Consider the following 137,428-nt stretch of genomic DNA (forward strand, 5'->3'; position numbering starts at 1 on the left):
ATGTTAAAGCAATGTAATCTCCCATGACATGAACAAGCAGTAGCATTTAGCCTCTCCTGAGGCTTTGAGGCCTGGTGGCTCCTCCATCGCCATAACTCAGCCAGTTCAGCGGTGTTTCCGCCGAGAGGAGATTTAACTTGAACGCCGGTGTGCCGTTAGTTTAAAAGATAAATAAAAAGATACTCACAATCCAAATGTTTCTTTTTCGGGCCCATAACTTCGTGAGTGGTGGCCTTGCATACTGTTTTCGACACGGCGGATCCCGTTACACTGTGCTGGGCTGCAGTTATCCGGTCGGTAATGCTCTGCCCCGACATCTTCAGCTCACTCGAAATGCAAACAAACACGTTCAAAATGTGAAGCTTCCTCTGGGTTGAGCTTTTAAAAAAATAAAATAAAACCTCCACCTCCTCCGCAAACCTTGCCGGGACCCCCCCCTTTTCTTATCCCCACCTTGGTGGAAATAAAAATCAAAACCAGGCTATGGCAGACGCGGACCAGGGGAGGGCGGAATAAAGAGAGGCGCAATCTGACAACAACAACAACCAGAAAAGGGTTTAGATTGTTTCGTCTGCGTCCGGATTCATTCAGATCTCAGGGATGCCGTGATTGCGGGGTCCACTCGCTGACTCATCCGACCCGGGTCTCTGCCTCGCTCTCATCCCGATGTGGCACACCGGATCCCTGCGTCTCTCTTCTCCTGCCTGCCTCCGCCGCTCCGCCAGTCGTCGTCGTCGTGTCGCCGCTCCTCCTCCTCCTCCTCCTCCTCTTCCTCCTGCCGCTGCCGCCGCTGCTCGGCTTTAAAAAAGCGCTAGGAGAGAAAAAAGACCACAGAGGAAAAAGGGGGGAAATGGCGGGCCTGCTCTGCTCTGTACTCAACACACCGCCCTGCAGACCCTGAATCAGATCTTACGCCACTCACCTCCCTTAAGGCCCGCTGTGGTGCAGGTGTACACCAACTGACCGCAGTCCAGCTGAGGGGGCAAAAGAAAAATGCACAAATGCTCAATCACATGAGCGCCAGAGGCCTGGATGAGAGGATGAAGCCTGTATTGATTGAGGAGTGGACACAGTGAAGTCAGAGCAGGCTGCAACAGGCCTGAGAGGGAAGCGACGAGCCGCAAGACTTTGTACATGCTTTTATTCCCAGTTACCTCCACTGGGCGTTATTTTACTTTAAAGCATCACTTCACTGTAATAAAGAGTTGGGATCTTGTGTCTTTTTCAAAATGTATACAGGACATAAGAGACACATTGTGTCATTCTAAATTATGTCATTTTCACCATTTTCACCAACGACTTTAAAATGTCTGTAAAGCAGAAATCCGACATGTTTACAGCCTCCAGTCCTGCTGACACAAACTGGCAATTTGTTTCCACACATGAACAGTTCAATCAGTCAGATAGTGTCAGAAAACAATAACCTGAAACATCCACCTACACATTATAAATGATATATTTTATCGTATAAATACGCACTTTGTTTTTTAACATGTACATATCATCATCATCATCTTCATTGTCAATTATAAACCTAAGCACGCTGCACATCACATATTGTATATGTGTATATATGTGTGTGTGTGTGTGTGTGTACCACCCGCTTCATGTATAGAAAGTAATCTATTACATTAATCATTCAATATTTCCTTCAGCATTCTTCGCACACTTCATATTTTTGCTTACAGAAACAGTAGTTTAAGACACTGAAGACACTGTATGCTGTTGTTCATTGTTGTTATATATATATATATATATATATATATATATATATGTGCACAGACACTTGATTTGTTCAAAAGAATTCAGTTGAAGAACTCTGATTTGTTTTGGTTGTGTGAAGGTGATGATTTGGCTGTTTAATGAGGAGAACAAAATGTATAGAAAATGTGTGGCAGCTAAGACAGAGAACACTGTATCCAACATAGCAACACTTTTCTGTCATGGAAATGTAATGAAATTTGAAATGTTCTCTTTTGAATTTGTAGAAATGTATTTTACACAGAAAACCAGCAAAAGTGATATAGTGGAAGGTGTAGACATGTAGAGACATATAACCTTTACTGTAATACAGTTTATGCAATCCATATTTTAAAATAAAAATTTAACCCGAGGTGGAGGAAGTAGTCTTTTTTAATTAAGTAAAAGTATAAACACCACACTGAAGAAATACTCTGTTACAAGTAAAAGTCTTGCATTCAAAGTTTTACTCAAGTAAAAATACACAAGCATTAGCATCAAAATATACTCAAAGTACCAAATGTAAAAGTGCTCATTATGCAGAATGGCTCATTTAGGAACAATGTACATTGTATTACTGGATTATAACTATTGTTGCATTCATGTGTAAGCATTACTTTAATGTTGCAGCTGGTAAAGATAGGGCTAATCCCTGTACACCAACAGCTGCACCTCCAGTCATCAGTTCGTCAAGCTCCTGAAGTTCGCGGATGACACCACCCTCATCGGACTCATCTCTGGTGAGGACGAGTCTGCCTACAGGTGGGAGATTGACCATCTGGTGACCTGGTGAAACAACAACAACCTGGAGCTTAACGCTTCAAAGACAGTGGAGATGGTTGTAGACTTTAGGAAGAGCGCAGCCCCACCCGCCCCCATCACCCTGTGTGACTCTCCAGTGGACACTGTGGAGTCCTTCTGTTTCCAGGGCTCCATCATCAGCCAGGACCTCCGGTGGGAGCTGAACATCAGCTCCCTCATCAAGAAAGCCCAACAGAGGATGTACTTCCTGAGGAAGCTGAGGAAGTTTAACCTGCCACAAACAATGCTGGTTCACTTCTACACTCATCATAGAGTCCATCCTCACCTCCTCCATCACTGTCTGGTACGCTGCTGCCTCCACCAAGGACAGACGCAGACTGCAGCGTATCATCCGCTCTGCAGAGAGGGTGATTGGCTGCAACCTCCCATCTCTTCAGGACCTGTACTCCTCCAGGACCCTGAGGAGAGCAGGGAAGATCACTGCCGACCCCTCCCACCCCGGACACCATCTGTTTGACCCCCCTCCCCTCTTCTGATTCTAATTCTAGCTGGTTATATTTTGTATTAATAATTAAGTACCTAGTAACTAAAGTTTTCAAATGAATGTAGTGGAGTAGAAGTATAAAGTAGCATAAAATGGAATTACTCAAGTACTAGTACCTCAAAATTGTACTCAAGTACAGTAAATGAGTAAATGTGCTTAGTTACTTTCCACCACTGCTGGAAACAGAGCAGAGAGTTGATCGGTGTGAGGCTGCAGCTGTAATGCAGTGTGACACAGTGAGCACTGGGGGGCAGCACAGTGCCACGATTGTCTCCAAACACAAAGCCTGTCGTGTTGCTCACTGACAGACTCTGAATCAGCCAAAACTGTCACACTTCATGTTTTTAATGACACTGACTCTCAAGTTCAGAATATACTGCTGTGACAGTGTACTGTAAATAATACATAATAAAATCAATAATCCTTTAAGATTTGAAATAAAACCATCCAGTCACTTACATTGGAGGTCTTATTCTTAAGCTTAAATATTAATTCAAAACAAATACAGTTTTACATCCTATACATTTTTCAGTGTATTTTTATAGACTTTATCTATTAGTTTAGTAACAATACATCAGATCTTGGCCTGATTTTTAGCTTCATTAATAGTAAAAACATAATGTGTTCATTTACATTTTCTTATTACAACATAAACAGAGAAATCTGCATTATTAGTTAATGTCTCTGTGTGTGCATGTGCATGAACTGTGTGAAAGACAGAAATAGCTACAGTTTCCTCTGAGTTATATCCTTGACAAGGTCAGGTTAAAAGAAAAGCAGAGCTCCTCACATGTTGTTCTCTTAATACAGGATTGGGTTTCATCCATAAACAAAAAGTCAGCCTGTTGTTTTCCTGTCTCACCTGGGAATATTTCACAGGTTTCCAGCCCAACAAAAGATGCAGACAGAGGCCTCTAGAAAAATCTTCTGACTTTGAAATGAAACTGGTTTATTTATTTTCACCTTGAGAAACAAGCTATTTTAATCATCTACATCAGTTGTGCATTATAAGTTAAATTATTATTATGTATTCCCATTTTTCTTCATATCTATGTGCACCACTTTAGTCTGTAATGCAAATATAATCTGTGGCAACAAATAAACAAATCTTTTTACCCAAGAACATTGTGAAATTGCCCTTCTGCTCAGTAAAAAAAGAGGTTCTGGCTTTTGGAAACATTACTCACTGAGGATTACATCGCCTCCATAGCCTTTGATGAGGGCTTCACTTTCCTGCCTGTGTTAAAACTGGAGCGTCAGATTACCACCGCACTCTCACGGGTTTTGTGATGCAGCCCAGATTGTGTGATTTAGATGTCTGTTTGTTGAGTCTGGATGTTTCAGGTTGATCAGATAGAGGTGGCTCTATCAGGCAGATCTAAGTGTGGCGGCTGGTCGTGAGCCATAAAAAGTCTCTAAGCACAACGACTGGCTGGAAACATTCACAAAGCTTGGGAGAGCTGCACTGACACTTGTGGTATTAATGGTGCATGATGAAGACAGTTTTCTTGCAACATAACAGCTGGTAGATGAGGTCCAACATAAGGTGAAATAAGTGAGCTTATCACGGATCTTGCTGTGATTTTAATGCCAAATTAACAGATGATGTGTGATTAAAATTACTTTGAATAAATCACCATGGTACACAAGACACTGAGTGTTTGTTTTTCACAGACCCACAAGTGTATGATTTCACCTTATATCTTAAAGAAAGTCATGTGACTGAAACACAAGCACAGAAGTAGAGCACATGGCTTTACATTGGATAAATAGGTCATTTGCTGGGTGGGATTTGTAAAATAAGCAGGATGGTAATGGGTTCAACATATGTATTCATTTCATGTTTATGTGGCCATCTGATCCTCTTTGCTCTGAATGGCACTTGTCTGCTTGTAAGCGTTTCATATTTGATTTCAGCCCTACCTCATCAGAGTAGCGAGTGAGCAGCAGTGAATAACAAACACCTGCAGCCAGCCAAGTTTCTCAGGGCTCTGCAGGGCCAGCAGGTACCTGTACGGCTTCTAGTCCGGATCTGAGTCTGACACGTGAGGCCACAGGCCAGGATGAGTCTAACATGAGTGACTCACAGGAGATGATGAGGGCAACTGTATCATGGGTGGGAATATTCTAGCATATTGATGGCCAAAGCGCAAAACCTCCTATCTGCAAAATGATTCAGGAAAAGTGGGGAAAAACCTCCTATGTTCACTTTGCGAGGCACTAATACCTAGTCGGTATTGTTAACACATAATCCCTAAACAGTGTATTATGTATTGGGTATCCTTAACAAATAGCATTCTGCAAGAAAACAACACGTTTTTTTGGTTCCTCAAAAAAGTGCATTTTTCACTTAGGAGGTTTTGCTCTTCGGCCATCGATATAATGTTCTCATGTGCTCATACGCAAACATCCCTTTTTTCCCTTTTTTTAATTTTGCCATATTGGTTTTACACAGATTATAAAAAAAGATTTTTAACCTTTGAAACAGTTGAGATGATCCTGCAAAAACCAACCAGTATTTCCACACTAGAATATTTTTTTTCACAGCAGACGTTTTGACTTGCCATTGTATGAAAAGCACAGGTATTACTAATAACACTGAAAATGATTACGTTCTATTAAAGTGTCCAAGTAAACCGTGACAGAAGCCGAGTTTCCACCCAAATTGCCAGAAAATCTGGAGAAATAAAAAGCAAATTAATGTGTTTCCATCCACTACTGTTTTGTGAATATTAGGAGTTGAGAACATTGAACAGTTGAACAGTTGGTGGCACAAATATTAGTCAATTTAACTGATTCAAACACAACACATCAACATTGAGATAACACACACCTTTTTTTGTAAGTGTAAGTTATAGTTGGAATAAACAAAACATTTTTTTCTAAATATGATTAATAGACCTTACTCTACAATCTTAATGAATATGTCTTGATTGTCTCTCAAAAATCTATATCTGTTGATGCAACCTTCCTTTTCATTCTCTTCCTTTTTGTTTGTGTTGGTTTTCCTGTTGTAGGTATCCAAACAAATTCTGGACAATTGCTGGGCTGCATTTCTTTTTTTCCCCCTCTGGGTGAGTAATACATCACTCTTTTCTATTTCTCTATTTTTTTCTATGTATTTGTCCAGCTTGAGAGTGGATTGACTCTCAATCATGCAGATCACAATCACCTGAGTCATGAATGTGTTTCTGTCTGCATATTGCTTATTCTGCTTTGTGATGGTGATTTGACAATGCCTGACGAAGATCTCTATTAGACTGAAACGTTGCTCTATTATAATTGCTGGGAGCTATTAGTATAGTGTGCAGATCTTTTGTCTGATTCTGGGCACTCGTTTTGGTGCCATTAAACCATTGCAGAAGAGGAGGGCGCAATGAGATAACATAATTAAACGAGGAGCCAGTCAAACCTCAACCAATGGAGAACAATGAGGAAAACGAGTGACGTTTAATACTTATACTTCATGTACGTAATGATTCATTTGTCTGTTTCAACTTTCCATTTTCTTTCCACTTCTTCCTACTGTGATGTGTCAAAATGTCTTCAGGGAAAGAGACCTATACTCTCCCCCAAATCTACTGTGTCAGTTTATGATAGTTTGTGATTGACCATAATCTTTTTCTAACTAGAACAAAACATCATAGTTGCCTAATTTTCACCAGTTCCTTAACCATGACCCTTTTCCATAAACCTGATGTTTCCCTGACATTAACCATAATGTAGTTGCTATGCATTGATATGGTAGAAAGCTAATGATAAAAAAAATGTAAAACAAGAGTCTGCAGCCATGTTGGCAGCTCTGTGAGACTGTAATACTCATTGCATCAAGAAAACGAAACAGTTAGATAAACACAAGTATTGAACAAATTCTGACCTGCATGAAAAGTCAGGGATCACCAGCATCACAAATACAATGACTGTCTGCACCAAATCAAATGGCAATCTATCCAACATTTGTTGTTTTTACTCTGAACTAGTCAGAGTAATCTGGAGTTTTGCAGAATTGTCCAGTATTGACTTTCTTGTCTGGCGAAAGGCTTGCGTAACCATAATATGAACTGAAATATTAAAGGTATCAGTACCAGAGTTAAGGCATCAAGACAACAAAGTAAAAATGCTGGATCAAACCTTAGGGCCCTTACCATTTCAGTTTTTGTTGTGTTTGTGCGTATTAGCTAAAGATTTGTAATTAAACAAGGAGAAGATGTCTTTGATAATCCAGCCCTGGGCATATAGATGTGTCTGATGCTGCATCTGTTTTGTCATAAGAGAAATACATGAAGACAGTAGAGCTGAGAAAAACTGGGCAAACCCCATCTTTTGAGGAAGATCGTGTGACACTTTTAAAAGTTCCTGAAAAGCTACTAAATGGACCTTGCTGTGGGTGCGTTTTGTCAACTACAAGTAGACAGATTGCACATGCAAAAGTGCACCCACTGAAAACAGGCAGGGAAACTATTTGCTGCACAGTATTCTGTCTTTTTGTTGAAGGAAAGACCTCATGGGAAAGAGGCTGGTTATTTTGCCAATCAAACAGCCGGCATTGATTGAAACCACAGATAAAATTAGCCAGAAATTGGATTAGTTTTCAGCTATTTCTTCTCGCTGCTTTGCATATAATTGTTTCATTCTTTTATGACAAAACAATTTGAGGTTTTACCACAAACAAAATGGCATTTTAAAGGATAAGGCTGGCACGATTCTAAATTCTTTCTTATCATTAACAAATCCCATAAATGATTGATCCTTCTGTAAAGTACTGCGCAGCCAAAGCCTGGTTGCTCTGAGTATTAACCTTTGTGCCATTGAGCTCCATTGTTGTCCAAAAAACTGCTGAAAACACATAAATGGGCGACACTGTTGCACTGGGTGTAACATGTTCCTTCATCACGATGAACGTGGGCACTGTAGCTTTTTTATGTGAATCCCACATCCACTGTCCTGCTGCTGTAAATACTCACCAGAGCACCACATGTATATTAATATGTGACTGGAAATGGTTCCCAACAAAGGCACTATTTACTCCCCTTTGAGTAACGTTGGCTAAAAACTACAGTGCCCAGGTTTTTTTGGAAATTACTAAGCTTTTTTTTTTTTTAAATGCAACTTTATATTTGTGACCTGAAGATTTGTGTCTTTGGTCAGAAGGAATGGACCAAGTACCACAGACAAGATAGTGAAGTCCAAAAGTATTGGGAGATGGTCTGTTGATTTTGCTCTTGTTATGGGATTTATTGACAGTAATAAAACCTCAAACTCCAGCACCGCTCTTTACACCTCCTTAACTTTGTATAGATCAGTTCAAAGGTCAAAGAACTTAGAATCAGCAGAAGAGGAAGAAGTTCTGTCTTCTGAAACAAGCTCAACTATTAATGTAACTCTCGTTTTGCTAGATGGTCTGCAGTAAAATAAAGGTGAGGGGGTTATCTTGAGGAAGAGTAACAAAGTGTAAAACAGACTCAAGATTCCACTTTTACCCTCTGCAACACCGTGTTGGAGCTGTACACACCACTGAATGCCTTTACTCTAAGTGATGCCTTGTGCATCACAATTACCCACACACAGCCCTGCATCAGACCGTGAGTTGACTTTTATGTTCATGTGAATGTGGCAGAAGCAGCAGCCGATGACAGCTTAATTCCCGGGCTGGGCCCCCACCCTCCCCTGTTGAGGCCCACCGTTTATGTGAGCTGACAGACGGAGATCAGACTGAGGAGAGACGACTGGGAACCCTTGGAGTGCGCTCAGGTTTCTGGGCGCTGTGAAAAGATTTGTCCAGGCCATTCAGATCTGACGGAGTTTCCCATGTTCTGCACTGCAGCCTTTTCGGATAATGAGTCCCTCTATCTTTCTCATCTGTGCACACACAACAGATGTACGTAAGGCTGACGTTGTGTTTAGTTTAGGTCCTTGATGCCACCAAAAACGACATGCCACAGTGTTGAACTTTTCTCTCATCACAAAGCAGGGGAAGAGGGGTCCCGACCAATTACTTTGGAAAAGGCAGGTGTGGAAAAAATAGAAGTGGGGGTAGAGAGAGGGGACTGGGATGAAATGAGCTGGAAAGAGGGGTGACCTCAGTTTAAAAGGGGTTGAGTAATAACGGCTTTGGGCCAACATGAGCGACTGAAGTAAAAGTGGGCAGAGGGAGCAGGATAAGGAAGAAGGATTAGGGGACCTGGGGAAAAAAGGTTGCACTACTTTGATAGAGGTCAGAGCGTGCAGCAGTCGAGGAAACAGGCGAGGCAGGGGAGCGTTGTTTTCCAACATCTAATTTCGAGATAAGTGTTGTTTTTTAACACGTATCCTAGGAATGTGGTTAATGCAATGTTGACCTTCTGAAGATGACAGCGGGCAAACCTCTCTCAAGTGCTGAAATGACACAAATGTGCTTCATCTTCCTGCTGATGAGTAGCGCCACTTCAGTCTCCACACAGTTTAACGGATACAACTGTGACGCCAGCTACCACAGCAGGTTTCCAGGTGAGAAAACTCCACGTGATTTATAACGCATTAAAACACACTATAATGCAGCTGCACGCAAATGTAAGGACATTTTCAAAATGTTTATTAATATATATGTCAACAATTATAACTCCTTCTGTGAAGCATCTGCAATGGATGTATAAACGGTTAATGAATGCTTAATAATACACTATTACATACAAGGATTACATTGCGTTATAAAGCATTCTTTTCATTCTTTTTTTTTTTTAATGGATGCTTTTGTAATTTGTGTGATTTGGCCTCTGAGCTCCGTTACTTATCTCTTATTGATTTGAAAGTTCACATAAGAGAGAGTTGATTGTGAGACGTCTTTTGTAGCTGCTGAATCAGAGCCTCATCTCAGCCTCACATTTGTGATTAAGTTACCATGGATTTAAAGTTTTTTTTTTTCTCAGCCCACTGTATCTAAGTTACAGGGTTGTTTTAAAAAACAGATCCTGGTCTTCATGGCACAAGAGTCCAGCTGGGTTTCAATCCCCCCATCAAATCAGGGACTATTTTACTCTCCTGAGATGTCAGATAAATGCTAGTGGGAAGGCAGCAGTGCTCTGCGGCCTGTTTCACCAAAATTGCAACATGCAACCTATGACTGAATTTTAAATTGCGTAGGTTTCCTTTTGACATGTTTCACAGATCAAAACTGACACTATACTTGTGGCCATGCATAAGCATGCGATAGCCATTTACGATGCAACATTTATCTGCAACTTTGAGTGACGATCATTAGGGAAACATGCTCACAAATGGCTTTTGTGAAACAGGCCCTAGGATTGTAAAGTTAAAAAGGTTTTGTTAACCCTCTCTGCCTCCCTTGGTCACTGTTCCTCCAGGTGAGCGGGACATCAGTGTGTACTGTGGGGTTCAGACCATCACGTTAAAGATCAACTTCTGCCCCGTGCTCTTTTCCGGTTACACCGATGCAGATTTAGCTCTGAACGGTCGCCACAGTGATGTCCAATGCAGAGGTTTCATCAACAACAACACCTTCCCCACAGCGGTCCTGTTCAGCATCAGTCTCAGCACTCTGGAGGCCTGCGGAAACAGCCTCATGGTAAAGAATACACAAACACGAGAACATGGTTTTAATATAATCGATGAGCAACTTCATAATGTTGTTTATTGACTTGGGAGAAAGCAAAGTGACGCGGCTGAGATGTTTCTCTCTGCAGGTCAGCACAGCCTACGGGGCCAATGCCTATGGGAACATGTCTCTGGTACAAATTGGGAATGTCTCAGGCTATATCGACACCCCTGACCCGCCGACTATTATCAGCTACCTGCCCGGTTTGTTGTATAAATTCAGCTGCAGCTACCCGCTGGAGTACCTGGTCAATAACTCACAGCTGGCATCGTAAGTGGCTGCCAAAAAAAATCCCTCAGTGTCCAAAACAGAGCTTGACCTTTCAGGAGTTATTCAGTGGATTTAATACTAAGATTTATTAAATTAAGAATTAATTAAGATTTGTTTATCGTTCTCCTAAACTGTGGCGTCAGTTAAGCACCTGGTTTAAAGGCCTGAGTGGGTTTGTGTCTTATGGTATTCTGAAAAGCATTTATTTTAGAATGTGTATATTTTCATAATGACTTGAGATGCTAATTCACATGCAACCAGCCCTCTAAACTGTCTTTCAGTTAAATAAATGTATCATAGCTTTGCCATTATACTACATCACAACTTAATCATGCTCATTAAGTAAACACTCACAAATGATGAGTAAATAGCATTGAAATAAATGTGTTGCATCTCCTCTCAGCTCCTCAGCTGCTGTAACTGTCAAGGACAGCAACGGTACCTTCGTGAGCACGTTGAGTATGATCCTGTACAATGTGAGTACAGCTGTGTTCAGCTTATCATATACAATCATTGAATTATGAGGTTGAAAAGGATATTTTTTAACGTTCATGATCTTTGAATCAAGTTAGTGTTTTATTTTAATTACTTAAAAAAACTATTTTTAAAGTATATAACAGTTAGGGTTGGGAGGCCAGGTTTATCTTTATCTTTCATATTTTTCTTATTGTCAACAAATCCCTGAAAAGACCAAAACCAACAATGAACTGAATGTTCTTTCATTACAGTGAATGTGGGCACTGTGGTTTATTTTGAGTCAATCCCATATTCACCGTTCTGCTGCTGTAAATACACACTAGAGCACCGAATGTGTATTAATCCGCCACCAAAAATAGTCCCCAACAAATGTCTTATTTATTCCTGTTTGAGTGACGTTTGCTAAAAACTACAGTGCCCAGCTGGAATTAGTCTTTTTTATTAAGAATTTTTAAAAATTGAAAGTATTTGTGAAGAGTGGCGTCGTCAGTAGGAAGAAATTGATTTTTGTTGCCAAGAGCCACAGACATTAGAAAGAGATTTCAAGGGATTTAAGGACAATAACAAAAATGTAGAATATCTGCATCCTTGTAATTGAAATGCTCTTTATGTCAGAGTGAGCCCCTCTATTATCTTCAAGTTTCCAATTCAATGTCTTGAGTAAAAAACTTTTTTTTCCTCTCCACTTTGAATTTTTCCTGCACAGGATTCAACATACAATCAACCTCTCTCTATTCCCATGGCTGGGCTGGCTCTGAAAACCAGAGTATTTGCAGCTGTGAAAGCCACAAACTTAGACAAACGGTACCAGACAAAATCTGATCATTCACTACTCAATATGGATTTTCAGGTGTGATATATCTTTGCAGAAAAATGGCTCCTTTAGCAGACATTTTTTCATCAAAACAACAACTTCAGTGAAGCAGTGATGATATTTTGGTCAATCACAGCATCTTTCCCACCATCATTTTTACAGATTTAGTCATTTTGTTCTATGGTTTGCCTACATTCATTATGCCATTATGTTATTATACTACATGAAGGCGCCAGTCTGCAGCAGAGAAAGCCCTGATCTGTGCTTTCCCATGTGCAGTTAGATCTCTATCCTCCATCCCATCTCACAGTTTTGTCCCTCTGCAGGTGGAACATCTTGATGGACTACTGTTACACAACCCCCTCAGGGAATCCTAATGATGAACTCCGCTATGACCTTTTCTTTGGGTAATCTCTCTTTTTTCCCCCCCAAGATGATGACTTGATAACCCACAAAAGGGAGTCATTACCTATTCAGGCTCTCCAAATAGTTTATCCCCATGAATGCTACTTTTTTCCCTTCTCAGTGAGTGCTTAAGTATACATCCAGACATCAAATCTGTCATTTTCAGCGTGTGCATAGACATATGTGCATAATTGTGTGTTGTATTCTTTTGACACAGCTGCTACAAAGACCCACAGACGACGGTTTTCGAGAATGGGAAGAGTCAGATGGGACGTTTTTCCTTCGAGGTTTTCCGTTTTGTTAAACACAGACACCAGAAGATGTCAACTGTGTTTTTGCACTGCGTCACCAAGCTTTGCCGGGCAGACGACTGCATCATGCTCATACCAGTGAGTGTAAAAATCACGAATCTCAGTTTGTGACTCCCCGTGTGTCTCCTGACCTCAATGAGGACTGAAATATGATGATGTGATTGGCAGATTTGTGGGCGACGGCGCAGGCGGGGTGGAGAGGAGAGCCTTGATTCCCCACCAGCAGCATCTGGGAACGCCGTCATCACCGCTGGACCAATCATCACCAGGAGTGGTATGAACAATGAACGGACTCTTAAAGGAACAGTTCGACATTTTGGGAAATACATTTATTTGCTTTTTGCTGAGAGTTAGATAAGAAGCTCAATACCACTCACATTTCTCTCTGTTAAATATGAAGTTACCTCCAGCAGCCACTTAGCTTAGCTTAGCTTAGCTTAGCTTAGCATAAAGACTGGAAACAGGAGGAAACAGCTAGCCTGGCTCTGTCCAAAGGTTAAAATGAAACTGCCTACCAGCACCTCCGAAGTACACTAATTAACACGTTATATCTAGTTTGTCTGATCCACACAAAAAACATATCAACATATCAAACATATCAACCATAAAAATCATATTGTGGTTTTACGAGGAATTAACTAATATGCTTCCTTCAGAGAGTTAGGAGGTGGTTAGCTTAGCTTAAGGCATAAAGACGGGAAACGGGGAAAACTGGTTACATAAATAGTCTTTCACATAATCTCCTGTAAAAACACAATTTGTCATTTTTATACTTTGGTTTCTGTACAGATGAAACAAACCTGATATAACGTGTTACTTTGTGAGCTTTTGAGGTGCTGGTAGGCAGATTGTGTTACCTTTAAACAGAGCAAGGCTAACCGTCTTTATGCTAAGCTAAGCTAGCTGTCTCCTTGCTGCCGCTTCATATGTATTGGACAAATATGAGAGTGTTGTCAATCTTCTTATCTAACTCTTAGTAAGAAAACGAATAAGCACATTTTCCAACCAAAATGTCAAACTATTCCCTTAAATTCTGATAGATTGATCAATTCATCCACAGAGCCATTGAAGATTAAGGTGTACACAAAATGATTCTAATACTTTTAAAATCATTTTTCAGATGAAACTCCTGTCAACAACTCCCAACTTGGTAAGCTCTCTTATGCAATGTCACAAAACATGGAAAGGTTTAAAATATTACCCGTGACTGAGGGTGTAAAGATAGCAGATACCCATGGAAACAACAAACTCACTTCTCTTTCTGAAAGATATAGAAACAAACTCAGGTCATGTTAAGCTCAAGTTTCACCTTTCCATCCTCCAGCATCTGGTGACCCCTCCCGGCCCATGAACCCAGTGACCAGTGCTCTGGTCTCAGGCGTGGTAATCCTGGGCGGGGTCAGTGTGGGCTTCTTCCTGCTGTCAGTCCGCCTCCTGCAGAAGTCCCGCCTCCCAACAACCACAGCCTCAGGTGTTTGGAACCCCAGCTTTAAATGAATAAACATCTGTATATAATGACGTCTTGGTACTGACAATATGTTGCAGAAACACAGACTTAACCAAACCGATAATGTACATGTGTGCTTTCCTTTGTACACACATTATTAAACGTGTATATTTTATTGTTTTAGGTGGTGTGTATTTATTGCCTTCAATACCTCATCATTGTTGTCATTCAATGTCGTCTACTGTTCGGTTAATCACAGTGTTTACAGAAGCTTTACACTCATAACTTTGATGCAAATGGAAAAACATTCATTTTTAGCACTTGTGATAAAATACTGCATCAGAAATATGAGTGAAAACCTTTCTTTCTTTGGTATGAGCCAGAACCTCTCTAAAATAGGTGTCTTTTATTTTATTTTTACATATTTTATGAAGAGTGGCTTAATTAAAATAAAGGAAAATTAGAGTGAAACCAAAATGTAAACCACAAAAAGGTGCATTGTTTTTTGTTTTACTGTCAAAATTGATTGCATTAAAATCCTGCACAATGTTCGAAAAAAAATTTAAAAAAGCATCATGAAGAGTTTTGAAATCAAGAAAGTGGATTTATGTGGAAAGTGGTTTTTATCTCTGGTTCTAAAATACTTTGTAAAAGGTGTATACTTAAAAAGAAAAAATAATTACAAAGGTATATTTTCACATTTTATGAGACACGCTTATTCAGTGTCTAAGCATTTTCACTGGTTATCTTAGCTTAGCATAAACACTGGAAACAGTGTATGTGTAAAAACAAGAAGTTGTGGTTTTATGGGGGGTTATAACATGTTTCCCATTTCCAGTCTAAGCTAACCATTGGAGACTGTTAGCTTAGTTACAGACATGAGAGTGTTATCGATTTTCTCATCTAACTCTCCGCAATAAAGTAAAAAAGGATTCTTCCACTTACTCGGAGCTTCGAACATTTGAAGACCATGGATCTCCATATGTTGTGATTTTGAGTTTTCTCAGATAGACTGAAGGATTAGTTGTTCTCCTAGTTGTTAGTTGTTATCAAACTGCAAACCCAGTGGATTAAGTTCACAAATTTTAGCTTATAAAAAGTTGACTTTTTGGAGACACATGGTTTTGACATGACAGCAATAATTCATTTCAACATAACTGCACAATTTTAAATTACGTTTGTATGTATAACTCTTTTCAATATCTGTAAACACAACCTACCATCTCCTAATGGCACATATTTGTATTGTGATCGATCGTGATTGATAATGAATAATGGTTTTGTGCCAGTTCCTCTCTGATTTATCTGCAACCATTAAAGTTTAGTTATTCCTCTTTAATATTGGCACATGTCTGTGAAAGTTTTCCAAATGTCATGGCCTCGTGGGTGTCCAATCTCCAGGAAAATGAACAAAATACCAGGCACTGCCAGAGCTCATTTGATGACTGCCAGAATTAATCTTTCACTTTTCGTCGTATTGATTTTCTTTTCCGATGACCTATATAAATGTCTGTTGGCGGCAGCTGCGTCTCACGTGTCTGACTCTGCGGCTGTTTTTGTGACCCGCACGGCTCTGCTGCATTCACTGCTCTTTATCACTCTAATCCCTCATTTCAACAGCTATTTTGTGATGTATTCGGCATCCACAATGACCACAGATAACTGAAATGAGAGGAATAAATGCTATCATTTCCCCCTCTCAGTTTACTATCAACGATAATTGATTAAACCCTCCTTCCAAAATGGAAATGAGGCTTTGATTCGGCTTTGAATGTTGAAGCCAAGTTCAGGCGAGTTAAGACCAAAGAAAACTTATTTTTTGAAGACCTGAGGAATATATATGAGGATGTGTGATGGACTCTCAGCATGTCGTGACAATAATAATGTGTCCCGTATTTGGCGGTGTGGTTTCATACGTTTGACAAAAGATTGACGGAGACACCCATCCTCCAACTTGACCCTGATCAGAGCTTTCTCTTCCCAGGTGGCTCACCTGACAAGATCAGGTTTCCAGCTGTCCTTCACTCATTGTCTTTCAGTTAAACTAACATAAAGCTTATTTTAAATGATGCTCTAAATATTTGGGAATTTCTACTCTGACTCACAAACACGTACACAAATATATATAATGTAACTTTTGCTTTTTTTATTTACTCTTCAAAAATAAGAAATTCACAAGGGGTAAACATGATGAATGTCACATTGTCAGTCTGACTAACATGTTTGTTGATAATAGCATATCACGCCGTTATGAGCATCAAAAGCATCACATAAATGGTCTTTTGTGCCAATTTGTCAAATTAAGGGTCATGCAGGTCACATTAAACCACCATAACACCTCAGAAGACAACGGGTCCTCTTTCCTCTATTATGTGTGAGGTCCCAGGTGAATGGAAACCATACATACTCTTACTTTATTAAGTTTCGTATCAGTAGGCAAAGGGGGCTGCATTTCACACACAAAGTCACAAAGCCTTGGGGACATTGTCTAAGCACGTAACTTTGAAGAGGACTGTGTTGGGTTTCATCATTTGCCTCCAGGAGAGGACCACGCTACCTCAGCCACAAAAAGTGAATTGTTCATGCAGCCCCACCAAAGTGACATTGACCCTGTTTCCATCCAATCCTAAAACAGTGTTGTGACCACACGACGGTCATGTTCACCATATATAAAACAGCCCACTGCTCTCTCATCCTAAACTAGCAAAGAGACTGAAGAGGTAAGAGCCAGGCTGAGATGCAAACAAAGTTTCCTCGATTGACAACTCTGGATTAAGCATCTCAATTTGGACCTTTCTTCTTAAAATCACTGGACTTTCTTCTGCTTTGTGCTGGATTTATTAGGATTTTCTGTGTTTGACGTCTGTGTGTGTGTGTGCCTCAGCTTTTTCACAGAAGGCAGAGCAGTGAGATGGCTTTATTCAGCTTCCTCATCCTGACCTCCTTGTGTATTGTGGGCCGAGAGGCCCTCAGTGTATCTGACTGCGGAGCTTACGCCAGACGACCAGGTGAGATGTCTGTGACCTTCAAGCTCACATTTCTGTTTTGGATTGAAGGGGTCATATTGATTTTGGGTCTTCTAGGATATTTGTCCATACATGCATACATTTGCATGCTGAACAGTAGTTTGGATTAGCACAATTTCCTCAGTCAAAGTCATATCAGAATCTTTTCAATAACAATGCCATCTTATCACCACCAGAATACACTGATATTGCCGTGGTGTGTGGCACATCTGCCATTGACCTGGCGATTCAAATCTGCCCGGCCATCTACACCGGATACAACAAGAGCTTACTGATCCTCAACCACATCCCAGACAATGTGGACTGCGGGGGGACGCTGGACACCTCGGTGACACCTCCTGTGGTGAGATTCAGCTTCCCCATCAGAGAAGGAAACGCCTGCGGGAGTAACTTCTTGGTGAGTGTTGCATCAATGAAGTGTCATGATTTAAAGTCATGAGGCATGGTGACACGGGACTTGTTAACCTTTAGCTGAGGAGAGTCAGAGCAGATTTGGGAAACTGAGAGGGTGTAAGAGTACTGTGTTTTAGACCAGGTAAGAAGAAAACGTGAAAAAGAGAGCAGTCAGGGCAGAAGTAAGAGAATTTGAGGCAGTCTGCTCTTGACTTAATGTAGTCCCACCAGTCTCCTTTTCTGAGGAGAAAGTTGTTCCACTTTCTCGCTGTGATTTCATCACTGCTGCCCGCTGTGCCAGAGACGTTGGCCAAAATGTATTTTTAAGCATTTCATAATTAATCATGTTCTCATTGAATAATTCCTCAGACCACGAGCGCACCAGGGATGGGAATATTCTCCGACTTCTCCAACATCCAGACAGTCAACGTCAGTGGGGTGGTGCGATCCTTCGACCCCACCATTGGGACGATCACCTACAATGCAGAGCTCAAGTATTACTATTCATGTGCTTATCCACTGGAGTATCTCATCAACAACACCCAGGTGGATGTGTAAGTTACAATATGTGGGTTAAAAAATACATTAAAACCTCTGGGATTTCACTTCTGTGCCAAGTCTGATCTCATTCCTTTCTTCCTCGTAGGTCATCCTCCTCCATTGCTTTGAAGGACAACAATGGGAGCTTCATCAGTACCCTCAGCATGGCCTTGTACCAGGTGCCACCTTACACCGTTGTCACATACTATACAAACCCTTATTTCTGCCTGGCACCGACGTAAACTGTAACTCCAGATTAATCTTATGTAAGAGCTCGTATAATGTATTTCTTTTACCTTCTCTTCCTTTGCCAGGATATAAATTACACCACGCCCCTTGTCGTGCCACCTCTGGGCGTCGAACTGAGAACAAACATCTACGTGCAGGTGGTGGCATCCAACCTGACATCACAGTAAGAAACATTTACATCATATGATACCTGCAGCTTTGTCTGGTTCGGATCTGGATCCATGTTTATCAAACAAACTTATCAAACTAATAAGAATTACACTGAACTAAAGGTAGAAAGTAACAAAGTGCATTTACTGTACTGTACTTAGGTACAATTTTGAGATACTTTACTTGAGTATTTCCATTTTATGTTGCTTTACACTTCTACTCCACTACATTTCAGGGGGAAATATTATATGAAAGAGACACTTCCCCTCTAAACTTCTCAGATGGTTTAATTTAAAAAACTGCTTGAGGTCCAAAGAGATAAAATGATCCAATATTTCATTTAAAAAAAAATAAATCTTAGAGAGAAGTCCAACAAATTAATCCAAATTTGTGTAGCAGAACTTTGTTTTTCTTCTTTCCTCCATTAATCATCTCACGACCCCTCAGATTTGAGGCAACAAAAAGTTCTTCTCTTAGTGGCATATTTATTAAGCGCACTCCCACTTACAGCAAAGTGTAAGAGTAACAGTCAAGTGATCACATGATTAATCATATGTATGCTTTGAATAGTAAGAGCCAATCAGAGACAAGGATTTACCCTAAATCTGCCTTATTTGTTGTCAAATACATTCTTTTTTAAATCTTTAGATTTTACTCAGTGATATGTTGTTCTGCAAAACACAATTCTAATTTAAAAAATATATATTTTCTATTTGCGTGAAACTCTAATATCGTTAATATACGGATGAAATAATAACAAACTGGCTAAGATGGAAAAAAAAAGAAAACCAAACTGGAGCAGTAGAGAAATCCTGCTGCTATGAAAACATTAGAGAAATCATAAGGAGAGTTTACCGTTCAGACAATAGTGAACGCCGAAAGTGATTCTAAACAAAATTAATGGCAGCTTTATTCTTGTTGTTTGCACACCTGAACAAAAAATCAAATACAAATAATAGGCTAAAACTACCCTATTGTGTACATTCACTCCAAACCATGTCTCAGCAGGTGTGCGCTCATCTGTCTCCGTGCTGCAGTCATCTAGGATCTACTCTTAACCAACTTAAATTTAAAAGCATGTTTTTGTTGTAAGAACAGCTTTTATCTTAAGTTTGCGAGTAGGGGTAAAAGTGAAGTTTAAAAGTTTGATTGATTGATAAATACAGGTCCTAGATGTCGGTAATATATGGGAACCCAAGTGAATGTCTAGATTAAAAGAAAGACGTTTTCCATCTCTCCTAGTCTCCAACCACATGACTGTGTCTTGATAGATTGTAAATTTGAGGATTCCACCTGTGACCTGGAGTCTCTGACTCGGTGCTGGGGACCTCATTCTTTCTCCACAGGTACTTTATTCTTTTGGACCGGTGCTACGCTTCTGTGAATCCGCAGCCCTCCAACTCCACCATCTTCAATCTGTTTGTCTCGTAAGTCACAAAAAAACACCTAAAAACATTCTGTAAAAAAAAGTGTGAGCTGCCAACTAATTGTAACTTCCTCCAGTGAATTTCCTTCAGTCCTTCAAGGCTTGATAATGGGTTCTGTCTCTCAGTTCAGCAGCAGCTTTAAATTCAAACCTTTACACATATCTGCAGGTTTTCTTCTCTTCCATGCACCAAGTGCATCACAGCTACCTCTAAGCCCAAAGGGAGCCCTAGTCTTGATTTCATCTCCCTGTCTTTCAATCATTAATATACTGCCTGTATGTATCCGTGTGATGTGCAAATGGGGCACTTGTGAGGTTCGCCTTTTATTGAAAGGTGCTCCATAGATCAGCTCACCACCATGCTGGAGAACGGGGACAGCCAGAAGGCCCGCTTCTACTTCCCGGCCTTCCGCTTCATCGAGCAGCAGAATGAGACCATCTCCACCTACTATCTGCACTGCATCACCCGACTCTGCGAGCGCAGCACCTGCAGCACCTTCAAGGTAGCAAGGCGCCATATGCATTTCAAGCAGAAGCCTCTGATTCCAGCCAGATCGTCTACTCATGTCTCTCCGTCTGGTCTGATCCACAGCAATGCAACAGGAAGAGGAAGAGGAGTGTGGAGACCACGGTCATCCAGGAGAGCATCACTGAGCCGTCTGTGCTCACAGTGGCTATAAGGGCCAAGACAGAAACCTGTATGTCCCCTATGTGTCTTTCTTTTTGTGCAAATCAGTAGTTAAAGGAGTCACATCAGTACACAGTAATAATAGCACACAGTGGATTTAATACAGCAAGTCAAATCAAATATCAAAACAATTCCACTCCCAGCTAAGAAGTAATCCGGCACATAAGTGTTTTCTTCAAATGTGTCGTTTTTGAACTTTTCTCTTTTTACTCTCTTTCTCTCTATAATTTAATTTATTTTTCCAATATTTTTGCTAATACAATATTTTGGATATAATCTCCCTCTTAATGAAATGCTGACTCTTCCTGTCTTTCTTTCTTGCAGCCATTCTCTCCAAAGAAGAGGGTAAGTATGTTATTTATTGGCTTGACTGCCATGAGAACAGCCATTCACAAAGTTTTTACTAATTAGATTCCTCCAGAAATGAAAAGCATTTCTTATCTACAGCAAGTCATAATGTATTCTGTTGTCTGCTGGAACTAAGCATCCCATAATGGTGTCACTCTCATTTGTGCACAGCGCTGTCTGGTGGCCAGTCTGATGGCAAGGGCGCGTCTGTTGGCCTGGGAATTGCTGTGGCTGTCCTCATTGTGATAGGGGTTTCAGCCATTTTGATGGCGGCATCTTTTTATCGAAAACTGAAGCGGCTAAGCTAGCAGCAGCCAATAACGTTGATGAACGGAGGTCAGCGCAGGCTTAAATGAAATAATGAGTTTGACAGGGTGACATTCACATACTGGTGGAGGTGCATAATGTATGTATGTAGGACTCTGCTGCATTGAATCAAACTATTGATTGGAGCACTTAATGTTTCTTTCCAATCCTTCGCAGACTGTTAGAAGTTATGGAAGGTGAAGTCTGAATAATGCACCTATCATGATGGACTGCATGATAAAAAGGAAAGAAAAAAAGAAAGAAAGAAAGAAGGAAAGAAAAGTAAAATATTCACTTGTCATCTTAAAGGAATAGTTCGACCTTTTGGGAAATACACTTATTTGCTTTCGACAGGAAGTTACTGGTCCCGGCCAAGAAATAGTCTGGTACATAACTCCCTATAATTCTCGATTTTACACTTTGGTTTTTATTAGAATTAAACAAACAGGATATAACATGTTCCATTTGACAAAGCTAGCTGTTTCCCCTTGTGTCTAGTCTTTATGCTAAGCTAAGCTAATTGGCTGCAGGCATCAGCTACATGTTAAACATTCAAACATGGTACTTGGCATCGATCTTCTAAGTAACTCTCTGGAAGACAGCCAGTCATTTTCCACAACGTCAAACTTTTCCTTTAACTTGAGCCAGGGTCAAGGCAAAGAATATTTGACATACAGTCCATAAATAAATGCCTACATCTGTGTGTAAATCATAAACATGAATGACACAGACAGTGGATTGCACACCTCATAACACGTTCTAAAGAACTTTTAATGTTTTTACAAGCAGCATAGATTCATTTGTGCAAGCCAGAGCTGACATGTTGCATGTTATATGTAGAAACGCATGTGTAATTAATTATATTCTAGTGTGCCGATACCCTGCATTCTGTTAGTTATACAGACTACATGGATTAACTTTTAAAATATCCAAAGGTATCAAATGCAATGATACCAAGAGAATGAGCGGGTACATTTAGTTATTTATTTGCTTGTTTGAATGATGTATTCAAGCCTGCATCATATCAGGGGAATTTACTTCGTTTTATTACTTGTAATAATGTATAATCTGCTGTGGCAACTGTTCTGATAAAGTTTGTTTCCACGAAGTGAATAATTGCTGCTTTGTATATTTGTGCAATTTTCTTCATGTCACGCATGCCTTATTATTACTATTAAAGCTTGCAAGATATGAAACAACAGCAGACACTCACCTGCAGTTGAAAGTGTACTCTGCATGCCGTGAACTACAATCCTATGTTAGAGTGCATTTGACAGTCCACACGAAACAATTCCTGACATACAAGAAGGCTTTGGTTATCTTCAGTGCAGTCTGGGAATTTAAAGGAAATGAAAAGGATTAATTCATCAAACTGATTATAACTGGCACACACACTTCTATGCTGTTTTATAACTGGATGAATGTAGATCATACAACAAGTAGAGCTGTTGAATATGAATATCAGTATTTCAAATAATACTTTCTGGAGTTTCCTCCAGTTTGAAGTTTGATGTGCTTTACTTTAGAAGCACAGAGGATAAAAGAAAGTTTGTGTTGAGATTGGAGTGATGTTTTTTGTAATGATCCTCCACTAGAGGGTGTCTAATCACCATTTTTTTTAACATTATGTTTTGAAGGCTTGTAATACAGCCTTTACCTGACTATAGTGCCATTAATTAATACATTTTGAAGACAGTTTAGCACCAAGAAATATCTAATCTGTCTGAGAATTAAAACATTTTTATTTTCAATTTGAAGAAATCCTTGAGTCAACCACCATTAGATTTGTTTTGTTGCTCACAAGTTTCAACACAAGCTTATGTGTCTTCATGTCAGCTTTCTGAAGGACCCGGAGAGTTCACAAGCTGCCTATATTTCCACTTTATGTTGTCATTGGAAGGTAAGATTGATGAATTCCTGAGTGACCCAGTGAAAAGTGAGGTGTTTTCTCCTGTACACCATAAAAAGAACAAACAAAGCAATCAGCTGGCTTGACAAATGATCTAATTACGAGTTGCTGTGTTGTTAAGTAGGCCATGACAAACTCCATGACAAGACGACCCACTTTGAAACGTGAGGGGGGATAAATCAGCTGAGCTGGAAGGTAGTGCTCCATTAGGACTGCAGTAACTGTATGTTCGGGATAAATCCCCCTTTTATGACTTCCCTGTAATTTAATTAAACCAACAGGGATAAACGCATGCTCTGTCGCTCTCTAATGGTGTGGACATTAACCTTTGGATCCAGCTGCTTTGCCCTCTATAATGTTAATAGCCGTGAGGGGAGTGAAGAGCAGCTAGAAATTTGTGATGCACTTGCTGCTGATGTTGCTCTTGACGGTGCATATTTTAATGTATCTTACCATATTTAAAGTCAACTCATGTTGTGATGCATCTTTGTAAGCAGCATTTGTATTGCTGCCATTAAAACTGTTTATTTCAGGCTATTTTCTACAAAAGACATGTAATGTGTCTGAGGATACATTTTTTTTACTGGCCTTAACGTTTTGGCCGGTTTTGTCCTCAGCTGAAAGAATAATTGTCCTGTCATTTCCATTCTAATTAATATGCATATGACTCTGTCTGTAGGCTATGCATTAAGTTTACCAGACAGCACAATCATGAAAAATTGATGGACCACTTGTAATTTAGGGCAGGCATATGAACATGAAGACTCTTGGAATAAGATGACTTTGAATAAACAGTGTCAGAGTCATGTTAATAGGCTGATGTGATGTGCTAATATGCTAAAAAAAAACAAAAGCTGGGGTGGGTTCAAGGCAGGTAAATGTGAAACATTTTACAAAGGTAGGACTCTGCTGCACTGCTGAGCAGGCGAAGTCATGCTGGAAGGTCCAGCTGTTCCATTAACCTTTTGTAATGAGACAGTGAAGCTAGAAAACTGTGGGCAAAGTGTAATCATGTTCACGTCATATCAGAGGAAGCAGAAGAAGAACGAACAGGACACCATTTCTTTGCTACATGCTGCACATGTTTGAGGGAATATTTCAGGAAATAGGATTATTTGGTTTTGTAGAGTTAGATGAGAAGATCGACATAGCTGTCTGTTACCTGAACTAACGGCTAAGATGGAGCCACCATTAGCTTGGCTTAACATAAAGACTGGAAACAGTGGAAACAGCTAGCCTGGCTCTGTCTGAAGGTAACTTTTAGAGTTTTAGAGGTGCAAGTAGGAGGATTTTGTTACCTTTGGACAGCGCCAGGCTAGCTGTTTCCCCGTTTCAAGTCTTTATGCTAAGCTAAGCTAACATTTTCCTATCCATCTAACTTAGCAAGTAGTTCAATATTGAGCTTTAGCTGTGTCCCCCTATTTCCATTTCCATTATGGTAAGCTTAAGCGAGAACTTAACATTAACATCCATCCCATATAGCCTGAACGAGGGAAGTGCCAGGCTAACTGTTTCCCGCTTCTCCAGTCTTTATGCTAAGCTAAGCTAACCATCTCCTAACTCTAACTCTCGCCAAGAAAGCCAAAAAGTCTATTTGCCAAAATGAGAAAATCCAAAGTGGAGAATATTGGAGGCTGCAGAAAAAAATCCCAAATATCCAACCTGTGATTTCAACAAAGACTTGACAAGGTTTCCCCAGTCAGCAGCTGGTGTTTATGTGATACAATATGAATGCAGCATATGCCCAAGTGTGGGTAGGCCCACAGCATCAGTGCAGTCAGTGTATGTGGAGTGTGTGAGTTAGTGTTGGTCCAATTAGTGTTGAGAGTGGGCAAGGGTGAATGTACAACACCAGAACACACTGTTGAGCCTTCAGGGGGTGTTGTGGGATAAATTCAACAAACTATGCTGGTGTCCTCTAGACCGTAAATGTCTTACAAGAGAAGATTATTTCCAATCATTGATCAGCGCAAAATGTGAGACAAAAATTGAAATCAAAGGAGGGGAATAAAGTCTGAACATATCATGAAGACAGTTTGATTGGCATGTAGCTTGAAGCGTTGTGTGTGATGTGTGAATATGAGAGCTTGAACCTCTGATTAGCATTCGTTTTCAAAGGTAAATGGAGGCTGTGGAGATTCAGCGTCAGACTCCAGAAAGAACTTTACCAGTACAATGTAAGGTACCGAGAGTAAACTTGGAGCCAATCAGATTCCAGCGAGTTCAGCTGAGTTAAATGCCAACAATGAAATTAGTTGTGAGAACACATACGAATGAGAGCGAGAAAAGTGTGAGTCACTATTATTACAATTAGTACCAAAATGCTTTTTCGAAATGTGTTTCAATGTGTGGATTTGACAAGCTTCTTGGCTCTAAATGAGTGCAATCAGGAACTGTGATTGCCAAAATGAGCAAGGAAATTTGGCAACAGAAAAAAAAGGTCATGACACAAAGTGCTGATAATTGTTCATCTGAGCAATATATTTAGATTTTTTAAATTTAATTTTAGTTGTCTCTGATGCAGCTGAAATACTTTTTTTTAAAACTTTTTTTCATGTGAAACCAAATGTCGTTTACAAACTCTGATTGCCTCCTGTTCATCTTCTGATTAGAGGCTACATTGTGAAATAAAACAATTTAATACAAAACACTTTACTGATAAGTCTGTTGATATATATATTTTTAAACAATTACCTAAAAGATGCTAAAATGCTACGTAGAGCTGAGGAAACTGCAGAGTTGGGTGATGATTCTTTGACTCTGACATTTGATCTATTGACCTTTACATACTGTTGTCTAGGTCGTCAGCACCTGATTACACAACTCATCAGGTAGAATTACAAATAGGTGCGGGTCTTAGGCATGCTGACTGAGGACAAACACATTTAAGGTTTTGGTCTTCATGCAAACTTTAGTCAGAATAAAGACAGCTAAAATGTCAAATCCCTCCAAAAGGGGGAATAATCCTATACTGGATGAACCGCTCCAGTCGCTCTCCGCACATGCAGTTAAAATCCTCTCAAAGGTTTTTGTCAGGACTTTGAGATTATCAGAGTATGCATCCCTTACACCTGGGTGAGTACTAAAAACCACTGGAATTTCTCTAAGAAGAGTTGGCCACCCATGAGAAAGAAGGAAAAAGAGAAAAGTATTAAGTGTCGTCTGCGTCAGAGCACTCCAGACTGCCTGAAAGCATCTGAAAATTCACTCTGCCAGTTCAGTTTAGTCGAGTATAAAGCTCTCTGAGAGAGAACCCATTATCCATTATTTTCCTCCTCTTAGAATTATGGCAATTTCTATTCAGGATCATTTCATTGCCTGCATTTGGATATTCCATTGTTGTGTCTTGAATAAATTGCCTGAAAAGTGAAAAAGGCCAGCATCACCTTGTCCCACTTCATCTTAACTTATTTGTCAAGCTGTCCATCATCCTTTCAACAGGGGGCTACTTGTTAATGATTGATGCGGCACCTCGTAATGTGATGGATGAATCGCCTGCTGCATGATGGGACGGGGGTGAGTCACCCACCCCTGCTCCCCTCCCCCACCACTCACCACCACTCTCCATGTAGGGGAGACACACGCCTTGTGTCCATCGATGGAGGAACAAAGGCACATTCAATTTAAGCCCCATCAATAATGTACAGCTGAGGAGGCCTTTTGCTAAAGGAGCCCTGTAAAAGCCACGGCATTGTTGTGGTGCAGCAATGGTTTTTGACTGGTTTATTATCTCCGGATCTGTACACTGAGTCATGTATGGTATCATCGTTTCATTTATTGTTGCATGGCAGCGTCACTGTGATGTCTGAGAGCCCTCTTGAGCTGCTTTGTTTCTCTGGAGGCTGCTGCCTGGGCTCTGGAGAACATGTCAAAAGCAAGATAAGAAGAATACCACAGTTTTTGATTTATCACCCATGTCATACATTTGTCCAGCCACTGTCACACACTGTCTATAAAAAAGGAAATACTTTTGCTTTAAGGAAAGCTGGACTGTGAATAAAATCTGACATTTTGAGAGCTTGTTTTTTTATATATTTACATAAAAAACACTTAAAAGACACAGCGTGATAAGAGAGAGTAAGGGATAATAAAGGAAGCGATGAAAGAGAAAATGCATCAATCACTAAATTATCTAAGAAATAAAATAAAATCACAGAAACACAAGGCTGTAAAAATAAGATTTAGACAAAAGACAAAAGAAGATAACAATCTTTGATCTTGTCAGAGCTGAGGAGCGTAAAAGCACAACTAACTTTAGTCTTTATCCAAGACTTTAGGACGACCGGAAACACCCCATGTGAGGGTCTCAGGCTACACACAATATCTAATGGGTAGTTCAAGGGTTAGAGTCAGAGCTTGGGGATAAACTCAGATGTGCTTTGAAAGTAATCAATATCGACTCAAAAATGGAAAGAGAAACTGTGCCAATGATGCAGTGGTTGGGCATGATGTCATCTGTTTTGTACCAGTTAAAATCCCTACACAAACATTTAGTACAACAGAAAAAGAACAGGAAAAGGATTTTCCAAGTTTTTATTAGATAAAAATGCTTTAATGTTTCCAAATTTGGAAGAAGCATCACTGTATAAATGTTTGCACACACAAAGAAAGCTGTGAGAGATTTTAACAAGACTAAGAGTCTACTGCCATGCTAGCGGCTCTGTGAGCGGCTATACCATGGGGTGCTTTGAGCATTTAGCTCAAAGCATTTAGCTCAAAGCACCACATGGTATAATGTTTACCATCTTCACCATCTTACTTTAGCTAATTAGCTAATTAGCACAAAACACTAAGTACAACTGAGGCATGAATATCAGTGCCAAATGTCATGGGAATCCATCTAATAGCTGTTGAGACATTTCACTCTGAAGCACTCATGTCAACATCATGGTGACACAAGAGTAAAGTCAGCACGTTTCCTCCTCTGGGGACCATGAATGTCAGCATCAAATTTCATGGCAATCCATTCAATAGTTGTTAAGATATTCCAGTCTGGACCAAAGTGGTGGACCGACCAATCGACATTGCCATTCCTAGAGCCCTATCACTTGTGTGGCTAAAAATGGAAGACAGTATTATGTGACATCGGTCCAAACCGTCTGGCATTTGTGACAATCATATTATTGTGTCCTGCAAATAGGAGCTCACATTTGTCTGTATTAAGCTGTGGTATACAATTCTGAAGGTCATGAAGGCAGTGAAGGAGAGTTTCAACTGTGTCTCATCTGTGTAAGAGTCGGAGGTGAGGTTATGTCTTTGAGTCAAGTGGCTCAAGGGTAACATATTATACGAAAACAGGAATGGACCTACAGAGCCTTTTAACTAGAGAGAATCTACAATTTACAGTACCAACAGCGAAAGTCATATTTATTTGAAGCTGTTTCATGGCAGCACAGTGTTTGAGCCTGTAAAGGTGTCAAAGGGTGTCAAAAGCCGCAGAAGGATCAAAACAGATGTTTTCTTCCATTGCCTGAGAGAAGACAGCCACTTGGCACTTTCATAACAGTGGGTTTGAAAGCCAGACTGAAACATCTTAAAAAGATTATTTCTACTCCTGAATGCAATCAGTTGATTAGCAATTAACTTTTCAAGGACCATACATGAAGATGAGTCTCTCTCTCTAAAGACTGGATGAAGAGCTTCACACTGGCCGATGATTTGACTATTGACCTGGAATAAACCTGGAATAAACCTTATAATAGGCATCCTGGTTGCCAACAGCAGCTGGACATGCTTGTTGCATGTCACTCCACTACCTTTCTCCCCATATTTCCTGTGTCACTATCAAAAAGCCATGAAATATGTTTTTAAAAATCCTGAGATCTTTTTACTGTTGCCAGTAGGGAGAATCACATCTTTGGGGAATCTTTGGCCCATTTAACCCTTCTTTTAACCCGACACCAACATGGTGCACAGAGGGCAAGGGGACACGCAACACTTAACACAAACAACTGCACCCCCCTCATACAATACAAATGCCCTTCGACACCACTGGCTGAGATGGGCAGCTTTGCCCCCAATCCATCTGTGGCCACTGGGGAGCCTGTGGGGATCATGGTTCATAATTCATAGAAGGAGCCAGACATCCAGAGAGAGACAACCCCAGGCAGGGGGTGGGGCTGCCAAAATGAACCAGGCCTTTTCATTATGCATTGGATCTCTGACACCAAGACTCAGAAAGCAAACGCTGGATGTTCTGTGATTTTGAGATCTGTGAATGTGGGTTATTAGCTTAGTCAGATGTGCACACACACACAGTCACACTCTCCGGGCAGGCAGGATACACAGGGTATACAGTAATTGCATAAATTCCAATGTGAAGTAGACTCCACTTGCTGTTTGCATAGGTCAGTGATTAAGCTGGATGAGCTAGAGAACTCCTGGGATGCAAAGCAGTGACAAACAGAACTGCACTAAAGGTTTTGATAAATCCCCTTATTGAAGTACTCCCACCTTGCAGTTAAATCCTGCAGAGCTGTATTCTCAAGAGTTACGAGAGATGAGAAATGCTAATAGGAAGCTGAAGGTGGAATTAAATTACTCTATTTTCACGTAAGTCATGTCTTAGGTAATGTTATTATTGTTTCACATGTTTTTGTTGTCTCTTATGTCTTAATGCTGCCATGTTTTATGCTGCTGAGGTGTAGTCAAAAACACATTTCCGCCACAGTGGACAATAGAGTTTTTTTGTATTATATTGCATTTTCGTTCTTTCCCCATATAGCACAGATTGGGTAGTAGATTAGCATAGCAAGCGAGGTCCAGCGCTCTGAAACCCAACCAGATCCCGATGGGTCCCAGCACAGTATTGGGTCCATTTTCAGTTGTTGTCTAAAGCTTCATGGTTAGGTTGGGTTTGGTCATTTTCAAATGTAATTCATTAAGAAACTTCTCTTTTGCCAGTTGTCTGTCCATGCTTATCATGTGGTGCAAGTGGACACACAATGTCCAGAGGGAACAGGAAAAGAGGCAGAGTGTAGCCAATGTGTTGCATTAGCCTAGTGAGCGAACAGTAAAAATCTTGGTCTCGGGTTGCGTTCTGGTCTTAAATACCATTGCAGTACCATTTGCATTCAGTTGAAACGGGTCTTAAAACAATGTTATGTAACTATTTACCTTAAATATTGCAGCTTCAAAATTATTTAGATGGTACACTGACTTGTAATAGAGAGAATGGCGCCTCTTTCATTCCCAATCCGCATCCCGAACGCCTCTTCTTGCACTATGTAACTTGGGTTGAGTGGGTACAATCTGCCACGAGAAGTACCTAATGCTTTACGGCACTACGCCACACACGGGTCTGACTCAGTATTCTCAGTACGGCCGTCATGGCAGAGGCGAAGAGACCAAAGAGGACGTTGACGGAGGAAACTAAGAAGAGAAAAAGAGAGGGTGACCGAGCAAGAGGCCGGACAAGAGTAAATCTCGGACTTGCTTTTGTTGGACTAATAAGTGATATTAGCTGGCTTGCTGTGTCTTTTGTTGTTGCACTTGCTTGATGTTTGGCTGTGTTAGCAAAGTTGTCAACTCGCTAGTTTTTGATCATAAGCCAGGTCAGCCCACCAAATCCAAATCCTTCAGCTTGTCAACAAATGTACATGTGCAGCTGTCCATGAGGGTGAACTGCACTCTGAAAACTGTAGGAGCGCCAAGTTGCAAAAAAATACCAATTCTTGCATGATGTCGGTTTAAATCTTCTCTAATTAATATTTTTATGTTAGCAATGGATCGAATTCTTTTGTATAACGTGAAAGGGGTCACTTGTAGTGACAAACCCACAGAAAATTACCCAGCTTTAACTTTAACATGCAACTTTAATGTTTTCTTTCACTCTCAACTCTCTCATCAGTTTCAGATGCAGCAAACAGCTGTTTTCGGCAAACAAGGTGTAAAAAGTCACTGTACACTACCTGCCCAGTACCAAACAGCAGACAGATGTTGTTGTCACTGTTGTCTTAACAGCTTGTTGCATTGCCTCCACGTGATCAACAAGACTAGGTCGAAATCTAGTATATGGCCGGGCCGTGTCATTGTTACAGTGTCATAGTCAGTACGGTCTATAATGTAAATTCTTGGATATTAAATGTTCATCTGCAATTTTCTGTAGTGGTTCCAGTAATATATGTTCTTAAAGTGTACTGAAGTAGAACATCACATGACATGGTTAAGCTACGTTTGAGTGAAAAAAAGTTATAAATGCAGTTGGAAAAACAAAACTTTACACTCATATCTTAAGATGTTTGATTTGAAAGAGAACTTACTCTAATTATAATTATAACTATTGTAATTATCCATTAACTCCCCCTGCTCTTTCATTCGTTTCTGTCTGCGGGATATCTCTCATTTCTTCTCTGACTCACTCTGTATTGAGTGTTTTGTCAGAGTGATTGTTATTTGTGGTGCTTTAACTGTGCGCTCTCCCTCATGCCTCTCGGTGCATGGAGAGCTGTTTTCTCTCCTACGCTGCTCTACACTGGACTGTTACAGTGCATAACCATCGTCTCTACTTCCCACAGCAGTAGGTTTTGTTTTCCAGTTTCAGTTTCTGTCAGGGAGCAAGCCCTGAGATGAAGACCAAGAGTTTGAGATGAAATCCTGGGTTTTTATTTACCCAAAACAATGCAGGAACATTATAAACCAAGAAGTTGATCAAGCTTATAAAAGAGGTCGATGCAACATAAGTATACTCAACACAACAATCACTAAGCAAGGCGTTAAAGGTTCTATATGGATTTTTCAGAAAGTCCTTGTTTTTAATGACACCGGTGGCCGTGAAGGGAACAGCAGTCAGCGTCCTGTTGCTCATGCCCGCAGTCTGTAGGCGCGAGCGAGCCAAAACAGTGACAAATACCAGACTGATTTACTGTGATTTATAATCATATTTAGAATAACGTTACTATCGTTACTGTAGTGTTCCTATTTGGACCAAACTAAATTAGAATTAGAAAAAAAAATAAAGACCCAAAGGAATCGTTCATGAGTCGGTTCGCTAGTGGCGGGTGAGTGGCAGGAACTGGGCTACTTCAAAAAAACGGTCCTCTCATCACAAATAGAAATCAGTCCACAGGCTGTTATAGACAACCCAGAAAGTCGGGGAGGGTCTCATTGTTATGTTATGCTCCGTTCACATATTGGCAATCTGCCAAAATCTTCTTCAAATTTTAATGGCAGTTGGCAAATCAGTTTAAAGGTGCATTACTGCCAACTACTGGACTGGAGTGTGGGGCAGTAATCTGACACAATGACACACGAGGGAACATATGTAGTGGCTCGGCCAAACCAAATAACACACCAGGAGTAAATAAGATCAAATCAAACAAACTGTGATGTTAATTGTTTAAGTGTGGTTGACTGCAAATTAAATCAACCTGTTTTGGTAGCAAACCTAATGAGGTGAGAAAGTGTGAATTGGGATCATATTATCTGTGTGGCTGTGGCCATCACACATTCCCTCATGATGAATATCAGGTATTGTACTGTCTCTGTGTACATATGATGTACTGTGATGCGCCATTGTGCTGGACTGGTTACTGATTTCTCGTGAAGTGGGTGTCTGTTTGTGCTTGTGGGTACCGGACGGAACCAGTGGTGCATGGACCACATCCTGCTTTCCCCTTATCTCACTAGCAATAGCCATAGAGGGCGAAGCCTATACAAAATACTGCGTTAGTTACTGTAACTTGAGCAGCCTATAGGCGCAGCCTGGCTGTTGCTAGTCTTCAGCACTGAAGACTTTTAGTCTACGCCCACTTGCTACGTGGGCCCCACCTCAGTCTCACCTTGAGCATAAGTTTAGTTTAGTCAGTTAGCTTTTTCTTCAGCAAGTTAAAGGTCCCATATTGTAAAGAGTAAGATCTCCCTGTCTTTCTTGATTATAAAGCAGGTCTGGGTGATGTATAAATACTGTGAAACTATCAAAACGCTCAGTCCATGGAGAAATGCACACAGCCCGTATTCAGAAACTGTGCCTTTAAAGGAGCCGTCAGGACTTCCGTAAGGTTGTGATGTCACAACTATACAGTCACCGCACTCAGCCACGCCCCCCAGCAGGTCATCTGCTCCAGGCACAGCACACCCACCAAGTACAGGGACGCTCATCCACCCGCTCAGTCTGTCTAAGTTATTCGACCACTCTGCTCAGGACTACTCATCAAGTTTTTGGAGGTTGTTAAGTCTAAAACGGCTTGTTTCAGATAGAGGGTGAACGGAGGGGCTGCATGAAGGGCTGGTAAAAGATTAATAAGGACTTATTGGACTGAGATTCATGCAAAGCTACTCTAGTGGAGTCCCAGAATTAAAATATAGAGCTGAAATGAGCATGGGACCTTTAAAGGAACCAGACTGGCCCATAGCTCAGAGGGCTCATAGAATCTACAGAACATAACTGACATTTGTGCCTGTTCATTTTGAAACTCCTACACTCGTCCGACCAATGGCATAATGTCATCACTCAGTCACTCACAGACAGACCTTCGTGTCGTAGGGCTGGCCCCCGCTTTGCTGTGGTCCAGTCAACAATCAGTTATTGCAGGTTTAAAGACACATATTCTCTCAGTCAGCCAGGTCAAAGGGCGCCACTCTTGTACTCACTTCGCATTTTTGACCTCCATGTGAAACACAAATGTTCTTGTGGGACCAATGAAAAATCACATTATTACACTGCTTTAAATAATTAAATGTAATGTGAAGCTGTTTGTATCCGCTTGGCATTTCCTCCAAGCTTTCAATCGATTGATTGATCAATTGAAATGTATTTGATCATTTTGTGTGGATAAAGACTGTTACATAAAGACTCCACTATATTAGGAAGGGCAGACACAATAAAGCGGTTAATGTCTTGTGTCCATCACTGATAACAAAGAAGTTCCAACCAGCTGACATAATAGCTAAGAACATATTTCCATCACGGTCCATAGATTGACAAAGTAGGAATGTTTGCTTGTCCAGCAATAACACACTCTGTAACTCTCTCACATTAAAATATTTGATTCCACCTAAAGTCGAGCAGAGTGATGAATTGCATTTTATGCTCTTCATTTGTCTCCTCTGTCTTCATCAGCATTTTTTAAAACATTCTCTCATTTTTCTCTCTGATAGAGTGTGAAAGAGTGCAAGGTAAGGAGCAAACACTCAGTGACTTCTCACTCCATCTGCAGCAGCTGTCCCCTTTTGTCTCAGTCTGATTGTCTCTTCCTGTTTAGTTTTGTATAGCTTGAAATATTTATTAAGACTTTTGAACTAATTATGCATACTAATACTGATGCAGCCTCTCTCTCCTATGAAAACAACTGCTTGTATGTGACTTCTGCCCCTCCCTTCATACTATATGTGTGCATTGCAATTGTGCACACAATTCATATGCATGTTTGTATAATTAGGGAAATCCAACTGCCATTATTTTCTATTTGATTTTTTTCTTTTCATCTTTCTTCTCTGTACACGTCTGCTCCTGTGGGTGCATGTGACAATGATTTTGCAAAAGCAAACACTCGGAGTGGGTAGAACATCACCTCTTTGAAGCCATTGTTCACTCCATGGGAGGAAATTATGACATGTTGGATTGTGTGTTACGTATGATGCGAGTGTGTGGCGGAACATTTGCAAAGGTTTTCTAAGGTAAGTGCAATGTTTTTGAATGCCACTGACAGTTACATTAACAGGAAAAGAATAGAGGAATGTCTGCCTCTCAGTGTGTGTATACTTTATAACCTTTTAGTGCTTCAGAGCTATATGAAACCTTCATAATGTGACTAAGTGCCTCTGCTTGGCTAAAACACTTTCCAATGGTGAATGCATCGTGAGTGTATTATAACACTTTACATGAATACTGTAATACATATAGCACTCACTGATACACTGATTACAGCAGTGGCGTATGAAACCACGTCTAATGCACCACATGGTTGGCTCCCTGAAATTTCCATCTCTTGCTGCTGTTAATCTGTTTCATTCATAAATAATCACTTCCTCTATTTACTACCGCTATAATGCATGGTTTGCAAGCAGCACTTATCATAAAATCTATATACTGTCAAGACGCCTGTAATGTAAACTACTGAAGAAGAGAGACACTCTTGTGGTTAGCACTCCAGGAAGTAATCACTGAGCAACTCAGATGTATTACAATAAAATGGTGAAAATTGCATTTTGAAATGTCAGATCTGTAAAAAATAGGACCTCGGTACAGAGATACCATTTCTATTTGCAAAACAAAACTTGACTCAGTGGAAAAAATCTACATTTCATGAATGTTATACATTTCCGGTGTCATTTTCTTATTCAGCTCAAGCTCAATCTGGTGTAAACTTAAAGGGTAACTACACCCTGAAATTCTGCTAGAATCGTCTCTGTCAGCGTATTTAAAAAATGCGACAGAGGAATGAGGAAACAACAACTGGAGGAGGCAGTGTGTGGGTCAGGGGGACACGGGGGTGACTGACACTGATCAGATGGCGTTAACATTGTTTTTTTATATACATTTCATGACATAGATAAGCCCCAACTGGTCGACTCTTTGTCAGGATTGGTTCAAGTTCGAGGTTCAGGGCTGATCTGAAACAGTAGATAGCGTGTTGAGCCATTTTCAACACGTGAAATGCTGAATTTTATAAATTTGGTAAGAAATGTCAATATTAACACCAGCATTGATGTGTTTCATCACAGTACAGTCACATCATTTAGTTTACTGCTCATAAAACACGCTGAAATGTGCAGTACCTCTTTAATAAACAATCTCACTTTTGCATGTTTATATGGGGACAGTTTTAGATCTTTAACTGGAGGCAAAATGATTAAGTATGTGCTTCACTACCTCCTGTTCCTCACCCTTTTTAAAATGCTGAAATAGTGCAGGGTTCCTGTGGGAGTTTCTGAGGAGGGAACCCAAAACACAGCAGCTTCAGTGCACAGAGAGCCGCTCCCATGACACATTTGTACTGGAGAAGGGGATTTATCCTGTTTTGGGGGAAGCAAGATCTGAGATCTCAGCATCTGCTCTCCAGCTTGGCACTGTGAGTGCTGGAGGCAAGGCACATCACCACCGTTTGATTAAAGATTTATACCCTTTCAGACATGTTTTCTCTCATTTTTAGCAAACCTTATCTCCTGCGTTTTGCTGAGAGCTGTTTAAAGTGAGGGAGTGGCTCCTGTCTCAATACTTTTTCTTCTGTTTTTCAGCATCTAGCATCCCAAACAGCAAAGGTGTGGATTTTTAATAAATGTATTCAGTTTGGTTGGGTTAAATATGCAGTAATAAAGGGTGTAATGGGGCAATATCAGAGGTATTTACATTTTCTCATATTGAAACAGAGCAAAAACCATTACATTTGTAAACTTCTATTGATTTTCAGATTTGGATTATCTCCAGTTAACGCATGACTGGACTGGAGTTGAACTCTATTCACTCTCTATTCTAAACAAATGTTTAAAAGCCTCCATTCAGCAGATTTACATTTGAATTTGGGATGGCTGTGCACTGTCTGTAAATCATGGTCCACTATTGTAGCCGTGTAGTCTGTGTGGATTTGTTTTTCCCTCAAATTCATTAAATACATATTTACTTTTAATCAAGCCATATTTATGTGAAAAACATCCTGAACCACAATATTATACTCTGAGAGATGGCAGTACATTTGCAAAACAAATGTATGATGTGAGATGAGTAATGTGACCATTAACAAGCAAAATCCCAAACACTAAAGGCACATTTGAGGATGCACCTTGTATTCCTGGCTCCATTTTGTTGTTTATTTCTCTGATTACCTCTCTGATAACAGAGGAAAGGCTTTCCAGCTAATGTTATATCCAGATAATTCAGCAGATAATGGGACAACAGGGTAAATGTCAAATGTTGTAGTTTTAGTCCTTCAGAATTAAAGAGAAAAGGCTTCTTCCCTAACACAATAAACATGGGTACATAGATACATGTTAGATTACAGCCTGCAATTTACAATAATAACGCACACATTACAGTTGGTCTTTCCAGAAATATCTTAACAACTATTGGATGCATTGACATGAAGTGTGGTCCCTTGACTGTTTATCTAGTGCCATCATTTGTCTAATACTTTTATTTGTCACTAAACACCTGCAAAACTAATGACGTCCCCAACTGCCTCAGCTACACTTTGTGTTCAGTGCTAATTAGCGATTGTTAGCATGCTATGCTGAACTAAGATGGTGAACACGGAAAACATTATAATGTGTCACTGTCATTATGTGCATGTTAGCATGTTGCTGTTAGCATTTAGCTCAAAGTGCCTTAGTATAGCCCCACAGAGCTCCCTCTATGGCTGTCGACTCTTCGGCTTGGTTAATAAATGACTTAAACCGTTGGTGCTCTCTGACAGCGAGCGTTTGCCACTGCGGCTGCAGCCTGACAACAGCGATCAGCGTTCAGTGTTTTGAAACGGCGGCAGGGGGCCGCATATCCGCTGCCATGGCACCAGCTACCTCTGATCCTGCTATCGTGTACATCACAGGCTGCTGCTTTCATCCTAGTATAATCTCATCACACAGCTAAAGAGAGCGGGTTGTATTTTATAATATAGGAAATGGTTTATTGTCGCAAACCGGTATTGTTCCAATACCGTTCCTCTACACTGATCTGTCTGCTCTCTGCTGGTGAAGAGGTGAATCATTCAGGGAACTCAGAAACCTGTAAAACGGCTGCTGTATCGTTGCTCCTGCTGTAGTTTCAGTGGTTGCCATGGTCACACAGTGAACATATGTTGAACCATCATAAACTCGGAATGCAGCAGCAAATAGCAAATAACAATACCACTGGGCACTGTAATTATAAAGTTGGTACTTAGTAATTTATAAAAAGTACTTATGTAATTTATTTTACGTAGTATTTTTGTATACTATTTTATGTGTAAGTCCCCCTTGTAACCTACTTATTCTCTAACGTGCCGTCTTCTCCCCTGCTACTTACATATTTGTACGGAAAATGTGCCCCATATGTGCAAAATAATTACTGTAATTTGCAGGCTGTAATCTAGTGTAACTGGATATGCTGCAGCCACAAACCGTAATGTGTTTTGACAAAGCTTGGTTGACTTTTGTTTTTCTCTCAACTGGAAAAACTAGCTCCCTTTCCGCTGTTATTGCTCTAAACTTTCATATTAGGCTGCATGCAACAAGTCTGGGCAACGTCTGCAGTGAATGTAGAAATTCTTTCTGAAAATGGAAAACATTAACTGAGGCAGATTGAGGTAAAGAGAAAACAGCAAATATAAATTACAGCTCTGGATCACAAATGATGGCCTACCAAGCATTAAACATTAAAGACTGATGATACATGAGAGGAGTCATTTTGGCTGTTGGTTCATATCCACCTGAGTGGGCTGTTTTCTAGTGAAGGTGTCAGTCTGTCTGTGCCCTGCAGCCTTGGACAACACCAGTGATTTTAATTGGTCTCTCTATCAGAGAATCAGAATGCAAAGCCTGCTCTCAGCCCTTTAATTCTCCACTGAGGAAAAGCTTAAAGTTCTACTTTTTTATAAAGTCGTAAGATGTAAATGAGCAATTACAGGATGAATGTGTCATCGCAGACATTTCCATGTTAGATGAAAACCTCTGCTGAGCGACATTAGGGATCAGGTTGGAATGAATTATCTCTTCAGTTGTTTTTATAAAAATGTGTTCATCAATATTTTCTCAAAGAGCAACACAGACACCATCAGATCATCTCAAGAAAGTGAAAGAAATGATGAAATATTCAATACAGTAGTTTGAGCAGGCTTGAGGGTTAACTTCGAGCTGATAGTGTTCATTTTTTTATAAGATGTGTTGTTTGCAGTTGACTCATCTCAAGCAAGAGTGTGAGCGATGAATGTGGAAGCAGTGGACGGTGATTCATTACTCAGGAAACTTGATGGACTTGCTCACAAGCACATCATTGTTTCTCTAAAGCCTCTGGAAATAGAGGTCTCTTCTCTGAATCGGAGAGGGTACCGACTGTCAGGATCAAGAAAGGCTGGGGAGCTGACCTCTGACCCCTATAAGAGGAATGCGACTGGTGTTGGCAAGGCAGCCTTGTTTGGAGGGAAAAAAAACACCAGAAGGCCATGCGGGGGCCTCGTAGTTAAACCAACCCTGAGACCAGAAATACCACCTTGGGAATCATTTACTGGAGATAATATAACATGGCATTCAAGGAAATTGTGTTTTGTTACAACCTGTCTTGTTTGTGTAGTTTGGGCAATGATTCCTACACAGTCACAATAACATTTAACTTACTAATGTAATAGTGCCGAGACAGCGTGGACACTACAATGGAGTCAAGTGGGACAAAAAACATGAGTCATGAGATCATCACAAAGGATGTAAACAAACCGAGTTTCACACGAATGCAAATTACTTGGAAGTGAAAATAAAGGTAAACACACCTGGAGCGTCTGTTACAACTGTGTATTCAATTTGAAAATTATACGTATAATAGGTCACACCAGAGACTAGCTCTGCAGAATCTAAAAGATGTTTACAATGGACAGTTGGAGTTAGCATTTTTTTAGCACAACAAAATTGGAAAAAAAATTCCAGTCAAAGAAGTGCTACGTTCTTTACCGGACGAGGTTTATGCAACAAAAGCACTGGTTAGGGAAGCATTGTGGTTTTTGGCCCAATATCGAAAACGAGAATGTTTCCTCATTATGTTGATAATAAAATGTAATGCAGGCGGGATTGTGTTCTGCCTCTCAAAACAGAAGTGCTGTTGTAAATTAGTAGAATATAAATGCAATTTCTTGGAGACACAGTTGTGTTTAAAGGGGTACTCCAGTGATTTAGTTTGGCACTTCAATTAAAAAAATTGAAGCAGCAGAGGCTGAGATAACTTTTCAAAGCTTCCACTAATACCACAGAAAACATTATGCAACTGTTTTCACGGGCTGTGAACTCCCCGTGATAAATAAACTGATCTCGATGTGTAAAATTGTTGAAATGCCCCTTTAAAGATAATATAAGACTGGGGGTGGGTATTCAACATGGTGAAGTTACACGCCCTCCAATCAGCAATGAAGTCAGTGAGTGAAATGTTTCATAACCAACATGACTGGCAGCCAAAACTCTGAAAAAATTATGCATTTTTATGACACTCATGTAAGATTCTGAGCACGAAGACAGACGATTTAAGATGAAAGCAAATGGCTCAAAGCTAAGTTAAGATGTTTAAACCTGTATCAGGAATTGAAGTACACACACATACAGATGTTTTATTACTATTTTCACTGAGCTCAACAATGAGTGAAAGGGCAAAAACAGACCAAGGATTAACTTTAGTAGTCTGGTTAATATCACACATTAGAGGCACTCACAGGTGTTTTAACAGGCCATTATGCTGTCCACGTATCAGACCAGATTAATGGTTTGTTGTCCTCATGGCAGTTGCCAAGGCTGCTGGAAGACGTATGACATGTAACTTGTTTCTGTAGAAAAGGGACACCAGGATGCACAAAGAAGGAGATTTAAGAGATTGTCTAATTAGAGATAGATAAAGACAGCCCTTCTCATTATCAATACATACAGACACACGACGTGAAAACACGATTGACATTGGAGAGTAACTGCATTACCTCTCACCTGTATCTCCCCTGTGCACTGCGACAATATGCAATAGGAGTGCCAAATTTCTCCACACGAGGTAGATAGACTGCTTCAATGTGACAAGCACATATTTAAAGGAAAATACTGGTATTTTTGAAAGTTCACGCTTGCTTATTGTGCATGGTTTGGATCATTTTCAAAAGCAGTGTTTTGGATATTTGAATTTATTTCTATTACTTTTCTGGCAATGGTTGCTTTCCAGTTTACATAAAATGGGAACTGATAGACTTAGTCTGAGAGTTGTCTGAAAGTCATCTGAGCAAAACAAGTGCAATGATGAGCTGCGTTGTTAATATCATTTAGAATATGACAAGATGATGTTAATTTGTTCTTTGTTTTTTGAATTGTGTAAATGTTCAGCATAGGCCTGAAACTAATTATTATGTTCAATAATTGTTAAACTACTGAAGCCAAAGGTGATGTCTTAAAAATATTCAGTTTATGATCCAATAAGACTAGACTATACGTCTACAGCCATGCTAACAGCTCTGTGAGGCAGTACTTCAGCAAAGGTATGAGCTAAATGCTACTGCTAGCATGCCAACATGCTATCATGCTTAGACTGACAATGCTAACATTCTGATTTTCACCAGGTATAATATTTACCATGTTCACAATTAGTTTAGAATATTTGCATGCTAACATTTGCTAATTAGCACTAAAAGTGCAGCTGAATTCAGACGAAGTAAAATCACAATCAATCACAACTGATTTTCTGTCAATCTACTAACCAATGATTGGACTAATTGTTAACATGTCAAGATATCAGAGTGTCCTTGAACGCACCAATGGCCAGTTTTAAAAACAGTCTTTAGCACCACATAATGCAAACATATCATTGACAAAATCAGAGGTGGCAAGTTGTTCACAGTGATAGATTACCCGTCTCGAGCAGGTTTCAAATCTCTGCAAACAGGATTTAATAGTGCACAGAAATGACTAGAAAATAATGGCTGGCTGGAAGATAGGAAATCAATCTGCAATCTTATGGTTTGCTCTGGAAAATAGCCAGTAATGCAAAGCATACACGATTTGTAGCTAATGGGATGGAAGATGCAAAACTGCCATTATGATCCTTTCAAGGCTTCTATGATAATATGGTGTGTGCAGGAGAAACTCATTCAGCACCAGTGACATTAGCCCTGATGTTAAATATTTTGCAGTGTGCATGCTTGGAGGCGTGGCAGGTTCACAGGAGGTGTAAGCAGCCCATTAACCATGAGAGCAGCCCAGCCTCGCTAGAGACAGCTAATCTTGTTTTACTTTGCAAATGCATTTGCTTGCACTTAATTGCAGCAGCAAACAGTCTCTGGGTGGATCAAAATACAAATTTGAGTGATTGTTTGGGCTGCTGTTGACCTCTCATAAATTTTAGGGTTAATCTAGTTAAATTACTGACAACCAAATTACATTTTGAAAATGTGGTTATCACAGATACACAAGTGATGTGAGTTGGGGACAAAGCAGAAGAAGGTTTACATTTAGCAGTTGTAATGGGCAGTGCAAAACCATGCAGAGCTATCTCAAAATATTATTCCTCACGCCAAGGACTTTTAAAAATAGGACTGTTGAATCTTTTTTTAGAGCTGAATGATTTGCCTACGATGACTCTGATATTTGCATGGTTGACTCAGACACTGCAGACACTTTCTCTGCAGAGCATGATAAGCTGTACGTCCTGATTCAGCCTGACAGCAGCCCGACAAGCTAATAATGGTTCACTGAGACACTTAGGTTTCCTTAAATGTTTTCCATTTCAGAAACATGAGGCTTGTTATTTCATAGCGAGTGCAGAGTGCATCAGTTTGACTGAAATGTTTGTTTAATGAGCGTTAAATGTCCAGACACTATAGATATGACAGCACATATATTCTTAAATATACTGCTATATTAAAGCTGCACTAATAAATATATTTATATTAACAATGGATCAAGTGTGTGTCTTTCATTGTGATGAACACACAAGTATCACCCATCTCTGCAGTTCCCCTCAGCTCTGCAGAACATTTTATCATTTCACATTGTTTTTCGGCTAACAAATGTTGTGTTTTGTATCTGTCTCTTCAACATAGTTTCCAGCCACAGCAGTTTTCAGTTTTGTGAAACTCAGTTCAGGAAAGGAGTACTGGGCATTTCAATTAAAGAAGGGGTTAAGAGGTCAGTTATAGTTGGTGACAGTACATTCATTAAAAAGTTTCCACTTTTTAAACTTGGTGGGGTTACTGATGTAACTCTGTGTGAAAGGGTATCCAATCAATTGTTGCTCATCAAATCTAATATTTTGTAATTTAGATTTTTTAACTACCAGCTAAATGAACTGCTTAGAAATTACAGGCATGCATCATAACCCTCAAAGTGTTTCTAATAAACACCATCTGTGTCTAGCACGATCAGGTTTTGCTGCCACTTGCTTTACTTTTTAAAAGGTTATTTAGAGTCAATCAGCCTCAGTAATAAGAAGTCATGAAATTCGGAGCTGTCTCACCAGAGCAGGTTTGCGTTGAATGGCACAGCTAGCTAATCTCCATATGAAATGCACACAACAAAGAGGAAAATTAGCTGCAAAGAGTAATTGTTTAGAATGAGGCATGGAGAAAGTAAGCACGAGAGAGCACAGGCAGCAGAGAAGGGACACATCAGCTTTAATCAAGTAATGAACTACACTGAAAATGTCCCACGAGTTTACACACAGGAGGTGTTTTTGCCCACAGGTATATAGTGCTAAACAGGATGAATTACATGTCCTAAATAGAGTCAGATTGAGGAGTTGAAAATGCAGAATCAAACGTTGAGCCTGGAGAATTTCAAATCAAAAAGCTGATTTAAGCCTTTCACGTCTATAAAATCCTTTACCGTTTAATGCCATAACCAGTTCCTTATCACTGGAATCATTTGATATTAATCATATAATATTTTTATTAATAAAAAAAATAAATCCACTGAAATTCTCAGAGAGACGAACCAAAACAACACAATGTCATTAAAAGTGCATCCCAAAGCCGAAGCCAAACACGAGTCAGTGTTACCTAAGGCACGTTATTTAAATGTAAACATGAACAACTGAGCAAAGCATGTAAACACTAAACAGAGGCAATGTATACAAGGCCAGATTTTAGATATGTGCTGTTTTTGTAATCCATGGCTCGGCCTCAGGCGAGTTTCAGAGTCATTTGCATTCTTCCAAACAGTCCTAGAATGAAACAATGCCAGACACCGTGCCCTCCTCTGCTGCGAGGCTACGACAGCAGCCAGCTCTGCACCACCCAGCCATCTCTCTCTGCAGCTGAAGTAGCATTGTCATGGACACGGCATGAGGCGAAGGGAAAACGGCTTAGAAACAGAGCTGATTGTTATGGTAACATCCGTTTGTTTGGAGGTGTGGTGTAAATGTAGGTGTGGCTAATTGCACTATGTTCTCGTAGGTCACTGCCAGTGAGCATAAACTGTATGGCTTGTTATTCAGAGCCCGAGGGCGTTGAAGAGATAATGTCAGCCCGGCTTGGGCCAACAAACAGACCACTGCTTCTGCCTCAGACTGGTATTAAACCTTCAGGGCAGAGACGCTCCAATCCCTCCACATTCCAGAGTCAGGGGGCTTTAGTCGTCCCTCCTCTGCAGTGCAACCGCCTGTGTTTAAACAGTCTTAATCAGATCTATGTGTCGGACTGTTTAGGGCTGGATCCGCATTGTTGCCTTGGACAATGGCCAGCTTTACAGCTGCAGTGTGAGGTGACACCTGTAAGGTGCTTCTTTCACACCCTGCAAACAAGGTATTAGGAAGTCAGTTAGAAAGCAAACTTTATTTATGTGACGCTTTTCAAAACAGGAGCTACAAAGTGCTCTCAGGACAGAGGCCAAAGAAAGGACATCAACATGGACAGACAAGAGCATTAAAACCCAGTAACAATAAAGGTGTCATCTCAGTAAAAAGCTAAAGTGATTACAGTAAAATGTTGTTTTTAATTTGAAATCATTTAGCTATATATAATCTCTCATTAAGTTTAAAATCCTCAGGTAAGGAGGATAAATACTTCAGCTCTGTGTGTAAAGTGATTGTTTGATTGTTTGGTGTTTGTCCCTGGCATTTCAAACTGACTTGATTTTATCACCGCAGGATGTGGAAGATGCTTCATCTATAATTGTTTTGCCATTCACTTAAGACATCTATCACTCAGAACAGTCTGAGGAGAAATCAACCACAGTTGATAGCAGAGTTGTTTGGAATCACAGAAATCTGGTACAAAAACAATGTGCAGAAAAACGGCTTTGCCACTGATGAGGAGCTTGATGCAATCAATGAATTCAGCAATAAAATCCAAGAGTAGCATCAATGAATGCAGTGCGTTTGTATTTCTGTGCGACTGTCACCAATTGGGACTTGCACAAGGCTCGTGAGCAGTAGTGCATTCAGAAATCTGACACCCCCTCAGAATAAAAGACAAGTCCTATTCTCTGCTGGAGACGAGCATAAATTCAGAGAAGGTTGCGGAGCTACAGATGTTTATTTCCTTCAACCCAAACTAGCTTCACTGGAGATGAATGCAGGCTATTTTGGACACGGCCCCATATTTATTTCATGCCAAACTGGAATAAATAAAGAGAGGGTTCGATCAGCAGTGGCTAGAAGAAGATAAAAGTGTCAACCTCCAGCTTTTATGTAGAGATTTAAACTAATAAAACTGACTAACAGAAATGGACTTTAAGACATCAGCACTCAGGCAGTTGTAACAGCTCTGTCAAGGAACAATGCTTCTGGCCATTGGTCAGACTCATAAAAATTTCCATTTGCTACCTATCACTAGAAGTGCTCCATGATAGTAAAATCTTTATATCGTTCATCACAAGTTCACAAAATGTTTGAGTAGGGTTGTAAACAAACCTACACACATTTAGACTTATCAGTTTTATGCATGACCTTATTTCTGTCACATTTAAAGCTGCTATAATCAATATTTTTATATTATCAATGGCTCAAATGACTGTGTAATGTGAAAGGTATCCATCGTAGTGACGAGCCTACTAATAATTATCTCTCAACTGCAGTTCCCCCTCAGGTCTACGAAGCTTTTTAGCATCTTTGAGCTCATTGTTTTGGTTTTTAAAGTCAGCAGCTTTACTGTTTTGGTTCAGTCTCATCAACTTTTTTTCAGCAGGCAACTGTTTTCAGCAAAAAAGCTCTAGTAAACCCATTGTACGCTATCTGCCTAGTGACAAAAACAGCAGACAGACAAAGATAGCAGCTAGCTGGTGAACATAGCGGAGCCAGATATTTCTCTTTGGAGTTAGACCAAAAACAGAGCTAAAAGGAGATTGAATATTGGACTTACATTCCTCATTTGGACACAAACAAATCTGTTTCTCCGTGTCTGTTGGATAGTAATCAACTGTTTGCTAACCTGATTGTCACATCAACTTAAAAGGTGATAGATGTCAATGTTGTTCCTCTGCACCCAAGTGGCCAAAATGTTATCAGGATCAGATATGTAGTCATAGATCAGGTGTTTCCTGTTTTGTTGTGTGAATTTGTATGAAGTCCCAACTAGAAGCAAGCTTTGGCTATAAATGCTGAGGTATGTTGCATTTGTTTAAGCTATGTTGAATAAACTAGTAAATATATTTCTGACAGTGACAACAATCAATTAATGTAGCTACTTGTGCCCCAAACTCTCAAAACCTCGTCTGGTGCCACATTTTCAAACCGCCAAATGAGAGCAGGATTATTGTAATGTATGCAAAGCTCAGAAACAGAACATGTTGGCCTCTGTGACTTAAAGCAGGACTTCTTCTTCTTCTTCTTCTTCTTCTTCTTCTTCTTCTTCGTCTACACAATACAAACTACATTTCAAAGAAATCCAAGCAGCATTACTCCCAGACTAAAAATTGGAGCACCTGATTCAGTTGTTGTGGGAGGGGGAAAAAAAAGTTCATCTTTCATATTTGATTACTTTGTCATCTGTTTGATATTCTTGACATGCCCTTTTCACTCCAATATATCAAGAGATTGTATCTCACTTTAGCTGGTATCTACCCCTTCTGCTTTAAAGATTATCCAGCGAACAGAATGTCAACCTGCTTTCACCACTGTATTGTGAAAAAAAGAGGGAAAAATCAGCAGCAAATGATAGTGCACAGACAAATTATTCCAACAACTTTGTCTTTGAAATCCCTGCACAGCAAGAAGTTATAACTTTTTTAATTCTAGTAACAAAATTGCCATAACATGACTTATCTTTTGTTTAAGAGTTAATTTCATGGAACATTTGGGTGTTGCCATTATGAGAAAGTGGCAGAAGACATATTCACTGCCATATTAAAGAGGGATAACCAGAGAATCTGCCATTTGTGTTTATTCTGGGTTGTTGCTCAAAGCATCAGCCTGCAGCAGGCTGCATTTAAGTACCGCCGATTCCACCGGCAACGAGCCGCCACTAACTGACACACCAACAAATAGTTTCAGGCTCAGGTGAGAAATAAACAATACTGACAGCTGACAGATGCCTAAGTTGTAGCAGACCGGTCTACATCTTCATGAATAATTTCTCTACCTTTCATGTTGCCAATGAATTACATTTATGCATTCCCAACCAGGTAATTTGGGAAAACAGACACAACAGCCAAGCCTGCCAGACTGGGTCGAATATATCACACACCGATAGCTGCCTCCAACGCAGAACGCAGACAGAGACAGACTGTGAACGTTTCACCTGTAATACATTTGAACTCTATTTTTCCCCTCAGCCCCGGGTGTAATTGATTCTCCTTCACAGATTTTTATCCAAAATCAGCTGGGTTGGTTTCCTTGTCTTTTACGTGAATTTCAATCCTTGTTAGTCGGTTTAATGCTCTCAGTTAATACTGGGTCTCCCTATTTGGTAGGAAAGAGTTGAGACACAGAAATCTGCTCAACAACATGACAAATATAGATACGTTTTCATCAAAATCATCATTGTTCATCAAGACGTTGCAGTCTTTTAAGTCTTGATGTAAATATTGAAACTGCCTTGATCTAAATGTGAGGATAAAGCAAATGTCTCACACATAGACAAGTGCCTTGTTTACTCCATTGTATAAATGTAGTGTGTGTAATTTCCCCTTTATGACCTATATCATATGTTACATGATCACTAAATACAATCCTGTAGGACAGAAGAAACGTCTCAGAGTTTCTATTCAACGCTCTGTTTGAAGAATTCACTTTTCTGCTAATACTTATGAAAACCGTGGGTAGTTTCTCTGTAGCATCTTCCCAACAGGTCACAGGCCTGTAGGAATCGCTTCCTTTCACCAAGCACAATGGTTTCACAAGGAATTTGTCTCGGTAAATTTGCGCTGACATGCTGCAACACAGTTCGACAATACAGGATTAACTGACTGCACGCGGGATAAAAAATTCACACGTGGTGAAGACATACACTATGACATTAAACTGAAGAAAGTACAATTACATGTTAAAAACTGAGGAACTGTAGGTAAAAGGCTAAATATGTACCAAAAAACAGATCAAAGTGCTAATGCGATGAGAAGTGTGTTTACACGGTCATTCTCAATATCTTAATGTGTTCAAAACCACTTTACCTGTAATTTAGGGGCAGATCAGTCCGGCAAAACCACTTATTTTACTAATTATTGTAAATACAATATTATAGCCCTCTATTACTGCCAGCCACTCCTTTCTCTATTCAAACTGCTGATGTTCTGCTATTAATAAATTCAACAATAGAGTGTTAAACAACCATAATAGACAGAGAAAGAATAGGTTATATAAAAGCAAATGCCAGCCAATGGCATAAAAGTGTCAGTCAACATTGCTGCAAAGCTCAATGTATCTACATCCTTTAAACTTCTTAGGACATCAGAATTCAAAATTAAAGCTCCTATAATGATTACTTTTATATGAACAGTGGATCACATGAATACGTGTAATGTGAAAGCAGTTGCTCGTAGGGACGAACCCACAGAGAATTAACATCTGATTCTGCAGTTTCTCTCAGTTCTACTGAGATTTTTAACATCTTTCAGCTCATTGTTTTGATTTTACAGCAACTTTACTGTTTTGGTTGCAGGAAGCTGTTTTCAGTTTTAAAGTAAGCTCTAAAAACCCACTGTATGCTACCTGAACAGCACAAAACAGCAAAAAGGCCAAATCAACAACTAGCTGGTGAACATAGTGGAGCATTTAGCAGCTAAAGAGCCAGATATTTCCTTCTGGAGCTGGTGGAGACTAAAAAAAGGGCTAAAATGAATTGAATATTCGACTTACATTCATCAGGTGGCCAAAAACACAACTGGATTTGTAACACATTTGCCATATCAACTTTTGAAGGTTATAATACATCAGCGTTGCCCCCGAGTGGCCATAAAATATCAGATAATGTAACTAATCCTGCATGATAACACGCACAATAATAAATAATATTACAACAATAAACAACAATAAACAATAAACTGTCGTCTGAATGACATCAGTTAGTAAAGTAGCCCACACACAGCATCAAACAGTTCACGGTTTAGAAATATGTACAAAATTGTGTGCATGCTCAATATTGTTGGCACAGTTGCCCTTTTTAAACAACAAGGAATGTAACAACCTGGCAACACAAGACATGCCATTTGGTCTTCTCATTTGTTTTACTGTTGCTATCAAGGAGCAGTTTCTATTGATCGGTTTTAATAGAAGTGAGGTATGGATGGCATGAGGAGCTCAAACAAAGAGATCCATTCTCCTTTTCTTTGTGTAAATGTGAGGATTAGTTGGGGGGAAAAGTTGGGCTCTACAGAGAACAATGAAATCAATAAAACACAGACTCCTCACAGAAAGAGAGGTAACTCTGCATCGACTACAGGCTGCTCACACACTCAATCAGATTAACTAATGAAGCAATTATCGATCCAAAGTGGGGCTGCTGGACGGCACAGGATTGGCCATTAAGTGGATCTTCCCCTCCCTTGGCCATGCTGAAAATGTCAGGGTCACTGTGTTCGCTGCTTGACACAGTTTACCGAAGCCCAATCTGTAGGAGACTAATCACTTGTCTGCCTCCCAGGAGAAGTTGCGAAGGGGCCGACACCTCCACGGGACAGGGGAGAAATGTGATTTTCACAAAGCCTGGGGAGGAGCCAAATTAACCTGTGCCATATTTGCTGCTTCAACTGGGTGCAAATGAAGAAATGCAAAAGAGAACTGACCACTGCAGGGCTGCAAATGAGCAGCATCCTGTTCAGACTGTAGCCCATGCTGCACCGCCAGGTCTGGTTTCTGGGGTTGTTGCAGTCATTCTGACAAAGCTGAATTGAATTATTTTTACATCCGAAACACACCTATGATAATTAGTGTAGATCTGCAACATGAGCCAGTGGGAGGAAGAGAGAGAGAGAGAGAGAGAGAAAGAGATTTACTGTCTGCAGCATCCCTGAATGTCAAAAATGTGTACTTTCATTGCCTGAGTCCATAGCAACACAAGGTTGTTTGTTTCCATGCTCATAGCAGGAGCAGTGTCACCAGATGTCTCACAAGATGTCAAAATAGGAGCGCTCATTCTTTCATCAAGTGAAAGACAGCAGGAGCTGATACACTTCCTCCAATATGACATGATATATTGTAATTCATTAGTCTGTGTGTAATCTCTTTCTCCAGTCATGGGGACTGACTGAAAATGCTCTCCTGTGAATACGAAATGAACCTGAGCTACAGCTGCATTTATTCCACTGGGAATAAAAAGCATGACATGAAGTTTTAGCAGGTAGATTTTTCTTTTTTAGGTTACATGAATTTGAGGTTGTTCTTCTTTTATTGTTTGGTGTTTTTCAATGTTTAGTCCTTGACCGGCCTCACCTAAAATCCCAATTACGGCCGAGATGTTATTGTTTAGTAATTGAACACCACGCTCCAGGCTTGGTCATCAGTCAGTCTCATTCACTTTCACCCACACGGAAAAAAAAGCAAATAGTTCTTTTTCTCTCTCTGCGCACTGAGGCAGGAAAAATATTGCTTTGCGGTTAACTTCTAATCAAATTGCATTAGGTTTTCACAGCCTGTGCCCTCACTCCATTTGCACAAACCATCACAGACCTACATGAATTTCACACCCAGGGTGAGGAATACTTACTTCTTCACCCCGATAGATTTCTCCCCCAGCCCAACACACACACTGCACGCACATGCACACACATTTTGTGATCAGACAAGCATGATCACGCAGTTACAGCACAGTGGTAAATCATTTTATTTGCAGCAAGTGTGGTTTTAATGACATTTCACATGCTCTGATGTTATTTTTACCAACTTCTGAAATGGACTCGGTGAAACTGTCACTGTTATGCCCGCTTTAGAGCGTGGTACTTTTTTTTTGCAGAAAACAGCCATTATCTATACTCAAAATCTATTTGTCATCACGGGAAAATTGACTTGAAACCACGACACGCCATGCATGTAAATATAGACAACTACTGACATTACACAGAGCCAAAAATGAGTACAAGTGTAGAGCAGTAAAAGCTCTCTCAGTGCCAAAGCACTCACATTAATTCCAATTATTAGCATAGTCGTTATATGGATATTAATTATTTTGGTGCTGCTCTTGAATGTGCTGAGAGAAATAATTGAAAAGTAAGGAGATATGAGAAAGGATTTTAATTATTAATTATTACTAAATTATTTATGTGGGATTTTCTTCATTAACCTTGGACCCACACCCTATAGCCTTCTTTACCAAGAGCCTTTTGTCCTCTGCCTGTGAGGCATGATGTATGGAACAAGACGAAGGCGACGGTTGATTGAAAGTACACCTCAGTTTGTGTGTGTGTGTGAGTGTGTGTGTGTGTGTGTGTGTGTGCGCGCGCGTGCATCTGTAAGTGTGTGAGCGTGCATGTTGAAGACAGCAGAGGTGGAAAATAACATGTATATTTACTCAAGTACAGCGGTTAAGTACAAATGTTGGGCTTCTGGCACTTTCCATCTCAGCAGACATCTGCTTTTTACTACATTTCATTTATGTGATGGCTGCAGTTAGTTTCAAGTTACTTTGCAGGTTCACACTTCTCACTGTGATAAGCTCATAAAATGTCACTGTTGTCACTTAAAAATAACAAACAAATAAATAAAAAATCTAAATGTCAACTTTTCGGGAACTCTCAAAAACAACCTTGCGTGTCTTGACGACACAAACATTTTTGACATTGAACTGACATTGAATTGAGGAGGGCTGTAGTCAATCAGCTGATCTGGATCAATGAAAATCCCCCCAAAATTGCAAAGAGTCTAATAAATGTTCCTGTTTTGGGAGTTTTCACTGTTTCTGACGTTTATCAGACCAACCAATGAATTCATTAATCATTGTCAGATTACTGCGTGAGTACATTTGACTACTAATACTTACTAATATGTACTTTTACATCAGTGAAGTTTTAAATGCAGGTTGAGGACTACGTTATTTATTCCTCCTCCGGGTATTCTGCATGAAACAAGTCTGAAGGGCTGCTTGATTGGAGGTTTTGCCCTGTATGTGTGTGTGTGTGTGTGTGTGTGTGTGTCTACGTATGTGTGCATGCTGAGTGAGGGTGCATGTTGGAAAGAAAGAGAAGGGGGGGCAGAAAAAAAGAGGAGTTGAAGATGAGAGTAAAGGGGGTGGAGAAGTGGGGGGGGGGCATGAGGGGGGTGAGTTGAGGGGGGCTTGTGTGTGGGAGGAGGGGAAGAGGTGCTGCTGGGGGGGGGGGGGGTAGTTCAGGGGCGGAGCTGCAGACAGCATCCCCCGCCCTCGCGCTCGTCTGTGTGCCCCTCGCAATTACCTGTTCTACCAGAACTGATGTGAGCGCGTGTTAGCGAGCACATGCCACGTTGGGAGAAGAGCCAAATCTGAACTGAACTGCGTTTACAGCACCAGCAACAGGGGCTCGCGAGGACCGTTGTAATCTAATCCACTTCCAGAACAAGAAACTCAGCCAAGTGGCTTTAACAAACCTCTGAAACAAACTGAGCCGACTGAGGACCTGAGAGACTCGCGAGGATGCACTTGTTGTCCGCCAGCTGCGTGTGTGCCGTCCTCATCACCGCGCTCCTCCGCCAAGGTAAGCTATTGTCTCATTAACCGGCCAGTGGCGGTGCTCACGCGGGGTGCGCCCGTGCGCCTGAGCCGCAGGTATGAGGGGGAAAGTCCCAGCAGTCACACGCAGGTGCCACCAAAACTTCAGCCCGGCTTATCGACCACATTTCCGGGGAGAGGTGGAGCGGGGACGCGGGTGGTTTTTAGTTCCAAGTTAGTGGGCTGTTGTATAGTTTCTGTTCTGTAGGTAATCCAAGTGTTTAGTCATGGATGCTCCTCTCATGTGGCTGTCTCGGATGTGGTTTGCATAGAAATGTATGCCAGAAATTTCCCTCTCTTTTTTAAAAGAATGGCAAATGATGCAAAATAATTCATAATTACTGATGTTTTTGGCAGTTTATAAACCGCATATTATGCAGTATTCACTTTTCTCCATGACAATTGTGTTAAATTATGAAAAAGAATCCACATCTAAATATCTATAATGTATGAAAAAAGTCAACATGAATAAGGACTTATTTTAACTTCACTCACCTCAGTAAATGGTTTATTATTGTAAATGTATGCTCATATCTATAAAAGTGACTTTTCTGTGTTCTATAAACTGCTTATGTGACATGAAATATTGTCCATTGTGCCACCCTTTTTTTTAATCCCCCACATGATGGGAGAGGCAGGCAGTGAGGTAGTCATCATCACCCATTCTTCACATGTGCTCATGCCATGATGTCATCATGATGCCTCTTTTTTGTGTGTGTGTGTGTGTGTGTGTGTTTTCTCTCCTGTTAATGCAGGCTGTTGAGCAGAATGATGCTGCGTTCACATCCTGTCTGATTTATTGTAATTATGGGCTGCCTGTTGGGTGGGGGAAAGCGCTCCTGACAGGCTCCCTCTAGTAATTACATGTAGGATAGGACTCATTTTGGATCTGGGCAGCTGTAATAGGTTGTACAAGTGAATGCTTGAATGCGTAAAGTTTTATTTAGTTCCTTTGGTATGATGTGAATGCAGCGACTACTTAAAGTATGCTTAGAAAAATAGAAAAATAGATTATTTTGCCTCTGGTGGCTCTCTGCAAAAAAAGATGAAATAAGGGCAAGGGTGCTTTTTTAGAACACCTCCTTTCTAATTTTGTGCTTGGTGTTTTGCGCCTGCCTCCAGGTTTCATTGTTGTCTGCTCCAGTCAGGCCAACAGGTAGAAGCGCCATGTGTTCACATCACTCAGCCAGGACATTAAGCAAAGCTGCACAGGAGCTCAGAGTGCTTCCTTGGGAAAGGAAAGGGGCGGAGAGGTTGATCTCACTGTACTCCCTTCCACCTCGTCACACTACGGTGGCGCCTGTTGTTGTAAATTAACACCACGCAGCACCTATCAGTCAAGCTCAGGTGGTTTATTTGAGAGGAAACGAATGGCCCTTTTAAGGTGTTTTTTACACTGCTGTGCCGCTGCAGTGCCGTGTGCTTGAGACTGGAGGAGAGTGCACTGAGTTGGTAATGAGGTTAGACTTTATGGTTGTCCACACTGCTGTGTGGTTAGCAGACATGCCGCCTGAAGTGATGGTCAAAACGTGTGTGTTTGCTTACACAACAGATGTTCAGAGTGGTCTTTTCCTCCATGTTTTTGCAAAAAGTGAACCCTGTACGGTTTCTCTTGAGTTATTACAGAAGAGAAATATTTGTGATTTTTTTTGTCAGTTTGCTCAATATGGGCAAAATCCAACTGAAGGGGTTTATTGAGTTTGGGATTTGCAATAAAAAAAAACTGCATCAATACTTGTAATAAAAAACAGGCCCGTGTTTATTATATTTGAACAGATGAAAAAGCGTTAAAGGCAGAGCCATGGCCACAACCAGATAGAATAGAAACACAGAGCCCTGAATTACTCTTTGAACAAATAGTCTAGAAAGATGCATCTGTTTTGTTTTTTTTGTCCGATCCCTCGTCTCCACCCTTCCCCCACCACCACCACCACCACCCTCATCCCCCCCTTCAACAGACAGGCAGCGCTCGGTGTCACAGCTGGTGTTACTTGTCGAGCGAGTGGGGCTCTCCCTTTTGCTAATGGACTAATCTCTTGCGGGGATCACCCAATTTCATCTGAGATAGATTCACTCTATCCTATCTTTCATCTTTAACCAGGTTATGTCCAGACTTGTCTCATGAATGTCGTGGCGTTAATTCACAGGAGGAAAAAAAGTGTGCCTGTGTTACATGTAAGATTTAGTGCAACTGTGTATTTGTGTGCTTGTGCACATCACGTCTTGTTTACAGGCGGTTTCCTCTTGATGTTTGAAGACTGCTTGTGGTTGTTTCTTCTTTGGAAAGAGATTTCTTTGTGACTTGCAAAGTATTGTATCCCTTCATGCAAAATTCAGATGCAGTCATGAGAAGTATGGCAACTCAGCCGAATCATGGCTTTGAATAAAAATGCTGCATCTGTACTTCACTTTGTGCTATCACTGTAATACTTCCCCTCTTAAAATAGTTTAGTTATTTGTTGATCAAATTTTTGCACATGGCTCGCAAACTAGCTACAGAACAACATCAATCAAATTCTGAAATCTAGATTGGCCATCTGAATAATTGAATAAAGACGTGAGGAACTTGGAGAATCTGCAGAATTTAAAGAATTGAATTGGGATGCAAAAGATCTTAAACTAACAAAGAGAACAAACCTCCTATTAATCCGTAGTTCTTCTCACTTGTTAGAATAAGAATGCTTAAAATGGCCCCAAATGGGATATCTACACTACTCATTATCCTGCTGGATTCTTAACCCAAATTTGGTGGTTAATAATGTCTCTCTAAAAGCTCTGTAGGACTCTCAGTCCTGTGTGTGGAGCGAAAGTGTGATGTGGTTGTGGTGTCACGCAGTTAGTATACTTGTGTTTTTGATGAAAAATACCTTAGTATTGCGTAGAAACTGAGACAGATGCCATTACTCACCCAAGAATCACAAAGCAAGTGAGCTATAAGAATGTACCAGATGTTCAATAAGGAGAAATAGTTTTTTCTTGTGTGCTTGATTGTGTACATTTTATCCTCCTCAGGCCATGACTAGAATAAGAAATGAGTGGGAATGTAGCAGAAGGAAGAGGTGCTGTTGATAGGGAGAAAAGGGGGACAGTTTCATGGGCTCCCCCAGACAAGTGAGGGCCGTTCAGACAGGCGAGGCCATACTGTAAATTAAAGCAACATTAGGATGGGGAGCCCAGTGTCACCTCCCATCAGGGGGTGCTGGATTCCTACCAGCGCCCCTGGCAGCAGCGCTTTATAGCCTGGGTGTCAGGATCGAGCTTGATTAACTACTGACATGGTAACTTTAACTTTAAATTGCAAATACAGATGAAGTTTTGGGTGACGTAAAAGTAAAAATAACCTGGAGTTATGATGAAATTAAAACGTGGCTGTTACATAATCTTAAAAAAGAGCAGGTTTAAGTGCAAATCTAAATTTGGGAAATCTCAGATAAGAGTCGACCGTTAACCTGCCCTATTTCTGCGAGAGAAGAAAAATCTTTGGTTGCTACACTTTCCAAGAAATTAGGCTGATGCATCAGCTTGTCCCCAGAGAAATGATGCTTATAACATATGCATCAGGACCATATGGTATGGTAACTTTAGACCTGCTCACGTTCAGTTGACCCAAAATTAAATGGTCTTGGATTGAGCAAATAAGAGCACATTTGCATGGAACTGTAATTCTGATGTAACACAGTTGAATATAGACATGTATTACGGATTTTCTTTGGTCTTTGTCTGCCCTGCATCCCTCACACAGTGGGTAGGAGTGAACACACTCTTGTTTCTCTTTCTTTCTGTCCAGCAGGACACTGAACAGGTGGAGTAGTGTTGGTTTTTAGGGTCGTGAAGGGGGCGAGTGTCTCTTTATGATTCCTGTTTGTGTGTGCAGTTGTTGAAAGAGAAGCAGTTTGTTCCCATCACTCATGTCGAGCTGAATGGTAACTAAGCTTTAGCCTCATTGTTCACTTGATTCTAACTTTTAGAGGAAGTTGCTTTTATGGCTAAAGCTCCAACACTGAATATTGTGTATATTTTTAGATTTGTTCCAAAATCTCATTACTGAACCAAACTTCACCTTTAGATTAGATGTAGTGAGACAGCAGTGAGGAAATATGAGCTCCCACATGAACATGCTGAGTTTCCTACATGTCAGCGAGAGCAATTCACTCTCTGCTGGAACCTCCGAGCTGGGAGATGTATGAGTGGCTTTGCCTTATGAAAATGAAAGGACTTGTGTGGCAAAAGTAATCACTCTCAGGCAATGACTCAATGAGAAAAGGGTATTTTGTTCGCCTGTGACAGTTTTACACACAAGATTACCAGCAAAACAGCAGCAAGTGAATCTTAATTACACTTTGGTGATTGGCTTGCCCCACTTTTAGAGCCAGAATGTGAGATATATTCAATTTTAATAATCTCAGCTAAAATTGCCTCTTTGGCCGTCCAATTTTTAATGTAATTTGCCGGTCAGGTTAAGAAAGGCAGGTTGAATTCAGCACTATATTGACTTTCTAATACATGCTGTTTCGCAGGTTACCTGTTTTATACTGAGGTGAGATCATTTGAAAGTGAGAGAAAGCATTGTAATGATTTACCAAACAGACGACAACAACAGCAACATTTCAGTGTTCTCTTTGCCACCTCATTTTGCACACAGGTTCCTTGCTCTGCTGTGCAAAATAATGCTTTATTTGTTATCCAAGGGGAGGGACCAGAGTTCTATTGTTTCAGCCATAAAGAAAGGCTTAACAACAGGAGAGAGATGACTGTGCTACGCAGTAGTGCTTCTTTCTTTATGCAGGAATACCCCCATTGAAATGCATGAAGGTATCCTTGGTTTTTGGTGAAAGACCAACAGCACTCTGAAATTGGGCGGCCCTTGTTTCAGGGACAAAAAGTGAGGTTGTTTCTGTCTTTTGTCATTGACGCAGCCCCCAGCTTTCACTGGATTCCTGTGGACTCCCACCGACTGTATTGTGAGGCTGGCTCTTTTTAAACAAATGAGTGTATGATAGCGACTTCTTGCTCCCGCTCCTCTCTTTGTCATTAATATGGAACAGCACACACCCCTCGGAGAGGGCACAGAGTAGCTGCTGCCTGTCCCTGCACTTCACATGTGCAACCTGACTGGGGGGGGGGAGGCATGCTCCTCCATATGAAAAGCCTGTGGCCACACCCATCTTTAACAGGGCCTGGATCTTTGTTCAAATTCTCCATTAGAGTCATTGCTCTATTTTAATGAATTCTTTGAGAGGCCTCCATTAACTGTGATGGTAATCATCCAACCTCAGAGAATATTTAAGGAATACCATAAAGGGGCCACATATGTATGGAAAGCCAGAGGGTGGCTGCCTTTTGTTTCTGTGAATTACATTTAATGAACTTCTTTTTCTCATTAAAATGTATCTTATAGATTTAGCGAAGACAAAGCAGTAACACTGTTCCCACCGCTGACAGCAGAGTGTCAGCAGCGGGGCCTCCTACTGACCCATAAAAGGGGGTCAGCGGTGCACCTCTGATATTTATGCCTGCACTCCCATAAGTTCATTATTTCTGCCTATTTATGAGAGTCAAGTGGAAAGACAGGAGGTTGCTATTGTATCAAACCTTTATTTTGACTTTGTCTGAGGTTCAGGGAAGTCAGTCGGGTTGACACAGCTTTTGTCCAAAAGGTGAAACATTAATTTCAAGCCTCGGGCCAAGTTATAAAATTACATGGAGTTTTATCTTCCTGTTCATTTCTGAATCATCCTCTGTTGGGTCCAAAGCTCGTTTGCAGTACTGAGAAGTTGCTCTATTCATCCAGACCCTGTTTGGCAGTTTTTCATTCATGAAACATCGTGCTGCTCCCTGTTACGTCTTTCCTTTGGGACTCAACAAAACGCTCTTGTGTCTGCATTTGACCTCGGTTTTCACATTCTTGCCATTTTAGAAGCTGTTTCTTTGTGTTGTGCCGATGTCCACCATCCTTCCTTCATAGACAGCAGCAGCAGTCTGTGGTGCCCGAAGCTATCTCTGATTACACGCTGCTTCGGTTGAACTTGCAGGAGACAGGAGTTCTCATTGAGGGAGAGAATCTCTTCCCAGGGGATAGAAAGAGTATATCTCTGATTGGAATTAAAAGCTTGTCTTTCTGTTAAAGTGCCTAAGTACGAAACAAGATAGAAGATTAAATGGTTGGCCCGTCTCTCTGGGTCATCAATGTATCAAAACACCTGGGACCACCCTTGAACATTTATAGAGGTCTAAAACATGCCCATGGGGGAACAGAAAGCCCAAACCTGCTCTCATATGCTGGATGCCTCTCTTGAAACTTCAAATCACGGTAGGTTTTGAGGGTGTTTCTCTCATTTACTGGATTTCAAGCTGCTCTATATATTTGATTCCCAACTGGGGTTCCTTCTGAAGTTGCTACGCAGTACGTCAATTAATAGGATCACAAACTGGTGTGATGCTAATTTTTAGTAAATTTGTTGTGCCAATAATCAGCAAGCTACCAGCTACAATAGGCTGACTGCACGGTCCACGCCTCCCACCAACCTGAGTCAGTTTCAACACCATAACATCACGTGTTGAAGCAGTAAAAGTAATAGATAAATGGTTTATATAGTTAGCTAAGAGAGGATAATCATTTGAAATATGTACCTAAAATAAGTGAACAGCCAAAAGTAATTGGAAAGCAGTTGAAATAATTTGCCAAAACTAGTGCAAAAACAGTTGAAATATTAGAAGTAAACTGTTGAAATAGTTAGCTGATAGCAGTAGAGCTAGTTAGCTAAAAGTACATAGTTGAAATAATTAGCTAAAAGTAATGGATACATGGTTGAGCGTCCATCTTCTGCCACTCCAAGTGGTAGTCCAAATGCAAATGCAACATTGACAATTAAAAAAGAATATAAAGGCCCAATCATAAAACTTGTGATGATATGGGATAAGGAGATATGTCAGACAGGTTGAAAACCAAGTAGAATATTCTTTGGACGTTGTTGTAACTATCTACTGATAATCATATGATTAAATTACTAAATCTTTGGTTATTATTTGACCCTGTTTGCAAGGGTTCCTTGCTATAAACTGTACATAAATCATGAATCCCCTATTCCCTTTTGAAAGCAAGACATTTTCCCATTCACATTACAGACTCAGGGCATGTTTCTTCTATACAACTTCTTGGAAAAACCATGATTAAGAGAGAACAAATAATTCTCACAACACATTATGTGATTAAAACTATCTTGTTGTGAGCAAAATGCGTCGCCTCAGACTCAACGTCAGTTTTTGTTCAAAGAAGTCAAGTGGTGGCTTTTTGCATGGCAATTACCACACTAGCGATGCTTTGGCTGATGCATGACTTGTGAATGTGTTAGATGTTTTATGATAAGACGCTCTGCTTTGCTGTTAAATATTCAGCTGTTCCACCGCCAGACCTTACGAGGAAGGTGAAGAGATGCTTGTCTGGTAATTGGATGCAATACTTAATTTTCTAATGGGACGTCTTAAGAGGTCAAGTAGCCTTGTGTTCCTGGGGAGAATTTCAAAGCATTACACTTCCCACTTGTGCAATTTAAATACTGACTTCTGTACTGACTCGTCCTCTTAGCACAAAAAAAATCAACATGTATGACTCTGATTTTACTCTGGCTGCAGGGTGGTCGCAACAGAAAAAAGCAGGAACGTTTAACAGTAAACTCACAAGCAACCTGTCTACCCAGGGTCCTTGTCAAATAAAAGTTGCTTTATTACCGTGCCTAGTCTATAGAGTGAGGACATTGTTAAATGAACTTTGCAGTGTTTAATTTTGAGTAATGAAGATGCCATAACCCATTATGCCACCATTAATTTTCCCTCCATACAAGTAGTAGATACAAAGTCGATGACACATCATTTCCTCGTATAATGATAGTGATTTTATTTGGGGGCGCAGGGTCACAGCAAAAAAGTTTGACAGTGAAAAATGAACAGGAATTTTTTTTAAGTGAGTTAGGGACGTTGAGGGTAAAGCGGCCTGGATTTTGTGCTCCTTTCTGAGGAAATCCCAGGATTACCTGTCTTATTGTTGAGGGCTTGCCACAACACGCTCATCTCTAAACAGAGCCAACGCAAACGGATGCACCAAACCAAGACAACATCACAGCCTCAGTTTGCCATTACGAGAATATTTGTTCAGACAATATTATCCCCCAGTGGGTTTCTAATAATTGGACAACTTTCTGCTCAGGGTGGCATTTCTTCAGCTATCATGCTTGAATGGATATATTTCTTATTGTCCTCCGTAATGTCTTGTATTCACTGCCTTTTCATACCTCAGATCATTACATCTGCAAATATGCATGTTCTTTATATTAATAACAACTGAAGACAAGGGGAGCCGGGAGAAGTTAGTTTCTTAGATCTAAATTGTAAATATTTGTTTCCCACTGTTTTAGTGACATTTTTTCCCCATTTTGGTGAGGACTATAAAATACTATTATTCTGCAACCATGCTAGTGACTCTGTCAGGCTGTACTTAGACACGGCAGTGCTTTGAGCTAAATGCTAACATCATCACGCCAACATGCTCACAATGACAATGCTAACATGCTGATCTTCAGCAGCTATAATGTTTGTGTAAAATGTAATGTAAAACCAATTCATTCTGAGGGGATCATGAATGTCTGTACTAGGACTGCAACTAATGATTATTTTCATTTTTTCATGTCCTTGATTTATTGATTAGTTGATTTGTCTATAAGGCATGAGAAAATAAATATCATAATATCATAATTTCCCAGAACTCATGCTGATGTCTTCAAATAGCTTTTCTTGTTCGACCAACAGTCCAGAAGCCAAAGATATTCAATTTACAGCCATGTAAGACAGTGAAAAGCAGCAAATCTGTACATTGGAGAAGCCGGAGCTGTTAAATGTTGGGCATCTTTTGTAGCAGCTGCAGTCTGTACCAAATTTCACAGCAATCCATCCAATAGTTGGCGAGATATAAAACTACTTAGTATTGGACAAATTTCAATTTTGACCTTATGGTGACGCTAGAGGAAATGTCAGGGGATCACCAAGGTCACTGGGCTTCATTATCTTGAATGAATGAATGTCTGTACAAAATTTCATGGCAATCCATCCTGTAGTAGTTGAGATATTTCAGTTTAGAACAAAGCGGCGGACCAAAAGACAGAACAACATTGCCATCTGTAGAGCCATGCCGCTAGCGTGGCTAAAAATAAATTTCCAAATACATGCGTAGTTCTACCACTGAGATTTATTCTTTTTTTAAATCACAGCAGAGGTACTCCTGATTATCACGGGGGGGTTGTTCTGTTACAATTTATAACCTTTTCTGGGCTTTCAGGGGAGCCTGCGCCCCAAGCTCCTGTTTTTTTGTCGGACCCAGCAGTAGAAGCAGCTCCAGAGGACTTTCTGAACAGCGTGTTGACTGCGTTTGCTTGAAGGGAGGTAGTCTGTGCAGAACGTTCCCCAGGAGATTTTTACCCTGGGCTCTTTAGACCACATTGTATATACTTTTATATCTTGTAGACATCTTTCAGTGGTAGACGAGGTGTTGGCACATTTTGCTTATTGACTGGTTTTGGGGGTTTTTCTCTGCTGCTCACTATCAGTTAGATCTGCAGGCCTGTTCTACCACACAGGACAAGAAGCAGAATGGGGAGCGGTAAAGATGTGCAACGCCAGGGTGGATGGTTAAAAGCACTTACCTTGATGTATGGCTTCTCCTCATGTCTTGATGGAATAAGAAAATGTAATAGCCACTACTAATGAAATTATTATGCTTTAAAGGGTCCTTGTACCCAAGACGACGGTGACATATGCTGAATTACATGAACTGGGAGTGGCTATCTCATCTTGCAGAAACAAAAGACACAAACAAAAGAGCAGGATTGGGTTTGTTGTGACAGTTTTATCTTGTATGTGTCTTTGAAAAAAGGAGGACTAACACTCTTTGTGACCTTGCTTCGACAAAAGATAAATTGTCTTTTGTGCATAGGTGAATTTATTTCACATAAGCAACAACTTGCCCCTTTATAGAATACACAAATTCATCATACGCAAAAACCAGCTTGGCGCCATCGGAGTTCACACTAGTAAAACCTTTCAGCCTAATCATGTTAGCGGTTATTCCGCTAGAAAGTCCTGAAGTCGTAGGGAGACTCAGCGGTGTGACAGCACATGTTAATCTCCAACCTTTCACAGTCCTCCATCAAAGCAGACGTTGGTCCGGGGGTATTAAATGTGAAACCACACAGATTTGATGTGCAAGCAGGTACATAATCCTTTGTATGTATTATCTGCATTCCATGTATTCCTCTCACAGCTCTCTGCTCTGTTTAGCCAGCAGAGGCTTTAGGACCCCCCCAGAGCCAGAAGCTGAAGCAGGACCCAATTTGAAACCGTCATGCCCTCTTAATACCAACCAGGCTGTTTGGCTTATTGGAATGGGGAGCATTGCCTGCACTGTTTCACAGTGAAGGGTTAGAAGGTCAGGTCTGTCATTATGAGTGCAACAGCATACATGACTCTTTGCTCAACTAATGTGAAAGTATCAGCCTCGCCATGGCAATTACCAGAGATGAAAGCTACACAAGCCATCTGCTGAACAAATGAAAATATCTACCTGTTAATACTTTCTGTTGTTTACAGCGCAATAAGGCATACATTATTGATACGGCAAAGTAGGTGCGGTGCATTGCATTCAGACAGTAATAAGACTATTGCACATATTTCTATTAATCATCCATTTTGCGTTGGGGAAATATTTTGTCCAGGCCTCATGCAGCGTCTAATGAAGCACTTTAAGGTCGATAAGTGGATGCATTCTTTTTTGCCCACGAAGAAAAGCGATGGGCCCTGGGCTGATTTATCTCCCTCTTTCTCCTCTGCTGTGGTCAGGGCTGTGCGTGGGTTTGTTGGCAGCTCTGCTGTGTAGAAAAGGCTCAATTTGCCTTCAACATGGGTGTGTTGTGGCAGCAGGTTTGATTGGTATCCTCAGGCACCTCCTGCAACTGTTATATGGTCATACAGACAGTATAATGGTAAACACAACTGCTCCCCCAGGACCAATGGGCCACAGATGTTCAAAGGATTTCCCATAGAGGGAGGCGTGGGGGCAGGGACAGGGCTGGGACACTTTTACAGGAAAGGGAGCACTTGTGGTGCAGACAGACAGGCAGGTACTCGAACAAAAAGCTGATTGCACTTGGGTAAATAGTGGAATCTGCAGCTGCAAGCTGGGCTAATATTTCAAAATTAAAAATATAATCCAATTCACCGAATTTGCCTCCAGTAGGAGGATGCTTTTAGTCCGATGGTGCAGTGGCCGTTTCCCATCTTGACCCTCCTGTAGATCTCTGTGTGTTCACATGTGTAATATGTTGAGCATGAGGGTTTGTCGTGGGTCTTTGGAAGAGCTGCAACAAACAATTATTTTCATTACTGATTCAGCTGTCATCTCTGTCAGAAAATAAAGAGGAAATGCCCATCATGTGTTACCAAAGTGGCTGGTGCAAATTGCTTATTTTATCCAACAGTCCAAAACACCCAAAGATGTTTAATTTACAATGTTATGAAACAGACTGCTCTGTCGTTTCGACTTGATAAACGCCTCAATTAATTGATTAAGAGCTGAAACAATTTACCGATTTATCCATCGACAAAAAAATGAATCACTATCAGCTTTGATAATCGATAAATAATTTCACCAGTCACTCGTTCAAGCTTCTCAAATGAGGATTTGCTGCTTTTCTCTCTTTTATATCACAGCAAAATCAATATCTTTGGGACTGTTAGTGAGACAAAACAAGACGTTTGAACACTTCACCTTGGGCTTTGAGAAATTGTGATGGCCATTTCACTATTTTCTGACATTTCACAGACCAAACAATTCCCCAAACAAGCAAATAAAAAAATCTAATTAAGAATCATTATTTGATTAATCAGATATGAAAATCATTTAATGTTGTGCATGAGGGTTTGTAATGGGCCTGCATTTCATTACAAAATAATCTGATTATCCTTTTTTCAATTAACCAATTCATCTTTTAGTTTATAAAATGTCAGAAAACAGTGAAAAATCCAGAGCTGAAGGTGACATCTTTAAATTGCTTGTTTTGTCTGACAAACAGCCCAAAGACTTTCAATTTACAGAGAAAAGCAGCAAATCCTTACACTTTAGAAGTTGGAAGCAGCATTGTGTTTGCTTGATAAATGACATTAGTAATCGATTATCAAAATGACGATTTATTTTCTGTCGATTTGATTAATGATTAGTGACGATTCCAGTACCAGGACCCTTTAGGCTAATCATGAAATTGATTACAAATGATGTTCAGTCTATAATCCAGAGAGCAGACACTTACCCCACCAGTCCTGCTCTAGTTGGCTCGGTTCCTTCAGGCAAGGAAGGCTGGCAGGTTTATGGCCTGTGTGCAAAATAAAAAAAAAAACTGATACCTCCTGTCTGATGTGATACCTCTTGAAGAGACCTGGTGAAACGACGAGCACTTTGATGTCAAGAAGGTTGTTTTGAATGTGTCAGGAATATTTTAAAGCGGCCTATTAACACATCTGGCTAAGCAGTGGGGGGAGGAAGACGAAAGTGTTATAAGTACTTGAGGATTCATTTCTTACACTTACATTTATGGATCTCTGTTCCAACTCCTCAGTGAGTCAAAGGGCACTATATTCATTAGTGAGAAGCATTACTCTGTTAGAAGCTCCATCTGGAGTGTATCACCATCTGCTGCACCTCTTTAACCCTTACATTTATTTTATTAGGCTGTAAACATTTATTATATTATCAGTGTGACTGCATTTTTAAGCCTTAATTGGGTAGATTATACTACCTTGTGACTGCTGGAAGAAAGGAGTCTGTGATTTTAATTACATATGCTAAAAAAAGAGCTTTCAAAGAGAAAGTCTTTATTTATCTGCGCCTCATAATCTCAAACCCAGTGAAAACACCGGGGAACCATGTGATCAGATACCTGTTATCGAAGTTCTCCTAACCTCTGATGCACGCAACTGAAATGTTGTGAGTCTAGTTGGATACGCTGAATTCCCCAGAATACACACTACGAACATAAATCAGAGCCGCAGGAGGTGTTTTCAGGATATGCGTTGCCTTTCATGCTCACACCCACAGTGTAAATCTGATCACGTGTGTTATTCTGTGTGGCTGAAACATGGTTGAACGCTGGCCAAGACCTGCCAGAGATAAAAAATCTTTTGGATATAAGATTTAGCTCAACTTTAGCCCCCCAAAAAAGGCTCTTAGAAGTGTTTCAATAACTGCAAGATTAAGTAACTTAAATTCAAAGCCTCTGTAATTAGAAGCAGAGTCGTTGCATGTGGATGCAAGCTCTTCATTAGGCATGGCCGAGCAGGACAAATTCAATGACGCTTGTGGGATCCAGTATAATAAAGTTTTGAAGGTTCCCTGGCATATGAGAAAGTTATCAAATCAAATTACTCAGAAATAATTAAGAATGAATGAGTGGTTTCTAATCACACGTCTGAATTGAGAGCTAATAGGGCCCCAGCCTTGTTACCGTCTACGCAGAAGGAACATTTGAAATAAACTCATAAGCAAATGTAATAGGCGTCCTATTTGGTGCTTTTAGGTATCAAAGTGAAAAGGAGTATTGAATGGCAGTTCACTTCTATAGGCAAGGGCTTAGAGTTAACTGGTTAACTGTCTTCTAGTTTATGTATTTGACTATAAACTCTGTTAAGATTGAAGGTCACTTGTTTTTTTTTATTTCAAATGTTGAAAGGGTTTCAAACCTGTGATTGACCTTCAAGCCTACAGATGACCTTAAGAGCAAGTGAACTCAGAAAGGTGTTGTATGATCATTTGGACCTCCCAACCCTAATTAAAATGAGCTTTATCTGTGCAGCAGAGGGATTCAAGTCGGCAATGCCCAGTTTTTCCTTTTTTAATAGCTAGAATTCTTTTGATAATCCCATTTTCCCCGTAAACTAGTGATTTGCCCGCACTTCATGTCTATTTTTAGGAAATTACTTTCAATGGAGGGAGCAGAGGGAGGGAGCTTTAACATAGTGATGGAGTTTTTTTTAATTCTTACCTGAGAAACAGTTTCATCGTGACACAGTGGAGGCATGGACATCCATTACCTTCCAATAGTCTCTGCTACTGACAGGGAATTTTAAAATCTGTCTCGTTCATTCATAACCCAGAGCCCTGGGTGAGGTAATGTCAGCTCTTCCGGAAGCAGAAGAATGAAGTCATTGCCAAACTGTTAGGCTCTGAGTTGCATTAGGAAGGGTCAATGGGTAAGTAGGAAGCGGTGTGGATGTGCTTTGTTAATGGCCTAATGCTGCCTTTAATGGCACGTCGTTAATGGGAGTTCTTGGTGGATGTTTAGAGTCAGGACTGTGAACTCTCCTATGATCTGCCCCAAGTCTACCCACAGGCATCTCACAACCAGTCCTCCCCTCGGGTCCTGTGTCCTGCGCCCTTCAAATACATAATTCACGATATAATGGACTTGATTTCTGAGTGCACTTACCACCCGATCACTCCGACAGGCTGCTGTCTTAAGAGCAGTCCCTTCACCCGTGCAGCTCATCTGCTGACGCAATTTATGACATTTTTTTAAGAGGGTTTTACGGACGCTCGTGTGGCCGAGTGCATAGAGGAGAGCATTTCAAAGACTAATGATTGTGCCACAAGATCAATTCCTAGGAAACCTTATGGCAAGTCATTTAGAGTGATAATCACCCTTCTTGTAATATGCTTTTATCTTTCTCATCTGTCTCACCCGAGAAAAATGTAACAAAATGACTGCCAACAATGTGTTGAGGCATATATTAGATATATAGAGAACATTAGATACTTTTTCACAGATATTCTATATAAAAATGTGTGTGTTTTCCTTCCAAATTCTATATACATATGTTCTTCAGCCTTTTGGGAACATTTATTTGTGCTTCCATTAATTCCAATACCAACAAAACCTTTTCCTCCCAGACATTAGTTTTCTGTAAGCTTAGCAGGACAATTTAAGCTAAATCAAAGCTGGATTGTCCGCTTTGATTGCGCTGTCAGCATCTTTAGACTGAGACAGTAATTTAAAGGAACTTGAACATCATTTATTTATTTAAAATCACTTGACAATGGTTCCCTTTTAAAATCTCATATTAAACTCACTTGCTAATCAAAGGGAAAAATGCAAGAGGTTCTTCAATTTTTTTTCTGTATTCTGTAAATCCTTATGTCTCTTATCCAGCTTCAAAGCTTGAATGTTAATTAATGTCAATTAATGATGGTGCAGAAATTCAGATGGCGCATATATTCGGCGTATTGTTGGACGTATGAGAGGATAACTGTGGTGGAAGAGAGAACAAAGTTTAGGCAATCTACCTCGGCAGCCTGAGGTCTATTTTGCTGTTTGGCACTGTGTTTTTCTTATTACCTTGAATAACGAGTCAAACGCAGACATCGTGACACCATGTTGAGATATTTCCACTGTAGCCTCATTGAAAGTGTCCTTAATGGACCAGAATGCAATGCAGTCACAAGACATTCTGTGTTTTGAGCTGCGGAGCAGGACTCGCTTCTTCCTTTGGACTTATTATTCCAGCACATACACTATTAGTCTCTTCACCTACACGAATAAAACACAGCTGATGCGAAGCGTTTGAATTGTTCTCTGGAGATTGTCCACAGGTATTGTGGGAATTGTAGGAAATCACAGAAACAGAAGCAAACACCATATGATATAACACACGTACTGTGAACCCTGAAAGTCTCACTCTTAAATGAACTAGGTAGGGAAGAAGAAGGGAAATAAAGAAGGCTAAATCCCCACTCACTTCAAATCAGTGAAAGGGCCATAGAAAAAAACCTCAAATTAAGAAATATCTCATGTGATCTAACTTGGTCAGAAAAGATTGTTTTCAGACCCCATCGGCCATAGTAAGAAGCAGAAAAAACAAGTTTTGGGTGGCCTTTAAAACCTGCATTGAACATGACAGATTTATGAAAGCTTTTTCTTTAACAACGTTTCTTTAGGGCACCAGCCATTAATTACACAAGTGGCTTGAAACACCTGAAGGCAAAATAAATATTTTCCTTGAGCCCTCCTCTCTTTCTTTGTCCTCTCGTCTCAATCCCCGATGAGAGGCGGAAGCAGCAACCTGATCCCTCAGAGGCAGGTCTGCACAGGTACTGAGCCCTCCTCAGGACGAGTCTGAAACCGGAGAAAATGGAGCCAGCATTTTCAGTCACAAGGCAACAATGGTAACCTGACAGGTGGGACTGCAGGCAATGCATTAGCCCTGTTCCCGCCTGCTGTCGTCTGTAGGTGTCTGTTGACCACACATGATGCGGCAAATGAACATTGTTTTCTTTGCCTGAGGGGGAGAGAGATACCTATATGTCTGTCCAGAAAATTCACACTGGAAACTGCATTATATGTAGCAAGAGGGGGGTGTAAAGCAGGTGAGGCTATTCATTTCTCGGGTACATTGAAGTATAAAAATGCATGCAGAGCTCTGACGAGTGCTTTTTTCATGAGCTTTACTCCTCTGTGCCTTTGCATTTTTATATTTTGTAAAACCTCTTACATGCACATTAGAGCTTTTGCTGTATTTTCCTGAATAATAGTATTAACAGAGTTCTGTGATTGGGCATTTTGTTTGCCAAGCATGGACACGAGTGTTGGTTTGGTTACACAGTGGTCTAAAAATGTGTCCCTGCTGCTGGGGTGACGAAGGGGTGCCATTATGCTTAATAGGCTCAGACTAATAATACTGTGTGTTGTATACGCTACATAATTCTCCATTTGCTGTCCATCCTCCTTAGCAGAACGCAGGCTTGCTTTGCCCCGAGGTGACAAACATGGATCTGCTCAGTGCAGGCTGTGAAAATGTTTATTTTATTTTACTCTGGCTCTCAAGGTTGTCCTGTTTTTGACCAGAAGAACAAGTCAATTTTAGAGTGGAAGCGATTAGTGGATTAATTGATTAGTGGATCAACAGAAAATGTGCAATTTTTATTTTATCGTTAACGTAATTTTCAAGTAAAAACTTATTTGGTTCCAGCTTTTACAATGTGAGGATTTGCTGCTTTTCTCTGTTCTATATGATTGGAAACTGAATATATTTAGGTTTTGGCTTTTGGTCAGACAGAATTTTGATGTCATTATTTCACAATTTTTTGACATTTCTTAATTTAACAATGAATTGATTAATAGAGAAAATAGCCTACTGATGAATCAATACTGAAAGGTAAACGTTAGTTGCAACCCTAGTCAAAAATTGTGTGTGTCAAGGACGATGCATCTGCAGAGAGATTTTCACATTTTTATTCATTATTATTGAGTTAAATCTTTGGATTCTGTGTTTAAGAATATGTGGATTTGCCCTGTAGAGTGTTATTATTGAAACTGCTAAACAATTAGTAGATTAACGATTAATTTCATCACTGCCTGGATAATTGTCTGTATGAATGTCTATAAAATGTCAAACATTTGCTGGTTTTCAGTTATCAAAGTATTAAAACTGGATGAATGAATTCAAAGTTTGAGGACGCAAGCCTTGAAAGAGATATCTTGTTTATATGTTGCGAAGACAACATAATATTTCACAAGTGGGAAAATAAATTGGTCTGCTGTTCTTGAGACTAATTTCCCATTCTGATATTATATATATTATTGCATGGCTGTGCATCAAGTCAGCGTTATATTAATGTCAGAAAATATCACACACTCTTTTCCGTCATGAAACTAATAAATCTGTTAGACTTTGGACAATGTTTCTTATGGAACTTGTAGATAAGACTCCGTCGAGAGTGTATCACTTATTAAAAACAAAAAAACCCACTAGGCAGGCCTTGTTCAACTGGACTGCAGATAGAGCCTGTGGGGAACATTGTCAGAAAATGAAACCTTTGTTGGCCTGTCCATAAATGGACCTTCTTTTCAGACTGGTTCTCTTTAAAAGACCTTTACACCCTTCTGAAGGTCAAGGAGGTACAGGGCAACATCTTCAGGGTGTTGGGTCGCTTTCTGTGCCCTGAAACAGATGGTGTGGCTTAAAATGAGGCTTGAAAAATCTACACGTCACTGCAGTTCATTTCACATAATGTGGCTTTTGTCAACCCCGAAGTACTTGAACAAACTCGTGCCTGCTGCTTATATCTGCAAAATAGATGAATTTAGGCAGCTTGACAACAAGAGCTGAAACAATTTATATATTATTCAAAAACCTTTTTTGATAATTGATAAATCATTGCACTTATTTATCAAGCAAAAATACCAAATATTCTCTGGTTGGAGCTTCTCAAATGTGATGATTGGCTGCTTTTCTTTGTCCTATATGAAGGTAAACTGAATGTCTGTCTGACTGTTGGTTGCATAAAACAGGGAGACAGAGGACGTCATCTTGAGCACTGGAAAAATATAATGGCCATTTTTTGCTGTTTTCATGGGCAAAATGGTTAATTGATTAATCAAGAAAATAATCAGCAGATGATGGTGCTAGAAGATAGGTTAAGAGATCACCAAAGTGATTACAGTTCATCCTGAGGGGAACATGAATGTCTATACCAAATTTCATGGCAATCCATCCAATAGCTGTCAAGACTTATTTCAACCTCATGGAGGCGCTAGGGGAAATGTCAGGGGTTTGCCAAAGTCTGTAGGATTTATTGACTGGGGAACATGAATGTATGTACAAACTTTTAAGGCAATCAATCCAACAGTTGTTGAGATATTTCAGTCTGGACCAAAGTGATGGACCAACCTATTTTCTGACTGACCAACATTGTCATCAAAAGAGCCATGAGAAGTTTGTAGCCTACCGATAAAAGCGAGAGAGGCGTAATGTTTTGGAAAAATACTGCGAACACTCTCTTTCTGCAACATATAGAACAGAACATACAGGACTATTTGTTGTGTGTGCTTCCTCATTACACGTTTCAAAAATGAGTCACTCAGCTGTGGACATTTTTGCCGACCAGTTCTCGACAGTCCAGTAAAAAAATACAAGCTGATGCCTTTAGTTTTATGGTATAAAGACACTGACAGGCAATTACAGTAGGCAGGAAAAAGCAAAATTATAGAGCCCACAATGTTGACGCTTGGAACGGTGCCTCCATGGTTCATCCTGCAACAAAAAGAGAAGCCGTGTGAAAGGGATGTTGTGCAAGTGTGCTGTCAGTTATCCATCAGTGACATGATTACACCCCTTCTCTCTCTCTCTCTCTCTCTCTCTCTCTCTAGAGAGACAGAGACAGACGGAGATAGTGAGGATGTAGCTGTGTGTTTAAAAAAAATCCCTCTTCAGCTAGCTGGTCTGGAACACTTGCTCAGCATGAAGTGATACTATAACAGAATTCAAATACAGTCATATGCTTGTCATAGTTAGTAAAGTGTGAGCTAAGGGTGTGTAAAGAGTGATAGAGTTGACAAAACAGCCGCCTATAGAGCTCATATATCACCAAATAGCTACAAGGATGCTTTGGGGACGCTGGTGGTAGACTGAGCAATTTTTCCGAAACCTTCCCGCACCTTTCCATATGAAAAACAGCAGTCCCTTTTTTACTTTTCTTGACAACAAGTAATGACAGATTGAGTTTATCAAATCACTGATCTCTTCTAATTTCAGTTACTTGATATGGCTAATCAAAATTCAGCACTTGTTAAATTATTAAAGAGAAGACAAGGACGAGAAGCAGAATGTCATGGAAGGTTAGGTTTTCTTTGATTTCTCGCTCCTTAGGCAAGCACCGTTCGCTATAAGAATCTAGCCTTTCCTCAAGTATTATTGATCTAGTCAAAGTGGTTCTGTCTGCCCTCCTCACCGCTGACTCGCTTCTGAAGCGAGGCTATTTGCCATCAAGTCTTTGTGGACATGCGCCATGGGATCTCCATTCACTGCAAAATCCTCATTTTCAGCACTTAATAAGTTTGGGCTTCCTTTTTCTAGTTGATGTTGCGGCTGAAAGACGTGTGCACACACTCAGACACACACACACACACACACACGCTCAAATAGGAGGGCGTAAGGTAGCAAAACAGGGATATAGAGACTAGTGTGGGGAGGTAGCTGATTTCCCTGGTGAGCTTATATCTGAGCTGTCGTCACCTGTCTCTTCTCTGGGATAGAGGTGCCTTAATCAGGAACATGAAAGTGTCTCCTGTGGTGCTGCCTCCTGTCTCTGTCACTCGCCTGTCTATTACTTGATTTACCATCAGGATTTGCTGATATTTTTTTGCATGTCCAGTATGAGAACTCTGCTTTTATAAGTATAAAGAAATTCACATCAAACCTGGCGGGTTGAGTTATTTTGGGTAAAGACACAGATCTACGTAGCACATTGGAATATAGTCTTATTTAACCCCCCATCTCCTTTAACAGCTTAACATCTCAACATTATTGCATCAGCTTAATACGTCATGACATTAACTGCGTTTATGAGAATTGCTTTTAAACATGATTTTGAACAGATGACATGTTTCAAAAGTCGGCTGCATTACTTCTGTTTGGAGTATCAGAAACAGCAGCTTTCTTTTTTTTTTTATTCAGTGGATTTACATATGGCTGCATCATGTACTTTTACATCGTATGGTTCCTCCCAAATCCCAAATAAGTCTATTCATATGTCTGTTATTGGAGTTTTATGACATCATCTCTCTCCAAAGCATTCGTCTTGTTACAATGAATGATAACATACTGTACATTACTTTGCCTGTGAAAGAACTTGGGTAGAAGACTTTGGGTTTTAATAAGGTCCGAAGAAAAGAAAAAGGTATTTAAAGGGGGAAAATTACTATTATTATTACTATTTTTGCACATACAGAAGAGGGGTCTGTGGGACCCCGAACAGTAATGACATAAAGCCAATCACACTAAACTTTCTGTTCTTTCCATTGCCCCCCTCATCATATAGAAAACTATTACAAGGGAGAATTTTTTGTATGCATAGTGTGTGAGCATGTGTTTGTCAACGTGAAGTCACACTGTTCACCTACTTTTGTTGTGAAGGATTACCTTATCTCAGTAAGCAGCAGGAGCTTTGTCTTCTGTAACTCAACATGTGCGATTAGTTCTCATTGTGTAACAGTGTAATCTGCGCAGATAAAGCCTTTTCCTTAATACAGACTCTTTTAAAGTTCTCAGAGAGGCTGAACACAGCTTTATTTGAATATTCAAAAATTCCTATTTGAATTTGAAATGTAAGGAGTCTATTATACAGGAAGTACGATAACCTTTCCAACACTGCAGTGCTTGCAGTGTAACCTGAATATAACTGACTTTTGTTATTTAACAATTGTAAGATTCAGCCGAGCAGGTTGTGCAGCACTCACTCTCCTGAGAGTCTCAACACTAGGAAAAAACATGTGGACTTGGTTGCCAACTAGATTCTGAAAACATTTGGATGTTTCCTCGACCATTAGAGCATTCTGGCACCAACACGCCCAGGTGTAGCACATAATCTGGATGCTGACAGATTATTTTTGGCACCCTAAATAACTCCAGAAATAAAATGTAGCAGGGTATCATCAGATTTGACATATATGCAAAACATGTCCCCATGTCCTGCAAAGAGAGCTCATTAACCGCCTCCTCTTAATAGATTCACAATGTCTCCTTTTTCCGCCCAGCATGTGCAGTCTTTTCAGCCTGGACCAGAAACCTGCACGTCGAGCTGAAGCCCGTTCAAGCATGAGAGTCAGTTTCATTAGATTTACATCAGAAAGACAAAACAAGAGAGTGTGGGATGGCTACATGAGCGTGCTGTGTTCGCACCAGCAATCTGCATTACCATTTCAGGTGGATCGGACTGATGTACGCCCCGTTGCCAAAATCTTAATGTGAGCAAGACTCTGTGAAATGCAGGCACAGATTTACAGTCCAGCAAACGGCCCATTTTTTGCACTTAGTCTTAGTTGGAGCGTACAGTGTGGCTACATTTCAGTTCAGAAAAGAACTGTTCACGCCTGTTCATGAAGAGAGAAATGCTGAAAATGTGCAGATACCTGTATCTTGGTAATACACTAGGGGACACTTGGACTAAGCAAAATCACTTATTGAGACAGATCATTGCGTGACTTCACTCCAAATAAGCTTTTAATCCTTTTAATTCACTTTGTAATGCGAGAGGAACTTATTTTAGGTGTGGCAAATTATGGATAAGTGGAATCTATGCAGGAAATAATTTTAATTGTGTTGTAGATGACAAGTGAAAGAGCTTATCCCTGTGTTTTGGTGAAGAATTCCTGGTAAAACTGTCAGCAGTTGAACTGTGTTGAGGTTTGTTTTGTCCTGTGCTGTCACTATTAAATGTCGCAGAGCCTTATTTAAATGCAGGGATTGTATCTATGTGGGTGAAGGGTTCAAATAGTTTTTATTGGGTGAGTTGCACTGCTTTGATGCTCACATAAGCAGCTCCGGCTTCAAGAATAGAGCTGATGGCACTGATCATAGTCATCACCACAGATATACCTCATACTTTTTTAAAGACCCTTTTTTCTCCTCTGTGTATGTTTAGTTTCCTGCCTCTGTGTTGGTAATTCCTGGTGTTGTTGCATCCATCAATATATACAGATGTCATAGTGAATTAAGAAAAAAACTAAACTAAATAAATAACTAAAATGGCATTATTTCAGTCTTGCACTTTTCCTGTTTGAAGAAGTAAGAACGTTTGGGATGTTATGTGGCATGCTACTTGTGTATGTGAAGCAGCCAGTGTTAGGTTGAGCTATTAAAGGAATAGTTTGACATTTTGGGAAATACACCTGTTCACTTTTTGGCTGATTGTTGGACGAGAAGATCGATACCACACTCGTATACACCCAGTCAATATGTAGCTACAGCCAGGAGGTCCTTAGCTTAGCTTAGCACACAGACAGGGAAGCAACTAGCCTGGCTCTGGCCCCTGTAAACCTCAGCCTCACCTCAGTTTTGTACAAATTAAATAAACCAGGTATAACATGTTAATTAGTGAGCTTTAGGTGCAAGCTAACTGGCTGTTGGCTGTAGCTTCCTATTTAACAGACACATGAGTGGTATTGATCTTTTCATCTTACTCTCAGCAAGAGAAATAAATGTATTTCCCAAATGTCGAACATTTGAGAGACAAGTGGCCACAAGGCAGGGAAGTCATATCAGTAACAGCAATGGCAGGAAACTACTTAAAAAGAAAGTGCAGCAGAGCTAAACATGAGGCAGAACATGTCCTGTTTAAAACCATGTTATTGAATTGTCTGTTGTTTGTCATCTGCTTGCTGCAGTGGCTTCACTGACAGGTTTTACTGGTTAGTTCAACGTCAGACTCGATGTTGTTTCAGAGCTGACAGTTCATAAAGATGAGTGACAAGTGTCGGAGTGTGAACTTGTTCAGCTGAATGTCAGGAGGACGGCAATAACTGCACAGACTGTGTTGACTTGAGGCAAACTGTTTGATATTGTTGTCTATCCTTTGTAAAGTAATGCATTTCAAGAGTACATTGCCATTTTATGAACTTGTTTAATTGTCTTGGTTGGACAATGACAATTGACGAAAGGGGGGGTTTAACATGGGGGAAGTGAAACAGACAGAGTAGGAAGCAGGCATTTTTGCACCTCCGAACTTGCCCGCTCATCCTGACATCGCAAGCAACTGTGCAAATATGCCTTCAGGGTCTACGCTACTCTACTCTAATGTAGACAATGGTAACCATAGTAAAAGTATTTACTTTCATTCAAATGGAATTCAAATGAGTGTCACGCACAAAACAAATGAATTAACCGCCCCGTCTTTGCACCACTCTTGAGAGAAAGGAAGATTTCTTGAGCTGCGATTCTGAAGAAGTTGAATTCAATCAGGCAACAATGTCGAGTCCTAGTTCAGGGTGATTTTCATTCACACGTGTGGACAGATCAGAAATACACACAGAGTCTGTGAAGAACAAGAAGAACTCTGATAGATGGTCAATGTCCGTAGACACAACATCAGTCTATACATTTTTGCAATAACAAATCCTTAAATGGACACCCAAACCATACTAAAAAATCACCACTGAGGAAACCTTTCTGAAGGCTGGTGCGTTAAGAGGAAAGAGAGAATAAAACTTTTGTTGCAGTGCAGATATGGCCTTACATTTTTCACCGGTTTTGTCTTGTGCATAAATATAATCAGACAATTTCAGGGCTGAATGCATGAATGAATGAATATTTGTTTTGCACTTTTCCTGTAAATACATGAAATACATTGTTTTGTCACTGATTCAACAGATAGAAACTGGTCGGCCACTGCTTTGTTCTCTCACACTTTACTGAACTGCTGATGAGCTGTTTTGGATTTTAGCTGTCAAGAGTTTCGTTTCCACACACCCACTCGTGCATTTACCTTAGCCTGAACTCCAAGAGGTCTGAGATGTGAATCTGAATACCAAAAAACAGGGCAACACCTCATTTTCAGTCGGGCCATGGCAGCCTCTTCTTCCCTGCGGCCCTCTGGCTCTAACCCCTCATCGCAGCCCATTGAGACACTTCTGCTGGCACCCTCCTCCCATCCCCCTCTAAAGCACTTTGTCTCCATGGCGATGTTTTGAATTAAACTTAGGGCAGGAAAGGTTGTTTTTTTTTTTTTTACCAAGAGAGCTATAAGAAGAACTCTATAGAAACTACAGTTAGCAGTATTGATAAATGTCAGTCAAATATGTAAAGGGTGGTGTCTTTGAAGCATTCAGAATAATAACGGTTTTCAATTTTCAGTCAGAAATTTTCATGCTGTGTTGGAACTGACCAGATTAGCCCTCTGAAAAAGTAATTGAAAAATGTGTCTCTTCTTTTCTCTTTCACAGTCAGCGGTTTGGAGACTGTTATCGGTTTGTATGGGGAAACACTCGAGATCCCGTGCAACAATGGAGCCATAAAAGCGGAAGACGTCCTAATCACTAAATGGAAATATGTAAGTCACAGCTGAGGTCAATAGATTCAAAATGGTGAAGTCCGTCTGACACCCACTTATCATGTCTGAACCACGCCCAGTCTGAGTGCATTAGAGCATGCATCTGTCCCTCCATATGACACTGCATGAACAGAGGGTGTGGAACAAACACTGTGTGCTTTTATTTGAACTGGAAGCCAATGCCATATGTGACAGACATGTAAGACGTGCACTCTGCTCTGCTCACCAGGACAAAGGAAAGACACTTTCAGGAGACCTGCTGATCAAGCCGATAAACCAGAATGTCTCAATCATTGCCACTGATGAATACAGGGGCCGTGTGGGCCTGGCTGCCAACGCCAGTCTTCTGCTTTCTGCTGCCAAGCTGACCGACCAGCGGACCTTCACCTGCATGGTGGTGGCTGATGAAGACATCACAGAATACCCTGTTAAAGTGGTGATCTACAGTGAGTACAAGCTGGCATTAAGTCTAAAACAACTTTCCTGTTTTTTGGATTGCCTTAGTGTACGTGCTGAAATGACATGCACACCGTGCAGCGAACAAATCACCTACAATAACACCTTGTTCATTAACACATTTTTTATGTATTGCAGAGACACCAGCAGGCATGGAGATTTCTGACAAAGCAGAGGAACTAGAGATTGGCAAACTTACTAAGGTGGGTTTTTAATGATAAACATTGCTTATACCTACATTATTTTAAGCAGTAAACCGTCAAGAGAAATCGCTTGAGCTAAGGTATCTTGAGGCATAGCAGAGACCATGTTACTACAATAATGAGTTCTTTGAAGTGATTCTCATGAATTAGTAAAGAGCAGAATCCCCCCCACTGCAATTAAAATACCCAAAGGATCTGAGGGGCTTTAGAAATGCTTTGGGCATTTCATGGTCTGTTGCGTAGAAAACGACTCAGTCCTTTTTTTTCAGATGCTGGGTCATTTAAAAATATGCAGATTTATTCTAAATTCATGACATAATGATTTTTTTTTTCAATGTTTTTGTCGCCAAGTGAAAAAATTTGCTGTTTTTCTCAAGTTTTTATATTTTTGTTTCACAGCTAGGAACATGTGTCGCACAAGACGCCAATCCAGCTGCAAATATCACATGGTTAAAGAACAATAAACCTCTGGTGGCTGATGGGAAAGGTGTGTATTCTTCATCCTGTTGCACGGTTATAAATGCTAACAAAACAGCTCTTTGGAGTTGCTCTGACATATAAATATTACACACACTCATGTTTTTATTCTCTCTGACTGGGACCATTACCGTAAATTATTCTTCAGTGATGAATTGTGTTGCACTCACCGACAGTGTGAATGCAGTGTTTCGGTCATTACACCATTTTTTTTCCCTTGTTAGAGTTTTCAGACAGAGTTGTTTGTTTTCTGTCCAGGGATTTCCATCCAAGCCTCGGTGCTGGTAGACCCAGTTACTGGCCTTTCGACCACTTCTTCCGTACTGGAGTACTCTGCCGAGAAGGAGGACACGGACGCCCAGTTCACCTGCAGCACTCAGCACACTGTGGGCGCAGAGCAGGTGTCCTCTCCGGTGACCTTCACTATCACCTGTGAGTCACGAGCACCGCAAACAACTTCCACTGGACGCACTTTCTAAACTGCCGTCTGCAGACAAGCACGAGCAGTAAATTTTTTTGTCCTGATCGTTTCATTGTTGTTTTTTTTACTTGTTAGCAGGATATTTTTAAAAAACTGCTCACAGACTTCTATAATATTTGATTGTCATATTGCCATATATGAAAACAACAAAAATCTGGCAAACATCTATCAGCTTGAGTATTTTGGTAGAGATCCAAATCCAGATGCAGACTAGACATTTCTAAATATTTCCGATTCTTAAAAAAGAAAAGAAAAATCAACAGTTGTGCAGACTTAAAGCAAGTAAGTTCTGTCTCATTCCAATTCTGTTGAAAATTATGAAAAGTACGAAAAACAACACTGCAGCAGAGGGTTTTTCCACAGTTTTGTTATTGGTATCTGTGTTTATTTCCCCGTCAGCTAAAAATGTATTCTGTATTGACGGAAGTGAAACAGTGGTGCTGTTTTCAATTCTGAGCGTCAATTATTAAAGTGGGCATGTTTCTTGACTGTAATGTGATTTTTTATGTTTTGGCGTGAAAACAGCTGCCAAATGTTATTTGACATGACATGAATTTGAGGATACAGTAGTCTGGTGACTATTTCATCGAAGTCATGTATGTTCAACGTCACATGCAGCGCCTCGCTGGGCTGCAGCAGCAGCAGCTCCTGACCCGCAAGCTCTCAATGAAGACCAAGAAAAACTCTTTGAAAACCTCAACTGTAGCTGGTGGAGACAGACTGCTGCCTGTGTTATTTTTCAGACTTTAACAGTTATTTTTCTGTAACTCTTTTGCTTTCAGCCAAGAAAGACAACAGTAACGGTACATTTTAAATGGTGACAGTTGAAAAATGAGGTGTGGATTCTGTGGTTCTGTTGTGGGATATATACCGAATGCAGCATTAAATATTGAAGTTACCTGCTCAGCGTGGCCTTTAAAGTAGAACTTATCAGTGCCGGAACACTCTCTTACAAGAAATGTGAAGAGTTCATCTCAGATGGAGCAGAAACATTGAGCTTTAAAAGGATTGTTTTGGTCGAGTGCCCTCAGAATATGACTGCAATTCAACCATCTCCTCAGCAGGATTTTGAAGTTGATCATAACCAATACTGAGGTGCAAAGGTACAGCTCTCTGTAGAGAGGGGGGGGCAGGGCACACGCTCCACCTGATACACCTGTCTCCACCCTCTCTGACTCTCTATCTCCTATTTTGTGCACAGACTTCACAGAGAACATCATCCTTCAGGTCATTGCTCAGGACCCTCTGGAAGAAGGAGACAATGTGACTCTGAAGTGTGTGGCAGACGGTAACCCAGCTCCTACCAGCTTTAACTTCCACCTTAAGGTACACACACACTCATCGATATCTCGTCAAACGCTCAGAAATTCCTTCCATTCGTGCTCATCACGGCTTTGCATCTAAAAATGTATGTGTGTTGTTTTTCTTAAACAAGGCATCCTTAACTAATTACCTGTAATTGTTTGATTGTATGTCTTTTGAAGGGAGAGGTGATGAAAGTGGAAGACGGAGATACGCACACCATCACGAATGTCTCACGTGATACCACCGGTGAATACAAATGCTCTCTCATTGACAACCCAACAATGGAAGCATCCAAGGAGATCACAGTCAAATGTAAGAGACCAAAACATGTTGTATTTCTTTAAAAAATAGAAATTACTGCAATTTTGCCCCATTCCAGCGTCATTGTCAAAGTAATTTCCTTTCCTGCCTGTAATTTCATTTCTTACCATGAAAGTGAAAAGAGTATGGTAGAGAAAAAAGAAAGTCCTAATATCTTTCTTACCCAGCCTGTGTTGCTGTGCTTTGTGGAGGAAAGTGTCAACCGCACTGCCTCTAATAAGCTGCTTCAGCAAGGCCGTGAGCGAAGTGCAGGGTTGTGTGGTTAACAACAGGAATGTTTTGACCCTTGTCACGCCTCTGAACCATCTTTTCACCATGCTTTCCTCTCTCTCTAGACCTAGACATCAATTTAAGCCCCTCTGGAAATATCATCAAGAACGCGGGTGAGGCCTTGGATCTAACTCTCCAGATTGATGCTTCCGGAGAATCAAAGGTCTCCTGGACAAAGGTAAAAGCTATTTTTTACACAACAAAGCCGAAATCAATGAAGACACGTTTGTGCTTGTTATTGACAGTGCTCTTATTCTTTTCATTTAATAAAGGATAATGTTAAACTGGACAAAGAGCCCAAGTTTACCAAGGTGGCTTACTCAGACTCTGGCCTCTACGAGTGTGAGGTGACGATGGGACTCCTCAGCCGAAAAGCTGCTTTTGACCTGGTTGTCGAAGGTAAGGGCTTAAAGGAAATACGCTTGTTCGCTCTGCTTTTGTTGCTGATTGTTGCTGAAGATTTATACCACTCTCATGTCTGTACCGCAAATATGAAGCTACATGTTAGCTTAGCTTAGCTTAGCTTAGCTTAAAGAGTGGAAAAAGGGGGAAACAGCTAGCCTGGCTCTGTCTAAAAACATTTAGTTTCATGGGAGGTTGCTAGCTGTTTCCCCATTTCCTGCCTTTATGCTAAGCTAAGCTAACCGGCTGCTGGCTATGGTCTACATTTACCGTTTAGACATGACAGTGGTGTCAATCTTCTCATCTAACTCTCAAAAAGAAAGCGAATGAATGAAATGCAGCCATGACAAAATCATTTTCTCATTCAGATGTATCTGAAGAGTTACGTCCTGTTGCAGGTGCTCCAGTTATCAGACAGCTGTCCAAGCGGCGCGGTGAAGACGGCCAACATAAAGTCTTGATTTGTGAGGCTGAAGGTTCTCCAAAGCCAGCTGTTTCCTGGAGCATCAATGGCACCTTGGTATGCACACTCACACTCTTACAGCATTAGGCCTCATCATAATTACATAAATTCTGCTACAGATAATTGTTTAGATGATGGATAAAAACTCAAATGTTGGAATTTAAAGCCATTGCAACTATTCATCCGTGATCTGTTTCGTTACAAGGCAAGAGGTTTCAGTTTGGATACTTTAAATTTGGCTGGATGGTTGGAGGTATCGCATATCATCGTTTTAGGAGTGAATGAGGGTGTGTGGCAATGCACACAGTGTGGTGATTGAATGCAAATGCATGTCAGGTGTGCATTGCCACTATGAATAGTCCATATCATCATTCTCCATTTTTGCAAAGGGGCATTGGTTTACAAGCACAGTTATAATCCTTAAGATTTCAGTCCTGGTGGATTCGGCGACACCTGTGGTTACCGTGGTAACTCTAAGTGTGGTTCAATACTACAACAGACACTCCTTGATCAGCTGCTTTGTCAGAAATACAAGAGAAGAGCAACTAGTGTATCTGTTTACAGCGCAACCAAGCAAACTCACAGTTTGATAAACATGTCAAGTAGTTTACAAGTAGTTTACAAACAGTAAAGTTGGATTACATGCTGCATCATTCCCTGTTAATCCCTTTTGTGAAGGCTGGCAGTTTGAATCCAGCATGGGAATGGCGGACAACAATGAAAACTACCATATAGAGGGGTGATTAATGAATGTAAATACATTGAAGTGCTATTGCTGAAAAAATGCCGACCATAAATAGTATCAAAAACAGGGTTTGTTTTCACAGAAATCTCAAGGATTATAACTTTAAAACTGACATCTGTTGTTCCATCTGTTGACACCAACTACAGCAAAAATGGCACAGTTGCTGTGGAAGGTTGTCTTGGTTGTAGAAGTCTGCCCTTTACTTGAATCAGCCGTTGCAAAACCCGGAAAATGTGACAGCATGTGAAGGTTGACGCTGCTGGGCTTATGTTTAATTTCTGTAACTGAACCAGAGTCAGTGTCCTGTAGGACAGTTGCAACCCAACAAGCCAATTTCTCAGTCGCAAATTACAGAGAAAGAGTTTCCCCCATGTGCTTGTTAACGTTTTCCAACACCGTTGAATGTAACGATTTATTGATTAAAAAACAAGTGGATATCAGCTTTAACAAGTGACCCCACATCCCGGTTTTTCCTCATCCTGATTCCCTGGAAACATACTTCAGGCTGAAATAAGTTTTCAAGAGACACATCATTCAGAATTTATTGAGCGTTTCTGTCCTTTTTTTCCATTTTAAAGCAGTCATTCTTTTGCTGATATCAATCAATACTGGTTGACATAGAAATGCATGTTCTGACAATGGTCTTCCTATGTAAGATGACAACCGGTTTGTCCTGCAGTAACGTTTTTAGGCAACAGCATCTAATGTTGTCAACAACGTGGCCAAGACATATTGTAGATGATTTCTATCTGCAGCAGGTAAATGGAAAACCTTATGGCTTCATTTGGAACTACACCAGGATAGATGGATTTGTGATTATATTTAGAGCTATTTAGGTATCTGGTTCATCAAACAACTTCTGAAAATACACTTGTTCCTTCACTAAATGGCCGGACACTATAAACAGTTTCTTAAGCAGTGAAGACAAACCACTGAGATGCTTATATGGCTGTTTTGTTTTGTTAATGGCTCTGTTTTCCTCAAAACAAACCTATGAATAACATCAGCAGAGATGTGAAGGTGTGCCTAAACAGAAGCATCCTCCCCTTAGACTCTGAGAGGAAGCAAAACAATCCAATGTTTGCCAGTCTTGGTCCTGAGACAGTTCAGACTTTGCTTTTGCCACTCTGTGCCCTGTACTCCAGAGTGAGTGAATGCTCCCTGTTATGTGCATAGCAGTTTGCACTGTTAGTATTTTCCCCTGCTGCCACACTTTTGAACTTATTTAGTCCACACATTTCTAGGCGGTTGAGTAAATCTTTTCATTTTCTCTGAAGCTCAAACACTGTATTTTGCACCAGACTGTGCTGGAGACTGTTTTTTTTAAATGGACCTTTTTTCTCTTTTGTTTCTGTGGTGTACCTGTGTGCACACTGATAGCAGAACCACTCAATGAAGCCGTTTGAATTACACATGAACCTGAGGCTGTGTGTAGGATGGTTACACTTCTTTTCAGCCCTTTCAGTCAGTGTCTAACCTCAAAAATAACCTCAAAACCTGAACCTGTGTGTAATAATTAATCAACTGGAGAGGCGCACAGAACTCTTTCACCGAAGGACAATGCATTTTGGAGATAACACACATTTCTACATTTCAGTCAAAGTTTATTTTTTCTCCCCTCATCGGATCCTTTTAAAGCCTATTCAGAGAGAATAATTCAAGGCTTGAATACGGGCTCAGTAATGGGTATTTACAAAATTGCCAGAACCTCCTTATATGTATATGTAGAGGATGTGAAAAGGGTGTTGGCAGTTTGTCTTTGTGTCTGAGGTTTTCCTCTGAGACTCAAGTGTCTACATCCCAGAGGCACACACGCTGTGTCTTTGTTATAGAAAGGCTGAGTCACGTATCAATCCAACATCGCCCCCTAGTGGTACAAAATATACACTTCTTACATGCCTGTGGCAGGTTTATAGATCCAACAGAGCCAAGTCAGATATGTAAATACTAACATTTTTTGTTTTGTTTGTTCAGCTTGATGAGAGCCCCTTCGTCAACGGAAAGATAACACACAAGATCACAGTTGTGCCTACTGCAAATCTGACTGTCTCTTGTACGGTGTCCAATGAGTTTGGCATGGATACCAGAGCTATAAATGTGTCATCCCGTAAGTACAAAGTGGTAGTATAGTCCTCCCGTCTCTCTCCGCATCCGATTTGTCCTAAAGACTAACTCCGTAATCTGCCTTTGTGGATGTTTTCCTACTCTGCTCACTAACTCTTTCTGTCTGCATGTTGACTTTACATAATGTTGAGATGCTACAACAATTTAGCCGGTATGTACTTGAGGGTAGACACACCTAAAAGGATGTTTTTTAATCTGTGAAATAAAAATCACATCATTTTAGGCTGACATAAACCATTCTGATAATATACTTTGTATTATCAACCAATTAATTTACTTTAATCCAAACTTTTAGTCCATACAGGGGAAAGATAAGCATGAAAAACATTAATAAATACACGATTTGTAAATTAGAAGCAAAAATTAATGCTGCTTTTGAGGTATTAACTGATTTCTGAGTTAACTTTCTACTATCACCACATCACTGTCAAAATGTAATTGATGCATGCACTTAGCACTTTGTGCACACTCTTGTCCGAAAGCGTGCAGTGTTAACATAATTCTTTGCTTTCTCTTGCTTACTCATTCCTGTGTGTTTGAGACGGCATTTCACCTCTCTTTTCCCCCTCGCTCAGTGTGTGTACGTTGGGATGCTGGATTTAATCTGTTTCCTCTTTAAACAACTTGCATGCATAAGTAGAATAGAAGTAGATTAGTCATTTTTCTGGACATCAATCTTGTTTTTTTTTCCTTTTGGTTGGACGTTAATTTTATTTTATATCTGATTTCAGTAATTGAGGTGGTGAGAATGGATAAACAAGGTAAGTCGTAGCAGTCTTCTTGCTTGTAAGAAACGGTGGGGGGGGGGGGGGGGGTGAGTAAAGACTATGGGGGAATCAAATGTTGCTCACTGAATGAAGAAGCTCTTGATCAAATATTTACCTTTATAATCACCTTGGAATCTACAACTGGAAAATCAATCTATGAACAGTGTGTTTCCATGAATAAACTAACAGCTGTAGTTTATTCATGGAAACACACTGAGAGGAATGAGAGGAATGAGAGGAATGGAGCTCCCAGCATCCTGACAAAATGTCAACATTGTCCATAATCCCATTGGCTGATGAAATGAGTCATAAACTAGGAATATCTTTCATTAACATTTAACTCAATGATTCATAACCATGTACTGCGCGGATGTGTCCACTCATCAATGCATTTATTGCACATAATTACATTTTTTTTTCTTCCCTATATTCATATGCATTCAGGCTGGAGTTTCATACTGTAATGTGTCTCTCAGGTCTCTGACGCTTCTGTTTCATCTTTGTTGCAGACCAATCAGACGATAGCGACCAAACCAAGTTGTTGGTCGGAGTTATAGTCGGTCTCCTCGTCGCCACTGTGGTCATAGGCCTGGCATACTTGGTCTACACGAAGAAATCCAAGTAAGAATTCAGCATGAACTTTTAAGTTTTAAGTTTTTGCTCGGATTAAACAAACAGTAGATAACGTGTTAATTAGTGAGCTGTAGAGGTGCTGATAGGCAGATTTTTGTTGCCTTTGGACAGAGCCGGGCTAGTTGCTTCTTCCTGCTTTCAGTCTTTATGCTAAGATAAGCTAACCGGCTGCTGGCTCCACTTTCACATTTGACAGAGAGATATGAGAGACTTCTCATCTAACTTTTGACTATTCCTTTAACTGACTTAACAAAGAATCTATTCACCTCAGTGAATCTGTGGTTTTTAAGGTCTTGGGCACCGGGGCAGTTGCCTGTTTTGCCCACTTTGTAACCAAATTAATTTAGATTAAGAGAATTTGCTCTTGATCGAACATGAACACGTAACTTGTTAATAGTGGCAGCACCGGGATATATACAGCTTCCATTTAGTGCAAGTGGACGGTGTATTGGATATTATTCAGCACATGTGTAGTCAACATGCTGTCATACCATGCACATACCATGTTTGTTTGTTTTTTATACAAATGACTATGAAAGGAAGGATTATCAGCATGTTTGTTCTAAACCAATAGTGTTTTTATTCTAAACAGGCAAGGAAGCTGGAAGACTGGTGAAAAGGAGAACGGGTCTTCTGAGGAGGAGAAAAAACTGGAGGAGAAAGTGGAGGAGAACAGCCAAAAAGCTGAGGTGTAAAGAAGTAACAACCATCCTTTGGGAATGTGAAAGGTAGAAAACAAAACATTTCCATCACACGCCTAATTAAAGAATAACAAAGTCATTCTCTTTTGAATAACATTGTTTTCATTCAATCTTTCCTTTCCAGTGAGAACATGGAACTTTTGCACATTTCTCTTCACTTCTGTCTTTGGGGAAAAAAACATGAGTGTACATTGGGATGAAGACGGTTTGGATTTGGTTTCAGGGAGAATTTTACTAAAAAGCATATCCAAACACCCCCCCGAGCCCCTCAAACCCTCACCCCTCCATTCCAAAAAAAAAAAATGAATTGATACTGTATGTGATATACATAACTTGTCTGCACTACTGATACACATGTAAACTTGTCTACTATTAGGATTCATGTTTGTTAGAATGGAATTTGGAAAACTGAGAAAATGCAGATCTTTTTGGTTTCGTTAGTTGATGCAAGTAAAATTACTACTAGACCAGTTGCCTTTGCTGTAAGGATGTGTAGGCCTTCATTAGTCTGTGTTTGACTCTTTGGCCCTCGGAGACGTAGCAGGAACCGAGGGACATCACCACCATTGCTTCTTAGTTTCACGTCATCACGGTCAAAACAACCTTTGCCTTCAACATCAGTGTACAAAATCTGTTTATTTGTTCATTCAGGCGTAAAAAACATGTTGAAATTGAGACGAACTTCCTGAAAGGGCTAAGGGTATATTGTTATACTCGGCATTAGTTATAGATTGTAATATGATTTACATGTTGCATTGCAGGAAGTAGGTGATGTGCCAGAGTTCTTTGGTGTTTTTTTGTTTGTTCTTCGATTGTGTGTGCCTCTTTGCAAAGTAATCAGGAGGTGAAAATGAGAGAAACCTCAATCTCTTTTTTTTTTCAAATGTACTGTACATTCAACATAATCACTGTATAACACAAGCAGGTAGATTATTGAAAGAATTTATAGCATTACTCATTTTACTGGCTTTAGTTTGGCTGCACGGATTGTTTTACATAAAGCCATTGTTTGTTTTCATGCCTTTCCCAAGAAAAGTCCTTGAGCTTGTAGAAGTTAAAGGATATTTTTAGTTTATCTTTCAAGGCTGTAAGTGAATTCTCCATTTGCGCTCCATCAGTGTTGAGGTACGATTGTTTATGTAGCTATGGCATCATCTTGTAATGGAGCACACAAAGAGGACACAACGTTTGTGATAAAAGTAGCCGTTATGATATGTTTGCCTTCTTTTGAAAATCTACCTGTAATTGCTTCAGTTCGTGATGTGCACTAGGGTTCATGTTTTCATGTCAGATTTGTGTAGAATACGATGGAATATGCGCAGCTGTACATGTGACAATTTTGGTCCTCCAAGAGCATTTATTAAATTGGAAATTGTGTCAAGACCAGGATGTAATTGTGAAGTGTGCGGTTTTAATTATCTTTTTGCTATTTATATTGTACAAGATAAAAATGTCCTGGTAGGCAAATTCAATAATTGTCACGTAATTCATAACTTGGATTCAAACCATTGATAAATTACTTGCAGACTTTACAAAAAATGTAATTAAGTTGAGTCATCAGTAGGTTGCTCAGCGTCTGGTTGAATATAGATTCAGCATGCGATAATCTCAGACTTCCAAGCTGCTGTTTGTTGCCTACCTTGTTTAAAACCATCTAATTGGAAGAATGACCAAAGAAAGTGAACATTGCCATGCAAGTATTGTAAATACCTGATGTTTGTTTTTGTACTTTTGTTTAAAATAAAGTGTACATTTGGAAAAGTTATGTCCACTGAATATTAATTATGTTGTTACAGCTTTTCATCTGATCATCTTTTGAAATAAAAAGCAACACGGTTCAGAAATATTTTTTCACGCGTATACATGCAGAGAACTTCTGGGATGATGGTGTATAATGATGATGTAGTTCAGTACAGTAATTTCACAAAACTAAGAATATTGTAGAAAACAGACCATAACAGAGGAGAATTTCTTTGTGAGCAGAGAAAGAGTTGCCAATAGTGTAGGAGAATATCGCTTCAGTATATAAAATTCGCAGTGATTTCTGCGGGAGTAGATTAGACTCAAACTTGGAATTTGACAAAAATGTTTCTGCATCAGAGGCACAAAAATATAAAACAAAAATCAAAGATTTTAGAATTTGATTTCTTTTATTTTGATTCATTTGTGGTCAGGATTTTTGCCTCTTGGCAACATGTTACCAATAATTATGACACAATTATAATTTGTGGGCACAAAACTGATCAGGATTTTGGATTTGATCTAAAATTAATTTCAAAACTGATCAGGGATTTGAAATACATTATTACTGCAGCATATTTTTTTGTTTACAATATCAGGATTCCACCCTCTAATAGAATAGGTTCCTTACCAAGAAACCTGCAAGACTGACAGTTTTAGAAACTAGACGTCAAGTTTCAAGGGAGGTGTTGTGTCAGGAAACTGTAACCTACAAAGACTTACTCCTGTTGTCAGAGGGATCACAGACACCTGGAAAACACATAGACGGATGGATAGGTACAGTATGAGATGTTTATAAGCTGCTTGTGATCATATCAGATTCAAAACCTTTTAGACCTCTTTACCATTAATCATGTACTCAAGTACTGTATTTAAGTACAATTTGTAGATGCTTGTACTTTACTTTCCATTTCCTGTTACTGTTTCTGTCTCTATTTCAGAGAGAAACTACATTACTACTACTACATTCATTTCACAGCTATAGTTATACATAGTAATATATGATTAACATATAGAATATTTAACTACCCAACAGGATATAAAGTAGTTAAAATTAACTCCATATCAAACAGGTGCAAAACAAAAGTGCTGTTTACATGTTAATGAATAAATAATAATAATACAATATATATATATATATATATATATATATATATATATATATGTACTCAGTAAGGAGTGATTATGCATAATGGATGATTTTACTTTTGATACTTAAAGTATATTATGCTTTAAGTATCAAGTTCTTCTGAATGCAGTGTTTTTACACAGTAATATTGCTACTTTTACTTTACTACAGTAAAGGATCTGAATACTTCTTCCACCACTACAATTAACTTAGAATACTATACAACGGTGAAGCAATGGTGTCTCTGCAAGGGCTTTAACATTATGTGCTTTGACTTACTCCACTCACTTTCCAAAACTCCAAAGAAAGTGTACACTAAGAAATGTAAGCATCATGGCCGTCATCACCAGATGGGCTCCAGAATACCAACCAAAATGAGCTTCTGCTGCCATCCTGTGGTCAAAGAATCTACTGTAACGGGCAGTGCTGGAGTTGAGGAAAAAATCTGTCACTGTAGACGTGTGTTTTTTTCTGGGAACATAGACTGTACTCACATAGGTCAGGGTCTGATCACATAACATACACAATGGACTTTTATTTTAACTATGACAATGTGAAGATAAATCTGATTAAAGATCTGAGCTCTATTTAGATTGAAAACATACATACAAACACTAAACTGATTCAACCACTGATAAGCATTGTAGACATATAGGGTTGTTAGTTTGAACACACTGAGGTTCAGGGAAGAGAACCAACTGGAACATTTACACATTTAACACAGAGAACATTAAAAAAAGATCCAACATATACATTTAAATGAGTAACTGATGCAATTACCATCTGGATACTAATACACTAAAGTTGAAAGGGTTCATGGTGACATCTTTCTCTCCCGTCTCATTCGTATAAGTGAAATAGAAAGGAAAGCTTAAAAGATTTCACACATTTGGAACATGTGTTGTATCTTTTAAACTAATAGTTTTAGTCATATTTGTTTGTCGATTATAGAAGATCACCACATAAGAATCTCGACAGTCAGGTTTATGTTCAAATAATCACAATACTTTTGTTTCTCTATATTTTGAAACAATTTGTTCATAATAACAACAGTATTTCATGATTTTTGAAACCCAAAAATAACTAAATAATTATTTTGTAATCCTGTCAAAACAAAATATAGAACACAATTACACCCATGACCTCTGTGGCCTTCAATAAGTACTGTGTGTCCTCTGAGAGTCAAAGGAAGGAAATAGAAAGAGAGAATTCAGATGGAGTTGGAGCTCAGGCGAGGTTAAGAATTGTCTGGAATTTACGAAACCAATTTCCTCAAGGAATAAGGACTAAATGAAGGCTTAAATTAAACTTCTAAGGTGGTTTAACTTCAGAGTAATGTTGTCTGTCAGACAGGCTCCACCAGCCAAACTAGTACAGTACTTATTGACATGAGCAACTGACTTTGATGAAATCAGTTTCTGAAACCTTTTACTAAGAAAATGCAGTGGTGATAATCTCACACAGCCCACATGTTCTGTCCATGTACATATCACTTTGGGGTTTTTAGTATTGTTTTCTTTGATCTTCATGATCTTCTATGTGGTTCCATTGTTGTGTTTGTTTTTACCAGAGGTGGAGGAAATACACAGATCCTTTAATTAAGTAAAAGTACTAATACCACACTGTCAAAATACTCCATTACAAAGAAAAGTCTGCTAAAAGTATGTATTATCAGCAAAACGTACTAGTATCAAAAGTAAAAGTACTCGTTATGCTGAAAAATGGTCCCTGTCAATGTTTTATTATTGTATATGAAGTGTTTTAATATTACTGCTGCATTAATGTGTATGTTGTATTTCACTGCTGTAGTTGTTTAAGGTTGAGCTGATTTGAACTACTTTATATACTGTAGTTTCATCTACAGCAATGCATCATCTTCTATAAGAGCATATGTTTGTAGCATCACTGTACTGTGAAAACCAAGTACCTCCAAGTTTTTTTTTTTAATTGTTTGTTTAGCTTAAGAGGTAGGATAATTTTCTCAACCCATAAATGAAAACTTTATCCTTCAGTTTCTCAGAAAAATTCAAAATATAAATCACCAAATTTGGAGATACATGGTTTTCACTGGACAGGAAAAATTGTAATCTGAAAAGTAACTAGTAACTAAAGTTGCCAGACTCTGAGATGTAGTGCAGTAGAAGTATAAAATTGAATAAAATGGAAATACTCAAGTAAAATACAAGTACCTCGAATTTGTACTTAAGGACAGGACTTGAGTAAATGTACTTTGTTGCATTCCACCACTAATTTTTACTCCGAAGTGTGGGCTTTTTGTGATCCCTTCAAGCTTTGATACTGTGCGCACATACCCTCACTTATGAGGACTAAAATACATTGTTGAAATGGTTTAACTTAAACTTAGTCCAGGACATAATCAAAAAGTAACTAATACAAATTAAAAATATGTCTAGACTAAGGCCCACACCTGGCTTACTTTACACCCTGTGTTATGCATACTGAATGTGTAAACTGAATTAATTGCGGTCCACTTTTTTGGTGAAATCTTTTATCCTAATTTTAATAACAAAATCATTTTAAACATTTGCTGATTCTCTGACATCCTAATCACCCAGTTTTGCACAGATGTATGTACATTCCCTCTGTGTCTCCCAAAGTCCCAGGGTGGTGGATCTTTCAGAAACATGGGTGAACTGCATATACTTGGTATTTCTTTCCTGTGGGCTTTGAACATTAGTTGTGGTTTGACAGAAGTCATGTATTCATCTTGCCAAACACTGCTTTATGTACATTAGGGTCTCTGTGGGGACTGCTGGGGTTTGTGTGTTATGGTTGCATGTTACATATGCTGCAGACTGCTGTTGTGGGCTACAAGTAACAATTAGTGATCAATCACTCACTGATAGCACTCACTCAAAGACACTCGGCATTGGATACCTTTTGGCTATAGTGTTGGGTTAGGAAGTAAGAGCTAGTCGGTCAAACAGTAATGCCAATGATGGCATGGAAGTCAGCATGAGAATATTATGCAGAAAGGGTGTATTTGGCAAAACTGTAGTGAAATACATGCATTTTAGATGCACAAATATGTCTCACAAAGCGTGTGCTTCACTTCACTAACCCTAACCCTAACCCTAAGGTTTTGGTATTGTTTTGTTGCAAGTACTTGAAGTTTGTTTTTTGTTGTTGTTTTTTTAAGAATCAAAGTACTTTTTTGTTCAAAATTCCTAGCTAAAAAAGTTCTGTGGTGAAGTTTTCCTTTCAGCTAATGTCTTGGCTCAGAAGCAGACATCATTAACTTGATGACTGTTATTGACTAACCCAGGAAAGAATGCAAAAGTAAACGCTGTTACTGCAGTGGCATCTCACGTGTACACCTGTGCAATAACACCTTGGGGGATATAAATAATTCCACTTTTTTAGAAAATGTTTGCGCTATTTGGCCAAAACATCTGTTCAAATAATCTGGTAGATCCGGCTACGTTGAAATACAGTCATAGAAAAGGCCATTGAAATAATTCTTATATGATGGAGAGACGTCTAAAAATATTACTTTTGAAAGATATTTTTGGCCAGTTTTTATAAAAGTCTTTTCACCTGCAAATCATCTAAACCAGGCTCAGGGAGATGTGCTATTGTTGTCTGGTTCAACAGTATTGTGAAACAGAAGGAGGGAAGCATAAAAAAAGAAGGGAGAAATTGGAAAATTGTTTTTGCGATTCAGGGCAGTTTGCCTTCATTTTACCATTAACAGGGTGATTTCTTCAATGCAGGTAAATTATGATCCTCTGCCCCCACCCCAGATATGTTTAACAAAAGGTTTTTTTAAGTATTCAAGCATATGTTTTCACAGAGGGTAACAGGCTGTATGGTGTTACTAACCAAGCACGTGGATTAAACATCAACATATGTTTTAAAAACCTGTCCACAAACAATGAATATATTAATATATAATATAATAATAATAATATAATATTCTGCTCTACTATAGGACTTTACAATTGTTAACAGTGTAGATGTACATCCCATCTCAGTCCCTGCCTAATGTCATGGCATACATTTTGTCCAGAAACTAACTTTTTCTCAAGTACTGTACTTTAGTACAATTTTGAGGTAATTGTACTTTACTTGAGTATTTCCATGTTCTGCTACTTTTCACACCACTGCATTTATTCTTATAACTTTTACTTTGATTCAGATTATTAATACAAATTATAATCAACAAATAAATTATGATGTATTATTATAGATTAATATAAGACTTTAATTGATCCCCAGGGGAAAATTCACAAGATACTCTACAGTATTTAAAATCACATGGGCAAAATGGGCAGATGTATGGATGGATGGACACATTATTTACCATTAATTGTGGAGGCTACCAAGCTAGCTGAGGAGAGGGAATGGAGCAGCATGGTGGTGAAACCAAAGCAGTTCTAGGGAATACACCTAGTTTTTTATTATCATTCTTTCACTTCTCTTTAAAGCCCTTCATGGTCTGACATGCTTGCGATGTATGAATCAGAACTCTTTCAGGACGAGTTTAGTTGTTCCAAAGTGCAGGACAAAAACTTCTTGTGAGGCAGCTTTTAGTTTTTGTGCTCAGAACCGTTGTAACGGATATGAGAGCAGCTGAAAGTGTTGATATCTTTAACCATAAACTTAAACCCACCTCTTCAACCTGGTGTTTAATTATTATTTTATTCTATTAATGTTTTAAAATGTCTTGCTCCCTCTTATCTATTGTATTTGTTGTTGTCTTTTATCTGATTTTTTGTTTGTAAGTGTTTACATTTTTACTCTTTTCTCATCAGCTTGTCAGTCATCTTTAAAGCACTTTGAGAGAAAGAAGAGCCATAGCAACACACTCTCGTAGTTGTCGTGTGCTAATTTGAGGATGTTCATACGGCCTGTGAAATGTTTGGTCAATTTGGTTTCCCTGAACAACTTGTGAGCAACAGTGGCCCTCAATTCATTTCCCAAGAATTTGGGAGGTCCCTAAAAGCAGGTGGAGTGAAATATAGTTTTCTGCAGTCTTTTAGAAATGTACCAACTGTAAAAACAACAGTAGCAACTCTTCCTGGGGTCCACATAATGTATTTACAATACTTCATGAAGAAAACTCACACAACATCCATACACACTGTAATAATTTAAAACCTGTCTAGTACAATAGATAGCTCTCCATTACATCACCTCTAAGTGATCAATGAGTAAAAATAAATCAGATCAATATCACATCACGTCTTCAGTAAAACCAGGATTAACTTTGGCAACTCCATTTTGTGTGTAAATAAATACAATCTCTGTCTTTCAGTGTCCAAATCCAACAGACAGTCCTATGCAAGTGCTGTGGAGAGTGAAAGTCTTCATGTTGCCCGCCGCTGTTTGGATACAGAATTGGCCATCAAAAGTAGTGGATGGTTTGCAACTGATTGAGGTAGCACTAAAGTGCAATAAGCCAATACACGTTTTATTGATATTTTTCCAAAATGCAATTCAGTCTTGTTGCACTGATGGCATCAATGTTTAGACTAACTTTTTTTCAGAAGAATTACAGTGGGCTTAGGACAGGTGACAAACTAAACTGGGATAAACATTTATTAAAAGTTCATACTTTTAGCACATCTTTAGATTTGAGAAGTGCCTAGGCTACATTAAAGGATAGGTTCACAATTTTTCTTTCTGTCTGTCTTAAAACAATAGTCAGGTGTCCATATGCACATTGAAACAGGTTTGTCTTGTTCTAATCATTCCTCTTGTTCATACTAGCCATTAAGACATCTCTTCCTAAAGAGATTTCAATGTATGTGATGGGGCCAAAATCCACAGTCCTCTCTCTGTGCAAAAATATATTCCAAAGTTTATCTGAGGCCTCAAGAAGATATGAGGCTTTGTACAGTGGCTTTCTTCCAAAGTTAGTGTTTTTAGTACTATTCCCCATTTTGTTACTATTATTTCTCTGCAGCCCAACAGGGAAACACTGTAGAATTTTATACAAAAAAGGCTCTAAAGTAGAATAGGAAATACAGCTATTTTACATTAAAGTTATATATAGTGTATTTAACTACTATAGCAAATAAAATATTATTATTATTATTATCATTATTATTATTATAAATAGAACATTATTTAAAGGTGCCCCCTACCACCCTGTGTTGGGGGCTTATGACCTCATTATTTCTAAAATCCTGGCTATGACTCTAGTTGTAAATACTTTATTGATCCCCGAGGGGAAATTATACAAGGCGATGGTAGTTTCAAATTGTAAAAATAAACATAGTATACATCTCTGCCGGATGGTAGCAACAGGCCAAACACGGTTAAAAAGACAGACAGGGACACCAGAGTTATATGTCCTGTAACTCTGGCCAGTTAGATTTTATTCGTCATTGGTACATCCGGGTACTTTAGTTTTTGATTGACAGTTGCCATGGCAACAAGCTAGAGCATCGCCATTTTGTCAGGAGGGTTTTTTTTCCCAGCTCAGTCTTTTCAAATGTTCTCCCTTCCCGCCGGAATAATGCTGTCAGTGGATATATATTTGACGTTTTTGGATATCGAAATGCGTCTAGTGGATCGGATTAAGAAGATCAAGAGGCCGACGTTTTAACATTGTTGAAATAATTAGGCGGCGCCGCACTAACTCAGTTGTCCGTGTCTCTGGTCCACCGGGCCGGTTCACTGCGCAGGTTTGGACCGCGCGCCATTTTGTGAAAATTGACACAAAATTCCTAACCAAAATTATCAGAGGACACGGTTTCTGTTTCATGTTTAAAATACTCTGGATTTAACTGTATTGTCGTATTTATCGAAGAGGCCGACGCTAAATTTGCAAAGACAACGTAAAATCAGAATTTGGCATAACGTTTATTTAGCGGTAGCTAGAATTGTTAGCTTGAGGCTAGCCAAAGAAGCTACAGCTAGCCAGGGCAGGTAGCTAATGTTAGCTGCGTTCATTTTGTCAACTAGCTAGCCAGTTCGCTAAGGTTAGCTAGTAAGTTATGCGTGCTAGTTAACGTTAGCATGTTGCTAGTCATCAGCTGATAGTAACGTTAGTCAAAGTTGCTTCGATCGCCAATGTTGTTCATCAAAGCTTGGGATATGAAGAGCGTATTAAATCTAGCTGGCGAATAATTTTAGAGTTTGCCGATCAGAGGACGGGGATTGGATTTAACGTTAACATTACTCGCTAACCGTGCAGGGAGGGGAGAATCTCAAGCTGGATAAGTTTCCTCATCATACAGGTTATTGGACTTTAAATGAAGATCGTGCCATCAGAGGTGAGCAATAATTAAATATTATATTTGACATTAGCCTTCGTAAGCTTAACATTTGACGTTAACGCTTTCGCAGATGTATATTATATGTAACGTGAATGGTTAACAATGATGGACGCGACAGTGAAGTTGAGAATGGTAGCTTATGGTATGGCGGCTAGCTAACATTATGTGGCGGTGCCGAGTCCGCCGAAGCCAGCGTTAATATTTGCTTTCAGTCAGTAGGTCAACTGACTAATTTTAACGTTAGACGGGAACCGTTTTCCAGGTTGTTGTGAGCTAGAGGGTGCAACGGATTGTGTGGGCTTGGACGAAGAGTCATGCTGGCACGGTGTTAACGTTACAGCTAACGTTAACCCTGTGATATTAGACATTGTCATTGTACGATTTGAGCAAATGTTGCCGTGTTAGCTAACAGCCCCGTTTAATGTACTGCCAATGCAATGTCTAACTGTATTTATATTAGAGGTATACTTTGGATTTTACAGTTATACAGAACGGATGCTCACCTAGCTAACCTGGCTAACGCCTGGTAGCTAATTCGGCTAACCTGGCTAATGGTTAACGTTGACTTGTTGACGAACCAGCTGAATGGGCCCCACAACCCGCTGGCTGAACACAGCGTCACTAGCTAACGTTAACGTTGGATTGGTGAGAGATATGCTTGCTTGTCCCGCAGTTTTCAGGGTAACGTTAACGACGACAACGTTAGCTAGTTAGACTGCTAACGGCAACGGGAGCCTGAATACGTTTGCCATTTATACGAGGAATTGGAGGCATACACGGACGATATGTAGCAAGAGAGGAGAGCAAATTAACACTGAATATGCTTTCTAAATTCCAACCATGACGAGATCTACCCCATCATCTGTAAGTACAGAGATACTCGGGCACCGTCTTTATACACGGACGTTAGGCTTTTAATTGTTTTGGATGGGTTACATTTGATTCAGCTTTGGAATGGATCTAATCAGTTGGGCGTGAGAAGATGACACAGGCTTGTTACAGAGGTCTTTAGCTATCACTTATGATATGATATGGCTAGTAATAGCAAGCTAGCTGTCGTTATATTTACACCTAAATAGGCCCGTTGATGCCGTGATGAGTAGAGCCTGGAAAGGAACTGTTCATATGTCAGTACTGAAAATGAAGAATAATCAAACGTTTAGGAGAGAGTAAAGAGCTACAAGTGCGCTTTCAAAATGGCTTTGTGGTCAAATACAGCTTGAATTTTCCTAGGAGGGTTAATGATTTTTAAAATGTCAAATTCACTCTATAGTTATGTTAGTCTGATGTCAGGTATTGTGTTTGTAAAATGGGCAAACTTTTTCAGTTCTTTGTCAATTTGCATAATCTTGTACAGTAATTTCCTTTGGGCTAGTTGGGCTGACTATTTTTAAAAAGTATATTTCAGGTCTTAAAATCCACTATAAGTTAAAAGGTATATTGACTGTGGACATGCTGAGAGGAAATCCAGTCCGATTAAGTCCACCACATTATTAATCCTAATTTGTTTTGCTAAGTTGTATGTAGTCTGTGACTCTCTGAGTGAAGTATTTATCTTTTAACACTTTCACAAGAGCTTCAGATCTGTTTATGTTTTGAAATTTCATTGCCTGGGCTTTAATTGTTTTTGACTTTTTATCCGCAAACAGTTTACATTCTTTTACATTTTTAAATTTCCCATAAGTTCATACGTTTACCCCAAGCACTTTGTAAAGTTTTGGGGTGTCCTCTGTTCTTTAGGGGTCATTTGTCCCTTCTTCTCAATGAAAGTTAAACCACTGAAGTTAAATCCCCACCAAAGATGCACAATTATAATCATCTGTTTTTATTCTTTGTAGTGGGTTGTGGTTTGCTGCTGGACTCTCCTCCCAGGATGATATGAAATTTTACAGGAGATGATGCATCCAGGTTAGCTGCTATATATTAAGCCTTAACCCTTTGATGGGAAGTGGTACACCTAAGATCTTCTTCTCTTTCTGTTATTTGCCTGTTTTGAATTCGACATCCAGACTCACACGTTAGTACATTCTTCAGTGGGAAAAAGTCGAACAATGTAAATTCATTATTAAGATTGCTCAATACAGTATTTAAATTCCCATTTAATGCAGTTGAACTTTTTATTTGATGACATAACGTTAAAAAACATAATTGTTTTCAGGTCTCATTTGAACAAGCAGGAAAATAGACACACTAGTCATCATGACAAATCAGTCCTATCATTTTAGTGCTTTAAATTTAATTTGTATTAAAAGATTCAAATGAAAATGCTTGTATTTTGCGTTATCTAATATAGAAAAATTTGTTTTACTTTAACAGTATAGTTGGGTCCATCCTTGCAACATAAGATTTTATAAGATTTATACAATAGATGGATACATAAGAAAATAAAAACTATATATAATGTAATGTAATATAATATAATATATAGTATAATATAGTATATGATATAAAATATCTTAGTTCCTAAAAATACAGCCTTTGCCTGTGCTCTATCATCTTACAGTTCCTCTTATTTCTGTCAGTGGATGTGTATTTTTTCCTTTTCCAAAGCTGGGTCAGCTTTCTAATGCTCTCAGATGGAGTGCAGGTTTTGGGCTGTGCAGCTATTTTGCTGTCAGGCTCTTGTGTTGAAAGCAGTGTCTAAGTGTGCCAAAGTTCAATTTTATTTCTTGTTTATTTCTTGTTTTCTCATTGGAAAATGGGAGCAGCTCTGCCCTGGCAACAAAAGTAGGCTATTTGCATACTGCGTTGTGATTGGTCTGTGCATTGATGGGCTTGCCAAATCACGCTGTATCTCTGTGGTGATAGGCTATGCTAATTAGGTGCTGTTGCTGGGATTCTGAATAGTGGTTACTGTGTAGCACTGGTGAATTGTGTTGTCTGGTGAGAGATGCTGATAGCTGAACATGCTATTTGATAATTTTTTGATTCCTTCTGGCTTAAAATGAAGGATGATTCACTGTATAGTGTGGAGATGCTTTATTTTCACCCCTTTTCACTGTTAAACCTGCCGTTTTGCTCCTTTTTCTTCACAAAGGTTGATATAATACTGTTACAATTTATTTTGTGGTTATCCTTTGATGCATTTTTATGACTTTACATGTTTAACAAGAGACACTATGTATTAACCTGACATTTCTTAAACAATGAATTAATCCTTGTTATTGTTCGCAACATTTTATGATCATTTTTGTCTGTGATTAAGTGTGAGCTTGATCCTTTCAACATACATGTAAATATTACAAATGCATAATTTGCATTTTGCATATATTTTTCTTCCCAAAGGTAAATTTAGACTTTTTTTGTGTTAAGGATATTCTCAGTGGTTAGATCAAGCAGCGAATGATGCCTATTCATGTTAAATCTGTACAATAATTAGAAAATATCTATACCTGTTTTATTTTTGGGCCAGAAATCTCTTGAATGCAATAGGAAATACAGCTGTTTTACATCAAGATTACCCTTTTTCCTTCTTTCATGTTGTTACATATAATGTTGAATTAAGGTAATATGCAACTCATAGCAGTGTTAATTTCTTCCAGGAGGAGAGACTTCAGCATGCAAACCTTCGTCCGTCCGGCTTGCGCCCTCTTTTTCTTTACACACTGCTGGTCTTCAGATGGCTGCTCCAATGCCCCATACGCACCAGCAGTACAGTGACCGCCACCAGCCAAGCACTGACCAATCTGTTACGGTCTTACCGTACAGCGACCAGACACCACAGCTCACTGCCAATCAGGTACACTAACCCTACCCTACCCCACCCCAGCTCTTGGATTTCTTTTAGTCTTAATGTGTAGTGTTAAAACAAATGCAATACTTAATGTGATATGAAAGTCTACTTCCCTCTTTGCTGCTGTCACCAGGCAGAGTAGCTGCTTGTCAAATGTTCTTTCAGTCTAGCCATTTAATATTGTGCAAAGTTTATTGTATGGCCTCTAAAATTTAGCATTAGCAATTTAGCCCTGTTACTTGTTCTTACAAAAGAACTGTGCATATTGCTTGTTTATGAAATGTTGTGATTTTCTCTTTTGATACTTCAGAGGCACATGCCCCAGTGCTTTCGTGACCCAACTTCAGCTCCCCTGAGGAAGCTCTCCATTGACCTTATCAAAACATACAAACACATCAATGAGGTTAGTTTTGTTTTTCCTTAATTACATCTATCAATATCATTAGTTTGTCACATTGTAAAATAATAATAATAAAAATTCTTCAAGTGTGATCATGTGAATTGTTTAACTGTTCATTTATAGGTGTATTATGCAAAAAAGAAGCGGCGGCACCAACAGGGTCAGGGTGAAGACTCCAGTCACAAAAAAGAGAGGAAAGTCTTTAATGATGGCTATGACGATGATAACTATGACTACATCGTCAAGAATGGGGAGAAGTGGATGGACCGCTATGAGATTGATTCCTTGATAGGAAAAGGATCGTTTGGACAGGTGCTTACTTATAAAGTACACACACACACACTCACACTTGGTTTGAGTATGAGACAGAAAATTGTCTTGAATTATGAGAAACAAATGATGGTTTCACTTTGCTCTGTCTGAATAACCAAGATATTTGATGATTTTTCACATGCAGTTAATGTTTGAAGTGTTGATGTTTATGATCAAACAAACAATTCCACTTCAACTTTTGGGAACATTAAAATTTGCATTTGTTGGCATCTTTAGGTTGTGAAAGCATATGACCGTGCTGAGCAGGAATGGGTTGCCATTAAGATCATCAAGAACAAGAAAGCTTTCCTCAATCAAGCCCAGATTGAAGTGCGCCTACTAGAGCTCATGAACAAACATGATACCGAGATGAAATACTACATTGGTAATCCACTCTTGAAATTTGCCTGTGATCTGAGAAGAAATATAAAATGAATTAAAAGGACTTTCCTTTATTTGACTAACATGAGTATAATTTGGTTTTCCGCAGTTCACCTAAAGCGTCACTTCATGTTCCGGAACCACCTCTGCCTCGTGTTTGAGATGCTTTCATATAACCTGTATGACCTACTCCGAAATACCAACTTCCGTGGCGTCTCGCTCAACCTCACCCGGAAGTTTGCCCAGCAGCTATGCACGGCGCTGCTCTTCCTGGCCACCCCTGAGCTCAGCATCATCCACTGTGACCTGAAGCCTGAGAACATCCTCCTCTGTAACCCCAAGAGGAGTGCCATCAAAATAGTGGACTTTGGCAGTTCATGCCAACTGGGACAAAGGGTATCTAGCTGCAGTTTTCCTTGTCAGCAATAAAATGAATGTATGGAAGAACGTCCCTGAGAAGTGTGATAGCTGTTGCTACTAAACATTAGCTGTAATGAATAGGTAATTCAGAGTTTACAGGCAAATGGGGAGTCTGACTGTCCGTGCTCTCTTTTTGTAGATATACCAATATATCCAGAGTCGCTTCTACCGTTCCCCAGAGGTGCTGCTGGGAATGCCCTATGACCTGGCCATTGACATGTGGTCCTTGGGTTGCATCTTGGTAGAGATGCACACTGGAGAACCTCTCTTCAGCGGAGCCAATGAGGTAAAAGGAACTAAAATACTACTTAAATTTGTTTTGTGTTGTTTTTTCTAATGTAACTGACAGTGGCATTGTTAGCATGCTTCATTAACATTGATAGTTTCCAACTTCTCACCTGATGTCTAGCTTTCAAATAATATGATGTATACCTCAAAGTTGGAGAAGTTGAGTTCACAAGCCTAAAACACCACACAACAATCCATTGTCAAGCCCTGATATTGTTGTTTCCAGTACTTGTGGCCACTTGGCTTTAGGCATGAGCCTGAATGTTTGGATAGTCAAGCCATTTTTGGGATAACATTTGATGACATTCAACTTCACATGTATATACTGTATAAAAATGTAATGTAATTGTGCTGTCTTATCATGTGCAGATATACAATATAAATTACAGTAGCTTGATTGATAACTTGATTGATAACTTCTTCCCCAGGTGGACCAGATGAACAAAATAGTCGAGGTTCTTGGTATCCCGCCTAATCACATAATGGACCTAGCCCCAAAAGCCAGGAAGTTCTTTGAGAAGCTTTCGGATGGTACATGGAGTGTTAAGAAGACCAAAGATGGCAAAAGGGTGAGCTCAGATTTTTGCTGCAGTTAGACTCTGACTAAAATTTGTGTTGTTAAAAGGTAGATTGTGTGATGATATACAGAAGTCACAGCTGAGTAAATCTCTTAATCTGTCTGTGTACTCTGCCTTAAACAGTATAAGCCTCCAGCCTCGCGGAAGCTCCACTCCATCCTGGGTGTGGAGACAGGGGGTCCAGGTGGCCGGCGGGCGGGGGAGTCTGGCCATGCTGTTGCTGACTACTTGAAGTTCAAGGACCTGATCCTCCGGATGTTGGACTATGACCCTAAGAGCCGCATCCAGCCCTACTATGCCCTGCAGCACAGCTTCTTCAAGAAGACTGCGGATGAGGGGACCAATACAAGTAGTAGTGTGTCTACAAGCCCCGCATTAGAGCAGTCCCAGTCTTCAGGAACCACCTCCAGTACCTCCTCTAGTTCAGGTAACTGCCACGTGAAAACTGTGGGCAGCTGCTCCACTGTCCTTCATTTCAAGTAGTGAAACACATTGATTTGTCAGTTGAACAACATTAAAACATATTTTGTGTGAAGTTGTTGAGGCTGTACTTGTGACACTTTTGTTTTACCCTTAGGAGGATCATCTGGGACAAGCACCAGTGGCAGAGCAAGATCAGACCCTACTCATCACCACTTGCACAGTGGAGGACACTTCGGCACGGCCATGCCTGCCATCGATGGTGACAGCCTCTGCCCACAGGTCAGTTACCTGGAACGATCTGGGATTTTATCTGATGCTGTAACTGTAGTTATTGTGGTGGTAAATTGAAATTTGAGTGGTTTTTTTTATTTCATAGTCTTTGCTCATTCAGCATGTGCACAGAGGATGTCCCTGTTATTTTCAACTTTTTGATAAGTCTTTCAGAACAAATCTAAAATTAACGAATAAACTAAAATTTTCCATATTGCTGGGTTGACCGTTGTTGATGATGTGATGTTATCATACAAGACAGAAACAAACTCGAAAACTAGTCTTAAAATCAGATTTTATGAAACTGTGATTGTGTCTTTTTCTTGCAAAAAATTGTCATGCTTCCTAAATTAAAAAAACGTTGGTGAAAAAGTGTCTTACAATGTTGCATGTTAAAGAACAGAAATTGTTTCTTCTTCTTTCACATCATAACATTGAAGCAAAATGTTGCAGCCATATTCCACAACTGACTCTTGTTTGCATGACATTGACAGGCAAGACAGCCTTACCCACCCCCACTGGTGTGGGGAGGTGGCGTTGGACCAGAGTCAGTCACTGGAGAAACCCACCCAGTCCAGGAGACCACCTTCCATGTTCCCCCTCAGCACCCTAAGGCCCTGCATCCCCACTCACATACTCATCACCACCACGGGCCGATGATGGCTACACGGCCACGCCCACGCCACTACACCTCCCCGACACACAGCTCCTCGACACAGGACTCCATGGAGGTGGTTCATGGCCATCTGTCCATGACCTCCCTGTCTTCCTCTGCCTCCTCTTCCTCTACATCGTCCTCTTCCACTGGGAACCATGGCAACCAGGCCTACCAGCTCCGCCATTTGCCTGCCGGAGCCCTTGACTTTGGTCAGAATGGTGGGCTGAGCATGGGGCTAGGTGCCTTCTCGAACCCACGGCAGGAGACTGGCATGGCAGCGCACCCTGCATTCTCCATGGGCACGAACACAGGGCCTGCCCACTACCTAGCGGAAGGCCACCTGGGCATGAGGCAGGGCATGGACCGGGAGGAGTCTCCAATGACTGGAGTGTGTGTGCAGCAGAGTTCTATGGCCAGCTCGTGACTGCACTGACATTTGGCTGTGTGTTCCCCCTGTGCGTCATTTTTAAGGTGGTGTTTTTTACTACAAGGTGTGTTGAGAACAAAAGCTGCTCACGTCAGAAGGGAGATATCACTGAACCGCTACTACAGAGAAAAACCTTTGTTAAAAAGTATATATGTAATTTTCATCAGTTTTTCTTTTGCAATCATTAGGCACAAAATAATACTGCGGAATAACCATAGTGAGATTGAGACATCCATCTTACCATTTCACCAGTTTCATGTAACCACCAAGTAATCACCATATGGTATTATGTGGCAAAATCTTCTAAGGAGCATTTCAGAGCAAAGTTTGAAGCTGTTTTGCAGGTAGCTGTTGGTGATGAAATGCTTGGCGTCCTTTCGGTTCAAACCGTGGACTGCCTGACATTACTGTTCCACTGTTTCTTAATTATTTTGCCCTTTTTAAGTGAAATTTCTCGTAAAAGCTGCTTGTAAATCCTGTAGCTTGACAATGAGGGGAAGTGTTTGCGGTGATATTTCTTGTTGTTGGTCGGTATTGTGTAACTCTGTTAAAGGGGAGCACATAGCAGTGGAGTCCCTATAGCGTGTGCTGGCCGGGTGGAGAGGAGACCCTGCAGGTGGATACTGACACCAACCGGGTCAAAGGAGAGGGAGGCACCACCCCTCAGGCCTAGAGGCCCCGTAGTCCTGCAAGCTGCAACCGGGCCCGGCACAGATGAGAGCAGCGATGGGCACGGGAGACGAAAGGACCCAGCCCAGTGAAAGGAAGACAGTCAGTGGCTGGTTCTAGATAACCCTTTGGCCTTATGACTCATGGACTTGGAATGGGATGGAGCTGGACATTATCATTTGAATTAAGATGGCTTTTCTCTATTTTTCTCTCTAGACAGCCCTTAATTCTTTAAGGAAATTAAAACAACTTAGAAAAGGTAAATAAGAATGGTAATTTGAGGCCTTTCTCGACAAAGATTTCTTCTTCAGCAGGGCCCCACATAACAGGGTCTTATTGTACACAACAACCTCCTAAACATTACTTCCTTGAAAATCTTATTCACTGGTTAAGGATTTTGCAGTGGAAAGAACTATCTATTCCAGAGTCTACCCTTTTTTGTTTTGTTATTTTTCCCCCTTGCATGTAGTTCCTCATCAGAACCACCTGCACAAGTCTCTCCATCCAAAACATGGAAACTGAAGAAAAAAATGAGTTAAGTGACTGCCTTTTTTCTCCTCAAATTATGCTGTGAATTTTACAAGAATTTATTTTCCCTTTGGATATGTTTTTATACCAAAGCAGTTGTTTTATAGCATATAGGTGTCTGTAACCAATAATGTAGCAGTTCACCACTTTGACGCAAAGTTTATCAAGATCTTATTTTAACGTCAATACAAACAGCTGCAATATATTACTTTAGCAAAACTGGAGACCGTTGTTGAGACCGTTGGCTATTGTGTATTCTGGCCAGATTTGTTTGCAACGTTTTACCAAAACTGTTTCCATATTAATTGGTAGATTATTTTGGGAGTCTTTTAAAACTTTGGTATGTTAGAGAATTTGGTAGTTACTCTGCAGGCTCCGGAGTAGCAAGATAGAAGCTGATGGTTTAAAAAAAAAAAAGGAGACTAATGCGTTCTATTTCTGTGTCGTCGTTTTTCTTTTGCCCCCATCATACTATTTCAAAGGGTTTTGCTGCCTTTCATACATCATTTGGTCAACTTGGCTAGTTTCTGCCGTGAAGCAAGACTTTATGTCATTGTCTTGGCAGGGTAAGGATAATTGTGGCAAATCAGTTTGTGTTGAATGGTATTTTTCTGATAGGTAGGACAGATCCCCCATGATTGTTGTCCTATTCAAAGGGAAAGGGTGTCCGTCAACCCACAATCACATGCTTTGCCTAGGCAGACATGCATGTCCTCAAAACATTATAGTCAATAACCAGATTTTTTTTTTATATCAGGGATTTTGAAGTGCTTTCTTTCTTCTGTTGCTCATTTTACCAGCTTTGAAATTAGACAGAAAGACCTGCCCCCAGCCACCTTTCAAATTAAGGGCAGGCCACAGGTCATGCTGTTGCCATTTTAAAGGAGAAACCATCATAAGAAATCATGCTTGGTATTTCCACAAACAAATGTAAAGCTACCTATATTGAGATTGGGGTTTTATCTGGATGTCAAGGTTAATTGCAAATTTGCAATCATTTTTCATACCCCGCTGAATTTGAGACATTTAGAAATTGCCAGTGGTTTTATTACTGGCACTCATACTGGTACTAAACATTCCAAAAATAAAGACTGAAAAAGAAAAAAAATTGACTGCAGTGACTCGTAAGTGTGCGCCTATTTCAGATCATGCTGATTGACCTCTTATTTAGAGCAGTTGTCATGAAATGCAGCCCCTTTTTAATAGTTGAAATAGAATTTATGTATATATTTATATTTTTTTAATAAAGGAAGTATAGAACTCACTACCTTGCTCCTGCTGGTATGTTGATTATGTTTGTCAATTTGGTGACCATTCAGTGGGCAGGAACTCCTGTTTTCTTAGTGGCAAAACCTTGCCTTTTGGCAAAGGTACTTGACTACATCAGGACAACACTATGAGGTAGGGTTTGAATCAAACAGGGAAAGCTAGATCTTCAAACCTTAATAATTTTCACAGGGTATATTGTAAGTGCATGTACATCACAAACCTTACTTTTTGGTTATATGAGAAGCACATGGTTGAAAAAAAGGTTCCATCTTTCATAAGCCTGTTAAGTTTGTGGGTTATACACAAACACCTATACTTGTTGACATATCTGAACACCCAACAGAAGTTGAAATCCTCTTATTTAATTTGAATTATCCTTTTCATTTTTGATTTCACATTTTTTCACTTTTTTTGTACATGCAACATGCACTATAGAATTGAACAGCATGGGGGAAAGGATAAGTCCATGTATCCACAGATTGTAAGATCTAGTCAAGACTTTGCTGTGTTTATGACAATGCCCTTTGTATTATATTAAGACAGTCTTATGTATGATATATAAAAAGAAGTTAATTGAATTGCTCTGTGTGTCTTTATTGTTCTCTGACAACTCCATCTATATTAACTACTTTCCAAGACTTGTAAACAATAACATAATCATGCATAATCAAAAAAGAATCAGTGCTTTTCCCAGTTAACGTTGACAGACTAGTGTTCTGTAAAGCAGTATGAAAGAGAAAATCTGTGTTGTGTGTAGTACTTTATAGAAGAGAAGAAACAATGAGGCTTTACGTTCTGGCTCGTTGGTCTAGGGGTATGATTCTCGCTTCGGGTGCGAGAGGTCCCGGGTTCAAATCCCGGACGAGCCCTCCATATTTTACTCGTCAAAGGCTATAAAAAGTCGGCTGTATAGCGAATGTAAACTGCGAAGGTGTATTGCTTATGTGAATACGTAGTATTACGTTGTAATATCGAAAGATATCCTTCTGTTGCGGTGTCACTCTGAGGTTTTCCGATGCTGACTATTATCCGTGTGCGCGGATGTTGCTGTCCGGGTGAGTGCCGAGGCCATAGATGAGGTCAGTATCTTCAGTGCCTGTGCGATATGATTTTAATCATTTCATAAAAATAGGGCTCGTCCGGGATTTGAACCCGGGACCTCTCGCACCCTAAGCGAGAATCATACCCCTAGACCAACGAGCCATGTGACTGTGTAAGTTGATCGGCTGTTTCAAATACTCAGACGCATACCAGTCAACAATATTACACTATATTTATTGATACGTACTCATTTACGAAACAGCCATTCTAGCAACAGCATTTACTGGAATTAACACATAGCTAACTAGTTAAGTATCTAATACTGACTGGAATGAGTAAGGAAAGAGGAACTGATGGTAATACGTACCTAACGATTACTAAAGGATTTATTTTCTAGAATAGATAGGAATCTGTTTTCTTTTCATACGGTCAGTTAATGGCCTACATCAATAACGGGTCGCGACAGCTAGCGTACTTCACACACCTTAGCAAATATAGTGACGATCAAACTGGTCGCCCCACCGACAGAGGTATACTGTCTATGGCCGTACCCTTATAGCTAGGAAGCTCCTGTCCTGTAGTGAATTAGCCAGTGGATGGCAGCAGTGCACCTTGAAGAGCTGCTGTCACTGCATTCAAGGATGTAGAAGAAAAATCGGTTGGCTGTCTTTTAATTGGTCGATAGAATGGCTAACGAGCGACCAATAGTTATACCTCAGAGTGTGGGCACGTCCAATCAGGCGCCTTGTGGGCGGGACATCGAGCTGCAAAACGATCTACTCCAAATTCAACCGTTGTGAATGTGTCGTGAATCCAGTCTGCACAGTTTGATAGTTGTTTATGGAAACGCCTATCGGACCCTATTTGTGGTCATATAAGTTGTCTGTGTGTGTTAGAAATCACCTACGGCCACGCGAGTCCCTAAACGAAAGCGCTAAAGTTAGCAGATGATAATAGTCAGCTAGGTTAGCTAAGCTAACGACCTAGCTTTAAACATGCCGAATTTTTGCGCGGCCCCAAACTGTACACGGAAGAGCACACAATCAGATTTGGCATTTTTTCGGTTTCCACGGGACCCAGAAAGGTAAGGGGTCGTATCTAACGTTACTCACGTTGACGACTTTGACGAACTTCACTATTCATGTAACTATGATTAAACTTCTGCGATTTCTCAGTCAGAGTTGTACTAGAATGACAGTGAAATCATAGCATCTGTTAAGTGAGCTACTAACTGAAGCATTACCCCATATAAAACGCAAATGCATATCCAGGTTTATCTTTAAACTTAGTGGCAGAGTGAGTTTAGGGCTACTTGGTAGGTAAGAGTAGGCTACAACATGTAAACTACATGTAGGTAATGGGCACTAATTACATTTATGTAATGTGGTCTCAGTAATACTCACTGCAGCCATGAAACACTACGGCCATTTTCATATTTGAAAATTCAACATAAAGCAAGACATATTTTTTCCAATTATTTATTAAGTAATTTCTTCATATTCTGAGCTGTGGCAAGAGCTGTTTTCACCACAGTGTGACAGTTTTCCCACAGCAGTGAGTTGCTCTTTGAGATCTGTTGTGTAGTATAATAGTAGGGAGACCGTAATGTCTATCAGCACCACACTCAACAAGTTTAATGTGTACATGTCACATGTCCCGTATGAACACATGAACTATGTTAATAGAAGGTACAGTTACTGTCTCAGTGCATTACTGTTCTTCAAATGTCACATAAAGCTGGTGTGTGTGTCTTCTTTAGATGCCGAATCTGGGTCGAGAACTGCCGCAGGGCAGATCTAGAGGCGAAAACATCAGACCAGTTGAATAAGCACTACAGATTATGTGCCAAACACTTCGACCCAGCGATGGTGTGCAAAACAGTGAGTATCTCACATGATTCCAGCCAACAGCCAGGCAGCATGTTTCCACTTATTTCCCAATAATGGCTTATTTGAGTTTATTGCTTTTCAGAGCCCCTATAGGACTGTATTGAAGGACACCGCCATTCCAACTATATTTGATCTAACAAGCCACCTAAGAAATCCTCATACCAGACATCGCAAGCGGATTAAAGAACTTGTAAGAAAAGTGTATTAAGGTCAATTTCATTGTTTTAAATGCACCTCTTAATCTTAATGGTTTGACCAACTGTTGTTTTTGATTTCAGACTGAAGAAGATATCAGGAAGATTAAAGAAAGGAGATGTAAGTAAATAGGAAATGTATTTGTGGTAAAATAATTGCATATTCGTTTTATTCAGCATCAATTGATTTAAAATGATCACTGTGCCTTTCTTGTCTCTCCCCCCAGTGGCATCTTCTATTGAACAACTTGTTTCCAAAAAAGATGCAGCAGTCGAGGATACCACAAGCACCAATGAGGATGAACCTCAGCTGTCCACAGAGGAGAAGGAGTTTCGTGAATACCTGAGATCCTTGTTTGAGGTTGTGGTCCTGTTGGGAAAACAGAGCATCCCGTTAGTGGCTGACAAAGCATCTGAAGCTGAGCACATGTCCAACAACTTCCAGGCCCTTCTGGATTACCGCATGAATGCTGGAGATGAAGCTTTGAAGAAGCGGTTCGAGGGGACAGCTGTGAACAGAGAATACCTCTCTGCAACCCAGCAGAGCCAGCTCCTGGACGTCTGTGAGAACACGGTGAGAGAGGAGATGCTGATGGAGGTGAGAGAGAGTCGCTTCTTCTCCCTCGTGACGGGTGACCTTGTAGAATTTGCCAACGAGAAACACCTGCCTCTATTTTTACGCTTTGTGAATCAGCAGAATGTCCTTCGAGAGGAGTTTTTGGACTTTATGCTGTTTGACGGCGATGAGGCTGCACTGGTTGAGAGGCTGGAAGCCCAGCTGACTGACCGTTGGGGGCTTAGCATGGAGGACTGCCGGGGTCAGGCCCACAAAGCCACTGGGACTTCCACCACCAAGATGAAAGCTGTGGCAGTATTACTGATGGAGAAGTATCCCTTGGCATTGCACATGTCTTGCTCTCATATGGCACTGAACATCCACCTGGCCAACAGTCTGCCTTTTCCCAATGTCCAGGTCGTCATGGAGACTATGAGGAGGATTGGTGCTTTCTTTAGATCCCCGTTTGCTCAGGATGAGCTTGAGAAAGCTATCTTTACTCACTACCAGAAAAACGAAGAGAAAGGAACTGCACTAAAACAGGCCTGTGACTTGGGATGGATGGAGCAGCACAATGTCTTTGACGTGCTGCTCGACATGTTGCCGCCCTTGCTGCTGTGCATGGACACCATTCGGGAGAATGATGAGGGAAAGTTTGCTGGTGCTGCCACAGCGAATGCGTATTCAATCGCAGAAACCTTCGCAGACTTTGAGATTATTGTCACCATCGTCATCTTAAAGAATGTTCTCACCTTCACCAGAGCCTTCGGGAGGAATCTCCAAGGGGAAACGCTTGATGTGTTTTTTGCTGCCAACAGTCTAACTGCTGTCCTGCATTCACTGAATGAGGTCAATGATAACATCGATGTGTACCATGAATTCTGGTACGAGGAGGCTGTGAATGTGGCCAATGTAATGGAGATTCCTGTGAAGGTCCCGAGGCTGTTTCTTCGGAAACAGCGTGCAGCTGAGGTGGGAGAAATCCAAGCAGAGGCATATTTTAAAGAGTATGTGACTGTTCCTGTTATCCATGGCATCATGCAGGAGGTGGAGGACATGTTCTCTGAGACCAACCTCAAAGCTCTCAAGTGCCTGTCGCTGGTACCGGCCGTCATGGGCCAAATGAAGTTCAACACCACTGAGGAGAACTACGCAGATGTTTACCGCAACGACCTCCCCAACCCAGACACACTTCCTGCGGAGCTTCACTGCTGGAGAATCAAGTGGAAGCACAGGGGCAAAGAGGTGCGCCTGCCCACCACCATCCATGAAACCCTTCAGCTGCCAGATGTCAAGTTCTTTCCCAACGTGAACTCCTTCCTCAAGGTGCTCTCCACCTTGCCAGTGCTGAAATTAGAGGACAACAGAAGCGTCACAGCTAGTGAACGGCTACAGGCTTATCTTGGCAACGTGCCTGCTAAGCAGTGGAACAAGAGTCTTGCAATGCTGAACATCAACACTTATGTCAAACACGACTTGGATGTCATGGTAGACAAATATTGCAGACTCTATCCAGAGGACGACCCTGAGGCTGAGGAAGTGGCTGAAGCTGAAGCTGAAGCTGAGGCTGAGGCTGAGGAAGTGGCTGAAGCTGAGGCTGAGGGAGGTGTCGTGACGAAATGATACGACACAGACTCTGAGCTTGCGTAGCTGTTCTGGGACAAAAGTGAATGAAGCAGATGTGCCGTCAGTCATAAACACATCCTTCTTTGGTCGCTCATTTATGTGTTTGTTTTTTGTACACCTGGATATAAGTACTAATGATTTTAATGCAGATGAAAAGAATTATGGATGCCATTTGTACTGAGTCCCTAAGGTTTCTAAAAAAAAAAAAAAGAAAAAAAAGACCCTTGTTCTTATTGTATGTTGTGAAAGTAATGTATTTAAATGCATTGCAGCTGAATCTTCCATTGTAAATAAGTACGCAAATTTGGAAACATTGAAATTATATAAAAAAAGAGACTCAATAAAGATTGCAGCACCACAAAACATCCAGAAATGTATGGCAGTGTCAAGGTTATCACCTGTAAATGTTCTGAGTCTATAGTTTTCCTATTAGACTAGCCTTCTCTGTAATGATGTGACCTTAAGGAAAGTATTTTGTAGCCTATGTTTCTTTCATTTGTTTAATATTTCTAATTAAATTTTCTGCACAAATGAACTGCCATAAACGGCTCATTTACTGGTAGCTTTTCTTCATTGTGAGCTTTCAATTCAAACCGCATGATGAAGCTCTGCTGATTCCTTTCCACTGACTTTGCGGCAGGAAGAACACAAGAGGGAGCAGTTACACTAATATCAGCTGAAGTCCCTGAGTTCATGCTCAATGGGAAGCCATGTTTTTTCTTTTATAAATGCGCTTATACTGCTAGAATAACATACTCTGGCTAGTTAAAAGGGCCAGTGTCACATCACCAGCACACTGAAAGTTCACCTCTTTAAAGGGTACACTGACTGAAATAGCTCTTGATATGTAATAAAGTTACATGTGTGTGTCATCATGTAACTCTTGGAGGAAATGGGACACAACTCTGGAAGGAACAGTGACTGTATGTCATTGTGATCATTATTCATGTTTCTCTTTTGCTGCAGTAATCATTAACCTGTCAGATTGCACATAAAGGTTCATCTGTTTTCAGTTTGATTTGATAAAATCTTTTGTATATTATTCAAAATGAAGACACTTTGTCTACATCTTTGTGGCAAATTGTTACTTTTTATTTGTCTCTTTTCCATCTACCAGTTTAAAATGATAAAATAATAATAATAAATGTGAATACATGCAAGTATTTGAGCCTTGCAGTTTGATATTTCTTTTCCCAATTTTCAGCAACATTGTCGGCCATTTCCTCCGAATGCAACAACAGGCTGGTTCATCCACTGTAGTTGGCGTCTTCTGACATGGCAGCACAGGGGTTAAACGTGTCTCCTCCCTCTTCGCTGGCCAGACGGTGACGAGCTCAGGTGATAGTTGGCCGTGCGAGCTGCAGGACCCCGGGCATCTCGAGGCATCACGCAAATGTGGGTGGGGTCGCTTTGATGCGCAACCAGACAGCAATGTGCACTCCACAGCAAACCCCAAAGTCCGTCTAAACTTCCAGTAAGAGCAAACAGCCTGCAGGAGGAGAGAGAGAGAGAGAGAGAGAGAGAGGGAGGCGTGGGGGCTCTCCTTCCTTAGTCTCATGCAAAAGATTGGTGAGATATACTCATCAGAGAATTACATAAAGCTAGAAGGAGGAATAACCCTGACTGGACGGAAACTGAGAGGGAAGCCTACAGGGTGAAGGACCGAGCACTTGCAGGTCTTCGGGTCGTGAGTAGGACGTTTATTCACACGTTTATCCCTGATTTAGAGTGTTTCTTTGCATCTTACTCCTCGCCAGCCTCCTAGTATTTATTTATCACCATGGCATGGCCGTGCATTACGCGTGCTTGCTGCATCAACCGCTTTTGGACCGAGCTGGACAAAGCGGACATCGCGGTGCCTTTGGTTTTCACCAAATACTCAGATGTGGCCGACGTGCAGCATCTTCATCACCCGCAGCCGAAACAGAAGAGGGCCGGTGCCATTGCCATAGAAACCCAGCCCCATCCCGGCGAGCAGGAGGCTGGGAAGGCACCGCCCGCGACGGGTGCCGCAGCGGGCAAAGATGGCTCTACTGCGTCCGTCATGCGCCAAGACTTCAAGGCGTGGAGAGTGCGCCCCGAGCCCAGCTGCAAGCCCAGGAATGAGTATCAACGCTCGGCGGCCCCCTTCAACAACGAAACGCAGTATCAGAAGGATTATAAGCCATGGCCCATACCGAAGAAGCACGATCACCCCTGGATCCCCAAACCGAGCCCCACGGGCGGGCCGGAGCGGAGCGCAGGCAGCGGCAAGCTGGAGCACGCGGCCACCGAGGCCGAGACCGGCGTGGAGAAGAGCGAGATCGAGGAGAAAATGCAGGAGAAGGAAGCCAAGGAGCCGATGAAGAGGAGCGTGAAGAGGGAGAAGTCGGCAGAGAGACAAACGGGTGAAAAGACGGAGGGACAGATGCCCGCAGATGCGAGCGCCGAGCAGAGGAAAGGCAGAGCAGCTGCAGACGCTCTCAACAGACAGATAAAGGAGGTGATGTCGACTTCCAGCAGCTACAGGTAAGTCTGCGAGGGGGCCAGCCATGATCATGCAGCATCAGGGGCGACAAATGTATTCTTAACTTGTTCCAAGCCCATTGGAATAAAAGCCTGCGTTTTCTTTTGCTTTCCTGTGACTTTAGAAAGGTTACAACTGATACATTTTATTTCTAAGGCTGTCAACAGTGCTGCATACAAGTAGCCCCTGTTACACGACACTTCTGACAGCAACAGCCCACAGAGGTAGCCCATGAATGCCACACTGCTCTGTCCAGTGATAAAACACCATTTAGAGATCATATATTATTTGGTATGATGATATTTGGTGTTTCGTGGTCTCTTGTTACAATCTCCTGGGATTTCCAAAGCAAACTGATATTGCCAGCAGATAAAGGTTGCATTATTGATTTTATTTTCTTGCTTTGGCCTCCCTAAGAGTACTACCAAGTCAATGCCCATGAATGAGTTCAGCCAGTAAATGGGTCTGAATCTAATTATGTGTCTTAACATGGTTTCTTTGCTCAGGCTTCCTCCGAATTGGATTGGGGATGCTTAATGCAAGTTAACAAGACTGGCTGGCTTCAGTCTGCCCCTCTGAAATACTGAAGTTAACATGTGTTGTACCAGTGCCCTCAAGTTTCTGTTGAGTTTGTTAAAGAGAACCTTATTCCAAATGAGTGTTTTATATGGACTTTACTGACCAGCAAACGTCATGTGCCACTCATTAAAGCGCCTTGTGAGCAATAAAACAAAATGAAATCTTATTACATAATGAAATGCTGGATTAATAATTAGAAGCCGTTGTGGCTTGGCAGAATAAGAACACAGACACGTACAACAAGAATAAACAAAGAAACCGAGACATTGTTCGGAAGTTGAAAGGCTACGTGTTTTTTTAATCTTTGACCTAGAATTTCAGGCTTTCTAGCAATTACAATTCAGTCAACAAGTCAGCGGGATGCTTTCTTAGTCACTGAATGGAAACTACCTTTGATTTCAGCAATTAATAAGAAAAACACAGTTCAGCACACACTGCAATACCAGTTACCAGTGATGAAGCTGAATGTATTATCCCTATTGTCCATAATAGGTGTTTAAAAGTCCATGAGCCTGGCATGTCAGGCCGTACAGAACTTAGAAAGTAAATCTAAAGATCACATTTTGACATCAATACTAGCTGCTCATGGTGATGTGTATTATTCATTTAACATGAGCACTGGCCAATATGCCAATCATAATCCATACCTAGCAAAACTACTTCTAGACAGTCTTCAAACGTTTTGATTAACACACTCATTGTAAACTTGCTATTTTGTTAGCATGACCAGTTAGCATGATTGGCTGGTCCTAATGTGTAATGCTGCATGGTATGCCGCACAATTGGGACTATGTTGCTGCAAGGCAGTGTGCAAATCATGCAATGTTCACTTTCAACTATTTCAGTAACATTAAACCACATTTTAGAGCTGAAATGATTAGTGGATTGATCAATTAGGTCGACCAAAGCAAAAATGATTCACTCTCTGATTCCAGCTTCTCCATTATGAGGGTTTTGTGTTTCATCTTTAATCAAGACAAGAACAGGCCAAAACACAAAGATACATGCGATTAATAGAGAAAATAATTGATAATGAACAACAATCATAAATTGCAGCCGTAAAAAAAAAAAACTCTGCTTGCTCTTTCCATTGCTCTTAGGACTGAGTTCAAGGCATACAAGGATGTGAAACCAGTGAAGGCCATCAAAGCTCCATCTCAGTATAAACCCCCAGAGGAGGGGACCAGCCTGGAAACCAGCTACAGTGCCACATACAAGGGGGAGCAGGTGAAGGCTCACCCCACTGACAACAAGCTGGTGGAGCGCAGGAGGGTACGCAGCCTGTACAGTGAGCCGAGCAAGGAACCTGCGAAGGTGAGAGCACGTCCACACGCAGATCCACCGATGTTAGGTCTGTCAAATACTGCTACCATTACTAAGTGCATTGAATTATGTCTAAAACTTAATTAATACCCTACGTTTAGTACTTGTTTGAGTTCTTTCTCATTGGAAGCGCTACTGCATGTTATTTTATTTGTCACACTGTGCCTAATGGCAGGTGACTCGTTCTCAGACTTATTAAACACCAACAAAACAGCTTCGTATTTTAAACAAGATGTTTTAAATGACAAAATAAGCACTTGACATTTTTATATAATTCCATCATGCATATAAATCAGCCTGTAAAATGTTTAAATAAGCCAGTCTGTGTACATTTTAACTAAACAATTAATAACTCGGCAACTTTTACATACAAATGCAGAAAATATTGATTGTTACATTAATATCAAAACTTTAGATCATAGCAACAAGTGACTTCATCCCATATTAAAGTAGGCCTTTATTTGAAGATGTTCTCAACATGGATTGGTATCTGCGTGCATGTAACCGACAGTTCAGACATAAATTGGTTAATAATGTGTCTATAGCAGTGTGTTCATATGGCCACTCCCTCTCTCGTTCTTGTAGGACTTCTCAGAGACTGAGAGCAGCTCTGTTCTAAATCTGCTGTAGTCAGGTGTGTTCTCTGTTTCTTCTAGAAGGCATGGAGGCTGACCTCAAATTGATCGGACGCAAACTTGCATACTGTACACACACAGACACACACACACACACACACACACACACACACAGTATGTGCCTTGGCCAGTACGAGCCACAGTCACATGTGTCACCCAGCCGCCAGACGCAACCCTGCTAAAAAAGGATCCGCCACATCTTCACTGTTTGCCCACCTCTCAGCCTGCACCTCCCACCACCCTGTATGCAGCTGACCACGCAAATTCTGTGGGTTTATGCAAGACGGTGGATTCATTGATAAATGGAAGAAACAAAGAAGCTTAGATATTACCAAGTAACAGATGAGAATCCAAACAAAAGAGAAGGATTTATGGCATCAGTGGAGGCCAACAAGACAAAAAACCTTCTTCACATTTGATTAGTATGCATTTAAACAGATCTGCGCTGTTTAGGGCTCTATTTTGGTGATGATGTATGATGCAAATTACATTTTATTCACAAGTTTTTCCATGTCTGCACACAGTTGGCTCACCATGAATTTGACAGGGTGTGTGCCAATGGCCGTGGCATGTGGTGCAGTATATTTTTGGTATCAGGCATTGCCAACACTTGTTTGCAGATGATGTTATCCTTTTGGCTTTTGATGTCTGAGTGGCGTAGTAGCAGTTTGCAGCTCAGTGTCGTGAAGATCAAAAAATGTGTGCTAAAAATTTGTAAATGTGCTGAATGTAGTCTGGACCGTGAAAATGGCTGAACATTGTGGTTTAAAACCTTCTTTTAAGGTTTTTTGGGTCATGAATGACACAATTCTCTACCACACCCAATGATATTCCTCCTAATTCCATCATGACTAACTGTGTGTGGCAACAAAATTTACAATAAATATTTCCAATGCCTTACGCGCCACAACCCTATTATTCACAGAAATAGAGCCCTTCATTTTTTACTGCCAAAAACAGCTTTTTACAAACATTTGTCATCTCTTACAACTATACAAGTTTTTAAGGTTTTTTTATGCAGCAAAAGTTGAGCATGTTTGCAACTTATTTTGCTGTATACCAACTCTTACACAAATTCAACATTTGGGAGTGTACTTTATTGTTGTGGCAATGCAGACAAAGCAGACAGAAGCTGGGTGCCTTGCTTAAGGGCACATTCATCTCTGCACCCACATTTTCCCAGTCTGTATGGGAGTATGAACCAGCGATCCTCCAGTCACATGCCTGCTTCTTAAGCATCGAGGTTTTGCCACCACTATTAATGGTCCAATGTTACCAAAATATTTCATTCTTTGAGGCGTAAGACTAACATCATATACTAATATAAACCATGTACTTTGTATGTTATGCTTTCTTTAAAAGTCGATTTTAATGGAAAACTGCACGAACCACCATTCTATGAAAGGAAAGGCACAAATACACCTTTTGTGCTGTGTTTTTTTTTTCTTTTATCTTCATTTCACTAACCACATAATGCAAATATCACCTATACCATGTGGTGTCATTTGCTTGTCATTATTTTAAGTAACAGGATAAAAAAAGGTACGTACTGCATGCTAAAATAGGACTTTAACATGATTAAGATTCTCAGTCACTCGCAGTCGTTTCAAGGACTAGTTTGACATTTTGGAAAATGCGCTTATTTGCTTTCTTGACGAGAGTTAGATGATAAGATTGATACCGCTCTCATACATCATCTACATCTACATATGTATCCGTTGTTAAATATGAAGCTATAGCCAGCAGCTGTTTTTTCTTAGCTTAGCTTAGAACAAAGACCGTAAACTTCCTGGAATCTTGCCGTCACGGGAAAGCTCTGGACCAAGAAATAGTCTGGCACATAATCTGCTGTAAAACTTCTTTTGACAGAACCAGGCTAGCTGTTTCCCCCTGTTTCCAGTCTTTATGCTAAGCTAAGCGTCTTATGCTAAGCTAAGCGTCTGCTGGCTGTAGCTTCATATTTAATGGACAGACATGAGAGTGGTATTGATCCCCTCATGTAACTCTCTGCAACAAAGCGAATAAGTGCATTTCCCAAAATATGGAACTATTGCTTTAACACCAGTTGAAGTTTAATTGACTATTTTTGCAACAGTTTAATCTCAGTATTTTCACCTCTCCTCTCTTCCAGGTGGACAAACCAGTGTCTCGCACCAAACCAAAAAAGACACCAACAACAACAACAGGGAAGATGGTGAAAAAATCAAAAGAGAAGCAGCTTGCTAGTTCCCAGTCAGCCAAGAAGAAACCGTCTTTGGGCGCCCCAGAACCCAAACCAGAGGGAGTTGTCACAAAGAAGAGCAAAGAAATCAGCAATAGACTGGCTGAAGCGAAGCAGTAAAAGTAGTTCATCTCTACTCTTTTATGTGCGCGATCAAAGGCTACTTGGCGAATTAGGCGAATTTCTTCCCTTTGGTTTATTTCCTTACCTGTTGTTTTTGCTGTCCTGTCATATATTGTTCACCTTTGAATGGGCACTGATGTTGAGCTTTTAGAATAATGCAAATAAGTTCACTGTAAACTGTGTGTGTGTGTGTGTGTGTGTGTGTGTGTGAGCATGTGTGTATGTAAATGTGTGAAAGTATGTGACTTCCTTGTATTTTGGTGCACAGAACCGCTTTATATCATTGAGCACATTATTTGCACATTATTTATATATGAGTTCTGTTTAGCATCGAGCTATTAAAAAAAAGAGCCATCAGTACACACACATAGTACGTGTGTGAAAGGGCATTTTTACCTTTGTCTGAATGGAAGACAATTCAGATCAGTATTAAAATGATTGTAGAAAATGTCAAGGGGATGCCTTTTCTCTGAGACTGTATCACATGAGAGGTTTTGTGAAAGTACAAAATCTGCTTTACGGTTGCGTTTCCTAGTTACAGTGCCTCCGCTGTATGGTCCTGGTTTTCATTTCATTGTTCTGGATGATATCTGGTTTCATCAGTTTGGTTGCTAAGAAACTAAATGAACTGTAATATAATTGCTACAGCTTGCATGCAGGACCCCCTGTTTTTGGTTGAGTAGCAACATTTTAGCAGACTATATGTCACAGTCACATTTTAGCTTGTAAATTGAGCCATAAAGATAAATGTATAGGGGCAAGACCTTTTCAAATATAATGCATGTGTAGTAATAGATTCTGGTCACACCGAAAAACAACAAGTACACACAGTAAGTAAAATCATAGTCTAGTGGCTGTTAAAACTATAAAATAAACACACCAGCAATATGGTTTCACCCACAAAGATATTTCTTGCAATCTAAATGGAGATCCACTCCTTTGATTTAATGGGAATGCTGCAGCTCTTACGATGACTCAGTATTTTGTGACATTGTACTCCATCCTCTACTCTGAGCTGTGACGCTGTGATCGTGCTAAATAAGGGAAAAAAAACATTATGCATATAGGCCTGAGAACCTGTTGTATTCACTCAATCATTTTCACTCTGAATGAGCTGATCTCTCCAGGTGTTGAAGGACAAGGAATGGGCCAGGACTTGTAGTTCAGCTACTAAAATGCTGCTGTCTGAAAATGCGCAAATATCACATCTGTTCGTTGTGAGCGTGACATGAGGTGTTTTTACTAAAATGTCATCACACCCTCTTCCCCTCTCTGGTTGTAAACACAGTCGTCCCACCGTGATACCCTTAGTGGCCCGCGTGGCTGCAGTGTGTGAGGGCCAAGTCGAGCACTACCCACCGCAAGTCTGCTTCCAGTTTTAGCCTCAGTGAGTGTGTGCGTGTGTGTGTGTGTGTGTGAGAGAGAGAGAGAGAGAGTTTCCGTGTCTGACCTCTACAGCCTGCTGCCTGCTAGCATCAAGTCTGACCCAACCACTAGACGTGCTGCTATGCACTCCAACACCCTGGTGCTATATCTCTCATCGTATATGCTGTCTGGACTGCGTGTGTCGTCAGACCAGAGTGAAATGATGATATGACAATGTCATACTGCTGCAGACATGTTGTGATATTGTGCTTGTACTCTCAGCTTGCTCTGAATGAACTCTGATTAAAATGATGATACAGAATCCTGTGTTGTGACTATCCTTTGTGTTGGGCATTAATATTTCTTACATGTATTTTGTAAATTGAATAACAGTATTTTACCTTCACACCCTTAATCTGACAAAATATTCCTTTTGAGTTGTAGAAATGTTGCAAACAATGAGAATGAATATCTTAAATACATATTTACATCTTCTTTTTGTATTTGATCCAACAGCCTTTGAATGCTGCAGTAATAAGAGAGAACACAAAATTGACTAAAAGGTGAAAAGTTATTGTTCACAAAGTGTAATGTATAATTTATACATTACACTTTGTGAACAATAACTTTAACTGAATGTTTGCTATCTCAACAATGCTGCTTATGAACTTTAACCTTTGCACATATATATTACATACATTATATAGCATGAACCTTCACTTATGTTCATTTGCACCAGCAAAATACCACAATTTAAGCTGATACTTCACTAATAATGTAGTTTTAAGATGAAGCTACTAGCAGTAAAAGAGGGATTTCAAGATGTTAATCTGTGATTAACCAATCAAGCCCTTTCTTGTAGTAGACATTATGTTCATATTCATGTTTTTGTCTCTGAGCTCTTGTCATTCCCTCCGTTATATACAGAAGCAAACATTAACTGAATCAGAAAATGCATATATACATGCTTACATATATAGAGCATTACAAAATAGGGACCAAAACATTGGACAAATTTGGACTAAATTACAGTAATCAAGCAAAGTGAATCATCACTGGTTTGTTGATATCTGATTTGTTCCTATGCTATTTTGAAGTGAAATCTGGGGAACCATTTTCCAGGCCTGGATTATTTTCCGACAGCACTCCTAGAGGCCAAAGTATGCACACTATACAAGGTTTTTTAAGGCATGCTGTGCCCTGCAGATGTTTTAATCCTCAAAACTCAGCAAACATTTAATCGGTGTTTCTCTTCATATGAAATGTCATCAGTGCATTGTTCCATCTTTCTTACAGTTCAGAAGATGAGATGCAAAATGGCCTCATCTTAAAACAAAAGATTCATCTTAATTGAAACAAAGGTAAAATGGAAACAATATTTGATTATTTTTCAGTTCATTTAGTTGCTAGCTTTGGGATGCTGGTGGTCATTTTCCTGTGAATCAGTCATCCTGACATAAAACTGCATGAATAATTCAGTTGTTATGGGCCCTTGTGTTTGCAGAGCAGCATGAAATATTGAATAACAGATCAGCGACGGCACTGGAGCTGCCAAAGCTCTGTCCCTTCTCTAAAAGACTTGTCTGGCTGGTTACAGTCTCATCTACATGGCTCATTATATTGTGCTGAAATGGTGGAATTGAGATTTCATACACTTGTTTTACTGTGTGTGAAATATACTATATTATGTGGGTGTCCATTTTTTGTCATGTTGAAGCCAGTTAGAAGTTACTGTTATAACCAAAATCTAGCCATAAAATGCATGTGTAGACTGAATGTTCAGCCAATTAGCAGCAGCGTAGGAGAGACCACAGTTGGGAGTTCCCAGTCTGGATCAGACTCACAAATGTGTCTGACAGAAATTCACATTTGTATAAAATGTCCACCACAACATAAATGGCTGTTTTGAACACCTTCATTGTTGATGTCAGTGTACAATATTGTGTGACTTCCTTTGAGTTGTATTGACTTCACATTAGGAGACATGCATCCTCATGGAAATATTGAATTTCTTGGACAGGCAAGACGTTGCACAGTATGGTGCTGATAGTCAGCAAATTATGACCTCTAGTGGTTAAGATCTCATAGCATCATGTGAAACTGAATGCAAGTAAGGTGGCTGCTGGCTGAGCAAAATAGATCAGATTTCCTTCCTTCTCCTTATCCTCCAGTTCTTAGCGGTGTCCATGGTGACCCCAGGCTGGATGGGATATGTAATTCCTCCAGACATAAATGTCCTGTCTTCTTGCTTGGCTCTAAACTCTGTTGTTATCACAGACATCTGAATACTTGCCAACGCAAAGACACCTTTTAATACAGCATGTCAAATGTGAGAGTGCAACATAGTGACCATGGGCTGACTTTCTCAGGATTATTAACTACACATGAATAAATAACTACTACAGTGATGGTGGTGGTGTTGGCTCACAGATCATCTGGTGCGAGTTTTACATGAAACACAAGGATTCAACTAAACCGATCCAACAATTTATTAGTGGTAATCAAGCATGTATGGATGATGTTTTCTACATGAAAAGAAATTATTACATATCAGAACACTAGTGTTAAACAAAGGATTTAATTAATAGAGTAAATCACTTGATAAATCCACACTCTTGGCATTTAGGTACCTCCTCAGGGTTTATTAAACATGGGACTCTAATATGAATGCAATGCAAACCCATTAAATAGAGTAAAGTAAGATTATAAATTCTCATGTTAATTTACGGTTCTTTCTTTGTTCAGCACTCAACAATGGAAAGAAGTGACTATAAGGAGTTTTTATAACTTCCTGGGTGTGTTTAAGGGGAGTCTGTATATGGAGTTTGGTGTGGTGGTAAAAGGTAAAATCAGACATGAAGACTTGTGATTACAACAAAACAAAGGAAGAAAAGGCTCTCAGCAGTGTAGCTGCACACATGAAGTACCGTACAGAAATATTAATTATAAAAGTAGCTCAATGTTTCTATTCAGTGTCAGCAGCAGGTGAGTTAGCAGAGGTTCCCATTTTACTCTCTGAAATGTAATAATAGTTCGTATTTTTGCTAACATATCATCTCATCTTAACTCCAGGTCTTTAAGTTGTTGGATGACTCCGGTACAGTGAGAGGCGCTTCCCTCTTCTTGTCACTCGTTCTGAAAAACAGACGAAGAAGAAGAAAAACTTCCGCTTTTAGGCTCGCGCTGACAGGAAATAAACAAAACCACACAAGCTCAGAGGAGGGAAGAAATACAGAACCGCTGCTGCTGCAGGTGTCAATAATCCCCGTAAGAAGCATTTACAAAACTTCGTGTATCAAGTGTCGGAAACATTAGTGTGTCTTTAACAAATACTCCATTAAGATGTCAAAATGTCTCATGTGAAACGGTTAGAAATTATGATTTACGTTAGCTCTTTAGGAAAAGTCCGACAGAGAGTGCAAACCTGTGACAGGTTGAGCGGTAGCTAGACTGTTAGCCAAAATACTAAAATACAATACTAACTTTTATATCAACACAACACACTAAGCTAGAAATAATCAGCAGTTAGCTAGTTACAGGTTTCGTTAACTAGTCGGGAATAAAAACGATTGCAAACGTTTTACAGGTAATGTAACCTTCAGCCAGAAAGATGGATATTCGCTTCTCAGCTAACTTGAGCTAACGTCGGTTAAAACATTTTCTAAATTAGTTAACCTGTATTTAAAATTCACCTCTTGCTAGCATTATATGCTAAGTTAACTAGTGAAATTGCTTCTTTGCTAAGGTATTGTAACACCACAGTTTATTTTTCCTCTCTGTCAAAATGTCTGTCGTTTGTGTTTCTGTCTGGTTGGTCAGGACTGAGTGTGTGCAGCAGCAGCAACAGCTGGGCACACAGAGATCACCATCATGATGACAACTAAGAGACTGGACAATTTTGAGGTGGTGTGTGAGTGGGCTTCATGCAACTTCAAGGGCCACACCATGGAGGAGCTGAGCAATCACATGTCACTGCATCTAAAGGACTACCTGGGAGACAACGATGCCTTAGAGGAACTGGGTGAGTGGCTGGCTATGTGACTTGTAATGCTGGTCGATATTACCTGAAGTCAACATGACAGTTCATTCATTCTAACCTTCATGTAGACAGGACATTATTGAGATCTGTTTTGCACAAGAGGACAATAGAAGGAATACATATAATAAGTACAGTAAAGAGACTCAACAGCGTCAGAAACAATCGCAACAAACATCTGTAAAAGTTCCCATGTTCAGTATTTACCTGTGAGGTATCAATATTCATCTGCGAACTATATGAGAAGCATGTGTGCACAGGATATGTCCATAGTCAAGTATGAAAGACATGATTGTCAATTTGCTGTCCTCAAAAGAGAAACATTGTCACATGTTCCTCTGTAACAATAAATCAAACAGTATCTTTGGAGACTTGCAGCAGATCTCTTATTATACATACTAACAAATAAACAGAACATCAGTAACATTTAATTAACACATAGTTGTTCATGAACCTTTTAGGCACTTGTTTAAAGAGCAAAGTAAAAATAGGCTCTTTCATATCTAATTGGACTATCAGAATAAGTAATAATATTATAATTAGATTATAATAACACATGTGTGGCTTCCATGATCTCATTTTAAGTAGTGGCATAAACAAGCGCTTGTTCAATAGACGTGTTTTTCTCTGTTAGGAATGAATCCATACCAAGGACACAAGCACACGCTGGTTGATAGTGGCTTGTTGTTGGACTTTCAGGTGCATGAAAGGGCAACAGCTCTACTCTGTAAACGCCCCTGTACATTCTGTAATAACTATCCTTTCGTCATTCCAATAATTACACCTTCCCTCTCTTTGTTTAGATGAGTACGCTTGTCTCTGGAATGGATGTGAATTCCTGTCCATGGGTAGCCCTGCGGAGCTGGAGGTCCATGCTTACTTCCACAACTACCACGGTAAGCTCAAGTTCGTCGGTTCCCAGCTGCTCAAGTCCCGTCCTGATCTGCCCAGCTGTAACCAAGGCCTGCACAGCAACAACCTGGTTCCCGAAGGATCAGATGGATACGTTTGCCAGTGGGAGCACTGTGATGTAAGTATTAATTATTCGTTGGTCGTCAAATGATTAATAGCACTATTACTATAGAACTTATGTTTTTGTCTTTTATACAGAGTACGTTTAACAATCCTGAGTGGTTCTACCGACATGTGGACAATCACGTTGAAAGTGCCGAGCCGCAGTCTCTCCCACAACAGCAGCAGGCTCTCTTCTGCCACTGGACAGGTACGACTGAGCAGGAGGAGGTCAAAGAGATGTTCCTTGTATGTCTAACTTCACCTGCTCTGGTTATCTATATTATATGTTTCTATTATAGGCTGCGATGCTTTCTTCAAGATCAGGTACCGTCTGAGGGAACACATGCGGAGCCACACTCAGGAGAGACTCGTGGCCTGTCCCACGTGTGGCAGCATGTTCTCCAGCAACACAAAGTTGTTTGACCACCTTCACAGGCAGGCCGAGCCAGTAGGTGAGAATGACACTTTTTCTCAGATGCTGATGTGCTAAATGTATTGTATGAATGCTGACTTCTGTACATTTATCTCATTTGAATAGAGTCGTTGGTTTGTGAGCACTGTGGCAAAGCTTTTTCCAGCGAGAGGCTTTTGCGGGATCATGTTCGTCAGCACGGTAATAATTTCACACACCTGTAATGTGTGTACTGTTTGAAATGTTTTGTTTTACCCCATGTTGTAACTAAAGCGTTATATCATGTCAAAGTAGATGGGAACAGTAATTTGTCCAGTATACATTTTTTTGGTCTTGATCAGATTATTATTACAGCTGTTTGATCATAAAGATTGAAGGAGGTGTTTACTCACTAATTGTGCGTAAACACTGATCCGAGATCAGATTGGCATCAAAGCATTTTTTGATTGATAAGCATCAGCTGAATAAGGCTTGATCCATGATCCTCTGACATGCTAGTTCTTAAAAATGGCCCGATCCATGCATTGATTAGACAAAATCACATGTAATAATTTCAAATAATTTAATTGAACACAATCTGCAGTTAAAAAGGTGCATGGTGGATCATCTATATGTAACTATTATTTTGACTCCCAGTGAATCAGGTGAAGTGTCCCTTCTGTGACATGACCTGCACCACTTTGGCAGCTCTGAAGATCCACATCAGGTTCCGCCACTGTGATGAGCGGCCCTTCCCATGTGACTTCTGCGACAAGAGGTAGACCTTCAATACTAAATTGTGTCTTCTCATAGATTTGGCTTTATAAGTATTGATATCACATTTCAGCTTTTCAGTAAAACATTCACCTTAAAACTGCTGTAACATAAAGGTTATTATTCATTACCTGTGATATATCTGTGAGTAAGTAACCTTGATTTGTGCGGCACTTTTCAAAAGAGAAGTAACAAAGTCTTATACAGCAGGAAAAGAAAATAGACGAGATGGTAAAAACACTTTGTTGGCTGTAACACTGACGTTCATTAACATGAACGTCAGTGTTACAGCTTCCGTCCTCTGTCAGTTTCTGTCATGTTTCCTTCTCATTGGATCCTTTTATTGAACTTAACTACAATTTTGAGATACTTGTACTTTACTGGAGTATTTCTATGTTCTGCTACTTTATCCGTCCACGACATTTCGTAGGCAAATATTACACTTTTTACTGCACTACATTTATTTGATCACTTTAGTTACTTTGCAGATTCAGATTAATAATACAAAATACTGCTGCTACATTAAAGTCATGTACACATTAACACACATTGTAGGACTACTTGTATTTTTACACTATTTTTACTTAAGTAAAAGATATGAGTACTTCTTCCACCGCTGGTATTAATGTATTTGACAGTACATTTGTACGGCATCCATCTATAAAAAAAAAGTGTTAAATGAAATTTTAAATAAATATTGTTTGGAAGTATAACGTAACTTTTGTATAAAGTAGTGTTTAAGGATTGTAAACTTGAATCTGTTTTTCGTCTGTTTCTGTATTGGACTCATTAGCATAATGAAATCATGTTATATATATATATGCTATATATTTATTAAATTTTTTTCCCCACAGATTTAAGAACCAACGCGATCTACAAAAGCACACAGAGGTTCACAACGAGGGCACCGTGTATCACTGCATAGTGGAGGGTTGTGATTATTCTTGTCACACATTCCAAACCATGAACCACCACTTCAAGAGAGCGCACGAGGTTCGTTAGCGCAGAGTGTCGGGCCAACATGTGACCTCTTTAGATCCTCAGTACGACCTGCTGTAATCTTGTTGACAGTTATAATGATGCATAATATTTACAGGTTGGGGGGATGTCCAAATATAAATGCCACATCTGTGATAAGGTCTTCTCCTGGTGTTACACTCTCACGCTTCACCTTCGCAAGAAGCATGAGCTGAAATGGCCCTCCGGACATTCCCGCTTCAGGTAAGTCACGATTACCTTTGAAAGAAACGTTTCATAGATTTACTCTACTCTTCATCCCTCAGGGGTGCATCACATGTATACAAGTAAATATAAGATAAGTAAAAAAGATATTTTATGTGTGGCTGTTCGCAGATACAGGAAGGATGTAGACGGCTTCCTTAAGGTAAACATGGTGCGATTTGAGACTGTGGAGGTGACAAAAGAGATCATGAAGAACATGGCCAAAAAGCCGCAGAGCCTTCGGAAAAGTCAGAGAACCAGCAGCCGGAACAAGAGGGCTGCAGTCACACCAGAGAGCGGCCGAAGCTCTCCTGCAGGATCCTCCTCGCCCTCCTCCAGCTCCTCCTCCTCGTACTCCTCGGAGCTCTCTGGAGGTGACGACGTTTCATCTCAGACCAGCCCCAGAGGCAGTGACTCTCCTGTCTACTGTGTCATGAGCACCATCCCTCACATTGAGGAGGAGCCTGGAGGATTATCTCAGGAGGAGTGTGATGGTGGTGGGACATCTGGAGCAGTCCAGGCCCTGACGGAGGTGGCGAGGGGCTTGGGCATGGACGTGGTGTGATTCCTCCGTGCTACACTGCACCATGCATCCATTGTAGGCTGTTATGCATTAATTGGTTTCCCTGTTGTACTATATTTTGCTGTGGAGGTGTCAGTGGAGACATCACTGGAACAGTTTTTTCTAGCCAAAGCGTTCTCCTGGTCTGCAGTGTGTTTGGAGTGGTATTACTCTGAGATGGTTATCTCTGCACTGGTTTTGGAGACCATGCTTTCATTATAGTAGCTCTACTGCTACTGCAGCTTAGCTTTGTGACGTGTCCGGATCGCCTGTTAAACATAGGTTAATGTTTCTGACAAAGCTTACGTGAATGTGATGAGTTAAAAGCACTACAATGCCACTTGTGTGAAACGTTCTTTACATGCCATGTTCCATTTTCTGTGGTGTTCCCTTGGTGTTGCCTGATGAAGGATGTCAGAAGACATTATTTTTTATCGTAGCCTTGGAATGTCACTTAATTTTATTGTTACAAATTTTAAATACATTTTTGATACAAAAGTAAGCTTTTCTTCGTTTTTTTGTTGTAACGTGTAGTGTGGCTGTAAATGATGGCAATGTGGATTGGTTGGTCGGTCCAGACTGAAGTGTAATCTGACTTTTAATCTAGCGCCATCATCAGGTCAAAATTTAAATGTGTCCAATACTTTGATTTATGACCAAATACCTTCAAACTAATGACATTTCCATCAGCCTCAGCTGTACTTTGGGTTTATTGCTAATTAGCAAATGTTAGCATGCTAACACACTAAACTGGTGAACACTAAGATGGTAAACTTTATGCCTGCTAAAAAATCAGTATGTTAGCATTGCCCTTGTGCTTATGGTAACATGCTGATGTTAGCATTTAGCTCTAAGCACTGCTGTGCCTCACAGAGACACTAGCATGGCTGTAGACTCTTAGCCTTGTAAGGTAGCAAAGACACCCTCAACTCTTAACTGCATTCATTTTTATTTTTACAGATTTACAAACATTTTAAAACCATTTTTCTTCCTCCAAACATGAGCGTTGATATCGCCTGACTGTTTCATATTCCACTGAGTTTACGCAGGTCTGCCCATGACAAATTTTGAACCCAACATAAAGAAAATGAGCAAGCACATGCATCTTAATGTATTTAATCAAATAACCATTTTAACAAGGGAATCATTACAGCGTTAGTATGAGTGTACAGTTGCCGAAATCCATTTAAGACATCAATGCTGTCAAGTTTCAAGACCGCCATGCTTTATTAAGAATTAAAGCTGTTCTAGTGTCTTTTGTTAATAATACTTGAGACAATAATCAAAAGCTTCCCACTTTCACTGGTTTTTCACATCAAGGACAGTGTGGAGCTCCATTGAGACCAGAATGACCGGTGAACAGACATGCTGTTAGACCCTGGAGACTCATGGTCCCAGGTAGGATGTTGCCAGAAAGCCAGGATGAGGGAGTGGGTGTCTGCAGTGGTGGAGGTGACGGTCCTCCTGACGTGAGTGTCGAAACTCACTCCCTCTGAGGTAAACAGTCTCCTGCTGCCTCAAAGCAAGAGGGAGATAAAGAGGGGGCGTAAAGAAACCATGAAAAGCCTCTTTTTGCTGCTGTGCTATGACAGGTATCCTGATTGCTTCGCAGGTATTCAATGAATTGTCTTTCAGGACATCTTGTCTGGAGTGGAGATCCATTCTCTTGTGAATGTCCCACATTGGCTCCCATGAAGCAGTATGGTAGGGATGCATTTCAGCTCTCGGATAAGAGATGAGTCCCCCAGGGGCTCTGGAAACATCACATCTACTGCTGTTAGGATACAAGACAGAAACGTCATGTATGTTTATATGCTGCACTGGTACGGTGTGAGAGGATGGATGAGTTGTGCTGAACGGAGAGGGATCAGTGCGCAGAGTCTTAGAGGAATCAAGCTGGTCTTCTACAGTCTCTGGCTTCACCTTCTTCACTGTAAAGAAGCTGTCGCACTCGAGCTGCCTCTTCCTGTCGAGCGAGCCGCTGCGTCTGCCGTCGAGTTCAGGATACACCGTTTGATCCCAGGATTTGTCTCTAAGAGGTAAATCCTTTGCTGTGTCAGTTTGGTGGCCCCTGTGTTTCTCCCTCTCAGTGGGTTTCTCTCTCCAGCGCAGGTCCGGGTGCTGCTCCAGTTTCTCCCTCTCGGTTGTACGGCTGTGGCAAGACGCCGGTGCAGATGCGTGAAGGTCAGAGGAATAGGTCCTGTGGAAGTGGCTTAAATTTTCAGCTGTTTTTCCTGAGTGTCCACATGGAGAGCCTAAAACATGAGAAGCAGATAAGCTTTAATAATTTGACACATCACACTGTTGCTTACATGTCTGGCATTAAACTCACCCAGATCTGGGTGTCTGCAGGAGGACTGGCCTGAGTCCTTATGTTGCACTGAGTCAGGTAGTCCGGAGGCCGGAAACTCAGGTGTCAGCTCTCGATGGAGACTTTTGTGTTTTTGCTGCATTTTCTGTTAAATTACGCAACAAATACAGTTTGTAAAGCACAAATTAGTTTTGGAATCAGATACAAAAGTATACAACTCACAATCACAATCTGTCTTAACTAAAAGATACCAGAGTTTTCTATGACTTATGAACTCAACAATCTATAATAATATTTTTCCTATATGTGTAGCTCCTAAACACTTTTGTAAATGCTGTCTGTCAACTGAAGGACCTTATATAGAGATGTCTGACTTTTTGACGTTTTGTAGTTATTAATAAGACAAATAGTTAAAGAAAAATACAATTAGAATTTAAATATATTTTTCACACACAATTGAAAGAAAGGTACTTTTTGAATGTTGAATGGATTTGATTATTACCTTGAGTCGTTCGTGGTAATAAATCTTCCATGCAATGCAGACATGCAGTGCTCTCCCTCGTTTCTGGAAAAAAAAACATGAAAACATTTTGAAACAAACTGATAGTGGTGATTTGCTAAATTTTGTCTAATCAAAATAATATTATCAATCATAACTGACTGTAAAAAAAAAATAGAGGTAAGACAGTAGTTTCAATTCAATTTCTCCATTTTAATTTGTTTATTGACTAGTCGTGTTGAACTGATGCATCTTGGACTCACTGTTGACCTGAAGGACTTCTGCGTTGCTCTGTGAAAAGCCGTGACCGGAGCAAAAGAGGGCTTCGTTGTTCCTCTGGGAAGGTGTGTTTTGAACTGTGGCAAAGGAGGTTGAAGGTAACCGCTTGAAATTATTCTTGGTGGTTAAGTGGCAATCAGGTAAAAATGGGAGAAATAACCTTCAGGTCAGAAGTAGCTTCAGAGGGGAATTAATCAAAATCACTATTAAGTAAGTAAATGTTAAGAATACAATATAATGACATATCTCCTTACCTTACTGTCCTGAGTTCCCACTGGAGCAGGTATGATGGTCAGGGGTTGGTGCAGGATGGGAGTGAAGACGTGCTGGTGAGTGAGCTGATGCATGTTGATGCACATGTGATGTGGACAGCTGAGATAGGAGAAAAGTGTGCTTTTAGTTTCTGAGCAGGCAGGAGAGCAGGGGTTTTCAAAGTATGACACTGTATAGCCCACTCCTTCCCTGTCAACAGGATGTATAATAATATTTGTTTACATTTTGGCAAATTGGCACCATTAAAAGTATGCTGAATTAGCTATTAGTAGTTTCTGTTTGCAGTGCACTCACGAGTGTACAGAAAACTATCACTGGATTACTTTGACATTGAAGAAAACTTTAAAATGTGAGCTTTTTCCCTGTGATTTTGAAGCAGATTTATGGACGTTTATTTGTGATGGACATTGGAGATAATGTTATCCTCGGAAAGTGTAAGTCACATTGAATCTGGAAAGAATGCCAGTACATAAGCATTTTTTTAAGATGCAAATTAAAAATATAGAAATCTTTTCAGGCAATTTGCCTTGCAAATCACATGCAAATGACAGTATCTTGTTAGATTGCATTACAGGCGGTAATCCAATTGAGGCATTCATTGTGCCAATCCGTTTAATTAATTTAAGATCCATCCGTTCCAAGGACACATGACTAGTAATGCTGTTAGAGAATAGGAGCACGTCGAAGTGCAGTATGTCTGCGGTGAATATAAACTAGAGAGAGAAGAGGCTATATTTTGAATTTACTGTGTTGTGTTTTGCTCTAACGTCATGTTTGTTTTAGTAAGTCACAGAAGACACGACTTCCAAAAGGACCAAGAAAAGATGTACTTATTGATGCTTCTGATGTGCACAAATCAATACAAGAGAACAGAGATTCAAAAGTTAAACTCAAAGTGCAGTTTTGCTGATTGTTGAGTATCAGACGTAACAGATTAGTTTATTGACAGGTAATTAATTGGCACCTATTGTGATAATACTATATTAGGCCTAATTGTTTCAGTCATTTTTCAAGCAAAACGTCCTCCTTAAATATGAGGATTTGCTCCTTTTCTTTGTTTCATATCACTGTAAATTGAATATCTCTGGTTTTTAGATTGTTGGTAAGACCTTTTAAGACTCTGGGAAATTGTAACAGGCATTTTTAAACTATTTTCTGACATTTTATTCAATAAATCGTGAAATAATCTGTGGCTCTGAGTTACTCGTCCATCCCGCTGTTTGTGTCAGTGCCCCTTTAACCTCTCTAGGCCACCACAATCCAATCGCCTGATCCCTCCTTTCTCACAAAGACAAGATTAGCTGGAGGTTACACAGCCTATGTTCTCTAAATTTCGTCCATGTCAGCGTGCCACAGAAATCTCTTAATCTGATAATGGGTTATAACTGCTTGTTAGGAGCACAAAGGAAGTGAATGAGGCACCAGAAACAGCTCGTGGTGTCATCTGAGGCCACAACGGGCGCCAGTACTCACCTCCAGGAGAAAACATGCTCCATCACACATCAACTGAATCTTAGCACTTTCTGACTTTCTGAGATGTATTGATGTCTTTATTTAATTCTCAGTAGTCCTCAGGTATCAGACGTTAACAGATTTAAATTCATATTTAACTATTGTTATTTGCTAAACACACAAATTACCAACTGATGAATGTTACGCCTCAATATGTCCGAAACAATTTAAAGCTGCAGCGATTCATTGAAACTTCAACAGCAACAATTCTGTTAAATGTTTTAGTCAAGCATTAAATAAGCAAAAATTGTAAAAGTCCACTTGTTCCAGCTTCTCAAATGTTAATATTTTCTGGTTTTATCAGTCTTATGTGATTAAAAACCTTTAGGTTTTAGATAGAATGAGACATTTAAAGACATCACCTTGGGCTCTTAGGGAACTTTTCACTATTTTCTTACACTACACAGACCGAACGATTTGGTAAATAGTCTTGAATGGATAAATGACTTTATATTGAACAGAATTTCAGAGGAAAAAGAAGATATTTCAGATGTCCTTCTTGCTCATGAGACAATAGAAATTGAATTTTTGTTGTCTGTTTATTTGATTTGGTACTTTTTACAGTGAGAAAGACTGAACAACCTTCTTTGTAAGCGTATGAAAAACCCTGTTTACTTGTCATAGTTGGCGTCCATCTCACTATTTAATGTTGCAGTGTTTCCCTACTCTGATAAAAACCAAATGCACATATTCTGCAAACGTGTTTCTTACCTGCGTGATGAAGTGAAGTGAATGTAAAATCTCGACTTCTTGAGGGTTATTATCCAGTGAATAACATCCAGCTCCTCCGGCCTGTTTATCCACCAACAGAGTGAAGATAAATACGTCCAATGCGTCCTTTCTTACATTTGAATATCAGCCCTGTGCAGATCCTGAACAGTGACTTCAGTGCAACAGGGACCACCTGTTGCTGTGAACCAGAGTCAGCTGTCTGCTGGGCCTGGTCAATTAGTCAGTGTTACTTACCAACACCAGGAAAGACCATTAACTACTCCTAATGGCTTAAACTAATCCCATCAGCCCCCTAAACCCTTCTGATTCAGTTTAGAGAGAGACAGCTTATGTGGCAACAGGTTTTCAAATAGACACTGAACATCTGACACACAAATAAATTAATAAATAAATAAATAAACAGTTATTTTTAGCGTATCTTTTGTATCTATGGTACTTTGTGCATTTAATATATGTTGATATTTATATTATGGTTTTATTATTAGTATGCTGTGTTGAATGTTGTCCTGTCTGTCCTTTTGCACTGTGAGCTCACGAAGCCAAGTTACTAACGTTTGCTGTAAAGTTAAGTAAAAGTGAAGTAAGTATTCATTATAAATTAATAATTATCAGTCGTAATTCTTATTTCAAGTTGAGCCGACACCTAAGAGACTTTTTTTCAGCAGCTCTGAAATTACAGAATAAACATGTTTTTAAAAAATGGCTACATTCAAGAAAGTAATTAAGTGCAAGGACAGGTTGATAAAATATGAATAGAATCCGACAGTCAGCAGTTCACCATCTTGATAATTCATTTCAGAAACAATCGATCTAAAGGCAGGATAGGTAGATACGCTTTATTTTGTGTTCACAGCCAACACATGTTCCTATTTCACATGCAGAAAGATGCAATTAATGTTGTTGAGCATAAACAACATTAACTGAGTCGTTTTTTGGCCTTTAAAGGTATTTATTCCACTCACATTTGACTTTTCTACTTCAAATTTAAGGGTGTTTTGATTATGTTCTCTGGTGTGTTCTGTACAGTATGTCAATGACGAATAAGCTCACATACAAAAAATACTAGATATGTTTTGTGGAAAGTAAGCTCTTTGGATCTAAAGACTGTCTTTGTTACATTGTCAAAATTAACCCTCAGCTCTTTTTGAAAAACGGGATGTTGGTGTTTGAGCCTGAAAGCAGCGCGTAAGGTCACCGTGGCGCTCGACACCGAGGCTCAGATGGCACTAAACATGATCAATGTAAATACATCAGCTGGCTCCCAATATAGCTTCATTGTTTGGGTTTCCTGATGAAACGCTTCTAAATATTGAAACAGATTCTTTGAACTCTGCTCAAGCTCGTTGTCCTGAGTGGCCCCAGACAAATTGGACTACCCTTCAATTGGATCCCATTAAGCAGAACATAAGACAGTGATTGGATGAGGCTTTGGGATGACATGTTCTCCTTGATTAGCTAATTCCATTCTCACTAACCATCCAAATCCTGTTAGTATGGGAAGGGTTAAAGCTGCTGCTCCGTCGAGGAACAGTGTTCGCCCGGCCACGAACCATTACCCTTTATAACTCACAATGCACTCGTGGGCCAAGACTTATTAGACAACTTTAAGCAGCTTCTTCAACAAGGATACAATGGAAGTTAATGTAGACTTGTTTTGTTCATGCACATGTTGATCTTAAATTAATTCACCAAATGACTATAGTGTCGTGTGCAGTATATGTTGGCACAAGTAATAACAAACTGCAGTACAGAAATGCATACATTTGAGGTAATTCAGAGACGGTAGCACCATTACATAGTTTGTCCGCCAGAGAGCACTGACAACTTACGCGGTACATATCTTAGTCAAAGTTCTTTACAGACCAAACTGATGGGATATATCGTTATCATATCATTTAAATCTCAATTATCAGTGTCGGCCTCAGAAATCCAGTATTGGTCAGGCTCTACAAG

At 40.1% G+C, this 137,428-nt stretch overlaps 8 protein-coding genes and 2 non-coding genes across 12 annotated transcripts in view; 8 read left to right on the forward strand and 2 right to left on the reverse strand.

Annotated features, from left to right (window-relative positions):
• The window catches only part of picalmb (phosphatidylinositol binding clathrin assembly protein b), a 17,026-nt gene extending 16,366 nt beyond the window's left edge, over window positions 1-660 (reverse strand). For all 3 annotated transcript variants that reach the window (XM_070905284.1, XM_070905282.1, XM_070905283.1), the window contains exon 1: window positions 188-660. In XM_070905284.1, coding sequence (XP_070761385.1) covers window positions 188-317 — 130 coding nt within the window. In that variant the 5' untranslated portion in view covers window positions 318-660. The remainder of the gene's footprint in view (window positions 1-187) is intronic.
• An 8,733-nt stretch (window positions 661-9,393) lies between these two features.
• zpld1b (zona pellucida-like domain containing 1b) lies at window positions 9,394-14,411 on the forward strand. The gene is made up of 10 exons (XM_070906294.1): window positions 9,394-9,532; window positions 10,387-10,607; window positions 10,726-10,907; window positions 11,311-11,383; window positions 12,091-12,188; window positions 12,525-12,605; window positions 12,821-12,992; window positions 13,083-13,188; window positions 14,035-14,064; window positions 14,239-14,411. The coding sequence occupies exons 1-10, from the start codon at window positions 9,394-9,396 to the stop codon at window positions 14,409-14,411; spliced, it is 1,275 nt and encodes a 424-aa protein (XP_070762395.1).
• A 2,861-nt stretch (window positions 14,412-17,272) lies between these two features.
• LOC139285435 (zona pellucida-like domain-containing protein 1) lies at window positions 17,273-21,489 on the forward strand. The gene is made up of 10 exons (XM_070906000.1): window positions 17,273-17,369; window positions 17,564-17,784; window positions 18,150-18,334; window positions 18,427-18,499; window positions 18,635-18,732; window positions 20,066-20,146; window positions 20,480-20,648; window positions 20,738-20,843; window positions 21,158-21,178; window positions 21,353-21,489. The coding sequence occupies exons 1-10, from the start codon at window positions 17,273-17,275 to the stop codon at window positions 21,487-21,489; spliced, it is 1,188 nt and encodes a 395-aa protein (XP_070762101.1).
• A 31,471-nt stretch (window positions 21,490-52,960) lies between these two features.
• On the forward strand, window positions 52,961-89,096 carry LOC139285088 (CD166 antigen homolog A-like). Its single transcript, XM_070905537.1, has 16 exons — window positions 52,961-53,066; window positions 77,887-77,993; window positions 78,223-78,439; window positions 78,588-78,652; window positions 79,052-79,139; window positions 79,388-79,561; window positions 80,812-80,936; window positions 81,095-81,227; window positions 81,572-81,684; window positions 81,779-81,905; window positions 82,307-82,428; window positions 85,091-85,223; window positions 85,972-86,001; window positions 86,517-86,628; window positions 87,233-87,368; window positions 87,466-89,096. Exons 1-15 carry the CDS (start codon window positions 53,006-53,008, stop codon window positions 87,333-87,335), a joined length of 1,710 nt encoding a protein of 569 aa, XP_070761638.1. The 5' UTR covers window positions 52,961-53,005; the 3' UTR covers window positions 87,336-87,368; window positions 87,466-89,096.
• Window positions 89,097-101,018: 11,922 nt separating this feature from the next.
• Window positions 101,019-105,422, forward strand: dyrk1ab (dual-specificity tyrosine-(Y)-phosphorylation regulated kinase 1A, b). Its single transcript, XM_070905521.1, has 10 exons — window positions 101,019-101,196; window positions 101,501-101,593; window positions 101,714-101,902; window positions 102,140-102,287; window positions 102,393-102,679; window positions 102,843-102,989; window positions 103,420-103,560; window positions 103,693-103,996; window positions 104,147-104,271; window positions 104,757-105,422. Exons 1-10 carry the CDS (start codon window positions 101,077-101,079, stop codon window positions 105,342-105,344), a joined length of 2,142 nt encoding a protein of 713 aa, XP_070761622.1. The 5' UTR covers window positions 101,019-101,076; the 3' UTR covers window positions 105,345-105,422.
• Window positions 105,423-108,610: 3,188 nt separating this feature from the next.
• trnap-cgg (transfer RNA proline (anticodon CGG)) lies at window positions 108,611-108,682 on the forward strand. Its single transcript has one exon. It is a non-coding gene; the product is annotated as a tRNA-Pro (tRNA).
• Window positions 108,683-108,944: 262 nt separating this feature from the next.
• Window positions 108,945-109,016, reverse strand: trnap-agg (transfer RNA proline (anticodon AGG)). Its single transcript has one exon. It is a non-coding gene; the product is annotated as a tRNA-Pro (tRNA).
• An 825-nt stretch (window positions 109,017-109,841) lies between these two features.
• thap12b (THAP domain containing 12b) lies at window positions 109,842-113,638 on the forward strand. Its single transcript, XM_070906293.1, has 5 exons — window positions 109,842-109,938; window positions 110,614-110,734; window positions 110,826-110,933; window positions 111,022-111,058; window positions 111,165-113,638. Exons 1-5 carry the CDS (start codon window positions 109,850-109,852, stop codon window positions 113,114-113,116), a joined length of 2,307 nt encoding a protein of 768 aa, XP_070762394.1. The 5' UTR covers window positions 109,842-109,849; the 3' UTR covers window positions 113,117-113,638.
• Window positions 113,639-114,899: 1,261 nt separating this feature from the next.
• map6b (microtubule-associated protein 6b) lies at window positions 114,900-120,503 on the forward strand. The gene is made up of 3 exons (XM_070906455.1): window positions 114,900-115,627; window positions 117,305-117,518; window positions 120,294-120,503. Exons 1-3 carry the CDS (start codon window positions 114,900-114,902, stop codon window positions 120,501-120,503), a joined length of 1,152 nt encoding a protein of 383 aa, XP_070762556.1.
• A 4,586-nt stretch (window positions 120,504-125,089) lies between these two features.
• LOC139285651 (histone H4 transcription factor) lies at window positions 125,090-130,327 on the forward strand. Its single transcript, XM_070906252.1, has 10 exons — window positions 125,090-125,138; window positions 125,691-125,892; window positions 126,711-126,937; window positions 127,018-127,129; window positions 127,221-127,373; window positions 127,460-127,534; window positions 127,970-128,090; window positions 128,941-129,079; window positions 129,183-129,307; window positions 129,440-130,327. The coding sequence occupies exons 2-10, from the start codon at window positions 125,742-125,744 to the stop codon at window positions 129,870-129,872; spliced, it is 1,536 nt and encodes a 511-aa protein (XP_070762353.1). The 5' UTR covers window positions 125,090-125,138; window positions 125,691-125,741; the 3' UTR covers window positions 129,873-130,327.
• Window positions 130,328-137,428: the final 7,101 nt, after the last annotated feature.

Source organism: Enoplosus armatus, chromosome 5 (genome assembly GCF_043641665.1).
Source record: "Enoplosus armatus isolate fEnoArm2 chromosome 5, fEnoArm2.hap1, whole genome shotgun sequence".
NCBI lineage: Eukaryota > Metazoa > Chordata > Actinopteri > Centrarchiformes > Enoplosidae > Enoplosus > Enoplosus armatus.

Coding starts and splice junctions, on each gene's coding strand:
- zpld1b (XM_070906294.1), top strand. CDS start 9,394: ATGACAGCGGGCAAACCTCTCTCAAGTGCTGAAATGACACAAATGTGC. Junction 12,606..12,820: donor CGCTATGACCTTTTCTTTGG/GTAATCTCTCTT, acceptor CTTTTGACACAG/CTGCTACAAAGACCCACAGA. Junction 12,993..13,082: donor ACTGCATCATGCTCATACCA/GTGAGTGTAAAA, acceptor TGTGATTGGCAG/ATTTGTGGGCGACGGCGCAG.
- LOC139285435 (XM_070906000.1), top strand. CDS start 17,273: ATGGCTTTATTCAGCTTCCTCATCCTGACCTCCTTGTGTATTGTGGGC. Junction 18,335..18,426: donor AACAACACCCAGGTGGATGT/GTAAGTTACAAT, acceptor TCTTCCTCGTAG/GTCATCCTCCTCCATTGCTT. Junction 20,147..20,479: donor ATCTTCAATCTGTTTGTCTC/GTAAGTCACAAA, acceptor TTTTATTGAAAG/GTGCTCCATAGATCAGCTCA.
- LOC139285088 (XM_070905537.1), top strand. CDS start 53,006: ATGCACTTGTTGTCCGCCAGCTGCGTGTGTGCCGTCCTCATCACCGCG. Junction 80,937..81,094: donor GCTTTAACTTCCACCTTAAG/GTACACACACAC, acceptor TGTCTTTTGAAG/GGAGAGGTGATGAAAGTGGA. Junction 85,224..85,971: donor AGCTATAAATGTGTCATCCC/GTAAGTACAAAG, acceptor ATCTGATTTCAG/TAATTGAGGTGGTGAGAATG.
- dyrk1ab (XM_070905521.1), top strand. CDS start 101,077: ATGGCTGCTCCAATGCCCCATACGCACCAGCAGTACAGTGACCGCCAC. Junction 101,197..101,500: donor CACAGCTCACTGCCAATCAG/GTACACTAACCC, acceptor TTGATACTTCAG/AGGCACATGCCCCAGTGCTT. Junction 104,272..104,756: donor GTGACAGCCTCTGCCCACAG/GTCAGTTACCTG, acceptor TGACATTGACAG/GCAAGACAGCCTTACCCACC.
- thap12b (XM_070906293.1), top strand. CDS start 109,850: ATGCCGAATTTTTGCGCGGCCCCAAACTGTACACGGAAGAGCACACAA. Junction 110,934..111,021: donor GCAAGCGGATTAAAGAACTT/GTAAGAAAAGTG, acceptor TTTTGATTTCAG/ACTGAAGAAGATATCAGGAA. Junction 111,059..111,164: donor GAAGATTAAAGAAAGGAGAT/GTAAGTAAATAG, acceptor CTCTCCCCCCAG/TGGCATCTTCTATTGAACAA.
- map6b (XM_070906455.1), top strand. CDS start 114,900: ATGGCATGGCCGTGCATTACGCGTGCTTGCTGCATCAACCGCTTTTGG. Junction 115,628..117,304: donor TCGACTTCCAGCAGCTACAG/GTAAGTCTGCGA, acceptor CATTGCTCTTAG/GACTGAGTTCAAGGCATACA. Junction 117,519..120,293: donor CGAGCAAGGAACCTGCGAAG/GTGAGAGCACGT, acceptor CCTCTCTTCCAG/GTGGACAAACCAGTGTCTCG.
- LOC139285651 (XM_070906252.1), top strand. CDS start 125,742: ATGATGACAACTAAGAGACTGGACAATTTTGAGGTGGTGTGTGAGTGG. Junction 127,535..127,969: donor GGATCATGTTCGTCAGCACG/GTAATAATTTCA, acceptor TTTGACTCCCAG/TGAATCAGGTGAAGTGTCCC. Junction 129,080..129,182: donor ACTTCAAGAGAGCGCACGAG/GTTCGTTAGCGC, acceptor TAATATTTACAG/GTTGGGGGGATGTCCAAATA.